General features: G+C 54.8%; 5 protein-coding genes and 1 pseudogene across 11 annotated transcripts; all 6 read right to left on the bottom strand.

The window, feature by feature from the left end:
- Nucleotides 1-49009: 49009 nt before the first annotated feature.
- On the bottom strand, nt 49010-62798 carry LOC113879693 (tumor necrosis factor alpha-induced protein 2-like). 4 transcript variants are annotated; one of them, XM_027521378.1, is made up of 12 exons: nt 60866-61605; nt 59633-59993; nt 58697-59342; nt 56024-56138; nt 55765-55887; nt 55505-55605; nt 54816-54914; nt 54094-54217; nt 53109-53231; nt 52798-52953; nt 52490-52611; nt 49010-50769 (listed from the first exon to the last, which is right to left on the bottom strand). In XM_027521378.1, the coding sequence occupies exons 1-12, from the start codon at nt 61262-61264 to the stop codon at nt 50628-50630; spliced, it is 2511 nt and encodes an 836-aa protein (XP_027377179.1). In that variant the 5' UTR covers nt 61265-61605; the 3' UTR covers nt 49010-50627. The 4 variants fall into 4 exon arrangements, with proteins under 4 accessions (XP_027377179.1, XP_027377180.1, XP_027377181.1 ...); XM_027521379.1 differs by lacking the exon at nt 60866-61605 and adding an exon at nt 62737-62798 and having other exon boundaries at nt 49964-50769; XM_027521380.1 differs by lacking the exon at nt 60866-61605 and adding an exon at nt 62634-62762 and having other exon boundaries at nt 49964-50769.
- Nucleotides 62799-72208: 9410 nt separating this feature from the next.
- Nucleotides 72209-75255, bottom strand: LOC113879893 (annotated as a pseudogene).
- Nucleotides 75256-76138: 883 nt separating this feature from the next.
- On the bottom strand, nt 76139-85131 carry LOC113879616. Its single transcript, XM_027521201.1, has 9 exons — nt 85049-85131; nt 81143-81252; nt 80316-80440; nt 79638-80053; nt 79366-79551; nt 78326-78432; nt 77981-78045; nt 77483-77583; nt 76139-77280 (listed from the first exon to the last, which is right to left on the bottom strand). The coding sequence occupies exons 1-9, from the start codon at nt 85129-85131 to the stop codon at nt 76977-76979; spliced, it is 1497 nt and encodes a 498-aa protein (XP_027377002.1). The 3' UTR covers nt 76139-76976.
- A 1737-nt stretch (nt 85132-86868) lies between these two features.
- LOC113879891 (tumor necrosis factor alpha-induced protein 2-like) lies at nt 86869-101530 on the bottom strand. Of its 4 annotated transcripts, none has more exons than XM_027521712.1 (14): nt 101367-101530; nt 100088-100181; nt 97472-97659; nt 96550-97192; nt 93860-93974; nt 93601-93723; nt 93341-93441; nt 92652-92750; nt 91932-92055; nt 90958-91080; nt 90647-90802; nt 90339-90460; nt 88498-88630; nt 86869-88346 (listed from the first exon to the last, which is right to left on the bottom strand). In XM_027521712.1, the coding sequence occupies exons 1-14, from the start codon at nt 101428-101430 to the stop codon at nt 88020-88022; spliced, it is 2412 nt and encodes an 803-aa protein (XP_027377513.1). In that variant the 5' UTR covers nt 101431-101530; the 3' UTR covers nt 86869-88019. The 4 variants fall into 4 exon arrangements, with proteins under 4 accessions (XP_027377513.1, XP_027377514.1, XP_027377511.1 ...); XM_027521713.1 differs by having other exon boundaries at nt 100088-100178; XM_027521710.1 differs by having other exon boundaries at nt 100088-101460.
- A 1856-nt stretch (nt 101531-103386) lies between these two features.
- Nucleotides 103387-106164, bottom strand: LOC113879894. The gene is made up of 2 exons (XM_027521718.1): nt 105437-106164; nt 103387-104069 (listed from the first exon to the last, which is right to left on the bottom strand). The coding sequence occupies exons 1-2, from the start codon at nt 105447-105449 to the stop codon at nt 103684-103686; spliced, it is 399 nt and encodes a 132-aa protein (XP_027377519.1). The 5' UTR covers nt 105450-106164; the 3' UTR covers nt 103387-103683.
- A 2019-nt stretch (nt 106165-108183) lies between these two features.
- On the bottom strand, nt 108184-123098 carry LOC113879615 (exocyst complex component 3-like protein 4). Its single transcript, XM_027521200.1, is given in 14 exon segments — nt 108184-108728; nt 109743-109864; nt 110479-110631; nt 110706-110825; nt 117883-117997; nt 119518-119598; nt 119798-119898; nt 120251-120324; nt 120327-120372; nt 120612-120723; nt 121656-122050; nt 122668-122753; nt 122871-122977; nt 123088-123098. Coding segments are annotated over 14 exon segments (1716 nt in total). The 3' UTR covers nt 108184-108535.
- Between the last annotated feature and the right edge of the window lie 5787 nt (nt 123099-128885).

Below are 128885 nucleotides of genomic sequence, written 5' to 3'. Positions count from 1 at the left end.
GAGGCAGAGGGCCCGCGGGTCACTAGGGGCCCCTGGACACTGATCCCCGCCGGGCGTTTGTGCTGCGGCGGCGGAGGGGACAGCTCTGGGACGAAGATGCACGTGGGTGGCAGCATCTAAGGGCAGCGACTTCGGTGCGTCTCGGTTGACTTGGACGGAGGGGTGTGTCCGCTGGAGGACGTGCTTACTCTAGGTGTAAGGTGACGCCGCCGGGAAGTGGGGACGGAGGCCCACACACTCACGTGGGAGGAGGGCAGTGAGCCTTTTGGTTTCCAAGGCTTCAAAACAGAGTCCAACCCCAGCGAGGCAGAGGACACCAAGGAACCTCAGAGCCCTCCCTGCTTGGGGTTGAGAACGGAGTTCTTCTGTCCTGTTTTTGAGGCAGGCAGTGAGATAAAAACCATCATCTTACTTATGTGAGGGACTTCCCTGGTGGTCCAGTGGCTAAGACTCAGCTGCTCCCAATGCTGGAAACCTGAATTCCGCTCCTGGGCGGGGTACTAGATCCCACATGCTGCAACTAAAGAGCCCCTGAACCTAAGAGGGGTGCAGCCAAATAAGTAAATAAATATATTTAAAAAGAATAAAGCCATGATCACTTTAAATAGAAATGTTCTTAACAAAGTTATATAATTGTTACAGATCAAACTACTGTTGTGAGATTTGTGTGGGGAACAACAGACTGGTTCCAAATAGGAAAAGGAGTACGTCAAGGCTGTATATTGTCACCCTGCTTATTTAACTTATATGCAGAGTACATCATGAGAAACTCTGGGCTGGAAGAAACACAAGCTGGAATCAAGATTGCCGGGAGAAATATCAATAACCTCAGATATGCAGATGACACCACCCTTATGGCAGAAAATGAAGAGGAATTAAAAAGCCTCTTGATGAAAGTGAAAGAGGAGAGTGAAAAAGTTGGCTTAAAGCTCAACATTCAGAAAACGAAGATCATGGCATCCGATCCCATCACTTCATGGCAAATAGATGGGGAAACAGTGGAAACAGTGTCAGACTTTATTTTTCTGGGCTCCAAAATCACTGCAGATGGTGACTGCAGCCATGAAATTAAAAGACGCTTACTCCTTGGAAGAAAATTTATGACCAACCTAGATAGCATATTCAAAAGCAGAGACATTACTTTGCCAACAAAGGTTTGTCTAGTCAAGGCTATGGTTTTTCCAGTGGTCATGTATGGATGTGACAGTTGGACTGTGAAGAAGGCTGAGCGCCGAAGAATTGATGCTTTTGAAGTGTGGTGTTGGAGAAGACTCTTGAGAGTCCCTTGGACTGCAAGGAGATCCAACCAGTCCATTCTGAAGGAGATCAGCCCTAGGATTTCTTTGGAAGGAATGATGCTAAAGCTGAAGCTCCAGTACTTTGGCCACCTCATGTGAAGAGTTGACTCATTGGAAAAGACTGATGCTGGGAGGGATTGGGGGCAGGAGGAGAAGGGGACGACAGAGGATGAGATGGCTGGATGGCATCATTGACTCGATGGACGTGAGTCTGAGTGAACTCCAGGAGTTGGTGATGGACAGGGAGGCCTGGCGTGCTGTGATTCATGGGGTTGCAAAGAGTCGGACATGACTGAGCAACTGATCTGATCTGAACTATTTTATTTGGAAGCCTGTGGTCCCTACAGCTGATGAAGTAGAGAAGCCACAAATTAGCACAAAAGGCAACTTTTTAAAACAAGCTAAAAAGAAATCCTCCCTAAAACTGCAAAAGGTAAAAACTTTGAGAAAAGAGTTCCCCATATACCACTATGAAAAACCAGGATCTAAAAAAGGACTGAAGTTTGATAGGTTTTCTGTTCCAGAGCTGATGCTACTTTTAAGATATTCAAGAGCTCAGATTGAATAGAGGGATCAGCTAATACCTTTTAAAATATCTTTGAAAATTTTGGTTTTGTTTATGTTTTGCCAAAAGTTATTACTTCATTTTGGGTTTGAAGGGTTCGATAACAAAAGAAACCACATTTTTTACAGAAGACTATTTGATTGAATCTCAATATACAGCCATTAAAGGAAAAGAAATAGAAACAGTAGAAGTAACAGCATCTACGTTGCCAAACTGGGCCGACAACCTACATCCAGACTTCACAGCACTGGGAAGTCCCTCCTGAACAGCAATCTGTAGTCCCAACTGGGAAAGGGTCCCGAGTGGCATGTCCACCCCACAGGAGCAACTTCCAGTCGCCATTTTGGGGGCTCCTGCTTATATTCTCAGGCCACAGATGGATATCATCATCAGTTTGCAGGACAAAAATGCAGCTCTGGTTTTTTTCTTTAACTTGTACCAAGCTGTTTGTTTTCCCTAGTGAGTCATAGGACCTCTTAGACCCTGGGGGCTGGCCAGGCCCTCAGGAACTTAAGAGACTCCAAGACCCACTTCCTTTCTTATCTAAAGTGCCGCTTGACTTGCTGGTAACAAGTGGTGTGCTTGCAGGCAGACATGTAGTCCGGGCAGGGTCCAGGCAAGGTCTGAAGTGGGTCAGAGGCCTGCTTCCCTACATCTTTTTTTTTTTATATATTTATTTGTTTATTCTTATTTTTTAATTTATTTTGCTTCACCGAGTCTTAGTTGCAGCATGTGGGGTCTGGTTCCCTGACCAGGGATTGAACCCAGGCAATCTGGCAACCTCCCAGGCATTGGGAGCGCAGAGTCTTAGCCACCGGACCACGAGGGGAGTTCCTGTCCTGCTTCTGAAGCCTAAACGAGACTCACCTCCATTTAAATTTCCCTAGCAGTTTCTCAGTACATAGATTTTGCCCTTCCTCTGCACAGAATTCTTGGTAGAGAAGTTAAAAAGTAAACGTGCTAACAATTTGTTAACACAGCCTTAAAATAAAATTCATTCAGACCAATGTAAAATACTTTATTTGTGCTCAGTTTACTGATGCAGGTGTCTCCTGAGACTGAAAATTACAAAACTGGCAGACAGAGCTCAGTTCTTGGGTCTGGGTACACAATTAATACCCAAGCAACTCAGGAGCCTTCTCCAGACATTCCTACGGAGATCCTAACTATATTTGGAGCGATACAGAAAGGGCCACAGCTGCAGTTCAGGGCTGCAAACAAGCTTTCAAATATGTGGAACTTCAGTGAAAACAACTCTCAGAGCATGATCTGCATATTATCTCATCTCTGCAGCCGTGTCCTACTGTGCCTCCCCCACCAGGAAGCAAAGTGTGAAAGCATGAGTATGCCGGACAGGGAGGAAATTTCAGAGAAGCAACCACTAGTTGGAGGCTCAATCAGTGTCCCTTTTTACTTTCTGTGTTAGTCACTCAGTCGTGTCCAGCTCTCTGCAACACCACGGACAGTAGCCCACCAGGCTTCTCTGTCCATGGGATTCTCCAGGCAAGAATACTGGAGCAGGTTGTCAGTCTCTTCTCCAGGGGATCTTCCCAACCCAGGGATCAAACCCAGGTCTCCGGTATTGCAGGTAGAGTCTTTACCATCTGAGCCACTAGGTTAAAGGCATTAATCTGGTGATTCTGAGCTCAAAAATTTACTCATTACAAATATAGAATGTGATTAAGAAAATCATTTATATTTTTAAACACTATCCCTTGAGTTTGGGCCATTGTGAAAATCTTAGAAAGCTAACGGGCCGATTGATAGGGACCAGATTTCACACTGGTGGGAACAAATGAGCACCCTGTTCTCTGCCCATGACCTTGGAGCCCAGGGCATTGGCACAGGCCAGTACTGTACCCAGCCAGTACCAAGGCCCCCATCTGGGGTCATTCAAGTGGTGGCACAGGATCTCACCGCAGCTTCCGGTACAGGCTAGTCTCCGCCTCCGGCAGGATCTGAACACACAACTGGTCCACCTGGGCCTCGCTCTCTGCTGTGACCTCCAGGCCTCAGCAGTGCCCCTGGCAGACCAGTGTGTGCCCTGCAGTCAGCCCCTCAACTCCCCTGCTGAGGCCTCCGCTATCGCCCACTGTGCTTGCCAAGGTCCACTGGCCCTCCAAGGCATGAAGGGCTCATGGAATTCTATACTCTGTTAAACTACCATTCAAAAATGAGAATAAAATGAAAATATTTTCAGAGAAACAAAAATTGAAAGTGTTAGTAACAGACTGTGATTGAAGCATGCACTTCAGGAAAAAGAAACTGGACCCGGAATGAAGATTTAAGAAGAATGATGAACAAAACAGATGAGGCGAGACTCAGAGAAGTTGGTGAAGGAATGAGTCTGGATGACCTCATTATTTCAACCTAATAGACAGCAGCATGTGCAGATGACACCACCCCAACTGCAGAAAGTGAAAAGGAACTGAAGAGCCTCTTGATTCGGGTGAAAGAGGAGAGTGAAAAAGCTGGCTTAAAACTCAACATTCAAAAAAACTAAGATCACAGCAACCGGTCCTATCACTTCATAGCAAATAGATAATGGACACAGTGGCAGACTTTGTTTTCTTGGGCTCCAAAATCACTGCAGACTGTAACTACAGCCATGAAATGAAGACGCTTGCTCCTTGTAAGAAAAGCTATGACAAACCTAGATAGTACATTAAAAAGCAGAGACATCACTTTGCCGACAAAGGTCCATCTAGTCACAGCTATGGTTTTTCCAGTAGTCACGTATGGATGTGAGAGTTGGACAATAAAGAAAGCTGAGTGCTGAAGAATTGCTGCTTCTGAACTGTGGTGCTGGAGAAGACTCTTGAGAGTCCCTTCGACAGCAAGGAGATCAAACCAGTCAATCGATCCTACAGGAAATCAACCCTGAATATTCTCTGGAAGGACTGATGCTGAAGCTGAAGCTCCACATACTTTGGCCACCTGATGCAAGCTCCAATACTTTGGCCACCTTTTCCAGTTGACTCTTTGGAAAATACCCTGATGCTAGGAAAGATTGAGAAGAGGATAAGGGGGCAATAGAAGATGAGAAGTTTGGATGGCATCACTGACTCAGTGGACATGAGTCTGAGCAAACTCTGGGAGACAGTGAAGGACAGGGAAGCTGGCATGCTGCAGTCCATGGGGTTGCAAAGAGTTGGACACCACTTAGTGACTGAACAACAACAAAGAGAAATGGTTTTTAAAATGATTGCCTTCATGAAACAAAAACAAGATGTTATAAAAAAGGAATACTAGGGACAAAAACACTTAGAAATGAAAGATATGATGATGCAGAAATAAAACTGCAATGTAAGGACTAGAAGATAAAGTCGAAGCTCTCTCCCAGAAAAAGAAGGATAAAAGGTCAACAGCTAGAAAAAAGTAGGAGAAAGGAAATTAACAGAAAACTCCAGAAAACATGTTGGATCTCAACACGTGAATAACAGGCAATCAAAAAGGCTAGAATGAAGAAATCAGAGCTCATAAAGAAATAATACAGGAAAGTTTTGGAGAGCTGAAGGACCCAAGTGGCCCACCCCCCCAGAAAGACCCCCAAGGAACACTAGGGATGAACAAATCTCACCAAGGCGTGGGGATCACAACGGTCTCAGGCCTCCCCTTGTAACAAGAGCCAGCAGACATCTGAGTCAGGCCTTCAAAGTTCTGCGGGAAAATGACTTTTAACCTAGAATTCAATAGGCAGGTAAACTGCCATTCAAATACAAAGGAAGAAAAGGCATCTTCAGATAGTTTAGTTCTCCAGAAAATTTCTCTCTGATGGACTCTTTCCAGGGAAGCCACCAGAACATAAGACATTCAGTTCAGTTCAGTTCAGTTCAGTTGCTCAGTCGTGTCCGACTCTTTGCGACCCCATGAATTGCAGCACGCCAGGCCTCCCTGTCCATCACCAACTCCCAGAATTCACCCAAACCCACGTCCATCGAGTCAGTGATGCCATCCAGCCATCTCATCCTCTGTCGTCCCCTTTTCCTCCTAACATAAGACATGGGGTCCCGGAATTCCCATTCAACAGAGGAGAGGCACAGAAAGAATTCCCATAAGGAATGAAGAGAAACCCCAAGATGGCAGCGAAGCAGCGGGCCTAGAGAAGACACAGCCTCAAGTGGAACAGGAAAATGAAAGGCTCTCCAAGGGCTGAATCACTGCAGATGGTGACTGCAGTCATGAAATTAAAAGACACTTGCTCCTTAGAAGAAAAGCTATGACAAACCTAGACAGCATTTTAAAAAGCAGAGACCTTACAAAGGTCTGTCTAGTCAAAGCTATGGTTTTTCCAGTGGTCATGTATGCATGTAAGAGTTGGACCATAAAGAAGGCTGAGCACTGAAGAATTGATGCTTTTGATCTGTGATGTTGGAGAAGACTCTTGAGCGTCTGTTGGACTGCAAGGAGATCCTAAAGGAAATCAGTCCTGAATATACATTGGAAGGACTGATGATGAAGCTGAAGCCCCAGTACTATGGCTACCTGATGTGAGGAGCTGACTCATTGGAAAAGACCCTGATGTTGGGAAAGATGAAGGCAGGAGGAGAAGGGGACCACAGAGGATGAGATGGTTGGATGGCATCATGGAGTCAATGGACATGAGTTTGAGCAAACTCTGGGAGATGGTGAAGGACAGGGAAGCCTGGCGTGCTGCAGACCATGGGGTCACAAAGAGTTGGGCACGACTTAGCGACTGAACAACAGCAACAAAGATATCGGGGAAAGACATGAGCTTCCACGCTCTCTCCCAGACCCCTGGCCGGCTTCGGGAGTGGTCTCAAAGGTCCGGTGCCTCGCAATTGCCTGGATCGCTGGTAACATGGAGCTGTAGCCCATGGCTGTGTTCTCTTAGGTTACCTGGTCCTCCCCAGAGTTGGAGAAATATTTTCTATAGCATCATTTTAAACTTATTTCACTCTACTTGAGAATGTAATAGTTCTTTAGTCATTTTATGAATTCCGCATCTAAGTGGTTTCCAATATTTTGCCTTTTTAGCAGTTTAAAATAACCGTTGTGTTTTTACCTGGAGTCCATGAGCATTCCAGGGACTAATTCCTCAAAGAAGATGTGATATGTGTGATATATATATATATATCATATCTTCTTTGGAATCTAAAAAAAAAAAGTGATACAAATGAACTTATTTACAAAACATAAATAGACCCACACACATAGAAAACAAACTTATGGTTACCAAAGGGGAAAGGTGGAAGGGAGGGATAAATTAGGAGCTTAGGATTAGCAGATACACACTATTGTATGTATAAAATAGATCAACAACAAGGTCCTACCATATAGCTCAGGGAACTATATTCAACATTTTGCAATAACCTATAATGGAAACGAATCTAAGTATATACTAAATATACACATCTAAATATCTACATATCTGAATCACTGCTGTATACCGGAAACTAACACAACTTTGTAAATGAACCACACTTCAATTAAAAACGATTTTGTTAATTAAAAAAAAAGAACTCAACAGGTAGACCAAGGCTGACTGAACGCTTGTTTTCCAGTGATTTGATTAATAACAGTTCTGAGTTGACTTTTAGGATCTGGACCAGATGTTCCCACGAAGCAAGGTGGGGGTGATGGGAGCTTTTAAAAGAGGAGACGCCGCAGCTGTTGGTGGTGGCTGGCGTTTTTCTCCCTGTTGTCAGCCCCAAGCTGACTTAGCAATTCCTGCTGCCGGGTCTCACGTGCTGGAGGCTATCCCAGAGGAAACAGGGTCTTCAGCTGAACGACCTGTGCTTCAGTCCTTAATAGCATCCAAGGACGGGACAGTTTGTAAGGAAAGCGAGACCCTACAGATGTTAAAGTAAGATTTTATTAGTAAGCAGAAGCACGATACATATGTAAGATATATCGAAATCTTAAATGTCCAGCTGGAAACGTTTTTATAAAGTCAGCTCCTCCTGTAATCAGGACCCCAGAAATCCATGTCGGGACTGCTCACAACTCTGCTGGATCCTCAGCTTGAGCTTCTATGACAAGGCACGTGGCTTCACCTTGAATTGCGAGCTGACTTGAAGGCTGGCCCCGGGTCCAAGTTACAGAGACTTTCTAAGTATTCAGAGCTCGGGCCAGGACAAATGTCTTCCATGTCACCCTTAGATGGAGTTCCCCGCCTCAGCCCACCCTCCCACCGAGAGTCCAGTCCTTCCTGGTCTTGGAGTCTCAGTGCTAACCTCGCCCAGGTCCCGGCCTGCTCTCCCATCTCTCGTGGCTGTTGCAATTGAAAGCTCTTGGTGCCCCGGACAAACAAGCAGCCCCAGGGCCGTGGCATCAGTGCTACCCAGCACGCTGGTTGTCAGAGTCTTTCATTTTTGGCCAATGGACTTTTCTCTTCGCTAGGATCCCGATTAAGGATTAAAGGACTTTTGTTATAGTTCATCCAAAAGTTCTTAATGTTTCCCTCAGGAAACTTCTTAGGGACCCCAACATCCCTGGCTTCTGGGATGGCATGTGGCACAGGTCTTGCAGTGGTGCCTGTATGCTGTGTCTGGATGGAGGCCCTTTGGCAGAGGAGCCTGGGGGTGGGGGGAGTCCCCCTATGCATGGTAACCAAGCCCCCCAGCCCCAAACGTGCCCTTTCTCTCTGCAAACGCCAGCAGCTCCACTGTCCACGCTCCACTGCTTGTGGGTCTGCAGAATTGCACAAATGCACTTAAAGACTTGTCCGCTGGTTGCACTAGCACAACCCCAGCTGGATGAGACCTGGGGACCCTCCCCAACAATTCCCCAGCAAGCCAGGAGCCCAGGTTTCAGGCCTTGGGAACTCATGAGTCAACAAGGTCTTTGGACAAAGCTGTAGCTGGAGAAGCTCACAGCAGTGCAGGAGGCAGGTCCAAGGGAGCAGCCTGTGAGGAGGCCTGTTTTGTGACCTGGCATCAGGGACTTATCCTCCTAGGCCACGTGAGTCATCAGAATCCCCGTGGGCAGGGCCAGGGTGCAAATCGGCCCAGCCACACCTGCAGGCTGTTCTGATTCAGTGGCTGCCTGGGCCTAGTTCTGGGTCCTGGAGGAGCCCCTGGGGTTCTGGAGCACAGCCCAGCACTGGGCCCCTGCAGCAACGAGCAGCCCCGGGGTGTTTCCAGGGACTGAGGGTGAACACAAAACCACTGAGTCATTTCTTCAGGTCCCCCATACTCCTGGCACCGAGGGGGAAAGGAGAGGGCCTGACTTTAGGTAAAGTTGTCTTCGCAAATCTCCAGGCAGTGGCCACACACCTGTGCCGTTGCCAAGCGGAGGAATTCAGTTGCTGGTGAACTGCAGAGTTCCACCTCTTAGTGTCTGTTTTTTTTGTTTGTTTGTTTGTTTGTTTGTTTAGCTCTCAAAACTTGAACAACTGGTTAGTTAGAAAGAAAACTTTTCACTGTCTCATCTTCCTTTTGAAGCAGAAGTCATCAGTAATTTCTGCCAGTTAAGAGTTGAACAGAATCCATTCAAATTTTAAAAGATAGGTTCCCAACACCTTTAAAAATTGCACCAAAGACAAAAAGCTTAGGAATAAACCTGACCAAGGAGGTGAAAGACTTATATGCTGAGAACTCTAAAATATTAATAAAGGAAACTGAAGATGATTCAAAGAATGGAAAGATATCCCATGCTCTTGGATTGGAAGAATTAATATAGTTAAAATGGCCATGCTACCCAAAACAATCTATAGATTTATTGTGATTCTTATGAAGTTACCCATGACATTTTTTACAGAACTAGAACAAATAATCCTACAATTTATATGGAATCATAAAAGACCCAGAATTGCCAAAGCAATCCTGATGAGAAAGAACAAAGTAGGAGGCATAACTCTTCCAGACTTCAGACGATACTGCAAAGCTACAGTAATCAAAATGGCATGGTATTGGTACAAAAACAGACATGAGGATAAATGGAAGAGAATATAGAGGCCAGAAATAAATCCAGACACCTCTGATCAATTGATCTTCAGCTAAGGAGGCAAAAATATACGATGGAGAAAGACTGTCCCTTTAGCAAGTGGTTCTGGGAAAGTTGGACAGTTGCATATAAACCAATGAAGTTATAATACTCCCTCATATTATACAAAAAAATAAACTCAAAATGGCTTAAAGACTTAAACATGAGACAAGACACCATAACAGTCCTAGAAAACAACATAGGCAAAACATTCTCTGACATAAATTGTAAAATGTTTTCTTAGGTCAGTCTTGAAGCCAAGAGAAAGAAAAGCAAAAATAAACAAATGGAACCTAAGAAATTGCAAGCTTTTGCACAGCAAAGGAAACCATAAACAAAACAAAAAGGCAATCTACAGACTGGGAGAAAATTTTTGAAAATGACACAACCAGCAAGGGCTTAGTTTCCAAAATACATAAACAGCTCATACAACTCAACAATGACAGAAGCCAGACAACTCAGTTGAAAAATGGGCAGAATGAGATAAACATTTCCCTAAAGAAGACATACAGATGTTCAACATTGCTAGTTATTAGAGAAAAGCAAATCAAAACTACAGTGAAATAGCTTCTCATGCCAGTTAAATTGGCCACCATTAAAAAGTCTACGAATAACAGATGGTAGAGAAAAAAGGGTGGAGAAAAGGGAATCCTTGTACAAAAACTCAGCAGTGGCCACAGGACTGGAAAAGGTCAGTTTTAAGACGGTAGGCACTGAGAGAGGGCATCAGAGGGCAGACAGACTGAAACTGGGTGGCCAAAATATTGGAGCCTCAGCTTTAGCATCAGTCCTTCCAGTGAATATTCAGGGCTGATTTCCTTTAGGATTGACTGGATTGATCTCCTTACTGTCCAAGGGACTCTCAAGAGTTTTCTCCTACACACACACACGTGTGTGTGTGTGTGTGTGTGTGTGTGTGTGTGTATCTGAATCACTTTGCTGTACAGCAGAAATTAACACAACGTTGTAAGTGAACTAGAATTTTTTTTAAAAAAGAAGAAGATAGGCTCCCAGACTCTGTTTAAAAACAGGCTGGCTTCTCTGGTGATGCAGTAGTTAAGAATTCACCTGCCCATGTGGGCCACACGGATTCCATCCTTGTTCTGGGAAGATCATCCACGCCTCGGAGCAACTAAGCCCGTGCACCACAACTCCTGAGCCCACTCTCTAGAATCCACAAGCATCACTACTGATCCCACAGCCACTGAAGCCCGAGTGCCTAGAGTCCCTGCTCTGCAACAAGAGAAGTCACTGCGACGAGCAGCCTGAGCACTGCACCTGGAGAGGAGCCGCCGCGCGCTCCAACTAGAGAAAGCACGCCCAGCAACGAAGATCCAGAGCTGCCAAAAAGTAAAAATCAGTAAAACCAGTAAAGAACTCTTTCAGAAAAAAACAGGCAAGAGGACATCTGATCTTATTTAAGATGGAAGAGCAAGGACCAGGTTTATGCTGTGACCTAAACAACCAAAAACCTCAGCAAAGCTAGCAGACAACAGCTTTTAAGACACTGGGCACCACGCCGTGAAGGACAACAGAAAATGAGGGAGGTGCGCCCTCTGCTGTGTGAACCAGCGCCAGCTGGAGTATTTCCAGGACAAGAGGCAAGGACGGGACCGGGCGTCTCCTGAGCGGAGCCCACAGGGCCGAGTGCTGAAGAGGAGAGAGACACACAGAGAGTTCTGGAGGCCTGCAGGGCCGCCCTGCAGTGTCGGCTGAGCACCAGTGAGCACAGGCCGGGTCAGGACAAGGGGTGGGGGGCCGGTGAGGCACCCGAGGCTGGGAAAGAACCACCACAAGGACTGGAAACCGCAGCAGCTGGCGCTCACACAAGGTGGGGAGTAATCGTTTGTACCATCAGCCAGAGTAGGCATGTCTCAGCTCAGGAGCAGGGAAATCACCCCGGACCAAACGCTTCTTGGACCCCACCTGTGAAAAGTGAAAATGTTAGTCACTCAGTCGGGTCCGACTCTTTTTGGCCCCTGGGCTGTAGCCTGCCAGGCTCCTCTGTCCATGGGGTTTCCCAGGCAAGAATACTGGAGTAGGTTGCCATTCCCTTCTCTAGGGGATCTTCCTGACCCAAGGATCGAATCGGTGTCTCCTGCATTGCAGGTGGATTCTTTATCATCTGAGCCACCAGGGAAGCCCTGGACCCCACCTAACAGAGCTTAAATGCAAATTCCAAAAGGATCAGACTGTTTCCAAGTAACTCAACTGCAAACAGAACAAATACCAAGAATATTTGCAGGATGCAGAAATATCCAGCACCAAAAGATAAACTTCATATGGTCTGATTTCCCATCAGAAAGTATCAGGCATGCAAGAAATAGGAAAATAGAACCATAAGGAGGAGAAAAAACAGCCATCAAGATAGACCCATAAATAATACAGTTGAAGGAATTAGTGGATAAGGATGTTGTCACATAAAACTCAATTGTCAAAGGTATATGCCCCCCCATACACACACCCAGTGTTCACTGCAGCACTATTTACAACACTCAGGACGTGGGAGCAGGAGCAGAAGGGGACGCCAGAGGATGAGATGGTTGGATGGCAGCACTGACTCCATGGACATGAGTTTGAGCAAGCTCTGGGAGATACTGAAGAACAGGGAAGCCTGGCGTGCTGCGGTCCATGGGGTCCCAAAGAGTTGAACACGACTTAGTGACCGAACACCAACAAAATTAAATAACTAATGAAAAAATTTAAACATTAAAAAACCCCAAAAGTTGATAACAATGAGAGCCTACTGTAAAGCACAGGGAACTCTATTCAGCACTCACTGATGACCGAGAAGGGGAGGGAATCCAAAACAGAGGGAATTGTTGTGTGTCCGTGGCTGATTCACTTTGCCGTACAGGAGACACTGACACAGCAGTGTCAAGCAGCTACACACTCTTTGAAAAAACCCCAATGGTCTACACGCCTGTGTAAAAGGTAGAAATTGTGGAAGTGGTTTCAAAAAACAAGACCTATAAGAAACCCGCTTTAAATGTAAAGGCACAGCAGCTTAAAGATAATAGGAGGGAGAAAGATAAGCCACATCAAATCAAAAGAAAACCGCTGTGACTCCTACGACATCGGACAGGATAGATTTCAGAGGAAAGAATATTATCAGAGACAGAGGACAAAGGAGTCTATTAGAAAACACGACAATTCTGAACATACCTGCCAGCAAGCTGCAAAATATGGCATAATGAAGCCAAAACTGATGGAGCTACTGAGAGAAAGAGATGAATTCACACTTACAGCAGGACATCCCAGCACCCCTCTTTCAATACAAGGACACCGAAATTCAGGAAGGAAATAGAAGACATGACTAACAGGATCAACAAATTTGACATTTATAGAACATTATAACCAACAACAGCAAAATACACCTTATTGGCAAAGGCACACAGAACATTTGCCAAGAGAGACCATATTCTGGGCCGTAAAACAAGTGTCAAAAAATTTTAAAGTACTACAAATACTTAAGTCACACAAAGTATGTTTTCTAACCACAGTGGAATTAAATTAATAAGCAATAACAGGAAGATCTCTGGACAAAAACAATCCTCAAATATTTGGTAATGAAAGTCATGCTTCTGGGACTTCCCTGGCGGTCCAGGGAATTCTGAGTAACTAGTAAACACACGCTATGATGCTACCCTCAGCACCACGGTGACCAGAATTCTGCGTGTAAACAAGATACAGTTTTCCCAGCATAAATAAGGCACAAGGACTGACCCATGATCTTGAGGCAGTGGTCAGCCTGGGTGACACAGAGCTCCAGCACTGGGTGCTGTTGGCACCTCTAAAGAAGCTTTTAAAATGACACCTATTCCCTTTGATATCTGGGAAGGTGTCCATTTTCTGCCTTGAGCAGGGAAAGGGGCACGTTCAAACCTCCCTCTTGACAGCTCCAGCCTGTCAACTACAAACTGGCATTTGCCAAGGTGGTTCAGAGGGCAGAGAATCCACCTGCAATGCAGCAGAGCCGGGTTCGATCCCTGGGTCAGGAAGATGCCCCGGGGAAGTAAAGAACCGACTCCAGTATTCTTGCCTGGAGAACCCCACGGACAGAGGATCCTGGCGGGCTACAGTCCGTGGGGTCACAAAGAGTTGGACGCAACTTGGCAACTAAACCACCACTGTCTGCCTCTCCAAGGATTAAGTCATGCCCTGCTGAACCTGCTGACCTTCAACACCCACTGAAGGAGTTTAGGATGCAGAGCGGAAATGTGGCACCCTCTGCTGCGGTGGGGGGAACTGCCAGGACAGGTCTTCACATAGTTAGATATTTTCCGGAGCCGATTTTACAAGCCCAGTTCTTATGTCTCCCCGTATGTGGAAAAGCACTGAAGTCCTCCATGGTGACCACTGTTCCGTGTGACGCGCAAGGCTTCACGAGACCTGTAGAGACTTTCTGGGAACATACGTGCGCCGTGGTGCATATCCCCCTTCAGCAGAATCACATGCATCCTGACCTTCCCCCTTTCTCCTTGGAGCAGTCTCTCAGAGCTCTCTGAGGTGCTGGCTCCCAGGCTGCAGTCCTCATTGTGCCCCAGGTAAAACTTCACTCGCAACTTTCAAGCTGTGTGTTTCTTAGTTGACAAGCCCTAGGGGCTCCTACTGCTCTGGTCACGACGGGCCCAGGGCAAGTGTGCGTCCGGCACCGGGGAAATGGCCCGCACCCTCTCAGGAGCCTGTGCGGCCCGTGCTCCAGAGCCCCCTGGAGCTGGAGTTGTGGTGGCATTTCCTCCAGAACTGAGCAGCAGGACAAGCTCTGGATGCCCCGTCCTCAAAGTCTGGACCTGCCCCCTCCCCCAGCCCTTTGGAGGACGCTGGGCAGGGAGCCCTAGGGCCCCTGGTCAAGGGCCCCAGATATGCGTCTACCTGCTGCCTTCGGACCTGAGAACTGTCCTACATCCAGAGCTTGCGAGGAACCATGATTTTTCCACGGACAAGCCAGTTACCATCAGCCTTCTGCTTGCCGGCTCCAAAAGCTGTTACTGTCCAAAATGCTACCTCATCGCAGGCACGACACTCTCCTGGACATCACTAGGGGCCCCACCGCACCCTGACTGCCGCCGTGGTCTGCTCTTCATCTCAGTAATCGTGTCCATCCTGTCTCCGATGGTGAACCCAGGGCAGCCTCTCTTGCCAAGCGCAGTCTGCAGACGACAGCCGTCTAATGGGTGCCGAAGCCCGTCCAGTTCAATGCCTGATGCGGAGCCTTCTCCAGGACGCCGGGTCTGGTGGAAGCTCTCCAGCCTCACCTTGTAGCCCATCCCGCAGGGCCTTCAGCACCCCTCACTTAGTCCTCTGCCAAGGAGGCCCCGGCGTCTCCACCTCCTTACTGAAGGCCGCTGTCACAGGCTTCAAGCCGCCCTCCCAGCAGTGAATGTTGACTGTGTCCTTGCCGGGCACTGAACTGAGTCCCGGGTGAGTGACTCCGTGTGGGTCACTCATGTCTATCCATCTGTAAATGTCCCCTGCCCCTCCCCCTGAGAGTCTCACTACTCTCAAGCTCCGCTCCCAGAGTCCTCTTTCTGCAGTTAGGGTGCCTCGGCCCCTTTGGTCAGGAAGCAGTTTGCTCTCAGAGATGATGCTTCCCTGCTGGGCTGCTTTCAAAGCCGATCCTGTTTGTCTGGGCTTCCCTGGTGGCTCAGATGGTAAAGAGCCTGCCTCCAGCGCAGGAGACGCAGGTTCGATCCCTGGGTCGGGAAGATCCCCCGGAGACCCGCTCCAGTGGAGCATGGTGACCCGCTCCAGTGTTCTTGCCTGGAGGATTCCATGGGCAGAGGGGCCTGGCGAGCTACAGTCCACGAGGTCGAACAGAGTCGGACACGTCTGCGCATGCGCACGCGTACCCTAGGTTAGTCCGGTTGATCCGCTTGGAGGTAAGGAGGCATGACAGGGTCAGGCCTGTAGAGAGACCCGTGACCTCCCTTTCCTTAGAGTATTTGCTCTGGAAGTCTTGTCATTGTACACCCTTTCTCTGCCCCCTTGAAATGTCTGAAGGTTATTCAAGTTGAGGAAGACGCTCAGGTTATCTCGGCCACCTGCCAGGGCAGGGAGTGGGCAGCCATCCAGGCTCGGCTCCCGGGGACCAGGGAGCCATCCGTGCGGGGACGAGCTGCCACCAGGGAAGCCCGCAAACATCGCACTGGCCAAGATTCTGTTCCTCAGCAGTTTCACCTACTGGTTTTAGCGTTCGTCACATCTTTGGTAGATCATTGTACTCAGGACTGTCCCCAGGGGACAGTTAGTGGTGAGGTGAAGTTCTCCCAGCAGGGCTGGAGGGGAGAGGGCGAGGTCTGCGGTAAGGATATACTGATTCCTGGGCTGGCTGTTGGTTTGATATAAGAAAGGGGCAAGACTGGAAGACTAGTAATGAGGAGGTCTGGGGAAGAGGCATACGAGTGTGAGGGGGCTGAGTGGAAAGCAGGCAGATCTCTGTGCCACCGGAGCCTGCCGGAGACCACTTCCCCTCTTTTAAGGAAGTACTTGACCACGTGGTAGACAAGATGGCTTGTCCAGTAGATGTCAGGGACTTCCTTCCTCAGCCACACCAGGGTTTACACAGGGGGCCATGACCAGGGACAATGGCGGCCAGGCTGGAGGCTGGGTGGGGGCTTCTTCTCCCTGAGACTTAGCTCACCGATGACCCCTCCAAAGGCCAACATGTCATCATAAGAGCTGCTGGCCCTCAGTGTGACACTGTCCCTTGAGAAGACAAGTCACTCACTTGGCCAGTTTATTACATCAGACCTCTTCCAAGCAGGAGATGGAGAAATGCTTCCTCAACAGAAGCAATGCCTACTCTGGATATAGATTTTTTCTGTGCCCACAGTTGCTCTGCCAGGTTACCTGACGTCTGATTGACCTTTCGTAACATCACCTCAGAGTCAGAAGAGCTGTGACATCGGCGAGTGACTGCAGGCTCTTCTGTTCTGATACAGATCATATCGCTGAAGCAGCCGGTCAGAGAGATCAGGATTACCTTCAGCTAGGACGTGGGGCAGGGTTGAGGCTCTGTCCCCAGCGTGCGGGGTAAGCCCTGAACCGATGACCCATACATGATACTACAGCCAAGCAGCTAGAGGCACTGTGCGGAGGTGGGAACAGCCGCTCTCATCACTCCTGGAAACCCAAGGGAAGCAATTTTACTTCTGGTCCCCGAACGTTTAGGTCCCACTACACTGTTATCCAGGGGATGAAGTCTTCCCCCAGGAACAGTGTTCCTCTGAACTAAACCTGTGAACACCGTCTGGTCACTTTGAGCTCTGTATTCTGATGGACCAGCAAAGAAAGGAGATACGTTCTTGGTGGGGGTAGTTGACCCTGGTTATCCTGAGAAGTTACAGTGCTGCTATTCAGTGAAGACAGAGAGGAGCATATCTGAACTCAGGGCATTCTCTGGGGTATCTCTGGGTGCTTATATCCTAAGGGAAAATGGAGAATGGCTAACTGTAGCAACCATATTTTGACAAGAGAAAGGTGACTACGACTCCTCAAGTCTGAAAGTCTTGGTCACCCTACGAAGAGAGCGACCTGAGCCAATATAAATGATTGTTGAAGGTGAGGAAAATCATGTGTGAGTGGTGGAGGAGGAAGATGACTTTCAATTGCATCTCTAGTCCAGTTGCACCAGTGACTCGGCCTTCATCCCCTAATTTTTATGCAGTTAGCCTTTTGTGAAGATTGAAAGAAACTGAAAAATCAGACTTCAAATGTGGCATGAGAGGGTCTGAGTGGTGCAAGAGGCTGACTGTACGTAGCTGACACCTCTGATGCCCTGTGTCCCACACCATCAGCCCCCTCTGTCTCAGCTGGAAGTGTAACAGGCAGTTCCATGCAAGCTCAGGTTGATAGCATCCCAGGTACCATGCAACTTATCCACTTCTTATAGCAAGGCTGTGGGTGCTAAGTCGCTTCAGTTGTATCTGACTCTCTGCAATCCCCTGAACTGCAGCCCTCCAGGCTCCTATGTCCATGGAATTCTCCAGGTAAGAATATGGAGTGGGCTTCCATGCCCTTCTCCAGGGGATCTTCCCGACCCAGGGAGAGAACCTACATCTCCTGTGGCTCCTGCCTTGCAGGTGGATTCTTTACTACTGAGCTAGTGGGGAAGACTTTTTAAAAAGTACTTTATTTTATTTTTGGCCATGCTCTGCGGCATGTGTGGTCTTAGTTCCCCAACCAGGGATCAAATCTGTGCCCCCTGCACAGGAAGTACAGAGTCCCAGCCACCTGGAGCACCAGGGAGGTCCTGGAGTAGCTGCTGTTGAGGTTTTTTTTTGTTTTTTTTTGGTTTTTTTTTTTAATGACCACAAAGTCTTTCATGCTCCTCTTTTCAAAAAGCACATCTCTCTGCTCCTTGATTTCAGGCTGGGCATGTGGCTTGCTTTGGCCAAGTTGATATTAGCCAACACCAATCGAGGCTTGAACACTCCTTGCTTGTTGTGATTTAACTTTTTAATAATTTTGTACCTATGGTGTATAGGTTGCTGAAACTGAAACTCCAGTAATTTGGCCCCTGATGTGAAGAACTGACTCACTGGAAAAGACCCTGATGCTGGGAAAGATTGAAGGCAGGAGGAGAAGGGGACGAGAGGATGAGATGGCTGGATGGCATCACCGACTCCATGGACGTGAGTTTGAGTGACCTCCGGGAGTTGGTGATGGACAGGGAAGCCTGGCGTGCTGTAGTCCATGGGGTTGCAAAGAGTCGGACACGACTGAGCGACTGAACTGATGGTTTATAGGCCAATACGGTCGGAAGAGTCAAGTAAAATCACCACCACCAAACACTTAAAAGATGCATGGATGGTGGTCTCTTCAGAACATTCATTGGATTCACGTTTCTGGCATCTACAGCACACGTAGCCTAGATGAATCTCGGCAGATGCTGATGGGCTGACGTGAGCTCAGACAGGTGCAGTTCCTGTAACAGCTGACGTGCTGGGCGTGGGTAGTTCTCAGCTGAAGCAGACTGACCAACCCTCTGGAATGTGACACACAGCTATTGATTCAGTGAGTGGTTTAGTCTCAATACTTATGAAGACAGAAAAGCAAAAGCAGTTCAACTCTATGCGCCAAGGAAATCAATACCCCTCCTCATCTCGCCTCAGCTCCATGTTATTAATAACTCTGCTGCCCTCTGTTTCACGGTCAGGAGAGCTCTAATCCTCTTGATATTTTGCATGATGTCACGGTGGTTCCTGGAGAAGGAAATGGCAACCCATTCCAGTATTCTTGCCTGGAAAATCCCATGGACAGAGGAGCCTGGCAGGCTACAGTCCATGCGGTCACAAAGAGTCGGACACAACTTAGCGACTGAACATGCACGCATAAGCTAATTCACTAGTGTGTTGACAACACCATGCTAATTGGATCTGTTACACAGGAAGAGGCAGGTACTGTGAGTGTTCCAGTGGGTCATCTGTGAGCCAGATAAGGGGACGTAAAGACTACTACTCAGCACAAGAGCCAAGTTGGTCAGGTCCAGGCTGAGCATACCGAAACACCCGCTCGGGGAAGAGAAGGGGAGGAAAGCCTGCTGCCTCTTGTGTCTCCACCGCCAAGGAAGATGTACAGCTGGGTCAGGGGCTCTTTGTATTTCGGAGGCTACAGATACTGCAGCCACTCACTGAGTGGTCCAGAGACTTCCAGCTTTGACTAGAGGAGATCAGCGCATTCAGGGTGCTATGGCCATAGACTTCCGGCTTTGACTAGGACCCAGAGCCAAAGCAGGCTTTGCGGCACATTCAGGATGCTTTTTGAGCCACAAGACCCAGGACATCCAGTGGAAATAAAAGCATCAGGATTGGACTTGAATGCTACTTGGATTCTCTGGTAAGAGTCGCGGCAAAGCCCCCTCAGAGCATGGGGGGTGGGGGGGGTCCACGCCTTCCCAGCACTTACACAACAGCTTCTGGAAGCTGTCAGCGCTGACAGTGGAGGGCTATGTCCACAAGGAGTGGGCAGAAGAGCTCCCTGTCATGAACTGTTATCTGACCCACTGAGTCATAAGAGAGTCACGGGAGGCAGGCCCAGGAGCCATCTGTCATGTAATGAAAGTGCTACTTTTGAATCAGCTTCAAGCCAGGGGCTTTCCAGATGGTGCTGGTGGTAAAGAACCTGCCTGCCAATCCAAGAGACATAAAAGACACGGGTTCGATCCCTGGGTTGGGAAGATGCCCTTAGGAGGGCATGGCAACTCACTCCAGTATTCTTGCCTGGAGAATCTCATGGACAGAGGAGCCTGGTGGGCTTTAGTCCATAAGGTCACACAGAGTTGGACACGACTGAAGTGACTTAGCAAGCCAGTGCAGAGGACAGGAGTAAATTCCACCACAGATCCACCACCTCTTCTCTCTCCACCCAAGGCCTCTGGGGAACTCCTGATGACCAAATGGCAAAAAATGATGGCCTTGGGCCAGTGACCCTCTTGCAGAATGGATGTACCTTGTCCCTAAAGCTCTGTCAAGTTAGAGTTGCCCGGGATCTCTCCCAGGAGAGAACACTGAAACCTGGGACACAGGCAGGTTTTGCCAGTTCCCACTTGGCTATGAATTATCACTGATTAAGTTTCCGCAAATTATCACTGAGCTCCCCATGCCATTGGACCAAATTCAAAAAGTACCAGAGCCTCTTTACCACGAGACGCTCCTACACATGGGGACAGGAAGGGGATTGTCAAGCTCAGTGTGGCCAGCTCTTTGAGACCCCATGAACTGCAGCACGCCAGACCTCCCTGTCCATCATCAACTCCGGGATTTCTACCCAAACCCATGTCCATCGAGTCGGTGACGCCATCCAACCAACTCATCTTCTGTCGTCCCCTTCTCCTCCTGCCCCCCATCTTTCCCAGCATCAGGGTCTTTTCCAATGAGTCTTAGCATCAGGTGGCCAAAGTATTGGAGTTTCAGCTTTAGCATCAGTCCCTCCAATGAACATCTAGGACTGATCTCCTTTAGGACTGGTTGGATCTCCTTGCAATCCAAGGGACTCTCAAGAGTCTTCTCCAACACCACAGTTCAAAAGCATCTTCAGAGCTCAGCTTTCTTTATAGTCCAACTCTCACATCCATACATGACCACTGGAAAAACCATAGCCTTGACTAGATGGACCTTTGTTGGCAAAGTAATGTCTCTGCTTTTTAATATGCTGTCTAGGTTGATCACAACTTTCATTCCAAGGAGTAAGCGTCTTTTAATTTCATGGCTGCAGTCACCTATCTGCAGTGATTTCGGAGCCCAGAAAAATAAAGTCAGCCACTGTTTCCATTGTTTCCCCATCTATTTCCCATGAAGTGATGGGATCAGATGCCATGATCTTAGTTTTCTGAATATACTACTGGAGATCAGTGGAGAAATAACTCCAGAAAGAATGAAGGGATGGAGCCAAAGCAAAAACAACACCCAGCTGTGAATGGGACTGGTGATGGAAGCAGGGTTCAATGCTGTAAAGAGCAATATTGCATAGGAACCTGGAATGTTAGGTCCATGAATCAAGGCAAATTGGAAGTGGTCAAACAGGAGATGACAAGAGTGAATGTCGACATTCTAGGTATCAGCAAACTCAAATGGAATGGAATGGGTGAATTTAACTCAGATGACCATTATATCTACTACTGTGGGCAGGAATCCCTTAGAAGAAATGGAGTAGCCATCATGGTCAACAAAAGAGTCCCAAATGCAGTACTTGAATGCAATCTCAAAAATTACAGAATGATCTCTGTTCATTTCCAAGGCAAATCATTCAATATCACAGTAATCCAAGTCTATGCCCTGACCAGTAACACTGAAGAAGCTGAAGTTGAATGGTTCTATGAAGACCTACAAGACCTTTTAGAACTAACACCCAAAAAAGATGTCCTTTTCATTATAGGGGACTGGAATGCAAAAGTAGAAAGTCAAGAAACACCTGGAGTAACAGGCAAATTTGGCCTTGGAGTACAGAATGAAGCAGGGCAAAGGCTAATAGAGTTTTGCCAAGAGAACGCACTGGTCATAGCCAACACCCTCTTCCAACAACACAAGAGAAGACTCTACACATGGACATCACCAGATGGTTGACATAAAAATCAGATTGATTATGTTCTTTGCAGTCAGCAAAAACAAGACCAGGAGCTGACTGTGTCTCGGATCATGAACACCTTATTGCCAAATTCAGACTGAAACTGAAGAAAGTGGAGAAAACCACTAGACCATTCAGGTATGACCTAAATCGAATCCCTTATGACTATACAGTGGAAGTTAGAAATAGATTTAAGGGCCTAGATCTGATAGAGTGCCTGATGAACTATGGATGGAGGTCCTTGACATTGTACAGGAGACAGGAATCAAGACCATTCTCAAGAAAAAGAAGTGCAAAAAAGCAAAATGGCTGTCTGAGGAGGCCTTACAAATAGCTGTGAAAAGAAGGGAAGCGAAGAGCAAAGGAGCAAAAGAAAGATACACCCATTTGAATGCAGAGTTCCAAAGAATAGCAAGGAGAGATAAGAAAGCCTTCCTCAGTGATCAGTGCAAAGACATAGAGGAAAACAACAGAATGAGAAAGACTAGAGATCTCTTCAAGAAAATTAGAGATATCAAGGGATATGTGTATACCTGTAGCTGATTCACATTGTTGTAGAGCAGAAACCAACACAACCTTGTAAAGCAATTATCCTCCAATTAAAAATTAAAAAAGAGAGAAAAGAAGTAACTCAGGTGGCCACGGAGGGCCTGAGCAGGCATGCGCCCAGGAGCAGTCCATCCCTAGCTGCCACCAGGAGGGGGCACAGCCAGCTCGATGGAACAGGAGCTTCCAGATCCTGGCTCCCGGCTGGAGTCCGCAATCCCAGGGAGCCTCCTGCGAAGCCCAAGAGGGCTGCTGTCCTCTCCCTCAGGGGGCCCTGCTCACCAAGGCGCTTCTGCTCTAGGGGTCCCCCACCCATGCCCCAGGGCCTTCTCTCCAGTCCTGGTCCCTGTTGACTGACATATGGCCTCCAGAGGCACCCAGCCTGTGAAGCTGAGAGTCCCGCCGTCCCGGGTAGTCCCAGGGGCCACTGCCTGCTGGTCCCCCTCCCTGCAGCTCTCTGGCCCCGAGGCTGGCCCACCTTTTCCGGGACATCACTGGGGTCATGGGACTTCAGAGCAGCCACGGCTGCCGGCCACCCCTGGGCCGCACACAGCACCCAGGAAAGGCTGGGCAGCATGAACTGTGTGCCCTTGTCCCCAGGGCCAGGGATCTGAGGGGTGGGTCATGGGAGCAGAGTGGGCATAGGGCAGACCAGTGTCACCAGATGTCACCGCGCTGGCTTCTGGAGGGGGCTCAGAGTAACGACAGCTGGGGACTGACAGGGTGTTGTTGCCACTGGCCAGTAGGGGGCGTGCTGGGCAGTGGGGAAGGCACGTGGGGGGAACAACGAAGCGGGGCCCAGCGAGCCCTCCACCCGGTCCTCTGTCCACAGTGTCCCGGGGATGGCCCTGCCCCCTGACGCCCCCTCCTCACAATGTGAAGGGGAGGGGCTGGCCTGGGCCTGGCAGCCCCCGCCCTCTGCAGACACCCGCAGCCCACCTGACTCGCCTCCCCCCAGCTCGGAGTGCCCTGTGTCCTCCGTAAGTCCCTCTCAGCCCTTGCTAAACATTCGGGAGGAGTCCTTGGATCACTCTGGAAAAAAATCAGAGTTCCCGTCCTCCCTGATTCCGTTTGTTGGTAGAGTGGTGTGGACGGGGATGCTCACTGCCCTCGGGGAAAGGCTTGAGGGGCAGAAGCAGCGATGGACACCCTCCCCCGGGGATGAGAAGCAGCTGCCCTCCCGGTCCAGGAGCCCCTCTGCTGACCAAGCCTGACCCCACCGTCCTTTCACCCTGTGACCCCAAGGACAGCTTCCTGGCAAACACTCCCCCTGCCCCACACCCCGGGGGAGCATGGCAGCCCCTCGCCTGGCTCCTCCTTCAGGGTTCTGCTCTTAACCCCCCACCCCCAGCCCAGGGCCCAGGCCTGGTGCAGAGGGGTGAGATTCCTGTCTGTTCTGGGGGCCCAAACCGGGTCCCCTCCCACTGCTCCTGGCTGCACTTTGGGAAGCTGCAGCCCTGGGGTCCGGCCAAGCTCTAGGGGGGCCCTGGCCCCCCGTCCCCCCGCCTGGGCTTCCCAGCCCCTCAGTCCTCCACCTGGATCCACTCTCATGGAATAACTGGAGGAGGCATTGGCCAGTCACTCGGCGGGGGGAGTTCCGGCCCCAGCCTTGGGCCCTCACACAACATGCCAGTGGGACCAGTCTCGTTTTTAAGTAAAACCTCAGGCATCCTTTCCTCTATTATGCAGACTTGAAAGGGAAAGTGTTAGTCTCTCAGTCATGTCTGACTCTGTGACCCTGTGGGCGGTAGCCTGCCAGTCTCCTCTGTCCCTGGGGTTTTCCAGGCAATACGGGAATGGGTTGCCATTTCCTACTCCAGAAGGAAAAAAAAAACCCATTTTCTAGTTTCAAAAGTATTTCACTGTAGAAAATGTTCAAGTTAAAATAGCAAATAAGGAATTTAAAATCACACATAATACCAACAGAATCAGGCACTGCAGACGTGACACATATATATGAAAGTCGCTCAGTTTTGTCCGACTCTCTGCGACCCCACGGACCGTAGCCCACCAGGCTCCCCTGTCCATGGAATTCTCCAGGTAAGAATACTGGAGTAGGCAGCTGTTCCCTTCTCCAGGGGATCTTCCCAATCCAGGGTTCGAACCCAGGTCTCCCACATTGCAGGCAGATTCTTTATCATCTGAGCCACCAGGGAAGTCCTGGGTACGTGCTAAACAAACTCCTATCCCAGCTATGTTTGTACAAAATACTTTTTTTTTTTTAATTTGCCAATGGGAAACATGGTTTGGATTCCTGGTCTGGGAGGATCTCACGTGCTGTGGGGCAGCTAAGCCAGTGCACCACAACTCCTGAAGCCCGCAAGCCTAGAGCCTGTGCTCTGCAGCAAGGGAAGTCAGTGCAATGAGCAGCCCATGCACCGCAAGCAGAGAGTAACTAGCTCGCCACAATAGAGAAAAGCTTCCACGCGGCAATGAAGACTCTATAATAAAAAAAATAAAGGATTATGTGAAGGACACACTGGACAGCACCCACTCCCCGCTCAGCCCGTCTGCTCCTCTAACCCCTCCCCAGGCGGCACTCCTGTCATAGATACTGTGCTGCAAATAAACATTTGTCACTTAAGGTCAGGTTATGGATGTTTTCTTCGACGAGTGGAAGTGGACCTGGCTCATTCTGCGGCTTGCAGGATCTTAGTTTCCTGGTCAGGGATCAAACCCAGGCCCTGAGCAGTGGAAGCGCAGAGTCCTACCCACTAGACCGCGGCTCATTTTCTACAAAATGGCCACACTGTCATGTGATTATTTTCCTCTTTCTCTCTTGCTGGATATTTTGAGATTTTCCAGTTTATCCTACAGCAAGAATCCTTGTGCCTATTATTTCTGATACATAGATTTTCCAGAAGTAGAATCCTTACCTCAAAGGTCTTGTTGAAGGTAAGATAAGAGTCTTAATCTCTTTATTAAGATAAGAAATCTAGTAGAGGCAAACAGTCTACTGTTTGTCTGAGAAATCTCTTAAGTACTTAACACTGTTTCGGAATCCAGAAATGTGATTACACACAGTTACCAGCTAAGATCAGCAAGCAGCCTTCAGTTTTCTACGGAAAGTTGTTCTCATGAGTCATGGCAACAAATTCTAAAGTCTTAGAAACATTCTAAGATCCTTCTGTTTAAATAACAGATTCATTGTAACTGAGAAATGAGAAGTTGGTAACAGTATAAATGTTCAGACAAGTCCCATTTTATACCAGAAATCAAGACTTACACATGTGTAAGAGGTCTGAATTCAACACTTTATCAAATGGAAGTCTTCCATTAAGTTTTAAAATTCAGAATTATATCTTTCCCTTCATGATTCCAGGGGAAAGAAGACATCTTTAACTCTTTCTCAGCTTCCTTTTGTTGACTATATACACTTTCGTTTTTCAGGCCAGGCTCTGGAAATTAACTAGTCGGCCTTTGAGAAGCAAAAATCAGATGTGTGGAGCTCCATTTTACTGAGCCAAAAAGAGAAATAAATGAATAAGATCTTAATTAATAATAGCTGAATAAGGAGCGCACACGATTTCTCTTCATCAAAGAATAGAAAAGCTTTTTAGTGGATACTGCAGTAATTAATTCCAAAAAGACTAAGGCCAATTCAGTCTTCCACCAATAGGGAGCCAGTTTCCTCACAATTTTGCTGGAACTGGAGGCAATTATCTAGTTTATTTTTGGACAATCTGATGGGACACAAACACACCAAATGCTTATGTTTTCATGCTTTTTAAAAGGGGGCTTTATTGAGATGTAAGTGACATGCAACAAACTGCACATATTTGAAGTTCACAGTTTAGTAACCTTTCATATGTATGTATCCTCATGAAACTGTCATGGCAATAAAGATAACACATCCAGCACCACTAAAAGCTTCTTCATGCCCTTTGTAATCGCTCTCCTCGCCCACCCTGCTCACCACCCCTGGGCGAGGACAGATTCCTTCTTAGCAAGATCAGCTACCATTTCCCAGCAGTGAGGCTGACAGCAACCAGGAGCTTCCCCTCCTGCTCTGGCAGTGTAATTTCACACCCTCTGTGGAGGGCCCTTTGACAATATCAGTCAAGGTAACACATGCACAACTGAACGAGCCATTCTAGGAATGAATCTTATGAGCACTCTAATATCCATCGAAAACGACACAGGTGCCAGGATAGTCTCTTCAATTGTAGTAGCAAAACACTGGAAACTCCCTAAATGTCCAGCAGTAGACACCAGGGAAATAATCCAGTGACTCAAACAATGGAATAATATGCAGCCGTGAAAGAGAATGAGGAAGCTTTATTAGTTCTGGTGCAGAAATTATCCCCAGATACGACATAAAGGGGAAAGTGTGTGTGCAGAGCGGTGGGTGGCCTGCATGCCTCTTCATTCTTTGTGGACCATCATGAGAGCTACGTCCCTGACCTCGCCTCTCACCCTCCCCTGTCCCTTGCCTCTGGAAAAAGAGGAAGCACTTACCTGGCTGGCAGTTGGGTAGTGGTATTAAGCCTCTTTCTCTCTCTTGTTTATTAATTTTGTTCCACTGTCTCCTTCTGTCTCCAAGCGGGGAATCTGCCTGGGGGGAAGCACCGCTGTCCATGTCCAAGGGGCTCTGTGTGTCCAGAAGTGGTGGTCAGTGTTGTACAGCCCACAGCCTGAACTGAAAGCCACATCTTCCCCACCAGCTTTTTCAGTAGTCATGAGGATGTTCTGATCTTCACCTGCCTGCCAGACTCAGGTTGAGCCCAGGCAGGTCACCCCCAACAATGAGGTTGTGTGCCAGCAGGGTATACACATGCCATGCATGCATCCTACAAGGCGTGTGTGTATTTCATGTATGTGGGAAATGCACATAACATCAAACTTACCATCTTAACCATTTTAAGGTTACTGTGGTATTAGATACAGACGCTCACATTGCTGCGCAAGCATCATCACCATCCATTCCTGTAACTCTTCTCATCTTGTAAAACGGGTACTTTATACTAAACAATAACTCCCCATTCTCTCCTTCAACCCCTAGCCCATGGCAACCACCATTATTCTTCCTGACTCTTTCAAATACTCTAAGTACTTCATCTAAGTGGAATCACACAATATTCGTCTTTTTGTGACTGGCTTCTCTCACTCAGCATGACATCCTCAAGGTTCATCTATGTTGTAGCATCTGTCGGAATTTCCTTCTTTTTTAAGACTGAATAATTAGTTTTGCTTTAGTTCAATGGAACCCCTTTGAATTCAGTTTTAATTCCGCTGTGTGGGTGTGCTGCGCTGTGCTTATCCGTCCGTCCATCAGTGGAGCTGGGGTTGCTTCCATGCTTTAGCTACTGTGAATGCTGCTCCTGTGAACGTGAGTGTGAGAAAGTCTCTCTGAGCCCCTCCTCTCACTTCAGAGCATGTACCCAGAAGTAGAATAACGGAGCACAGGGTAGTCTTTAAAAAAATTTAAGGACCACCCTATATTCCCCCAGTACACTTACATTCCCACCCACAGTGCCCAAGGGTTCCAATTTCTCTACATCCTCACCAGCTGTTTTTTCATTTTTTGATAGTAGCCATCCTGGTGGGTATGAGGTTGATATCTCATTGTAGCTCTGATTTGCATTATCACTAAGGATTAGTGATATTGAGCGTCTTTTCATGTGCTTATTGGCTATTTATGTATCTTCTTTGGAGAGATGTCTGTTTAAGTCGTTTGCCCACTTTTGAACCAGCTAGTGTGTGTAGGGGGGTTATTTCTATTATTGTTGAGTTTTAGAAGTTCTTGACCTATCCTGGATATTAATCCCTTGCAATGCAGAACACCCAAGTTCAGTCCCGGGGTGGGGAAGATCCCCTGGAGAAGGGAATGGCTACCCACTTCAGTATTCTTGCCTGGAGAATTCTGTGGACAGAGGAGCCTGGCAGGCTATAGTCCATGGGGTGGCAAAGAGTTGGACACGACTGAGTGGCTAACACTTTCACTTTTTCACCAGATATATGGTTTCCAAATAGTCTCTCCCATTCTATGGTAGTGTTTTTACTCTGTAGATAGTGTCCTTTGAAGAAAGACAAATTTTAGAATTTTAATGAAGTCCAACTTGTCTCTTTCTAATTTCATTACCTACGCCTTTGGTAATATGCCAAGAAATCATCGCCAAATCCAGTACCATGAAGCTTTTGACCTGTGCTTCCTTCTAACAGATGTATAGTTTAAGGTCCATCATTTAGGTCTTGATCTATTTTTAGCTAATTTTTGTAAATAGTGTTAGGTAAGTGAGTGACTGAACTGAACTGAAGGGTATAATTTCATTCTGTTGCATGTGGGTATCCAGTTTTCTGAGCATCATTTGTTGAAAAGACCGTCCTTTCCCTGCTGAATGGTCTTGGCACGCTCGGCAAAAATCATTTGATATATGAGGATGTATCACTGATCCTTTTCATGATGCCAGTTGTTTTGCTGTTCACACTGTCTGCACTGTTCGCCGAACCCAGCGTAGGCCAGGCTCAAACTCAGAGACTGGAAGGAGGCTGGAGGAACCATAGGAATGTGTATTCTCCCCTGGCTGGCACGGCGGCCGTAATGCAGCCTCTCTCCTGGCTGATGCAGCAGCGGTAGCAGCAGCCATAGCTTAACCATAATGTAGCAATAAGGTAGCCACGACACCGGTCGCTCCGGTGTAGCCCCAGTGCAGCAGCAGCAGCCCAGGCTTTCATGGTGAAACTCATACAGGCGAACCACACAAAGCAGCCTGTGAGCAAGTGAGTACCTCATGACGCGCATGCATAGGGCTGCGAGTGAGCTTGGCTGTTACATAACCATGCAAAGTCACTGTTTACAGAGGGTGTGAGAGCGTGGGTGAGAGAGCATGACTGGCAGCATCGTCTTAATTTCCCCACAGAGGGCTTCTATCCGCACTCTCCATTTTATTCCACTGACCTATGTCTGTCTTTATGCCAGAGCCACGGCTATTACTATAGCTTTGTAGGAAAGTTTGAAATCAGGATGTGTGAGTTCTCGGTTTTGTTCTTTTTCAAGATTATTTTGGCCATTTGGGGTCCCTTGAGAGTTCGTGCGATTTTTAGAATGGGGTTTTCTATTTCTGCATATTCTACAAGTGTCATTAGTTTGAAGAATTTGAGATTTTGATAGGGATAGCATTGGCTCTGTAGATCACTTTGGATAGTATTCGTATCTTAACAATGTTAAGTTTTCCAATCCATGAACACGGGATGTGTTGCCGTTTATTTGTTTCTTCTTTCATTTCTTTTGACGGTGTTTTGTTGTTTCACTGTACATCTCCTAGGTTAGGTAAATGCTTAAGAACTTTCTAGATGTCTCATAGCTCGTCTGTCCCTCATTTCCTGCACAACTGTCTTCTTTTGTGATTGGTTGGTTTTTTTTTTTTAATAATGAAATGTTTACATTCTTTTCTCATTTCCTTTTGCATATATTATATAGCTGGTTTCTTTGTGTTTACCATGGGGGTTACATTTAACATCCTAAAGTTATAACACCCAAGTTTAAATTTATACCAGCTTAACTTTAATAACATATGGAGCTCTGCTCCCTTACAGCTCTTTTTCATGGTCAGTATCACAAAACTACATCATTAAACGTTGTTGTCTCTGTCCCAGGCTGTTAATCCTCTTGGCCAGGAGTATCTGGGGCACTGGCTGGGGGCTGTGTTACAGTGAACACCACAGGCCTTCTGCCACCAGGACCAGTGTTGTGACTGGGCTGGCCTTGTGTTTCTTGTTACAATTGCAGGACACACTTCAGCAAAAACCCACCAGGGAACTTTGAGGAACAAGCTTTATTACTCACAGGTCCTGGAGGGTGCATAGCACACCGAGGACCACACAGGTTGTGGGAGCGAAAGAGAGACAGAGACAGCGAACGTGGGGCCCTGCCCTTGTTGTGGTCCGGAGATGGTGTCTGGGGTTGTATGGCTCACTCGTCACTGAAACAGGAGAGCAGGAGTTAGGGTTTAGCTTTCTTCCAAGTTGTTGGTTTCCTAGGTTTCCCACAGGGCTCCGAAAGGGGAAATTCCTGAGTGTGGGAGGCCTAGGGCCTCAGCTCGTTGTTTTGATAGTAGCTGTCTCACACAGCTGGTGATATGTTTACTTAAAATGGGTGTCTTCCGAAATGGATGCCTCAGCACTTACACTGCAATCAAAAGCTTAATGTTACGTACTTACACTACACTTGTCTTCCCCAAAATCAGTTCAGTTCAGTTCAGTTCAGTCACTCAGTCGTGTCTGACTCTTTGCGACCCCATGAATCGCAGCACACCAGGCCTCCCTGTCCATCACCAACTCCTGGAGTTCACCCAGAGTCACGTCCATCGATTGAGTCGGTGATGCCATCCAGCCATCTCATCCTCTGTCGTCCCCTTCTCCTCCTGCCCCCAATCCCTCCCAGCATCAGACTCTTTTCCAATGAGTCAACTCTTCGCATGAGGTGGCCAAAGTACTGGAGTTTCAGCTTTAGCATCATTCCTTCCAAAGAAATCCCAGGGCTGATCTCCTTCAGAATGGACTGGTTGGATCTCCTTGCAGTCCAAGGGACTCTCAAGAGCCTTCTCCAACACCACACTTCAAAAGCATCAATTCTTTGGCGCTCAGCTTTCTTCACAGTCCAACTCTCACATCCATACATGACTACTGGAAAAACCATAGCCTTGACTAGACAGACCTTTGTTGGCAAAGTTAATGTCTCTGCTTTTGAATATGCTATCTAGGTTGGTCATAGCTTTTCTTCCAAGGAGTAAGAGTCTTTTAATTTCAGGGCTGCAGTCACCATCTACAGTGATTTTGGAGCCCCCCAAAATAAAATCTGACACTTTTCCCACTGTTTCCCCATCTATTTGCCATGAAGTGATGGGACCAGATGCCATGATCTTCGTTTTCTGAATGTTGAGCTTTAAGCCAACTTTTTCACTCTCCTCTTTCGCTTTCATCAAGAGGTTTTTTAGTTCCTCTTCACTTTCTGCCATAAGGGTGGTGTCATCTGCATATCTGAGGTTATTGATATTTCTCCCTGCAATCTTGATTCCAGCTTGTGCTTCTTCCAGCCCAGTGTTTCTCATGATATATTCTGCATAGAAGTTAAATAAGCAGGGTGACAATATACAGCCTTGACGTACTCCTTTTCCTATTTGGAACCAGTCCGTTGTTCCATGTCCAGTTCTAACTGTTGCTTCCTGACCTGCATATAGGTTTCTCAAAAGGCAGGTCAGGTGGTCTGGTATTCCCATCTCTTTCAGAATTTTCCACAGTTTATTGTGATCCACACAGTCAAAGGCTTTGGCATAGTCAATAAAGCAGAAATAGATGTTTTTCTGGAACTCTCTTGCTTTTTCCATGATCCAGCAGATGTTGGCAATTTGATCTCTGGTTCCTCTGCCTTTTCTAAAACAAGCTTGAACGTCTGGAAGTTCACGGTTCATATATTGCTGAAGCCTGGCTTGGAGAATTTTGAGCATTACTTTACTAGCGTGTGAGATGAGTGCAATTGTGCGGTAGTTTGAGCATTCTTTGGCACTGCCTTTCTTTGGGATTGGAATGAAAACTGACCTTTTCCAGTCCTGTGGCCACTGCTGAGTTTTCCACATTTGCTGGCATATTGAGTGCAGCACTTTCACAGCATCATCTTCCAGGATTTGAAATAGCTCAATTGGAATTCCATCCCCTCCACTAGCTTTGTTCATAGTGATGCTTTCTAAGGCCCACTTGACTTCACATTCCAGGATGTCTGGTTCTAGGTGAGTGATCACACCATCATGATTATCTGTGTCTTGAAGATCTTTTTTGTACAGTTCTTCTGTGTATTCTTGCCACCTCTTCTTAATATCTTCTGCTTCTGTTAGGTCCATACCATTTCTGTCCTTTATTGAGCCCATCTTTGCATGAAATGTTCCCTTGGTATCTCTAATTTTCTTGCAGAGATCTCTAGTCTTTCCCATTCTGTTGTTTTCCTCTATTTCTTTGCATTGATCGCTGAGGAAGGCTTTCTTATCTCTTCTTGTTATTCTTTGGAACTCTGCATTCAGATGCGTATATCTTTCCTTTTCTCCTTTGCTTTTCGCTTCTCTTCCTTTCACAACTATTTGTAAGGCCTCCCCAGACAGCCATTTTGCTTTTTTGCATTTCTTTTCCATGGGGATGGTCTTGATCCCTGTCTCCTGTACAATGTCACAAACCTCAGTCCATAGTTCATCAGGCACTCTATCAGATCTAGTCCCTTAAATCTATTTCTCACTTCCACTGTATAATCATAAGGGATTTGATTTAGGTCATACCTAAATGGTCTAGTGGTTTTCCCTACTTTCTTCAATTTCAGTCTGAATTTGGCAATAAGGTGTTCATGATCTGAGCCACAGTCAGCTCCTGGTCTTGTTTTTGCTGACTGTATAGGGCTTCTCCATCTTTGGCTGCAAAGAATATAATCAATCAGATTTTGGTGTTGACCATCTGGTGATGTCCATGTGTAGAGTCTTCTCTTGAGTTTTTGAAAGAGGGTGTTTGCTATGACCAGTGCATTTTCTTGGCAAAACTATTAGTCTTTGCCCTGCTTCATTCCGTATTCCAAGGCCAAATTTGCCTGTTACTTCAGGTGTTTCTTGACTTCCTACTTTTGCATTCTAGTCCCCTATAATGAAAAGGACATCTTTTTTGGGTGTTAGTTCTAAAAGGTCTTGTAGGTCTTCATAGAACCGTTCAACTTCAGCTTCTTCAGCGTTACTGGTTGGGGCTTAGACTTGGATTACTGTGATATTGAATGGTTTGCCTTGGAAACGAACAGAGATCATTCTGTCGTTTTTGAGATTGCATCCAAGTACTGCATTTCGGACTCTTTTGTTGACCATGATGGCTACTCTATTTCTTCTGAAGGATTCCTGCCCACAATAGTGGATATAATGGTCATCTGAGTTAAATTCACCCATTCCAGTAATATAAACCATTAATTCTTTTAAATGCATTATTCTCCTAAATTTCATGGAAAACAAGATTTGGAGTTCCAAACCAAAGTTACAGTAATACTAGCTTTATGCTAGAAACTGTTTGTTTGTTTTTAGTGTATCCATCACTTAACTAGGTAGAAAACAAGCAAAGGTACAGGCACAAACCATTCTTACAATAATACTGGCTTGTATAATTGCTCATGTATTTACCTTTATTGAGATCTGAATTTTCCCGTGTGGCTTCAGGTTACGTCTAAAGCCCTCTCACTTCATCTTGGATGACTCCTTTGAGCATTTCATGCAGGTCAGGTCTCGTGGTCATGGAGTCTTTCAATTTCGTTTATTAGGGAACATGATCATTGCAGGTCTTCCCAGGGGGTGCCACTGGTAAAGAATCTGCCTGCCAATGCAGGAGATGTAAAAGAAGCAGGTTTGATCACTGGGTCAAGAAGATCTCTTGGAGGAGGCCATGACAACCCACTCCAGTATTCTTGCCTGAATAATCCCGTGGACAGAGGAGTCTGCTGAGCTACAGTCCATGGAGTCACAAAGAGTCCGACACAACTAAAGCAACTTAGCACACACCCACGTGTTCATTTCTCTCTCTTTTGAAGGACAGTTTTGCTGGGTATACGATTCTTGGTTGACAAGTGTTTAAATTTTAGCATTTGCATATACTGGCCCACTGTCTTCTGGCTTACAAAACTTTATATATATGTTCGGCTGTGCCAGGCCTTAGTTGCAACATGTAGGACCTTTAGCTGTGGCATGTGGGATCTAGTTCCCTGACTACGGATGGAACCTGAGACCCCTGCATTGGGAATGCAGTCTTAGTCACAGGACCACCAGGGAAGTCCCATGGCCTCCAAAACTTCTGATAAGAAATCTGCTGATGATCTTATTGAAAATCCCTTGTATGTGATGATGTGATGATTCACTTCTCTCTTGCTCTTTTCGGGAGAGTGAAAAAGCTGGCTTGAAACTGAACATGGAAAAACAAAAGATCATGGCATCTGGTCCCATCACTTCATGGCTAATAGAAGGGGAAAAAGTGGAAGCAGTGACAGATTTTCTTTTATTGGGCTCCAAAATCCCTGCAGATAGTGACTGCAGCCATGAAATTAAAAGACACTTGCTCCTTGGAAGGAAAGCTGTGCAAACGTAGACAGTGTATTAAAAAGCAGAGACGTCAGTGTGCAGACAAGGTCTGTATAGTTAAAGCTATGGTTTTCCAATAGTCATGCACAGATGTGAGAAGTGGACCATAAAGAAGGTTGAGTGCTAAAGAATTGACGTTTTTAAATTGTGGTGCTAGAGAAGACTCTTGAGAGTCCCTTGGACAGCAAGATCAAACCAGTCACTCCTAAGGAAATCAACCCTGAATATTCATTGGCAGGACTGATGCTGAAGCTGAAGCTCCAATACTTCGACCACCTGATGTGAAGAGCCAACTCACTGGAAAAGACCCTGCTGCTGGGAAAGATTGAAGGCAGGAGGAGAAGGGAACGCAGGATGAGATGGCTGGATGACATCACTGACTCATCGGACATGAATTTGAGCAAACTCTGGGAGATAGTGAAGGAAGGGAAGCCTGGCCTGCTGTAGTTCATGGGGTTGCAAAGAGGTGGACATGACTTAGCAGCTGAACAACAATAAATTGTACTTTTCAGCTCCAGAATTTTGGGGAGGAGGGAGTTGTTTTTAGGTTTTCTCTTTACTGATATTTTCGTTTTGTTCCCACATTGTTTTCCTGACTTTCTTCACATCTTCCTTTCTTTGAGCTTCTTTAAGATAATTGTTTTAAAGTCTTGGTGTACTCTATCTGCTATCGGGTCTTCTCCAGGGTGGTTTCTGCTGGTTTCCCTTCCTCCTGTGAACAGGCTATTTGTTCCTGTTTCTTTCTGTGTCTCGTGATACTTTGGTTGTACAGTGGGCATTTCCATTTCATAATGTAGGAACTCTGGAAATCAGATTTTCCTCCTTCCCCAGGGTGTGCTGGGTTTTGTTATTGTTTTTATTTTTATTCTTGCAGGCTGTCTCTGTGCAGAGGATTAGCCCGAGGTGTGGATATGACATCTTTCTGAGTCTTTCCTGGGTATGTGCTGTCACTTCCGAATTTCCCCCAACTATGCAGTTCAGGCTCCTAAAAGGGGAAAAAGCACAAAGTGAAGGTGGGAAGGGCAAGGGCTCTTTGAGTCCTCTGCAAGGCACCGCAGCTAGCGGGGCAGGTCTTGCAGCAGTGGAGAGGGAGGCGCAAAACGACGCAGCCGCCTCTTTGTGCACCTCTGTGATCAGACAGCATCAGCGACGAGAGCGCAGGTTCCCAGTGTTTGGAGGGCAGAGTCCTTTTTGCCCACCTAAGCTCCCACATGCTATGTGCAGGCTGCTCCAAGAACATGTAAATAGCTAGCTGCCGAATGGCTGGGAGAGGAGGATGGGTAGCCGCTACTGTGCTAAGAGCTGAAATTGCCCCAAACTAATCACCAACCAAAATTTATCATCCAAATATTCCCCGAGAACTTGGATACCTTCAACAGACTCCAGAGTTCCAAAATAATTGCATCAGAAAGACTCTGTCCGTGTGATTGTTGTCTAGGTGGGGAGACAGAGTTCTTGTTCTTCTTATTCTATCATCTTCCCAGAATCTTCTCCAAGGTGTATTTTGTATAGCGGTTACACAATGCACATATACATGTATAATGTCCCCAAATGACAGTATTGTTCACTCAGAAAATCAAAGCAACTAAAAGCCCTTTAGAACAAGTAATACAATCTGTTAAGTTCACTGACTGAAAACAAATGTCTGTACAAAACTCATTAGGTTAACACTTTTTGCCCAGGACCTTATAAAATAATTTTTATACAAAACGGTCTGCTTCACAATATTGGCTAAAACCATGAAAAGCCTAGTAACAAGTTTGAAAAGAATTGTTTAAGACCTATATGGTAGCAACTCAGTAGAGAACACTTAAAACTAAAAATCAAGGAGGAGGACCAGAATTCACCGCTAGAGTGAAAGGGGCTGCCTGCGGCAGTAGGGGTGGCAGGGGGTGGAGAACTGACATTTTAATTGGAAGCTTAGAACAGTTATTTGCTTTTTTTGAACAACAGTTGCATTGCTGACCTGGTAAAAATATAAATCGAAACTTAAAAATTTCACCGGACAGAACAAATTTGGTGAGGAAGTCACAAGATAATTTTGAAACCTTGGAACTACATTGTTAAAAATAAGTATTTCAATGTCCTTGAGAATTTTTGTGCTAAGTTACAGTCACACCAATGGTGGCTGCATGTCTTCATTCCCAACACTTCTCTCTCATAGCCCTGGGAGTGAGTGTGATCTTAGGAGTGAGGCACCCAGGACACCAGCTTTATGTACTGGCTGAGTGTTTGCGTGATCCTGAGATGAGCAGCTCTTTAAATTTTGTGCCCTGGTGCTTCCCTGTTTGATCCCAGTCCTACCCCTCATTGTGTCCCTGGGCAATTGCAAAGATTACTGCCACAACTGGAGACTTGAAAGAAGCAGGAATGGGAATGCATATTTCATTCCCGCACTCCGAACTAGCCAGCTTAGCCTGTGCAGATGTTGAATGGATCTTGGAGAAGGACTCCGAACTGTGATAAATGGAATCAGGTGGTGACTGCACTTGTATCTGCTGTCCCAGATGTAGTAGGTTTACTGGGGCAAATCAAAATGGCCCTGGCACTAGGCATGTGACTATTAGACTCGTTATTGTCTTCTTTGTACTAATCATCAAGGACCATCAGAAAGAGTTGGCTTTTACCTGGCAGGGCCAACAGTATACCTTAACAATGTTCCCTCTTAACTATGGAAATTCTTCTGCTCTCTGCCACAATATATCCCACAGAGATCTCTACTACCTCCCTTATTATTTGTAACCGGTGCTTTCTTAAAAACTGAGGAAAATATTTAATTTGCATATGAGTCACCTAGGAATTCTTCCTTTATGAATTCTAATCCAGAAAGTCTAAAGCAGGCATTCTGCATTTCTGAAAATGTTCAGGGGAATGCCATGCTGCTAATCTTTTGGCCACTCTACGAGTATCAAGGTCTTAACACACTGACTTTTTAAAATACAGTCACACAAAAACACAAAAATTTTCTATTTTAATCTATGCTTAGCTTACTTTTTGCAGAAGAAATTCTTTTTTAAATTGTGGTAATATATGCATAACATCTATTTCTGCTTTATTGACTATGCCAAAGCCTTTGACTGTGTGGATCACAATAAACTGTGGAAAATTCTGACAGAGATGGGAATACCAGACCACCTGACCTGCCTCTTGAGAAACCTATATGCAGGTCAGGAAGCAACAGTTAGAACTGGACATGGAACAACGGACTGGTTCCAAATAGGAAAAGGAGTATGTCAAGGCTGTATATTGTCACCCTGCTTACTTAACTTACATGCAGAGTACATCATGAGCAACGCTGGGCTGGATGAAGCACAAGCTGGAATCAAGATTGCCAGGAGAAATATCAATAACCTCAGATATGCAGATGACACCACCCTTATGGCAGAAAGTGAAGAGGAACTAAAAAGCCTCTTGATGAAAGTGAAAGAGGAGAGTGAAAGAGTTGGCTTAAAGCTCAACATTCAGAAAACGAAGATCATGGCATCTGGTCCCATCACTTCATGGCAAATAGATGGGAAAACAGTGTCAGACTTTATTTTTGGGATTTCAAAATCACTGCAGATGGTGACTGCAGCCCTGAAATTAAAAGACTCTTACTCCTTGGAAGAAAAGTTATGACCAATCTAGATAGCATAATCAAAAGCAGAGACATTACTTTGCCAACAAAGGTTCATCTAGTCAAGGCTATGGTTTTTCCAGTGGTCACGTATGGATGTGAGAGTTGGACTGTGAAGAAGGCTGAGCGCCGAAGAATTGATGCTTTTGAAGTGTGGTGTTGGAGAAGACTCTTGAGAGTCCCTTGGACTGCAAGGAGATCCAACCAGTCCGTTCTGAAGGAGATCAGCCCTGGGATTTCTTTGGAAGGAATGATGCTAAAGCTGAAACTCCAGTACTTTGGCCACCTCATGCGAAGAGTTGACTCATTGGAAAAGACTCTGATGCTGGGAGGGATTGGGGGCAGGAGGAGAAGGGGACGACCGAGGATGAGATGGCTGGATGGCATCACTGACTCGATGGACATGAGTCTGAATGAACTCCGGGAGTTGGTGATGGACAGGGAGGCCTGGCGTGCTGTGGCTCATGGGGTCACAAAGAGTCAGACACGACTGAGCGACTGACCTGAACTGATGCATAACATAAAACTTCCTGTTTTAACCAATTTTAAGTATACAGTTTAGTAGCACTAAGTACATTTATGCTGTTATGCAACCATCACCACCGACTATCTTGAGAATTCCTCTTGCAAAACTGAAACTCAGTTCCCATTAAATAATAACTCCCCATTCCCTCCTCATCCTAGCCCCTCACAACCACCATTCTATTTTTCATCTCTATGAATTGATCTTATTCAACTGAACATTAACAACTGGTCGACCACATTGATGACATCATGCTGATTAGGTCTGATAAACAGGAAATAGGAAGTACTTCAGATACCTTAATAAGATACATGTGAACTATAGGATGGGTGATAACCCCTCCCCCACCAAAAAAATTTAGGGGCCTGTGATTTTAAATTTCTGGGCATTATTTGGTCTGGAGAATTTTAAAACATCCCCTCTAAGATGAAAGGCAAATTGCTGCATGTTTTACCAGCTACCATGAAAAATGGGCTTCCCTTGTGGCTCAGCTAGTAAAAAACCTGCCTGCAATGTGGAGCCCTGGGTTTTTTCCCTGTGTTGGGAAGATCCCCTGGAGAAGGGAAAAGCCACCCACTCCAGTATTCTGGCCTGGAGAATTCCATGGACTGGATAGTCCACGGGGTTGAAAAGAGTTGGACACGACTGAGCGACTTTCACTTTCATGAAAAAAAAAAGAGGCAAATTCTTGGTAGGTCTTTTTAGACTTTGGAAGCAACACATCTTGGTGTGCTGTGAGATGACCCATCTGCAGAGTTCCCTGTTGGTAGCCGGTTTCAAGAAGAGACCAGAGCAAGGGAAGGCTCTGCAGGTTCAGGCCACTCTTCCACACAGGCCGTTCTGCCTGTTGTATAGATTACCACCTATAATCCCGCAGATCCAGTGATGCTCAAAATACCCATGACAGCATCTGTAGGAAAAGCACAGCCAGATCTCTGGAGCAACCCTCTGCTCTCTTCTTCAGCTGACTATTTTCCTTCTGAGAAACAGCTTCTGGTTTGCATTTGGGATTCAGTGGAGACTGAATCCCCATCATGGACACCCAGTGACCACTCAGCATGAGTTTCCCATCAGGAGCTAAGTGTTATTCGACCCACTTAGCCAGAAGGGTTGATGTGTCCAGTAGCTTTTCCATCATCACATGGTCTGAATGAAAGACTCAAGCTCAGGCAGGCCCAGGAGGCACAAGCATTGGACTGGCCAAAAAGTTCATCGGGCTTTCCTGGAAGATGCTACAAATGAACTCTTTGGCCAACCCAGTAATAAGAGTAGAAAGTGACTCCAACACCAATTCCTGTTGCATCGCCTCGCCTCCCTTCTCTCAGCCTATGCCTAAGGCCTCTTGGGCTGTTGAGTAAGAAAAACTCAAGTCTGATTGTCTGAGGGTCTGTCGATACGCTGGGTCTCCCTGGAAGTGGACAACGCTGCACTGCAGCCCCACTCAGTAGTGACCCCGAAGGATGCTGGTGAAGGAGCATCCGCCCAGGCTGCAGAGCTTGGAGCAACATGTTTGGCTGTCTACTATGTGTAGAGGGAGAGATGGCCGGAGAGACGGATTTACACTGATTTAGACAGTGGCTAACACTTCGGTTGGAGGACACCACACAGAATTGGGGGTTTGTTGACAAGAAAGCCTGGGGAAGAAGCGTGTAGATGGACCACCTCTCAGAGTGGGCGCAGACACATCTGTTCCCCGCATGGAAGCGTATCAAAGGACATTCACTTGGGAAGCGATTCGTTAATCAGGTGAGAGGACTAAGGTCTGTGTAGTTGTCATCAACCTCCGTGATAGTTTGCTCGAGTTTCCTTGACAAAGTACCACAAACTGGGTGAACAGAAGTGTGTGCCTCACGGTTCTGGAAGCTAGAAGGCCAGGAGTTGTTGCAAGGGTGCTTCCTTCTGAGTGCTGACAAGAAATTTGTTCATGCTTCTTGCCTCGCTTCTGGAGGCTCTCTGGGGACCTTTGGTGCTCCCTGGCTTGTAGGAGCATCGGCCCAGTCTCTGCTTTCATCTTCACATGTGTTCTCCGTGTATGTGTGTGTGAGTTTCCAAATCTCTCTTAAAATATATATATATTAATTAATGTATTTTTGGCGGTGCTGGGTCTTAGTTGCGGCGTGCAGGTTCTTCAGTTGCACTGTGTAGGGCTTAGTTGCTCCACAGCATGTGGGATCCTAGTTTCCAGTCCAGGGATCGAACCCATGTCCCCTGTGTTGGAAGGCATATTCTCAACCACTGGAGCATCAGAAAAGTCCCTCATCTTTCTACTGATATAAGATCAGCAGTCATATTGGACTAAGACCCACCCTAATGACCTTATTTCAGCTGATTACCTCTGTAAAGATGGTGTCTCCAAATGAGGTCACTTTCTCGGGTACTGGGCATCGGATCGGGACTTCAATATGAAGTGGGGAGGGGGACACAAATCAACCCAGAAGAGCTTCTTTCCCCCCAGCCGCCCCAGTGGGTTCGCTATGGCCCCATGAACACAGCAGCTATGGTGACAGGGATGCAGGCTCTGCTTGGGGTCAACAACGCAGACTTCCTCTTCCCAGGCAGCTCTGGCAGCTGCCCAGTGCCTTATCTTGACAGTGGCGGTGGTCAGCACTTGGCTCTTGGTGGCACCATTCCCCAGGGACAGCAGCCGGCTGCCTGGGAGCAGGTGGCTTACATTGGCCCTCTCCCATCATGCAAGGGCTATGATTCATCCTCCTGGAATAGATGCATTCTGGACAGAGATGTGGCTTGGCTTCCTTGACTGTAACTTCCATCAGCGCCACGACTCACGGACTCACGAAATGCCTTATCTGCCATCATGGTTCTCCATGCTGCATGGCTTCTCAGAGAGGGATTCATGTCACAGCCAAGGGGGTGCAGCGGTGTGGGCTCCCGGCCATGGACTTCACTGGTCTCACTGCACACCTGGAAGTGACCAGCCCAATGGAGGGGCTGAATGACGTAGGGAAGATTCAGTTGTGGTGCCAGATAGGCGACAACATCCAGGAAGGACTTCACTGGTCTCACTGCACACCTGGAAGTGACCAGCCCAATGGAGGGGCTGAATGACGTAGGGAAGATTCAGTTGTGGTGCCAGATAGGCGACAACATCCAGGAAGGACAAGGCTCTCTCTGCTTCACAGGCTTCCATAAGGGTTTGGGTCAGAGACAATTACATGGGTCTGTTTCTGCTGTGGCAAAATGCATGGGTCCAGGGACCCCCCCTGGTGGCCCAGTGGCTAAGACTCTGAGCTCCCTACGCAGGAGGCAGGGTCCAATCCCTGGTGGAGGCACAAGAGCCTACATGCCACCACTAAGAACTGGTGCAGCCAGATAAATAAATAAGTACTCAAAATGCACAGGTCCAGGGCCAGGGAGTGGAGCTGCAGTGGACCCTCTCTTACCCCCAACCTTGAGCTCTGCTGACTTGAGGGTCTCAGTCCTCCGTGGGGAATACTGCAGCCACGGGGCACCCAGCGGCTTTATCAAATCGAAAGGCAATACTACCACCTGGCTCTTTGGGGTTCATTATGCAAAAGGCCGGCAAGGGATGGCTCTATGGCTGGCATGATCAATTCTGTTCCTGGGGGCCACTGTGTGGCCACTTTGCAGTGAGGACGGGAGGGCTGGCCTGCAGAGCAGGGTGTTCTCTGGAGCTCTTCTGACAATTTCTACAACCTGCAGGAAGGGCTAATGGAAAACCACATCAACCATAGCAGGGCAGGGGAGCCAGGACTCAGACCCCTCGGGGACCTTCCTTCAGGTCATTTCATCACTTCCTTGTTCTGCAGCCAGCCCACCAGCTGAGGCTCTGGCTGCGGGTGGGGGAAATCCAGGCTGAGTAAGGAAAGAAGAATGAGTAACGGGAGAAGGAGACATGGCTTCCCAGCTGTTACAGAAACTAGGGCTGTGGGAGCTTCGCCTGAGAGTCTTTGCTGCTGCTGCTGCTAAGTCGCTTCAGTCATGTCTGACTCTGTGCGACCCTATAGACAGCAGCCCACCAGGCTCCCCTGTCCCTGGGATTCTCCAGGCAAGAATACTGGAGTGGGTTGCCATTTCCTTCTCCAAAGGATGCATGCATGCTAAGTCACTTCAGTTCTGTTCGACTCTGTGAGACCCCATGGACAACAGCCCACCAGGCTCCTCTGTCCACAGGATGCTCCAGGCAAGAGCACTGCAGTTGGTTGCCATTTCCTTCTCTAAGTCTTCGCTAGTTTAATGTGTTTGTTTTGCGAACTGTTTCCCTCTTGTCTCTCCTCGGCTTTGTGATTGTACCTGCCGTCTGTTGGAGGTTAACTCTACAGTTCAGACTGCAGGTAACAGAGCATCCGGGGGGCTGTGACTGAGTGTGGGAAGCAGTTAGCACAGCCGGGAAGAGATAAGGGGACTCGGGACAGCACATCCTCATTCTGGGGAAGAGAGGGTACCCCCGCTTGTGTGAAGACTGGGTGGATGGCGTTGAGTGAAAGCGTTCACGGGAGGCTGAGTCCACAGGAGGTGCATCTGGAGACCAATCGCCTGTCATCAGTCCAAGTCCCCCAGCTCCAAACTCCTCTGTCATTGCCCTACGTGAGGGTTTTGGAATTTCCTCCCTTGCAGAGTGCTGAGCTTCATCAGTAGCGGGTGCCGGAGGGACCATGAAGCAGGAGGGTGTCGTCGGTGTCACAGCCATCTGTTGGCGGTCACCTGGCTCATCTCGCCCCGGACCGCTGCCCCCCCCGCCCCCGACCTCCCAGGAGGCTCTGCAGCAGGTTCCGAGCGGAGCACCTACCAGTGCGTGGCTCACCTGGCATCCCAGGGCCTGCCTTTCCAGCAAGTTCTGCAGGCGGAGTGCCTCACTGAACTTTGCTGGGGCTGCAGCCTCCCCACTGAGGCCTGAATCCGGGCCAGGAGCCCATGTGGGGGTCGGGGTGGGATGAGGGGCTCTTCCAGACTCGCTCCTTCCTTGGGGCACTGCTACACCCTCAGCACCCCAGCTCCGCCTGTGCTTCGGCTTCTCCATCCTCAGTAGCCATCTCCACACTCTGATCCCTGCTGCCGTCCCTAAGCGGCCCCCTCCCAATTACAGTGTGGTCCTTGACTGGACTCCAAATGATCCGAGACTGTAAAGGTGCTCAGCTACAAGCCTGAGCCAATGTCACGGAAGGATGCTCAGAGGGCAGACCATGAGCAGAGGAGAGATGGTGGAGTCCAGAGCTGATGAGAAGAATGGATGCTCGAGGTCGCCCCACCCCTGTGCCTGCACCCCAGCCCCCTGGGGCCCAATCCTCTGACCCAGCCCCTCCCCTCTAACACCCCCCCAACCCTCCCACCCTCTGAGACCCCAGTTTACTGTTCTAACCTCTTGTGGGGGTACCCTCACATCTCAGCTCTGCTCACCCTCTGTGTGACCGTAGGACCCGAACCATGAAAGAAAGTTGCTCAGTCGTGTCTGACTCTGCGACCCCATGGCCTGTAGTCACCAGGCTCTTCTGTCCAGGGAATTCTGCAGGCAAGAATACTGGAGTAGGCTGCCATTTCCTTCTCCAGGAGATCTTCCCCACCTAGGAACCAAACCCAGGTCTCCTGCATTGCAGGCAGATTCTTTACCGCCGAGCCGCCAGGGACGCCGACCCAAACCGTGTTCTCCTTTGAAGCCCACTCTGTGACTGCAACCGGCCCCTGAGCACTGAGCTTGGTTGGAGAAAATCACCGGCCGCTGACAAAACCACTTCCACAGTCTCAGCATCGCTGGACCACCTCACACTCGAGATTCACAAGTCTCATCTCCTCCTGGAAACTACAGCATCTCAATGAGATGTTAGATTGTAAACTGTGTAACACACTCACATGGCTCAATAATTGAAAAAATTAAAGCTGGACACACAGTGACGTATCTCCTCCAAAACCTCTGCCTCCCTCCCCATCCCCTCCCCACCCTCCCCCACCACCCACGTGCACACACACACTCACCAGCAAGCACGCTCTGTTCCTGGTATGTTCTTCCAGGCCGTCTTAAGGCACATACATTGTTGTTCAGTCGCTAAGTCGTATCTGACTGCAGCACGCCAGGCTTCCCTGTCCTTCACTATCTCCCAGAGTGTGGTCCAACTCATGTCCATTGAGTCGATGATGCCATCCAAACATCTCATCCTCTGTTCCCCCCTTCTCCTCCTGCCCTCAATCTTTTCCAGCATCACGGTCTTTTCCAGTGAGTTGGCTCTTTGCATCAGGTGGCCAAAGTATTGCAGCTTCAGTTCAGTTCAGCTGCTCAGTTGTGTCCGCCTTTTTGTGACCCCATGAATCACAGCACGCCAGGGCTCCCTGTCCATCAGCAACTCCCGGAGTTCACCCAAACTCATGTGCATCGGTGATGCCATCCAGCCATCTCATCCTCTGTCGTCCCCTTCTCCTCCTGCCCCCAATCCCTCCCAGCATGAGAGTCTTTTCCAATGAGTCAACTCTTTGCTTGAGGTGGCCAAAGTTTGGAGTTTCAGCCTCAGCATCAGTCCTTCCAATGAACACCCAGGACTGATCTCCTTTAGGATGGACTGGTTGGATCTCCTTGCAGTCCAAGGGACTCTCAAGAGTCTTTTCCAACACCACAGTTCAAAAGCATCAATTCTTCGGTGCTCAGCTTTCTTCACAGTCCAACTCTCACATCCATACATGACCACTGGAAAAACCACAGCCTTGACTAGACGGACCTTTGTTGGCAAAGTAATATCTCTGCTTTTTAATATGCCATCGAGGTTGGTCATAACTTTCCTTCCAAGGAGTAAGCATCTTTTAATTTCATGGCTGCAATCACCATCTGCAGTGATTTTAGAGCCCCCCAAAATAAAGTCGGCCACTGTTTCCACTGTTTCCCCATCTATTTGCCATGAAGTGATGGGACCAGATGCCATGATCTTCGTTTTCTGAATGTTGAGCTTTAAGCCAACTTTTGCACTCTCCTCTTTCACTTTCATCAAGAGACTTTTCAGTTCCTCTTCACTTTCTGCCATAAGGGTGGTGTCATCTGCATATCTGAGGTTATTGATATTTCTCCCGGCAATCTTGATTCCAGCTTGTGCTTCTTCCAGCCCAGTGTTACTCATGATGTACTCTGCATAGAAGTTAAATAAGCAGGGAGACAATATACAGCCTTGACATACTCCTTTTCCTATTTGGAACCAGTCTGTTGTTCCATGTCCAGTTCTAACTGTTGCTTCCTGGCCTGCATATAGGTTTCTCAAGAGGCAGGTCAGGTGGTCTGGTATTCCCATCTCTTTCAGAATTTTCCACAGTTTCTTGTGATCCACACAGTCAAAGGCTTTGGCATAGTCAATAAAGCAGAAATAGATGTTTTTCTGGAACTCTCTTGCTTTTTCCATGATCCAGTGCATGTTGGCAATTTGATCTCTGGTTCCTCTGCCTTTTCTAAAACCAGCTTGAACATCTGGAAGTTCACGGTTCACGTACTGTTGAAGCCTGGCTTGGAGAATTTTGAGCATTACTTTACTAGCATGTGAGATGAGTGCAATTGTGTGGTTGTTTGAGCATTCTTTGTCACTGCTTTCTTTCGGATTGGAATGAAAACTGACCTTTTCCAGTCCTGTGACCACTGCTGAGTTTTCCACATTTGCTGGCATATTGAGTGCAGCACTTTCACAGCATCATCTTTCAGGATTTGAAATAGCTCAACTGGAATTCCATCACCTCCACTAGCTTTGTTCATAGTGATACTTCCTAAGGCCCGCTTGACTTCACATTCCAGGATGTCTGGCTCTAGGTGAGTGATCACACCATCATGATTATCTGGGTCATGAAGATCTTTTTTGTACAATTCTTCTGTGTATTCTTGGAGCTTCAGGCAGACATAAATGTCTATTTTTTTCTACTTTTGTTTATCCATGGCTGCACACCATCAAGTCTTCTACACTGTGTGTTTTTGGTTTTTTTTCTCAACATTATATGTTGGGACAATTTTCAAATTGGAAGCAAGACAACTTCCTCATTCTCTCTCCAGCCACGTAGCGCTCCACCGTCTGCACCACGGCAATAATTTCCCTGGCGTCTACTGATGGACACTCAGGGGGTTCCCAGCGCTTTGCTACGACAATGGAAGTGACTGTCCTGCTGCCTGTCACTTCTCATGGATGTTAGAGAGTTGATAAGATTCATTCATAGGAGCAGAATGGTTCCCAGGAATCCCTGTGGGTTTCACTGATCTTGCTGAGTGGCCCTCCTGGGGGCTGTGAAATCACACTTCCAGAGTAGTTGTGGGGGTGGCTCCTGGTGACTGTCAGCCTCGCCAGACACTGTCGTCACCCACACACTAGGGGTTTGGGCAGTCTATTCTTTTTAAATATTTTTAATTTTTTGACCACGCCATGTGGTGTGCAGGATCCTAGTTCCAACCAGGGACCAAACCCATAACTGGCCCACCAGGGTTTCATCTTTCAAACCAGAAACCCCAGGCTTCCCCCCAGGACTCCCCTGGCTGCAAGGAGGCCCCGAGGCCCCGTGGTCCCCCCGTTGGGATGGAAATGAGGCTTCCCCTGCCTCCCTGCCCTGGGCCAGCCTCACCTCCCTGTCCCAGCCCTCACAGAGCAGGCCTCCTCCTGGGCACCCTGGCACTCCTCACGGGCTCCCTGGCCTCCCTGCGGCATCCCCGCTCTTCCTACAGCAGCCAGAGAGTTCTTTCCCAGTCACAGATCCCAGCAAACTGCCTCTTCAGAGTCCCTAGTGCTCCCCCCTTTGCAGTGAGTGGAGTGAGTGAACCCCAACGCCCAGCCCCACCAAGGCCCCCTCGTTGCCAGCCTGCCACTTCAGTGGGGCTTGCTTGAATCCCCACTCCCAGCCAACCCTGCCTTGAGCTCTTTCTTTCCCTAAAACCTGAGCCCTTCCCAAGTCCTAGGCTGTTTCCCTTCTGGTGCTGCCCCTCCCTGCTCTGTGCACATGCCTGTCCCCCGCCACGGTCCCCCGCCCCCAGTGAGTACTGCCTGTGGCCACAGCGGGACTGCCCCACCCCATAACCGCTGCATCACCCCCACCCACCCCCCAACCATCTGCCCCGCACTTGAACCTGGACTGTTTATTAACTTGCTCCCTGTTCCTTCCGGGCCTCCCAGGGATGTGAGCCCTTCAGGGAGAGCCTGGCCCGCCCTCCCCATTGCCCCCCTGCAGGGACGGGGCGGGGTTGGAGGATCCCACCTGCGCTTGACCCATGGCCTGCCTTCCAGTTGACAGGAGTCTGGATGGGGGCCAGCGCCGGGGGCCCTCACCCACGACCTGCCCTCTGTCCCCTCTGCCCAGCGACCCACTCCTCGCCTCTGGGGCAAATCCTTCCCTTAAAGGACTTTTCCTTCCATGACCACAGTTACTGATGCAGAGCCCTTGGTGGAGGGGCCGGAGCTGGTGACCCCGCGGGACCTTAGCGGCTCTCCCCCTCCTACAGGGACAGCATGGATGGCGCCCCCCACAGCGCCAGCATCGAGTCCACCCGGCCGGCTCCCCGACCCCAGGGCCCCGCCTCTGACCGCCTCTGTTCTCCTTGGACCCTGGCCCACCCTGCTGCAGGGAGGCTGGGGGGTGCATCTCAGCACCCTCTGCATTTTGGGGCCCAAGTCCATTCTCTTTGGTTCATTAATATCTGCCTGGATCAGAAACTTTCCATCTGGTCCTCAGCTTCCATGAGCTCCCCCCTCCCCCTGCCTCCTCCTCCTGAGCTCCGCAGGGAGAACTCAGCGGAAAACCCACTGGCCATCCCCCAGCCCTGAGGCTCCAACCTGCCCAGGGCCCACACTTGGAGCTCAGCCTGGGGTGGCCTATCCCTCCCCCTCCCCTGGGTGCTCCCCAGGATCAGTGGGTCCATCCCTCCCGCATCTCATCCCAAAGGGCCTTCCCTCTGGCTCCAGCCGCTGATGTCCAGGCGTTTCCAGCTGGAGTTAGTCATGCCTCCCCCGCCCGCCCACCCCACACGCCTCCAGCTCTGTGGAATGAGTTCACCAAGGTTCCCCTTTGCCTCCCAGGGACTCTGCCCTTCTCCAAATCCTGGGCCAGGATGGGGGTGTGGAGGAGAGCTGGGGCCAGCTGTAATCACAGCTGGGCCCTTCAAGGTCAGTTCCAGGAATACGAGAGCCGGTTCCCACTGTGCCCGATGCATGGAGCTGAAATGTCGCCATCCCCCTCTTCTGTAAAGGACTGTGGGGGACGTCAGACAGGTTCGTGATCAACACCTCCAGGTGAGGAAACTGAAGGGTGGAGTGAGGGGCCTTGGCCCACAGCAGACCCTCCCAAAGGTCACGCTCACAGGTGAGAGGTGGGCAGGAGGCGCTGGGGGACAGAGTCTGCCAGACCCCAAGAGGCTGAGAAAGCCTCTCCCAAGAGAAATCACTCGACAGCCACTTTTGAAATCAGCTTTATTTTAAGCTATAAAAACCAAGAATTTGTTCTTAAAAAAACATACAAAAGCACACTATCAAAAAATAATAATAACATCAAACATGCAAATGTACAAAGGCCTTCATGAACCATCTACTCGGGCCAATTTCTGGCCACAGTACCTGGAAAGAGGGGGACAAGTCCACGAGGGCCGGCTACAAACCCAGTCACAGAAGGGCGTTCCCGCAGGCACAGGCGGGGTGGGTCACGCCTGGTCTCCACTGTCCCAGGCCCAGGAAGGTGACTGCACCTTTGCTTTCCTGGGTAGGATAAGGCACTCCACAGGGCAGGCGATGGGTGAAGGCTGTAGGCAGCAAAATAGTGTCCACCCAATAAAGATGCTCACATCCTAATCCCTGGGACTGTGACTATGTTAGTTTCCACGGCAGAGGAATTAAGGTTGTCAGGTGGAATTAATAATCAGCTGACTTTAACATCAGAAGAGGATCCTGGAGTGCCTGGGTAGGTCAAAGGTCATTGTCTGGTGGGTTAAAGGTCACCACCAGGGGCCTTAAATCAGAAGAGGGAGGTAGGAGGGGAGTCCTGAGACCTAAAAGGATTTGACTGGCCGTTGCTGGTTTTGGAAATGGAAGGGGGCCACGAGCCAAGAAATATGGGAGGCTGGCCTCTAAAAACTGGAAAAAGCAAGGAACTTCCCCACCAGAGCTTCCAGAGGAACCGCCTGGCTCAGCCCACCAGACCCACATCAGACTGCTGACCTCCAGAACTGAAAGCAAGGTCTCGTTTTAGGCTCCCAAGCTGTGGAAGTTTGTTAGCCTGGCAACAGGGAACTGACCCAGAGCCAAGGGGTCAGAGGTCAAGATGGCCCTGCCCCGACCTCAGCCTGACTTCCAGGGGAGGACCCACAGAGGCATCCCTGGGTCTGCACCTTGTCGGGGGAGGCAGACCCCGAGAAAACCCAGCAGGTCCTGGCCCTCCCAGGCCCATCCTCAGGGGACACCTGAGGGGAATCAGAGAGGGGGTTAGGGGCTCGGACACTGGCTTTGCCCCCACTTGCCCTGTCATCCCACAGGCCCTTTTCCAGTCCCCCCACGCCTTCCCCAATAAGAGCTCATCTTTCCCTTTTTCCTCCTCCACTTCTTCCTTCTGTTCTACTCAGAGGCTGAGGCCGGCTCGATGCAACCCTGCACCAGAGAAGGCAGGAGGGGTGAGGCTCGGGCCCTGGGCAGGAGCTGGGGAGGCTGGAGACCCAGCCTGAGCAGGGCAGTCCTCAGGCAGGTGTGGCAGGACCTCGCGGACAGGTGGTGATCCCGGAGCTGGGTCCCCGAGCCACACACCCTCCTCACCCCTCCTTCAGGGCGTGCAAGCTCCACTCTCATCCACAGAGCTTCCCCTCCACGGCTCCTGCCCCACAGGAGGGGTCAACACGCCATGGCTTGTCCAATTCCAGTGGCCCAGGGGCCCACACCTCGGCCAGGCCGGGGCAGAAGCAGCAGCAGAAGGCAGGACTCCCAGAGGGGCTGCGGGGCTATGACACTGGTGCCGGTCTGACGGCCTGCAGTGGAGTGGTGTCCCATGCTTGCCAGGCGCTCCTAAGGAGATCAGTACACAGGAAAAGCTAACCAACCTTTATAAGCGAAAATAGGGCCTTGGAGGGCTCGTGTGCCCCCGTGTTGATGTCCAGAATGCTCCGGATGCTCTTGGCGTCACTGCTGGACAGGTTCCCCTTGATGGCCAGGATGGCACTCAGGTGGCCCTTGCTGTCAAAGACAGGGTCCCGTCAGTGCAGCCCGCTCACCAACACCCCTGCTCACACCCCTTCCCAGCACCCAAGACTCCTGGCCGGAGCCACAAGGCCCGGCAGCCAATCCCCCTACCCACGAGGGTGCCCTGATATGCTTAAAGCACTGGGCTCGGGCGGCACCGGCCTCAGTGCCTCCAGAGGGTGCCAAGCTCCTGCCCGGTCCAGCCTTTACACTGGCTATTCCTCCCAAATGCTCATCCCCAGGCCCTTGAGGTAACCAGCTCCTTCTCACCCCTTAGCACTTAGCTAACATGTCACCTCCCCGTCAAGAAGCCACCTGCCAGTACAGGAGACACGGGTTTGACCCCTGATCTGGGAAGATCCCAAATACCACCAAGCAACCAAGCCCTTGGACCACAGCTATTGAGCCTGTGCTCAAGAGCCCTCAAGACCTCAAGCCCGCGCTCTGCAGTAAGAGGAGTCACTGCCATGAGAAGCCCGCGCTCTGCAGTAAGAGAAGTCACTGCCATGAGAAGCCCGCGCTCTGCAGTAAGAGGAGTCACTGCCATGAGAAGCCCGTGCGCTGCAACTCGAGAGCAGTCCCCTACTTGCTGCAGCTAGAGAAAAGCTCACGCAGCAACAAAGACCAGCACAGCCAAAAGTAAACAATAAAAACTGTTTTAAAAAGTCACCTCCCCAGAGAGGATTTTCCAGCTCTAAAGTCAGCACCTCCCGCCATTCACAACCTTGGTTAAACAATCTTTAAAACTTGCAAATAGTACTCCTTCGCCGGATGACCTCATCATTGCTAACCCTCATCTGACTATCTGTCTGTCAGAAGGCCTGGTCTGTCTTGTACCTCCTCGCATCCTGGTGCCTAAACACAGCCGGGTAGCTAGTAGGAGACCACTTGATAACTTGGCCGGCTGGGTGGATACAAGGATCCATGAATGGATAGACGGATAGGTGGGCAGGTGGATGACTAGATGGGTGGATGGATGGATAGATCGAAGGACAGACAGATGGGTAGATGAGTGCGTGACCAGATGGCTGGATAGCTAGATGGGCGTCCAGATGGGTAAGCGGGTGCCTGTATGATGGGTAGTTGGACGGGTGAGTGTGTAAGTGGATGGGTGGCTGAATAGGTGGACTAGACCAGCCAGTGGCTGGACCAGGCTATGCGGGGACAGGCCGGCCACACCAGAGGACTCAACCCACAGAGACTGCTGCCCTGGCTCACCAGATCCTCAGGCAGTCAGGGATTGAGCCTGCACTCTAGAACAGAGGCCCCAGGACACAGGTCAAGCCTCTGAGGACCCCTAGGCTGACCGGCGGACCCCAGCTTCACTATGGACGTGCCACGGCCTCCAGCAGGTCCGTGGTCCCTCTGGTCTCGGATCCCCTTCTGAAGGAAAGTCTCAGAGGATGCATTGTGGAGTCAGATGCCTGGCTTTGCTGTCTCGGCTCTACGACTGACCAGCTGCTTTACCCTGGACACATTCCTCACACCCCCCAAGTCTCATCTGGACGACCGGGATGAAGAATGTTAGCCCTAGCAGGTGGCAGCAAGGACCGAGTGAACAGCTGCTGTAAAGATCTGGGCACAGTGGCCAGTATCTATCTGCACTCTGCCCACCCTCAGGGACTCACTCTGGCCGCCCCTCCAGGCTCCGACTGCAGCGGGGAACCACAGGGCCACGCTGCCTTCCCTGGGTGCTGGAGGTCCCGGTTCTCACCTGAAGTCAGGGTACAAGGTGGCGTAAGTGGCCACCTCAATCTTGATGGCACTGGGGTCTTGCAGGCGAATGATCTCCGCAAGCGTGGGGAGGGCGTCGTGTAGCCAGGTGGCCCGGGAGCCCTGCAGGCACAGGCTTGTTGAGAGAGGCTGGCCCTGCCCAGAAGCGCGCCCAGGGGCCCAGAGAGGCTCAGGTCGGACCTGATCAGGTTTGGAGAGGCCCAGAGAGGCTGTCCTAGACCGTGAAGAGCTTGGAGCAGGAGGACAGCCTACCGCCGTGGGAGGTTGAGGGGGTGGGCGGGGGCTTACACTCTGGGTGCAGAACTGCTGGATGAGCTGGGCGTTGGCCTGGACGTGCCCCGCCAGCTGCTGCTGCTGCTCTGCCGTCTTGAGGACCAGGCGCCGCTTGCAGAGGCGGGCGATGTACTCCTTCACCAGGTGCAGGTGGACCGCCTCCAGGAGCTCCTGGGTGGGTGAGTGCGCAGGGCCATGGGAACCCACCACCTCCCTGAAGGCCAGGGTCCAGGGAGGGGCAGTGGCCAGAGCAAAAAGCACATCCGGGTGTGCGCACACACACGTCTGCCTGCGTGTCCCCCGCCGGCAGCCCAGTACCCCCTCACCTCCCGGAAGCAGTCCTGCAGCTCTGAGAACTCAGGCATCCTCTCGGCCACGGCGGAGACAATTTCCTCCAGGGTTTGCTGGGGGGCAGCCCAGCGGGTCTGCGTGAACCTCTTGAACAGCGGCTGCGAGAGAGGGTCAGGCTGTGTGGCCACACCCGGCAGAGGACGGGCCAGCCCAGTAGACACGCACGCACAGACACGCACAGACACACACGGGGCCGGGACAGGGGTCGGGTTATATGAAAGACTCCCCGGGCGCTCCAGCAGGAAGTGGAGGCCGGGTCTGGGTCCCCTTCTCCAAGGCCGACCAGCCAGGACTGCCATCTGCCTGCCCTGAGGCCTTCTCCAGCATCTCCCTCCTTAGATAAATAAATTCCTGACTAAACAAAGCCCTGTGCTTGGCTGGGCCTATGATGATGATGGCCCTGCCGAGTCATCCAGGGTCACCGCCTGGCCACCCGCAGCCGTGGGCACTGGGGTCAAGGGGGGGTCCCCCAGGGGGCAGGCAGGGAGTGCCCCCTTCCTCCCCTAGGACCCCCGCCTCCTCCTGCGGTACAGGCACCAAGGGTTTCTGGGGATGCCCTGGGCCCCGCAGATGTGGCGGGAGCCACCAGAGGCTCTGAGCCTCCTGGCTGGGAGGCAGGGTCAGGCAGGAGGGCCTGGGGGCCTCCGGGGAAACTACAGGCAAACTTGAAGACTAGGTGGAGTCCCAACAGGGAGGGGCGCTGAGGCTTCTCTTCTGCACCCCAGGGCCCTAAGCGGCCCTCTGAGACCAAGCCCGAGGCTGAGCGGGGGTGATGTCAAGGGCGGATCACCGCCCCATCACGGGGCCAGCAGCCTCCCTGCAGCTGCCCCGTGCCACGCCTTCCTCGAGCCAGGTCTTCGTTTCTGTCGCCGACCCCCCCCCCACCCCACCGTCCAAGGCCCTCCCGCAGCCCCCCCAGCACTAGACTCAGCACTGCCGGGGGGCAGGAGGCTGGACTACCTTCAGGTCCCCAAACAGGCTCTGGAGCAGGGTATCAAAGCCATGGCTCTTGAGCTCATTCAGGGGCCTCAGCAGGGAGCTCCGGAGGTCTGGCGGTGTCTGCCACTGCTGCTCCAGGGACATCCTGGAAACACAGGAGGCAGGGAGGTCACGCCAGCCCCAGCCCCGCCCAGCCTGCAGCCCTAAACCCAGAGAGCCCGGGAGCCCCAGGCGAATCTCCCTAAACCATCGCTCTAGAACCCTCCCTGGCTCCCCAGGCCCGGTGGGACCAAGACCAAGACACTGCATCCAGGCTCCCTAGGCGGGACCCAGCCTTCCCACCTAACACCCACCTAACACCACATCCTGTTCTAACTGAGGACAAGTGGCTCAGCCTCTCCATAGCTCAGGGTGCTCATGGATCAGTGGACACAGTCACTGTATCTACTTAAGGAAGTTGCTAACAGGATAAATGAAGCCCTGCGCGTGAGCGCCTGACCCACCGGCACTAGACAAATGTTCGCTGTTGCCGCTGTAAGCCTGGGTATTTCCTTTCCACCCTGTTCATTTTAATTCAACATCTCTGCTTAGGCTGCTCCTCCTCCCTCCCCCATCCCAGGCACCCCCCCCCCACCCCCCCACCCCCGCCTCTCTGCACCCCCACCCCCTGCCGGCTTCCCGGCCCCCCCCACCAACACAGGCAGGCAGCCGCAGTGACTCCCCGCACTGCCCAGCGCCCTTACCGGAAAGGGAGGCAGTTGTTGATGTTAGCGATGACATTGGCCCTGTAATTGCGCAGCTGTCTGCATCGCTCCAGAAATCCATCAAAGGCGCACTGGTAGCTGGTGAAAGGGAAAGGGCACACGTAGGAGCAGCACAAACACTGGGGCAATGGCAGCCTCGGTGGCTGCCTGATCACCCTCCTGCTCCACATGTGGGCCGGACGCAGCAGGCATTCCGGAACTGGCTTCACACGCTCAGTGCTCAGCCAGGCGGGGCCAGGGCCCCTGCAGAGCTGCTGGAGAGGATGCGGCAGAGCCCCCAGGCCCCTCTAGAGCTGCAGGCAGAGGCAGGGAGGCTGGCAGCCATAACTCTGGGGTCACAGACCCGGGTCATCACCTGAAGGGGAGGCCAGGGCCTCAGTCCCTCGGGGGGCATCTTTGCAGTCGGAGGCTGCTCTTCCAGGGGATTTGCTGAGCAAGGTGGGGGCGGGGTGGTCAGATGACCTGAGGCTCTCAGCGCCCAGTTTGGTGGTGCAGGGGGACAAGGACTCCTGCTCATAATAACAGACACCCTAGGGGCAGGGAGGGGGCGCTGGTCTAGCTAAGATCCCCACCTGGGGCCCAAGGGAGGGATTGGGGCTCTGAGAGAGGTGGTGGCAAGGACTCCTCAGCCCCCAGCCCCGCTCCAGGCATGTATGCCCATCACCCACCTCCTGAGGAACCTGGCCAGCTCTTCCAACAGCAAGGGCTTTATCTGCGCGCCCAGGTCCAAGGTGATGCTCTCGGCCTTGGCCTGGCCCTGGGAGATGATCTGCAGGGGTCAGGGGTGAAACTGAGCAGAAGCCCGCCTGCTCTAGGGCTGGGGCAGGGGTGGGCGTGGGTAAGACATGGAGCAAGGGGGTGTGTGCTCAGTGGCGGGCCCGTCTGCCCACAGGGACGAGGCCGGTGCAGGCGGCACAGTGGGTGCTACCTGGATGATGTCGATGGCCAGCTCACTGTGGCAGTGACCGTCCAGCCTCTGCGGGGCCTCATCGTTGGTCCAGCGGTTTGACTCCAGCTCCAGAGCTCGGGCCGTCAGCTCCCTCACGCTGGCCTGGAGGGGAGGAGGGGCCCGCTCAGGGTAGGGCGAAGCCCACGGGGGCATCCCTGCCAGGCTCCCTGCCCGCGCCCCCCGCTCCTCTTCCTTCCCACCCCGCCTCAGCCCCGCCTGGCACTGGCCCTGGACTCACCACCTCGTTGGAGAGGAACGTGGCCTCCAGCAGCCGGATCTGGGTTGGGGGCAGGAGGGTCCCCAGTCTGACTCCCTGCAGCTCGGGCGCCAGCTTGGGGCTGTTGAGGATGTCGCTGTGGGCAGATGGGCTGGCTTGAGGAAAACCAGCACTGTCCCCCCAACCCCAGCCCCCGCCCCAGCCAGAGCCCTGCACACAGCTCAGTCGCCTTCCCTCCTGTGCCTCCCACCCCTGCCTCTCCATCTCAGTTCAATCCAGGCCCCAAATCCCAGAATCACCCTGCCTCCGTTCACTCTCTCAGCCGCATCCACTCTTACTCCAGGTTATGCTCCCGAAACCCATCAGCCTCGAGCTACCCTGCCAGAGGCACCCCACGGCCCAGCCCCCATCTCCCGCCTGGCACACCGAAGGACCCTCCTCCCAGGCTCCCTGCCTTGCCTCCAACAGTCCCTCCTCCCCGCTAGGGCGGGAAGAACCACATTTCCGGTCTGATCGTCCTGCTCCAAGGGCTCCCACTCCCCTTCTCACCCTCTGTCTCCTTCCCTCCATCCCCCACAGTGCTCCCATTGCATCCCACCAGCCTTGCCCCGCCTCCCCCCACCCCCAGACCAGCTGTGCTGCCCTCAGAGGAGGGCCAGTCCCAAGGCATATCCACCCATCCTTGTGGCGCTTCCCTTGGGTCCCAGAGCCTCCTGGGGACTGCCCAGCCCTGGCACTTCCTCAGGGCCTTTGTCTGCCCGGAGGCTCAAGAATAGCCCTTTCTGCCTCCCGCGCCCCCCCCACCCCGGCCTGGATGCGCTGTGTCCCTTTGCTCCCCAGATTTCTGGCCACACGGGCCTCCATGGAGCCACCCTGGTCGCCCCCTCTCAGGGCTCAGCGTCCCCCTGCACTGACCCCAGGGGGCCCCAGGTGAAAGCCCCTGAGGTCACAGGGACAGGAAAGTGGAGGGGCAGAAGGGACAGGCCCAGCACTTCCTGGTGAGTCAGGACCAACAAGAAGGAACCGGTTCGGCTGGCGGGCCTCTCCGGCATCCCCTGCCCTGGCCAGCTCCCCTGCTCTCCTTGGCTCCTCACCACCACCCCCGCCTGGTCCTTCCTTGGGCCCCTGCTGGAGGCTGAGCCACCAGCACCAACCGAGACCACTGACATCCCTGAGAGCTTCAGACATCGCTCACAGGGCCTACACCCCAGGCTTCCTGCAGGTTTTACGCTACAGGCGGGGCCAGCCCCTACCAGAAACCCCGAGCCGATCCACACTGCGGTTTAAGTCTCTCCCCACCCAGCTTGTACGAATGGCAGACATGCTTGTTGCAGTAAAATAAGGGAAAAAAGAAGAAAAAAGAGGTGTTGTGCTGTTTTTTTCCTCCAGTTCTTTACCTGTTCCTGATCTGCAGTCTGTAACTAAGTTTTTATCAAAAGATTAAACCTGATTTGAGAATCACATGCTGCACCTATCGTCCCCTCAAAACATTTTGTATCTGGGGCTCAACTTCATAGTGCCCTCTCTGCAAACCACCCCTTCGAGTTTTTCTCTCCTTCTGCATTATAGAAAGAAAGTCTCAGTACAGTCCACAAAACACAACGGACCCAAACTGGACCAAAATGGCAGCAAGCAGACTGCCAGACCCAAATTACCAGGCTACTCAACGCCAGCCTGATGACTGTTTTTGAAACAGCGTGAGGAGAAGCATGCAGGATCCTTACCCCTCTGTTCATCTCCAACCCCAGACTGTGAGCCCCCAGCTATATGATCCCCTAGGTTCCTCATGGAGGCAGGGACACAGTACTGGAGGCAGGAGCCTGCTGTGTTCTTGCCTCTGTCTCCGGATTTTCTTATCCAGCTTCGGTGGGCAGAGAAAGCCAAGATACTGGCAGCAACATGCTCAGGAATGCATGGGGTCTGAGTGTATCAGGGGATGCCTGCATCTGAATACAGTTGGTACCAGGGATTCTCCACTGCAGTACCAGGTGCCTCCCAAACTGAGAGCTCCAGGCCTCGGTGGCCAGAACTCAGCTCTGCCACTGGGAGAGACCTTGCACAATGGGGATTTCCCCAACAGGCCCAATGCCCCCCATCCTGCCTGGGAGTGCTCCCTGGGCCTGCTGGGGGTATTGAACCACAGTGCTCCCAGAAGGCCTCCCAGCCCAGCCTTGGGCCCTGTAGGGCAGCTCCCTTTGCCAGGAACACCATCCCCCACTGCCTCTCCCAGCCTGTCCTCGCTTCCCCCTCGCCTGACTCCCTTACTTCTGTTAGACTGTCAGCAGCCCCAGAGCAGGGCCGCTGCCTCCTGCGGCTTGTAGAATCCTGCACCTCCTCCTCCGAGCTGGCTTCCTGGGCTGACCCAGGCCAGGCCAGGGCCCCTGCTCCTGGCCACAGCCCTTCCTGACTCTGGATCACAGGCGGCTTCACCCCCTAACCCAGACTGGAAACTCAGGAATGAAAGATGAGGTCCTTGCCCCCATTCTCTGTGCCTCAGGTTCCACAACTGTGGGATGCCGCTGAGGCTGGAGAGACTAAGGATTCCCAGGGCAAAGCAGGCCCAGCGGAGGCCCTGTCCCTTTGATTCCAGCCCCCCCTGGGCCGTTCTCCCAGGGGACTCCCTGCACGTGGTGACACCCAGGCCCTGCCCGCCCAGGGAACCCCAGCCCGGCGGCACCCCGCACCCAAGCTCACTTGGGGTAGAGGTTCTGCACCCATAACAGCAGCATGTAGGTATCTCGCTGGCACAGCTCAAACTGCGTCAGGGCCGACAGCTGGGACGCGAATTCCGCGTGGTAGCTCTCGGCGTAGGCAGCCACCACGCGGATGTCTGCGGGGAAGAGCGGCTTGAGGCGCTCCACCACGGCCTCTAGGTCCTCCTTCATGGTGCGGCCCATGTGCAGGAAGGTGCGCTCGGCCTCCGTGCGGCCCTCGGCGTCCGCGGCCGGCCGCCGGCTCAGGCGCTCCGCGGCCGCCTGCGCCACGCCGTCCCGCCACAGCTGCAGCCAGCCCCGGGGCCGCGTGGCCGCCAGCCCCGGGCACCCCGGAGCCCCCGCCGCCGCCGCCGCCGCCGCCGCGTGGTCCTGGCGCTCCTGCTCGGCCAGCACGGCCAGCGCCTGGCGCAGCCGCTCGGGCTCCGCTTCCAGCGGCCGGCGCAGCTGCCCTAGCACCTGGTCGCGCAGCAACGCGTACAGCGCCTCCACCTTGCTCTGGCGCCGCACCAGCTCCTCCTCGCTCGCGCGACCCGCCGCCGCGGCCTCCTGCAGCTCCAGCTCCAGCGCCAGCAGAGGCCGCGCCGCCTCCAGCCGCCCGCGCTCCAGGTCGGCCTTGAGCTCCTCCACTGCGGCCAGGACGCGGCATTAGTGTGGCCTGGGGTTCTGAGACCCGCCCAGTTCACCTCCCAGGGGCCAAGACTCCCCAAATCATGCGGGGTGTCCCAGCCCGGGCAGGGCATACCAGGCTCAGATCCTGAGATCAGGGGCAGCAGGTGAAAGCAGGGAGGGGAGGCCCTTCACGCCCTTAAACACCCACATGCCCTGCCCACTCTGTCCCAGCTGAGCGGGGCATCCACTCCAATGAGCCCCCATCCTGCCCAGACCCTGCCCGCCTGGGGAGGGGGCTGCCGCCTACCTGTGGGCAGCTGGGCAGGCGGCCGCGGACTGGATTCAGACTCGCCCTCGGTCTCTGATAAGCTGGGCTGACCCTTCTTCTTCCTCCCTTTGGTGAAGACGCTGATCATGGTGGCCAGGCCTTTCGACTTTTTCTTCTTCTTGCCGGCCTCTTCTTCGTCCCTGTCTGTGGCCACCTCGGCCTCCAGGGATGGCACTAGGTCCTCGGAGGAGGCCTCCGACATGGAGGCCTCAGACTCTGCCTCTGAGGTAGAGGGCAACTTCTGGGCGCTTCTGGGGAAGTCAGGGGCCCCGGACACAGGCTGCTGGCCTGGGAGTCCTTGGAAGAAGGTCAGCATCTTCAGCATCACCCCGACTCTGGCCTGCAGGTTGACAAGCGGAGGGAATGAGAGGGTCAGTGGTCGTGGGGGACTGGCCCCTGGCTCCCCAGCCCAAGCATGCAGCCAGGTTGATCTGTTTTCACCTGTGTGACCGCCAGGGCTCTGGCTGTCTCCTGGCCCAGATGGATACCAGCAACTTAACTTTCCCCCTGGAGACCACTTCCGCAGAACTCGCAGGCCCTCCCAGAATCTCCAGACAGAAGGAGACTTCATTTTGGCAAATCCTTCCTTGTCAGCCCATCCTCTGGGCAGGGAGGGGGACCACAGGCTCGCTGGGGACCCTGGGGGAGTGGGCAGAGCTCGGCTTCTGGCCCAATGCACAAAGCGAGAACCGAGGTCCAGAACAGTCAGAGGGCACAAGAGGCTGGGCTGAGGCAGGAATCCGGCCCCAGCCCCATCCTCCGTTCTGCTCTGTTCTCTTGACTCATGTGGCTTGGGGTCCCAGGGGAACGTAGTGAGCAGAAACAGGGCTGCTCCCACTGGGACCACGAGGCAGGCAGGGCCAGACCCCTATTATGACCTTGGGGGGCTCAGGTCTACAGAAACCACAGTGCCCCCTCAAGCCCTTTCCCAGGTCGGAGGGACAAGCAGCCCAAGGAGGCACAGGCCTGTCTGAGGTCACACAGCAGCTCAGACAGGAAACTCGAGCTTCCCAGCTCCACCTCACCCTGCCTGCTCCCCAAATGGGGTGACGTAACCACCACAGAAGCTTCCATTTCCTGGGCCCTTCCTGAGTGCCCGTCCCATCACTTCCGCACTGCCTTCCAGGAGGGGTGTTATTTTTCTCATCTCACGTAACTAGCTCAGAGAGGCTTAAAATGCCCCCATGGTCAACAACTTGGAACTCAGCTCACCAGGCACTGGGCTTCCCCACCATCCAGAGAGGCAGCACCTTCCCCAGCGCCTTGACCATGGGGTGAGCCAGGCCAGGACCGGTGGAGGGGAACACGGCTGACCTGAAAGGAGGCAGCGGGGCAGGGCTGGGAAAGGGGAGCAGAGGGGAACGGGCCTCCTTGGTAACTTGAGTGAGCCGTAACAGGGCCTGCCCCACCACCCAAGAGTAAATACACCAAGTCGTGACTCACACAGCACGACTTCAACTCGCCCCTGCGGCAGCCCTGCAAGGCAGACAGGGTGATCCACCCCTGCAGAAAGGGAAACTGAGGCGGCAGGAGGTGGGGAGGTGGGATTAGGCCCGTCAGATTTTCCACATCCCCTGCTGCCTTCCCAGCAGCCCAGCCACCTTCGCGCATCCTCCCAGGAATGCTTCCCAAAGCCCCGAGCTTGACCAGAGCCACTCAGTGGCCAGGAAGCCGGGCTTTCTCCCCTCCCACAGCCTCACCAGATACCGGGGGCAGAGTCCTACACTGCTGGGTCTCAGCTGCCAGCCGGTGCCATTTGGACTGCGAGTTCCCCTCCAGAACCAAGCTGAGGGTCCTCCGGGGAGCCCCAAAGCCAGGGTCCCCAGGTGCAAGGCCACTGGGCACTTCTGCCCTGCCCATCCCTTCCCCCAGCATCCCTCCCAATCCATCTCGCTTTCATGCCAGACACCCGCAGGAGCTGGTCCAGCTGGTTGGCAAGGGCCGCTCAGCCTCACCCTGGGCCCAGGCCCCACCTCTCCCCGCACACCTTCCCCTCCGCTGCCACAGGAGGGGGAGGGCCCTCCTGAGTGGCTGCGGACCACCTTCCTCACCTCTGCCCTCAATGCCCCGCCTCCTCCATCCCCCACGTATGAGGCTCCCGCCAGACTCCAGACCTGGTTCCTGCAGGTCCCAGCACGGCATAGCCGCCTCCTCCTCGCCTCTGGGGCACAAAATCTCCTCCCCAGCCAAGGTCCGCAGCAGCCCCTTTGGCCCCCACCCAGGCCTTCACTCTGAGGCCGCTGGTGCAGCAGAAAGAGAGACCATTGTGGGCTTGGCTGTACCATCCGCTAGGGTGTAGACCAGACCCCACCCTGCCTTCATAGACCTCAGTCTTCCCATCTGTGCAATGGGGAGGAGAACCCCACCTCACAGTGCTGCTGAAAGCAGGATGTGAGGGAAGCTGACGGGCCGAATCCCACCCCACCAGGCCTCAGTAAGGGTCTGAGTCTTGTGTCCCAGTGTCTATCAGGCTAACCCTGGTGGCCGGACACAACAGAAAAGGGCAGGAGAGGCATTCCTTTCAGCCGAGGCCGGTGGCTGGGCACACTCGGACAGGAAGGGGTATGCTCCGAATCACACCGTGTGGCCACAGCCTGGGGTACCTCCCTGGTCCGCCCAGCTCCCCCAGTTTCTATGCGGGCACACACACTCTCACTCTCCTCGCCCGGGTCAGGGCTGAGGTCCACGCCAGCCCCCCTGGTCCTTGAACATGAAGACATTCAAGCTCAGGCAGGTGAAGTGACTCGGCCTCTGTTATACAGCCAGCCGCCCCCCACCCCGCCCTGGGCCACTCCCGCCCCTCCTACTGCAAAGGAAGGGACACTAGGGCCCCTTCCCACAGCCCCTCCTCCCGGGTGCATCTAACCCGACCCTGACGCAGCAGCTCAGCCATAGGGCTTCAGTTTCCCTAGAAGGGGGACTGCGGAAGACCTGGGGTTCTCCGCGCGGGGCACCCTCCATCGCGCCAGCCGCTCCCTACCGGGATCCGGCCGGAGAGGCGGGTCTCGTCGGGGCGGGTGGGCGGCCGCGTGGAGAGTTTGGAGACGGAAGCACCGGACGCACCGCGAGCGCAGGTCACTTACTGTGTCCGGGCCGAGCCTGTCGCCGCAGAGCCGGGCGCCGCCTGAAATAGACGCAGGCTCCACCCCCGTCGGGCCGGCCCTCCCCGCCCGCCGCCCCCGCGGAAAACCCCCGGGCGGAGGCCAAAGCCGAGAGAGTGTGCTGCCCGGGTCCCCGCGTCCGGTGCCGCGCGCGCGCACCCCCTGATCGAGGCGAAGACTGCCAAGCTGGGGTGTCCAGGAAGGGACTCTCTCCCACCAGCCTGGGCGGGGTGTCGGGGCTGGCTGTTGCCAGGCCTGAGTGGGACCCCAGACCCGCACCCCCCAGCGGACAAGATGGGTTTGGTGCTGACCCATTGTCCGACAACAGCTTCTGATTGGCTGACTGGAAGGGGCCCTGCACTCAGGACCACTTTCCCAGCGTCACAGAGCCAGCACCTCGGGCAGCTCAGAGGACCTCCTAGCAACCCAGCTCACCCCTAACTGTGGGGAGTCCCCTTCCTCCCGCGAGGTGCTGGGGACTGTCCCACCTAACTCTGAGGCTGACCTCAGAGAATCACCCCTTCGGGAGAGAGTGTTCCCACCCTGGGGGTCACTGTGTCCACACACATCCCTGGGGAGGTGGCCCCCATGGAAGAGGCTCCCTAAGGCACCGGGTGCTGGTCAGCCTTTGCCAGAGTACCCGTGCTGGTGCCTGGCATACACTCTCATCACCCAGCCTTCCTTAAAAAGGGGAAATGGCTCACAAAAGTGAGTGACTTGCCCGAGGTCACACAGGCAGTAAATGGGGGTCCGAACCCACACCCAGGCCTGCAGGACTCCCACTGAAGCGCTTTCCCTTTCTGGGACCCAAGCTGGGTCAGGCCAGGTTCCTAAAGGCACCAGGTGGGGATCCCAACAGCTCAGGCTTGAGTCTCACTTAGCCTGGCTTTGTCCTCATTCAACGCAACGCATCCTTGAGCAGGTCACATTGCTTTCTGGGCCTCAGTTTCCCATCTGAGGCCTGTTTCTCTGGGTCAGTCAAGGGGCCGGAGGGGAGCTGGGGAAGAGGACCTCTTCCCTGTTTCACATCCTAGAAATTCCTGCCCTCTGAAAAGGACCTTGCAGCTCAGGAATTTCCCGTCTGGGCACCGGCTTCCTTGTTGCTCCTTAATAGAGCTTCTGCTCCTCCCTCCCTTTTGTGTGCCCCCCTTCCCCCTCCCCTCTTGTTCCCTGCTCCCCCTGGAAACTGGGCACAAAGCTCTGCAGCCTGGGAGGCACAGCCAAGTGGGCAAGGCAGCGGGGAGAAGGGGGTGCCCCTTGGAACTGAAAACTTCCTCTTCCTCCTTGGGAAAGGCAGCCGGGGACCAGTTTGGGGCTTGGACATTGATCCTGTCTCTGGACAGGGTAGGAGGGGGTTGAGGGGGGTTGTTGTGGGAAGAGGGGGCTTCAGGAGGCTGCAGTAAGACAGACTCTACCCCCTTCTCGCCTCGTGGCCTCAGGGGTGACATTTTTCAGATCTGAACCAACGGTCACAGGGGGTCATTCCAGCTGTTCCCAGTGCATAGAGGGGAAGACTAAAGGACTGCCCCCCACACCACAGCAAGTTCATCCAGCCAGAGAGGGTGATGAGGACATGATCCAAGGGGTCCTGGCCCACTGCCTCCGTGGCTGTCTGCTGTGGCCTCATTGTGCAATCCTCAGTCCTCCCTGCCAGCCTCCTCTTCTAATCCCAGATTGGGAAATCGCTGGAGAATCCAAAGTGCTCTGGGTCATGGAGGAGGGGACAGCGTCAGGCTCATAGACCCACCACCCCCTCAGAGCCCCAGACCCTGATGGGCAGGGGCAGAACGAACACACATGGGCAGGCTAGGCACCCCCTTACCCAGCTGCCATGATGCCTGCACTCCCTCCCCGGGGCCTCACCCGAGCTCCAGGCTGTAACCAGGGCATGGGAGATGCTGCCTCGCCCTCCTGTGGTTGCCCCAGTCACTTCCCCTTTCCCTGAGTTCCGGCATGAGGGTCAAGGGTCACTTCCGTGAAGCCCCCAGCTCAAGGGCAACCCTCTAACAATAGGGCTGCGTGGAGAGCCAAGGGGTGTGACCGTCAGTGGGGCCCAGGGGGCAGGAGCTATTCTTACCCACTCTTGACAGATGAGGAAACAGTCCTCAGGAGACCAGACACTTCCAGAAGGAGCCAAAGGCCAGCCAAGAATTCCACCCTCAGCAGGAAATGAGCATCAGATGCGAGTTGGGAGTGTCCCTGGTCAGCTGCTGTCCCATTACCGTCCTCCCCAGGGGACTGGGCCTCAGGCTGCAGGCCGGTTCCACCGGGCAGGAGGGCAGCAGGCACGGGTGGACTGGCAGCAGACCCCCAAGTCCAGCCCAGACGTCAAGTGCCCCACACCTGGCCCAGAGCTGTGGTCAGCTCCTGCATGCAACCCAGGACTTGTCATTTCTAATTGGAAATGACAGGTGCCTTTTTTTTAATTGTTGTAAAATTCACGTAACCAAATGCCCCATTTGGACTATTGTAAGTCCACAGTGCAGTGGCAGTAAGTTATACGCTGTTATGCAGCCAGCACCACCATCCATCTCCAGGATTTTTTTCACTTTGCAAAACTGAAACTCTGTACTCATTAAACACCACCTCCCCTTTCTCAGCCTCCCACCAGCCTGGCACCCATCATTCTACTTCCCATGTCTCTAAACCTGAACACTCAAAGCAGCGCATACGAGTGGGATCAAAGGCATTTTGTGACTGGGGTTACGTAACTTCACATAATATCCTCAAGGGTCATCCATGTTGCGGCATATGTCCGAATGTCCTTCCTTTTAAAGCTTGAATAGCGTTTCATTGTTTATCTTTTCATCTGTCCCCAGCCACCTGGGTTGCTGCCACCTCTTGGCTGTTGTGAATAATGCTGCTGTGAGCCCGGGAACTCAACCAGCCCTGCCAGACCCTGCTTTTGGTTCTTTTGAGTAGACAGCTGACTTTTGTCCCCCTCCACAGGGATCAGGCTCTTTCCTAAGTGTTTGTATGCGTTAACTGGTTGCATCAGACAATCTGATGAAATGGGTGCTCCTTAATTATCTCCTTACCACAGATGAAGAAATCAAGGCACAGATAGGTCCAGTCACGTGACGTTCAGTGGTGGAGCTGGGAGCCCGCACTAAACATATTGTGGTTTGGTCGTTCATTTGTTTTCCATGCTTTGCAACCCCACGGACTGCAGCACACCAGGCTTCCCAGTCCTTCACTATCTCCTAGAATTTGCTCCAACTCATGTCCATTGAGTCAATAATGCCATCCAACCATCTCATCCTGTCACCCTCTTCTCCTGCCCTCCATCTTTCCCAGCATCAGGGTCTTTTCCAGTGAGTGTGCTGTTCAGTTCAGTTCAGTTCAGTCGCTCAGTCGTGTCCGACTCTTTGCGACCCCATGAATCGCAGCACGCCAGGCCTCCTTGTCCATCACCAACTCCTGGAGTTCACCCAGACTCGCGTCCATCAAGTCAGTGATGCCATCCAGCCATCTCATCCTCTGTCGTCCCCTTCTCCTCCTGCCCCCAATCCCTCCCAGCATCAGAGTCTTTTCCAATGAGTCAGCTCTTCACACCAGGTGGCCAAAGTACTGGAGTTTCAGCTTCAGCATCATTCCTTCCAAAGAAATTCCAGGGCTGATCTCCTTCAGAACAGACTGGTTGGATCTCCTTGCAGTCCAAGGGACTCTCAAGAGTCTTCTCCAACACCACAGTTCAAAAGCATCAATTCTTCGGCGCTCAGCCTTCTTCACAGTCCAACTCTCACATCCATACATGACCACAGGAAAAGCCATAGCCTTGACCAGATGAACCTTTGTTGGCAAAGTAATGTCTCTGCTTTTGAATATGCTATCTAGGTTGGTCATAACTTTTCTTCCAAGGAGTAAGCGTCTTTTAATTTCATGGCTGCAGTCACCATCTGCAGTGATTTTGGAGCCCCCCAAAATAAAGTCTGGCACTGTTTCCACTGTTTCCCCATCTATTTCCTGCTGTTTCTTATCCCCTAATGTTGATCAGGGCTTCCCAAGTGGCTCAGTGGTAAAGAATCCACCTGCTAATGCAGGAGACTCAGGAGACATGGGTTCGCTCCCTGAGTCAGGATAAGCCTCTGGAGGAGGAAATGACAACTCACTTCAGGATTCTTGCCTGGAGAATCCCATGGACAGAGAAGCCTAGCGGGCTCCAGTCCATTGGGTTACAAAGAGTCAGATAGGGCTGAGTACGCGCACACACACACACCAACTGAAATACAGCTTGATGCATTTAAGCCAGCCGCAAGGAAGGACTGTCCGCCTGGCTTAGATGCAGAAATGGAAGGTTTTTTTTGTTGTTGTTTTTGTTTTTGTTTTTGTTTTTACTGCCCTCTACTCCTTTTTCATCTTTGAAAAAAAGAAGTATTTCCCAATCTGTTTCATGACCTCAATTAACCCTGCGGTCGGTTTATTGAGTCTTCGCCCTCAGCCTGCGCGGCGGCAAGAGGGGCAGACGCGGGCCAGAGAATATAACGCGGGTGGTGTGTGCTGAACGTCCTCCCTCGATTTCCACTCCCGGAGCTCCCAGGACGAGGGGGAGGAGACGGCAGAAGGGCGCGCATCCTGCCACAGGGCTCCGCAGGTGCCAGAAAGCCCGGTGCCTGCGAGAGATGGGACTGGAACAAACGGGGCTGTGGGTCGCTGGGTCTGGCCGCCCCTGGACGACCGCCGGGAGGGCAGGGCTGGGGGCGGGGCTCCTCCACGGCCCCGCCCACTTCTCTCCAGGCGATGACTTTGCACTTCCCACAGCCCCAGCCCCGGCTCGCGCGCTGCTTCTCCCCGCACTTCGCAGGGTCAATTGACCCGGGACCCTTGCTGGGGCCTCCAGTTTCTCGGGGCTGTCCCCGTTCGCTCCCGAAGTGCGCTGGGCAGAGCCATCGGATCCTCTGTTGACAGGTGAGGAAACTGAGCCTTGGAGGCAACAAGTGGACGCAAAAAGCTGAGGCCTTGAGGCTGGGGATCTCTGCTGCCACCCAGCCTCCCCCAAAGGGGAAGTCACTTTGCTCAGGGTCATTGGCAGCTGCACCTGACCTCGGCCCGAGTCTCCTGACCACCCCGAGGACCACGAGTGGTCAGGTCAGCTGACCAGGAGCCACCCTCCCAGGCCAGCCCACCCCAGGAGAGCCCCCATCAGGGCAGGTGCACACAGGCAGTGTCCCCCCCAGGCACCCACAAAGCTCTCTGCTTGTTAATAGCCCACCCTTCCTCCAGGGGGGAAGCCAGGCCCTGCACTCCCTTCTGTGTTTGGCTGATGGGGAAAATGAGGCCTGAGGAGAAAGGGCTGGAGGTGCTAGAGGTGGGTGGGGCCACATGGGACAAGGCAGGGCCTGCTGGGCATAAGGACCCCAATCCCAGTGGCCTGCTAAGGAGGACACCACCTCCAGGGCACCAGGGAATCTCCACACCGGCCCCAGTGGCCTGGGCTCTTTCCTGAAAGGGCCTGGCTTTCCACAGCAGTTTTTGGTGGTGATGCAAGATGACCTGCTTCAGACCCGGGACTGCCCCAACCCGGCAACCGGGCTCTTCTCCTCCAAGGCACAGTTTCCGGGAAAACAGCCACATACAGTCCCACCAGGGACAGAGCGGGTCACGTGGCAGGAGTTGTGGGAATCCCAGTGCTCCACAGGGCCAGCCAAGGCCGAGGGCGGAGGGAACCTGCCCCAAACCTCCACCGCGCCTTCCCCTTCCTCCAGTGTGGGTGCTGGAACCCCTCCTCATCCGGGGAGCTCTGCCCTCTGCACTTTGGAGAAGGAAGGCACGATGGTGGGGGCTCGGGCACGGAGACCACTTGGGCCCTGGGGCATCCCACCACCTCCATCTATGTTTCCTGTTTTTGGCTGAACTGAGCAGCTTGTGGGGGGCTCAGTTCCCCTGAGGAGGGATGGAACCCGAGCCCTTGGCAGTGACAGAGCAGAGTCCTAACCACTGGATTGCCGGGAAGCCCCCATCTGGGGCTTTAGACACATTGCTTCACCCCTGTGGCCTCAATCCTTTCTGGAAACAGAGCAGACACTTGCTTAGGGGGCTGCCAGAAGGGCTTCAAGGAGAGGGAGCATGTAAATAGCAATAATTGCCATCCTGAGGGAGTGCAAACAGGCAGGCCGGCCCTGGTCCTGCACATTTGCACTTTCTCCCCTAATGCTCCCAACGTTACAGCAGGAGCTGGAGCCCAGAGAGGTGGGGTAACCTGCCCAACGTCACCCAGCTAGCAAGGTGCAGAGCTGGGCTCCTAGCCCAGAGGGGTCTGAATCCACAGCCTAATCCTTTATTAAAAAAATTTAAATACAGTTGATTTACAATTGATCTGCAATCAACTAATCTATAGTAATTTTGATCACCCTGCCCAGTACAGGGGCACAGGCCGGCCACCCAGCGCTCCACACTGGGAGATGGCTGGAGAAGCACCATCTAGCCCAGGGAGACCCAGTCCCAGCTCCTCCCCCCGGGCCAATGGACAGTGGGCAGACATTGACCTTGGTGGGAGGGGGACCCTCTGACCTGCTGGAGGTCCCTAAAGGGCTCTGAGGTAGAAAAGGAGGAAGTGAGAGAGGGGACAGCGTGGCCTTGGGCACCCTGCAGCCCCTTCTTCCCCCTGAGGCAGCAATGGGGGCTCTGTGAGGACTGCAGCCCGGCCGCCAAGGGGGCCACTCAAGTGTCCAGGGGCCCCATGAAGTCCAGGAAGGAAGGGGCCAGGGTCAGCAGACCAGGGAGGAGGAGGGAGAGGCTGCCCGGGCACGGAGGTGGCAGGCCGGCTGCCCCTCCCGGTGCCCTAGCTGCAGGATCTCCGGCTGATCCCACCTACCCCTGAGCTCCGCTCCTGCTGGGCACAGCCTCCCAGCATCTCCTGTCACAGAGGAGGGGACCCAGCCTCAGAGAGGACCGGGCCGGCTCACCTGCTGCGGGAGAGAGCAGCTGAGACCCAAACACCCTTGAGCAGGGTTGGCCCCAGGCTGGGCGAAGGGCCACAGAGGGAACATGCCCAGGTGGAGTGAGGGGGACACCAGGTCCCTCCTGTCACCCAGGCTGTCTTGGGTCAGCAGGTTGGGTTTCCTGTCCTTGAAGCTGAGCATCCTGCCTTGGGCAGGCTGGCCCCCACACCCTCTCACCCCCAGCCTCATCAAGGAGCCACAGGCTCAGGGCAAGAGATGATCCTCCGTCCACAAAGTAGCCCAGGAAATGTGGGCAATGGCAAAGCCAAGCTGAGCCCAAGGGGGAAGAGCAGGGGGCGGCACAGGGGGAAGGGGGTGGCCAGGCAGAGGTGGGGCCTGGGACCCGAGCTCTGGGGGCACACAGGGTGTCTGCTGCGCAGAGGAACAGACACTGGGCAAGCCCCCCACCACACCATCCCTGGCGCTGACAGGGTCGCCAGGAACACACACACACACACACACGCACGCACGCACACGTTTCCTTATCAGCCAGACAACCTGGTCCTCAAGTCCGGAAGCAGCTCAGAGAGCCAGCCCTCTCCCCAACCCGTGCTTGGCCTGGACAATAGAATGGCCAAGGAAACACTTGGCTCTTCGCGAGGCCTCCTGGGACCTGGTGGTGGGCAGGGTCCTGAGCACAGCCCCCCAGCCCGGGACAGGATGGCCAATGGCCAGGGCCCTGGACCTGAGCCAGCTGGGGTGCCCTGGCCTCAGCCCTCCCTGCAGTCCCCGGCCTCCCTGGCTGCACCCCTCATAGGAGCTGCCATCTAGCCTCCTATTCACCCCAACTCGGCTTTGGGAAGCTGACCCCAGCCCCTCACGCTCTGCTGGGCTCACAGGAACACAGCCAGGGCACACAAGCCACCTGGGCACGGAGGGTCCTGCCAGGAAAACCCTGTCTTTCTGGCTCTGGGCCTGGGTCTCCGCCTACATCCTTCCCGCTGCCACTCAGAGGCTGCATAGCCCCTGCTTCCCCCTGGCCTCCCCCTGGGGGTGTTCCCCACTCGCGGGCCCCACCCACCTCAGGATTCACTGGTGGAGCCCCCCACCTCCACACCCAGGGTCTTTGCTGCTTTTTCATGCCAGGCGCAGGGGAACGTGGGGTTACAGGGGCCCCAAACCTGGCTTTATGGCAGGCCCTTGCTTCGCTCCTCCTGGCCTGGGAGGCACAGACAGCACCCCCATTTCGCAGCTGGAAAAAACAGGTGCAGAGAGGTGAAGAAACTTGCTTACAGTCTCCTGACTGGAAAGCAAGAGGAACAACAAGGACTACGCCTGGCTCAGAAACCAGCCTGGACCCTCTGCCTGCAGCCCAGGGGCTCAGGCAGGGCCAGGCCCGTCGGTCAGGGCCGCGGCCGAGGCTGCAGGAGGGGTCTCTTTGAGGGGCCGGGGACGCAAAGGTGTCGGGGGTGGCAGGGGCTCCCTGTGGAGAAGCTGGCCAGGACCAAACCAGGGCAAGGCTTCCTGTGGCACGGCCCCTACCCGACCTCTGCCGGCCACCGGGCTGACTCGTGGGGTCAGGCTGGCCTGTCAGTCCCTTGCCGCTCTCAGGGAAAGAGGCACCCCTTGGATACCTGCCCGCCGCCCTGCCGGCTGTAGGACCTCAGGCCACCCATGCTGGGGCCTGGTGTGAAGTGGCGCAGACCTCCATCCTTTGCTGGCCTCAGTTTCCCCACTGACACTAGGGCTAGCTGCCAGCGTTAGCACTCACATGCCCCGCACCCACCCCACCCCTGTTCATGGGGCCTGGAACCCCAACCTCTCCTCTTCCTCCTTCCGGCCCCGTGCCTGGGCAGGCTGTGCCTGGCGCTTGCTCCTGACCCCCCAGGATCACAACAGAGGGGAGGGTGGGGGAGAGGTAGCTGGTGCGGCCTCCCTCAGCGCCTCCCTGTTAATCCCCATCTCAGCGCTCTGCTTTCCTGGAAAGCCCCAGGTTGCCAACGCAAACGGGGTTTCCTAGCAGCTTTGCCTGCAGCCTGGAGCCAAATTTCAGTGCCACGTGTTCGAGAGAGAAAGATGAAGAGGGAGGTTTGCAGGGGTCAGGCCGGAGTAAGCTCCTTGCAGCCTCACGTCCAGAGCCAGGACCTGCAGGGTCCACCCCTCCACACACTCACTCCAGGCTGACACTTGCCCTGCAGCAGCACACACTTTCACTGCTGGGAAGTCCCTCGCATATCTAACCCAAATACCTCAAGCTGTAGAACAAGCTTTGGCCTTTCCTTATCTGCCAGGGTGCAGGCTTGCTTAGAACAGGACAGAGCAGTGCCCACCCCTGCGGGGCGAGGCTCACTTGGCACGTGAGGCCAGGGGCCCCGGGAAACCGGGGTCGAAGTTTCTTTTGCTCTGTAACCACAGCGGTGGGCCTTCAGGCAGGTTCAGACCTGCCTCAGTCTCCCCGTTGGTACAGTGGGGAGGAAAAGGGAGTCATCACGGAACCTCTGGCCGGCCCCTGGTGGGTGGGGACACAGACCTTCTGTCTGAAGTCAACTTGGCCCCGCCCCTCCTTAGAGAGATACCATTTTAATTCATGTTTATTTTAAAAATAAATACTCTGTTCTTCATTTTCACATTGGGGTGGGCGGGACAGTTAGGCAGGGAGGCCTTCCCGGGTGGGCAGTACCAAAGGGAACTTCTGCGCCAAACCCTCCTCCAAATGCCTGGAATGCCTCTCAGGCTTGCTGGCATGCCTGGCATGACCTCCTCCTGGCCACCAGAAGGAGGAGGATGGACGGTCCACCACGGGGGGCTTCAGGCCTGGGGTTGGGCTGAGGCTGCCTTCCGGGTGTCCCAGCTTGGGGCTCGGTGCCAGGGGAAGGTGGCCGCCCTCCGTCCACCGGGGTCCGCCCCCTCGCAGGCCAGCAGCACTATATGCAGGTAACCAGCACGTCTATGGAGGTGGACAACTCGATCTCCTCGAAGAGCACGCGGTCCCCCCACCCCACCCCCCGCCCGGAACCCCGGAGCCGCCGGCCTTGGCCGCAGCCCTCAGCAGGGCCTGGGCGTGGCGCAGGAAGTGCTGGTTCCGACGACGGCCCAGTCGGCGCAGCGCCAGGATAGCCAGCACGTGGTCCCGCCTGCAGAGACACGCAGGCCTCCGCTGTAGACTCGACAGCTCCAGTGACACCCCCGACCCCAGGGCGAGGGGGACCCCGGGGCTCGGACTGGAAGCGTTAGGGCACCCAGCGTTCCTGGGGGGGTGCCTGGGTTTTGAAGGGTGCAAAGACCGGCTGAGACGGGAAGAAGCAAGCCTGATGGGAACGGCCTCTGAGGCCCAGGCAGAGGTTCCGGAAACCTAGTGCGCTGAGGGAGGCAGCAGGGGGCCGCGATGCCCATGCAGCAATGCCGGAGCGGGGACAGGCAGGGGAGTCAGAGCCGCCCCGGCCCAGCGGCAAGCAGACAGGCACGTGGGGGGTGGGAGGCTTGGCCCAGTGTGCCGCCCCGAGCACCCCAAGGAGCTGGAAGCACTGTCTCCCGCAGCGAGGGACTGCCGGCCAGCCTGCGCAGGGAAACCCCGAGGGTCCAAAGGGGAACCTTCCGCCTATGCGCAGTTACTCTGAATCAAGGCCAAACAGAGGGCGCAGGCTGGGATCTGAGGATTCTCCGGTGGGGCGGGGCGGGGCAGGGGACCGGGAAGGGGCTAGGCCCGGGCTTTCTGTAGCCTCCCCATCCTGGAATCTCCAAGGCCATGGAGAGATTCAGCTGGGATTTCCACGTGCGTGATGACTCAGCACCCCCCAAACACACACCCTAGGATCAAAGCCTTCTTCCTCCTGGCAGGTGTCGGGGCTTCCAGAAAGGGCTTTCTCCCGGAGCTGGGGGCCTGTGCCTTCCCCTAAGACTCGCTGGAGGAAGGGCTCCGGCTCCCTTCAGACTCCAGGGACCACAAGAGCGAATGAGGACGGCGAGATTAGAACACCGGGGAAGGGCAGAGACGATCCCACCAGGGCCCCCACAGCCTGGGGGTCCGGGGCCCGCAGGTCGCGCCGCCCGCACCTGCGCAGGGAGGCCCCCTCCCCGTCTCCTGTCCCCAGAACCAGCTCCAGGGTACGAACCTGACGCCCGGGAGAGCTTGGCCCAGCCACGTGGCCTCGGAGCCCTGCGGAGACGCAGGAGCGGTGGGCCACCCTCGCCCCCAGCCCCCTTCCCGCCCCCGCCTGCAGCCCCTCGGTTAGTGCCCGGTTTAGCCCTCCTGCAGCCACCACCGCGGCCCCACCGGGACCTACTCCGGCCCCGCGGAAGGGGACGTGGCTCCGGCTCAGGATTCCTCTTCCCTCCCCACAACACGGCGCAGAGGAGGCTTTCCGTGTCTGCTCAGGTGGGTGAGCCCAGGCCCCGCGGGGAAGGCCTGCCTGGCATCAGACGGGGAGTCGGGGACCAGCGGCCCAGATGAAGGGTGTCTGTGTGGGGAGGACATGCCTTAGCTTGCTCTGCTGGGGGTGGGATGGAGGAGAGGTCTGACGCAGTCCCTGCCCATCAGACGCGACTGCGACCCTCACCCCTCCCCTACACCGCCCACAAAGTACATGCAAATCAACGCAAATATATGCAACGTGTCCTCCTCACCTGGCCCCTCCCCGGCACGCGGAAAGTGGGGCGATCCGCTTGCCAAAGCCTGCCCATCGGGGGTCTCTTACAGGGGGCGAGATGAAACCAGATGAGGGGGCGCTACTGGAGGGTCCGGGGGCTGGAGAACCCCCAAGAAGGCCAGCGCCCGGGGGCAGTTGGGCGATGCTCCTACCAAGCCCTGGAAGGTGCTGCCGATGGCCTGCGCTTCGAGACCCATATTCTGGGAGCTGCTCCGGCGGTCCGCACCCCGGAGCCGCTCGCGGGGTCTCAGGGCCTGCTCCAGGTACTAGCGGATGACATAGCTGTGGGCCTGCTGCAGAGTCTCCTGGGGGGGGGGCACAGGGTCACAGGGAGGAGCCCTGGGCACGCCCCCACCAGCGCCCGCCCTGCCCCCGAATACCTGGGCCAGGAGTGGGGCCATGTGCTCCAGGAGGCCCGAGAAGGCCACCACCTTGTCCATGAGGGGCTGCAGCAGGTCCTGGGTCAGCCAGGCCTTGGTGCACAGGACCCAGAAGAGCGGCCAGGGGCAGAGCGGTGGGCAGTCTGCCAAAGCTGACCCCCAGCACCCACTAGACCCTCCCCTGGGCACCCAGGGCATGGCTCCGGACAGAGGCGATTCAGGCCAAAGGGCGAGTTGGCATCAGGAAGAAAGTCTGGGGAGCTGACCCCATTCTCTACGGTATCTTGGGGACAGCCCCTCTCCTGGCTCTACACCTTTCCCTGAGACTGCCTCTTCCAGGCCCGGAGGCCCTGTGGGCAAGGTTGGAGTTTGAGCCTCTAGCCAGGCCTTGCCTGCGGAGTTCTGGGGGCACCTTGAGGGGCTGGATGAGGCGCCATTCCCTGGATGCACCCTCTCTGAGGAGAGAGTCCTCAGAGAGTCTGAGAGTTTGTCTCTGAGAGGAGGAGACTGAAAGCGTTAGTCTCTTAGTCGTGTCTGACTCTTTGTGACCGCGTGGAGTGTACCTCCATCCATGGGATTCTCCAGGTAAGTATACTAGAGTGGGTTGCCATTCCCTTCTCCAGGGGATCTTCCTCACTCAGGGATCGAACCTGGGTGTCCTGCAATTATTGGTGGATTCTTTACCATCTGAGCCACCAGAGAAGCCCAAGAAGAGTGAAGGACGAAGGTAATTGTTTCCCAACTGTTCTTGCTCAGCTGGGAATATGTCTGGGTTCCCTGCCTGTGCCCGAAACACCACCCCAACACGCCCCTATGGTAAATGAGTGCTCTGACTTGGGCCCCCAGGCTCAGGACACAGGGCGCACGTGCTGAGCAAGGAAAGTGGGGAGAAAGGGCCTGCCCCCTCACCCGCACAGCGCCCTGCAAGCCCTGGAGCAGCCGCTTCTGAAAGGCACGGGCGGCAGCCCCCAGGGCCTTCTCCAGCTCTCCAAAGCTTTCTGGGAACTTGGCCAGAAGGTGAGTCCTAGGGAGGGGGGCGGGCCAGGAGGGGGCAAAGTGGGCAAGGGGTCACGGCCTGGCATACAGCCGTGAAGGCTGGGTGCCACCCCAGCTCCAATCACTCAGACTATAGTGTGGAGGGCAGCCCCCTGGGGCGGCACAGTGGAGAAGACCTGGGAGTGGTCACGTGAGGGGGCAGCACTGCGCCCGGGAGCCGAGTACAGGGGGGTGGGCCTGGGAGTGTTCGAGGTCCCACCGCATGGCAGGGCCCCCCTGTGGCAGGGCTGAGCCAGACCTCCATCCCTCCTGGTGACAGAACAGTGCAGCACAGCCCTTCCTGGCCCAGAGGCCCTCCTCAGACGCTGTGATAGTCGCTCAGTCATGTCCGACTCTTTGTGACCCCGTGGACTGTAGCCCGCCAGGCTCCTCTGTACACGGGGTTCTCCAGGCCAGAATACTGGAGTGGGTTTCCATTTGCTTCTCCAGAGGATCTTCCCGACCCGGGGATTAACCCAGGCCTCCTACATTGCAGGTGGATTCTTTATCCTCTGAGCTCCCAAGGAAGCCATTTGAGCCTCATAACTGCCTCTCCAAATATCACAATGTCCCCATTTCATCATTGAGGAGGCAGGGCTAGGCTCTCCCAGTTTGCAGCCCAGGGACACAGAAAGTGAAGTCTCTCAGTCAAGTCCAACTCCTGGTGACCCCATGGACTGTAGCTCGCCAGTCTCCTCCATCCATGGAGTTTTCCTGGCAAGAGTACTCGAGTGGGTTGCCATTTCCTTCTCCAGAAAGGCTAAATTTCTACCAGGGGCTTGACCAGAGATGGCCTACACCAGAGTCCCCTGTGCCCAGGGCCAGCCTGGCACAGTCTAGGGACAAGAGTGTTAGAGATCCAGCGCCTTATCACGGTCGTGCTTTGGGTTCCCAGGTGCAGCAAGTACTGCCTGCGTGACCGAGGACCAGCGGCGATGCCTCTCTGAGCCCCCACACTGCAGTCCCGTCTGGCCGTGGGGACATCACACCATCAGCAGTAGCTGATGCATCTTCAGCTGGGGGACACTATGGCTTAGCCTGGGCTGAAGGCTCTGGCAGCCCACAGCGGAGGGCCACTGCCCCCTGAGGCAGAGGAACCCAGGCCCTGGCACCAGCAAGGCCCTGGGGATCGGGGGCCGAGGGGGAGTGTCAGGGAGGGCTTCCAAGAAGAGAGAGGGTCCCTAAAAGGAAGAAGGCTGAGCGGGATGAAGGGAGGAGAGCATGGAGCCCTGGGTGGCAGGGATGAGCTGGGCAAGGGTGGCTGGAACCTTGGCCTCTGCTCAGCCCTGAAGCTCCCCGCGTCCCTGCCAGGGCCTCAGCTCTGCGGGGCAAAGGGAGGACCCCACGGAGGGACAGGGGCGGGGACGAGCACGGAGAAGGGGTCCCCTCCGGGAGGCCTCCAGGCAAGGCCTCCAAGGGGCCACAGGGTCGGTGTCTGCGTCGCGGTTCCCAGGGCTCTCTCGCCCCCTGCCGGTCGCGCTGGGCACCGCGGGACAAACCCACCTGAGCTCCTGGCAGGCATTGATGCTGGCGCACAGGTTAGGCTCGCTCACCGCCCCCGATTCCAGAAAAGCCTTTTCGTACCTGGGGAGCGGGGTACGCAGGGGCCTTGGAGACTCTCCCTGGCTGCTAAGACCCCGAGCCCGCCCTCTAGGCTTCTCCCTCCTAGTTGTCCGGAATCTCGGATTCCGAGGAAACAGGATGGGTGGGTTCCTCCCCAGGGACAACCAGCGTCCACACCCTGGCCACCCCGCCCACCACATCCCGGCCCAGGATTCGCCCGCACCTGTGCAGGAAGAGCCCCAGCGCCCGGGCGCAGATCCCCAACGATGTGGCCTCCAGCTCTGCGGAGATGGCGCCGGCTGCCTTCATGTGCACCGCCATGACCTGCGAGCCAGCGCCTCTGAGCCCTCGGTCCCAATGTCCCCAGCGCCCACCTCGTGGCGCAGGGACATCTCCACCCTCCCCGATCTGCCTCCCAGTCTTGGCTCCGACTTCTAGGGGGCCCGATTTCCAGACGGTCAGCCCTCCCAGCTCCGCACACTCACGTGGTCCACCCCCACCCCCTCCCACCCCGCAGAACCCTCCCATCCCCCCCACCCCTGCTAAGCTGGGAGCTGTGGCCTCGCTCTCCCAGCTTGGCCATGAGACCGGAGGATCTCTGACCGCGCACCCACGTGGGACCTCAGGCTCCTGTCCGATGGGGAGATGCGGTTGTGACTGTGACTTTTAAGAGAGTCTCCACTGCCCGAGGCCCAAACACATGTCCTTCCCTCCAGCGCACCATACAAAGGACAGCGACGTGTGGTAGTCGGGGGCCTCCGCAGCCGCCCAGCGACTCTGCTGCAGCTGCAGGATGCCATCAAAGCAGCTCACGACCTTGGTCTTTGAGGGCCAGGGACGGGGCCACGGTGAGTGAGACCCTCCCAGGAGGGAGGCCCCCCCACCTCCAAGACCTAGGGCGCGCCCTTGGAGACAAGGGCACCCCTGCCGGGACACAGGCCCACGCCCGAGGCCGCAGGGCGCAGAGAGGCTTGGACCCTGGGCACTGCACCTCCCTAGCCCGCTGGCATTGACCACCCTCTACCTGGACCCCGCCCCCTCCGGCCCAGCCCCGCCCCGGTCTCACCTCCAGGAAGCTGGTGTAGTCGTCCTCCAGTCGGGCCCACACGTGCCAGGAGTGGGGGCAGCCCCTCCGAGGGCAGAGCCTGGTCCTGGGAGCCCAGGAAATCAGGACTGGAAGGCAGGGCGGGGCCTGAAGGTCGGGGCGGGACTCTGATGCCACCGCGGCTGCCCCCCCTGCCCTCTGCCTTGGCTCAAAGCCTAACCCCATCACTGTGAGGCCCGGAATCTGGGCTTCCGTTCACACGCCCCACCCGCCACCCCGCCCTCCAGGATTCCGTGCCAAACACCCCTCCGCCCGACTTCCCACCTCAGGATTTCCTGGCTAAGCAGTCAGCAGAGCGTGCCCTGAAAGCATAAAGATGACAGTCCAGATGGACCTCCACCAGCTTGCTTCGGGAGTGACCTCCACCCTCACGCTCCGGTTCACCCAGGATTGAGCTCTGAATGCCCCCAGGATCTTGCAGTTCAGGATCCAGCTAGGATCCAGCCCACACCGGGGTGGGTGCCTGTCTGCAGCCACACAGAATATTAAGGAGCCCAGCACTTTGGCGCTCCCTCCAACTGCCCATCTGCCTGGGGAGCTGGGGATCGCTCAGGGGCACGGGCGACCCACCCCATCACCTTCTGCACAGCCCTGAACCGAGGTGTCCATCCAAAGCAAGAGTGGGGGTGAAAGCCAGCCCTCAAGGAGCGCGGTGAGCCCCTGGTTGTGTCCAGCCTGGAGGGGGCGCCCTTGGCCAGTTCACTCAAAGGCCCCACGTGGACTAGGGGGGACTCACTGGGCTCACCGCCTCGGAAGCAACCCCGCCCGGAACGCTTTCCAGCTTCGGAACCCGAGAGGGAGAGCACCAGGGTCTGGGATGGGGAAGAGAGAATGTCAAAGGGCTCCCGGATCGGATCTTGGGTGCCTAACAGCCAGCACTCTCCTGGGGAGGAAAAGGTGCCCTGTGCCCTTCAGAGCAGGTTCCTGAAGGCTTCGCGCGCGGGCAGTGCCAGCCCCTCCTTGCCCTCGCCCCACCCCGCGGCCTCCGGTTCGGGCCTCACCTGCTGTAGACGTTGGCGGCCCAGTCCAGCAGCACATAGAGCTGCTCGCAGCCGCGGGTGTCCTGCGAAAGCTCCTGGAGGTGCCCGCCCACCGCACTGTGAAAGGCACGCAGGTAGGCCTCCCACGCCGGGAAGCCAGCGTCCAAGTAAGCGGGGTGCACCTCCCGATGCACCTTCTGCAGGTCGCTGCGAACCAAAGCGCCGAGCTAGGCCAAGAGCCTTGCCAAGTTGGGGGCAGGGTCGGCCGCCCCCGGGGCCTCCCTGGCACCTGCCTGCCACAGGGTGTCCTCCCAGTACGGTGCTTCTGCTCAAAGCGGAGCTCAACAGCCCCCGAGGAGGACGTCCACCCCTTTTTCTGGATGTCCCAGCACTGGACGGGGGTGGGGTCAGGCTGGAGGGGGCTGGCCCAGGCCACCGGGGGCTTATCCGGGCCTTGCAGCCCACAGGGAAGGCTGTGGGAGGGGCATTGCTGCTGATGCTGCTGCGGCTCAGTGGCTTCAGTCTTGTCCGACTCTGTGCCACACCAGAGATGGCAGCCCACAAAGCTCCCCTGCCCCTGGGATTCTCCAGGCAAGAACACTGGAATGGGTTGCCATTTCCTTCTCCTTGGTTCTATATTTAACCAGGGGCTGAAGGCTCCCAACTCTCTTCCCGACTGCCCCCCCCAACCCCCTGGCCCCGTAGAGGACTAGGAGGGGGTCTCTAGGGCATGGGGGCCTGGGCACAGGGCCCTCACCACCCCCAAGCTCCCCAGGGCTCTGCTCACTCCCTACCCCCTTTCAGCCCGGCCTGGCTGTTGGGGAAAAAGAAGAGAAACTTCTTGGCCTGCTGGGACCTCCCTCCCAGTGTGTAAAGACAAGTTGAAGGTGGTGGGGGCCAGCAAGTTCTCACTTCAGCCCAAGGAACTAGGGCCCAAAAGAGGGCAGGACCTGCTGAAATCACGGACCAACCAGAGGCTGAGCAGCCCCCATCCCCAGGCCACCCCCCACCACGGGGACAAAGGCCAGGCTGGAGCCAGCACCTGACCCTTGGGTGATATTGGGCCGGAGCAGCCTCTCCCCAGGCCTCGGTGTGCCTGGGGTGATTGACACCAGGACGGGCAGGGCCCAGCCCCTAACCCACCCCCCTCCCCGCACCTGTCAGCAAGATTGTCCATCCAGGGGACAGACAGGCAGGGGGTCACCCAGGCCTACCTTCCTCTCCCACAGGTGGCTGAGCAGCTGGAAGGAGGCTGCCCGGAGGGAGGGGCCGGCCCAGGTGCTCCATGCGGGCCTTATCAGCCCCGCCCCGGCCACAGGTCCTGGTTCTCCCAGATGCCAGGACTCAGGGACCGTGCCCTCAGATCAGCCCCAACACAGCAGGGAGCATCGTGCCAGCGGCCGTCTGTCCCCCCCGCCCCTACCCTCCACCGTGCCCCCCAGCGCCCAGCAGGGGCAGGAGTGGTGATGCAGGATCCATTCCAGCCGGGCCCAGCCTGCCCCGCTCTGGGCTCTGTCTCCAGGGAGTGTGGGGGCAGGAAGAGCCAGACTACCTTGGTTGGCAAGAGCTCACACTTAGTAAGCACCTACTGTATGCTTGGTCCAATGCCTGGCACGTGTTAGATCCCCATGACAACAAAGTGACAGGGTGTCATTCACCCCACTTCATAGATAAGGAAACAGGCTCAGAGAGGGGCAGGGTCTTGCCTTAAGCCACACAGCTCAGGGGTGGGGAGTCAGGATCAGCCCGGGTCTGGCTAGGAAGCTGGGAGCAGAGGCTGAACCCTGTCTCCCAGTACCAGCAGCCCAGCATTGCTGCCCAGGGAACCCTTTCTCCTGGCAGAGGGTCCGAAGGTGGGCAGGCTGCCAGATGCCAGGAGTGGCATCAGACTTGATTTCTCCCAGGAAGCTGAGGGGAAAATTCTGGGGGAAGAGGGGCAGCTGCCGGCTGGGTCTCACGGGAGGTAACAGAGGCAAAGACTTGAAACCCAGCCACCCTGCCTGACCACCTCGTCCCAAAGCCCATCCAGGGCCCCCTGGTGTCCCTCTGCCCCCTGCTCCCTGAATCCTGCTTCAGCAGCTTCCCAAGTCATTCTTGACCTTCACGAGGCACAAGTCAATCAGGTCACTCTCCTGCTTTAAACCCTTCCGTGGCTCCTCACAGCCTGGCATTTGAAGCCCCCTCGCCCCCCATCATGGTCTGTACTTCTTCCAGCCTCACTCCCAGGCCTCCTGGGCCTGCACGCAGCCAGCCTCCCAGCTTCTGCTCAGGCAGCTCCTTCTCCCAGTCTCTCCCTCTGCCCCCCACAGCTGACCTGGATTTCAGAAGCTGGGGTGCAGTTGCCTCCACCTCCGAGCAGTCCTTGGGCTGTTCTGTACCACCTGCCTGCTCATCAGGCCCCCGGACTGGCCCCCTGGTGATGGGGCCTCCTCACTGGCCTGGGGACCTCTGTCCATCCACCCCTCCGTCTCCCCGGAGGCAGCCTGCGGGGGCAGTGAGCCTTCAGTGTGAGGGTCACCCCTGCCTGTGCGGGCCCTCTCGGGCATCAGGCTGGTGTCTTCTGGGCTGCAGACTCCCTGCTGACTCTACCGTGGCCCCTGCCCCGGGCCTGCCTCCCCACCCATGGGGCCTCTTCCTGGCTCTCTTTCTCTCTGTTCTGTTGCCTTGAGTGTTCAGCGGCCCTGGCCCCTGCACCTTGGCCTCAGCTGAGCCTCAGAAGCCAGGAGACGCAGGCCTGGGCTGTGCCCTGAGGCCCATGAGGGCCTCATAGAGAACCATGAGGTTCTCCAGGTCAGGGCATCGCGCCCACTGCAGGGCCAGGAGCAGGGGTGGGAGCACCACCCAGAGGCCATGCTTACCGGAAGCTCCCACCTGAGGCCACCCTGTCTGTGACCAAGTCAGGTCTGGGCTCCCCTCAGCACTGGGTATCTCCACCCCAGCTTCCCCCCGCTTTTCCCAGGCCTGCCCTCCTATAGCGGCCCCTCCCAGGTATCCCATCGCAGTCCCAATCTTGCCACCTCCCCAGGGCCTGGGCCAGCACCCCATCCTTCAAAGCTCCAAAGTAGCCAGCTGGGGCAGAGGACGGCGTCTCCCTCGTACCTCCCCATCACCTGGTCACAGGTCCTAACTGTACTCCTTCCTAGACCCCCTGGATTCCATCTCCTTAGAGGGGTCGGGGGTCTTGCCAGAATATAAACCTCCCTTAAAGCCCTTCTCTGCCGTGTAAGATTCTTCTGAAATAAGGAAGAAGACAAGCATGTGTGTTCTGAGGGCATTCAACATTTGCCTAGAAGAACTAGTTAAGTCAATAAGGCAAGAAAAATGAATAAGAGGTATAAATATTGGGAAGGACCTGATGAGAATGTCATTATCTGGAGGTGCTATGATTACCTGCTTAGAAATAGCTTTCTGAAACTCCAGAAAAGCCTATTTTCAAAAAGTTCTTAACCGGACATGGAACAATGGATTGGTTCAAAATTGGGAAAGGAGTACGTCAAGGCTGTATATTGTCAACCTGCTTATTTAATGTCTAAGCAGAGTTCATCGTATGAAATGCTGGGCTGGATGAAGCACAACTGGAATCAAGATTGTCGGGAGAAATATCAACAAACTCAGCTACACAGATGACACCACCCTTATGGCACCCTCCACTTCTCAGTGGAGAAGGAAAAGGCACCCCACTCCAGTGTTCTTGCCTGGAGAATCCCAGGACGGGGGAGCCTGTGGGCTGCCGTCTATGGGGTCGTACAGAGTCGGACACGACTGAAGCGACTTAGCAGCAGCAGCCCTACTCAAGTGTACAGTTTAGGAATGCTCCTTATATGGAGTCCTGCATAACCTACTCAAGTGTACAGTTCAGGAATGCTCCTTATATGGAGTCCTGCATAACCACCATCCAAGTCAGATTACAGAACATTCCTAGAAGCCCACAAGGCTCGCTCCTACCCATGGCACTCAATGCCTCCCCAACAGAGGTAGCCGCTAATTTGATTTTATGTCCGTAGGTTAGTTTCCTCACAGGCTTCTTTAGTGTGCCGTCTTCAACCTCGTCTGGTCCGCCTGGTTGGCCTGGCTCCTCCTGAAGCTGCCCGCTCGCCCCTCCTCGCACTTCAGGGATTCCCTAAGTTTGGGTGAACTCCGGGAGTTGGTGATGGACAGGGAGGCCTGGCGTGCTGCAGTTCATGGGGCCGCAAAGAGTCAGACACGACTGAGCGACTGAACTGAACTGAACTGAACTGAACCCTATATAGTCATTGGAAAAGACCCTATGCTGGGAAAGATTGAAGGCAGGAGAAGGGAACGACAGAGGATGAGATGGCTGGATGGCATCACCGACTCGATGGAATGAGTTTGAGTAAGCTCCAAGAGATGGTGATGAACAGGGAAGCCTGGCATGCTGCAATCCATGGGGTTGCAAAGAGTCAGACACGACTGAGCGACTGGACGGAACTGAACTGAACCCTACATCCTGGCTCCCAGCCCTTGCCTGATCATCCCCAAGGCCTCAGTGACCCCCCATGAGTTCTAGGCTGCCCCTCCTCTTCCGATGCCAAGGGTTTCTCTGGGTGCAGATATTCACCATCACCCTCCTTCCCCAGACACACGCATAAACCCACAATCTGAGTACCAGCCCAGAGGGAACGGCAGGCCACTTCCTACCAAACTGCCACCCCAAGGCATTTATCTGCGAGGAGGGGATGGTGGGCAGTAGAGTTTGAAGCAGCCATTGGGGGTGCATCACGAATTCATGGGGCGCTGGGTGGCCCCTCTGCGGCAGCCCCTACCCAGCCCGGGCCTCAGTCTCCTGCCCATCAAGTCGGAGCAGAGCCCGCCTTCTCCCAAAGGCTGCTTCCAGCTCAGAGGAGGCCCGGCTTTAAAACACCCCGTCATGAGGTCGAAGTCGCCAGCACTGTGGCAACAGAGCAGCCTTGACGCTCGTCTCAGCGCACCAGCCCCGAAGCCCCCGGGCAGGCCAGAGCCCACGGGCGTTGCCTCGCGCCTCGGGGGCCCCTCCTGGAGCCGCGTCGGGCGGGCCCCGCACACAGGCGCCGGGCCCTGCACCACGGGCCATGTAGCACTCCACCGTCTGCACCACGGCAATAATTTCCCTGGTGTCTACTGATGGACACTCGGGGGGTTCCCAGTGCTTTGCTACGACAATGGAAGTGACTGTCCTGCTGCCTGTCGTTTCTCATGGATGTTAGAGAGTTGATAAGATTCATTCATAGGAGCAGAATGGTTCCCAGGAATCTCTGTGGGTTTCACTGATCTTGCTGAGTGGCCCTCCGTAGGGGCTGTGAAATCACACTTCCAGAGTAGTTGTGGGGGTGGCTCCTGGTGACTGTCAGCCTCGCCAGACACTGTCGTCACCCACACACTAGGGGTTTGGGCAGTCTATTCTTTTTAAATATTTTTAATTTTTTGACCATGCCATGTGGCGTGCGGGATCCTAGTTCCCCAACCAGGGACCAAACCCGTGACCCCGCAGTGGAAGCTCTGAGTCTTAACCGCTGGCCCACCAGGGAAGACCCAGGAGATTTGGGCAGCCTAATGAGCCACCCTCCCTTCCTGCACATCTTTCAAACCAGAAACCCCAGGCTTCCCCCCAGGACTCCCCTGGCTGCAAGGAGGCCCCGAGGCCCCGTGGTCCCCGTTGGGATGGGAATGAGGCTTCCCCTGCCTCCCTGCCCTGGGCCAGCCTCACCTCCCCGTCTCAGCCCTCACAGACCAGGCCTCCTCCTGGGCACCCTGGCACTCCTCACGGGCTCCCTGGCCTCCCTGCGGCATCCCTGCTCTCCCTACAGCAGCCAGAGTTCTTTCCCAGTCACAGATCCCAGCAAACTGCCTCTTCAGAGTCCCTAGTGCTCCCCCCTTTACAGTGAGTGGAGTGAGTGAACCCCAACGCCCAGCCCCAACCAAGGCCCCCTCGTTGCCAGCCTGCCACTTCAGGGGGGCTTCTTGAATCCCCACTCCCGGCCAACCCTGCCTTGAGCTCTTTCTTTCCCTAAAACCTGAGTCCTTCCCAGGTCCTCGGCTGTTTCCCTTCCGGTGCTGCCCCTCCCTGCTCTGTGCACGTGCCTGTCCCCCGCCACGGTCCCCACCCCCCAGTGAGTACCGCCCGTGGCCACATCGGGACTGCCCCACCCCATAACCGCTGCATCACCCCACACCATCTGCTGGGCACTTCAACCTGGACTGTTTATTTACTTGCTCCCTGTTCCTTCTGGGCCTACCAGGGATGTGAGCCCTTCAGGGAGAGCCCGGCCCGCCCTCCCCACTGCTCCCCTGCAGGGACGGGGCGGGGTTGGAGGGTCCCAACCACGCTTGTCCCACCGCTGACCATGGCCTCCCTCCCAGTTCACCGGAGCCTGGATGGGGGCCGGGGATGGGGTCCCTCACCCACAACCTGCCCTCTGTCCCCTCTGCCCAGCGACCCACTCCTCGCCTCTGGGGCAAATCCTTCCCTTAAAGGAATTTTCCTTCTGTGACCAGGAAGTTACTGATGCAGAGCCCTTGGTGGAGGGGCCCGAGCTGGTGACCCCGCGGGACCTTAGCGGCTCTCCCCCTCCTACAGGGACAGCATGGAGTCCACCCAGCCGGCTCCCCGACCCCAGGGCCCCGCCTCTGACCGCCTCTGTTCTCCTTGGACCCTGGCCCACCCTGCTGCAGGGAGGCTGGGGGGTGCATCTCAGCACCCTCTGCATTTTGGGGCCCAAGTCCATTCTCTTTGGTCCATGAATATCTGCCTGGATCAGAAACTTTCCATCTGGTCCTCAGCTTCCATGAGCTCCCCCTTCCCCCGGCCCCCTCTTCCGGAGCTCCGCAGGGGGAACTCGGCATCCCCCACTGGCCATCCCCCAGCCCTGAGGCTCCAACCTGCCCAGGGCCCACACTCGGAGCTCAGCCTGGGGCGGCCCTTCCCTCCCCCTCTCCTGGATGCTCCCCAGGTTCAGTGGGTCCATCCCACCCGCATCTCATCCCAAAGGGCCTTCCCTCCAGCTCCAGCCACTCCAGCCCCTGATGTCCACGCCTTTCCAGCTGGACCCCAGACTCCGCCCACCCTCCGCTTAGTCATCCCTCCCCCACCCCCCCACTCCACACGCCTCCAGCTCTGTGGAATGAGTTCACCAAGGTTCCCCTTTGCCTCCCAGGGACTCTGCCCTTCTCCAAATCCTGGGCCAGGATGGGGGTGTGGAGGAGAGCTGGGGCCAGCTGTATTCACAGCTGGGCCCTTCGAGGTCAGTTCCAGGAATACAAGAGCCAGTTCCCACTGGGCCCGATGCATGGAGCTGAAATGTCGCCATCCCCCTCTTCTGTAAAGGACTGTGGGGGACGTCAGACAGGTTCGTGATCACCACCTCCAGGTGAGGAAACTGAAGGGTGGAGTGAGGGGCCTTGGCCCACAGCAGACCCTCCCAAAGGTCACGCTCACAGGTGAGAGCTGGGCAGGAGGCGCTGGGGGACAGAGTCTGCCAGACCCCAAGAGGCTGAGAAAGCCTCTCCCAAGAGAAATCACTCGACAGCCACTTTTGAAATCAGCTTTATTTTAAGCTATAAAAACCAAGAGTTTGTTCTTAAAAAAACATACAAAAGCACGCTATCAAAAAATAATAATAACATCAAACATGCAAACGTACAAAGGCCTTCATGAACCATCTACTCGGGCCAATTTCTGGCCACAGTACCTGGAAAGAGGGGAACAAGTCCACGAGGGCCGGCTACAAACCCAGTCACAGAGGGGCGTTCCCGCAGGCACAGGCGGGGTGGGTCACGCCTGGTCTCCACTGCCCCAGGCCGAGGAGGATGAGTGAACCTTTGCTTTCCTGGGTAGGATAAGGCACTCCACAGGGCAGGGGATGGGTGATGGCTGCGGGCGGCAAAATAATGTCCACCCCATAAAGATGCTCACATCCTAATCCCTGGGACTGTGACTATGTTAGTTTCCACGGCAGAGGAATTAAGGTTGTCAGGTGGAATTAACAATCAGCTGACTTTAACATCAGAAGAGGATCCTGGAGTTCCTGGGTAGGTCAAAGGTCATTGTCTGGTGGGTTAAAGGTCACCACCAGGGGCCTTAAATCAGAAGAGGGAGGTAGGAGGGGAGTCCTGAGACCTAAAAGGATTTGACTGGCCGTTGCTGGTTTTGGAAATGGAAGGGGGCCACGAGCCAAGAAATATGGGAGGCTGGCCTCTAAAAACTGGAAAAAGCAAGGAACTTCCCCACCAGAGCTTCCAGAGGAACCGCCTGGCTCAGCCCACCAGACCCACATCAGACTGCTGACCTCCAGAACTGAAAGCAAGGTCTCGTTTTAGGCTCCCAAGCTGTGGAAGTTTGTTAGCCTGGCAACAGGGAACTGACCCAGAGCCAAAGGGTCAGGGGTCAAGATGGCCCTGCCCCGACCGCAGCCTGACTTCCAGGGGAGGACCCACAGAGGCATCCCTGGGTCTGCACCTTGTCAGGGGAGGCAGACCCCGAGAAAACCCAGCAGGTCCTGGCCCTCCCAGGCCCGTCCTCAGGGGACACCTGAGGGGAATCAGAGAGGGGGTTAGGGGCTCGGACACTGGCTTTGCCCCCACTTGCCCTGTCATCCCACAGGCCCTTTTCCAGTCCCCCCACGCCTTCCCCGATAAGAGCTCATCTTTCCCTTTTTCCTCCTCCACTTCTTCCTTCTGTTCTACTCAGAGGCTGAGGCCGGCTCGACGTGATCCTGCACCACAGCAGGCAGAAGGGGTGAGGCTCGGGCCCCGGTCAGGAGATGGGGAGACTGGAGACCCAGCCTGAGCAGGGCAGTCCTCAGGCAGGTGTGGCAGGACCTCGCGGACAGGCAGTGATCCCGGAGCTGGGTCCCCGAGCCACACACCCTCCTCACCCCTCCTTCAGGGCGTGCAAGCTCCACTCTCATCCACAGAGCTTCCCCCGAGGGCTCCTGCTCCACAGGAGGGGTCATCAGGACGCAGCTGTTCCAGTTCCAGCGGCTCAGGGGCCAACTCCTCAGCCAGGCCTGGGCAGAAGCGGCAGAAGAAGGCAGGACACCCGGAGGGGCCGCGTGGGGCTGTGACGCTGGTGCTGGTCTGACGGGCCCAACATGGAGTGGTGCCACATGATCGCCAGGCCCTCCTAAGGAGATCAGTATACAGGGAAAGATAACCAACCTTTATAAGTGAAAATAGGGCCTTGGAGGGCTCGTGTGCCCCTGTGTTGATGTCCAGAATGCTCCGGATGCTCTTGGCGTCACTGCTGGACAGGTTCCCCTTGATGGTCAGGATGGCACTCAGGTGGCCCTTGCTGGCAAAGACAGGGTCCCGTCAGTGCAGCCCGCTCACCAACACCCCTGCTCACACCCCTCCCCAGCTCCCAGACTCCTGGCTGGAGCCACAGAGCCCGGCAGCCAACGCCCCTGCCCACGAGGGTGCCCCGTTCTGCTTAACCCATTGCGCTCGGGTGGCACCAGCCGCAGTGCCTCCAGAGGGTGCCAAGCTCCTGCCCGGTCCAGCCTTTGCACTGGCTGTTCCTCCCAGAATGCTCGTCCCCAGGCCCTTGAGGTAACCAGCTCCTTCTCACCCCTTAGCACTTAGCTAACATGTCACCTCCCCGTCAAGAAGCCACCTGCCAGTACAGGAGACACGGGTTCGACCCCTGATCTGGGAAGATCCCAAATACCACCAAGCAACCAAGCCCTTGGACCACAGCTATTGAGCCTGTGCTCAAGAGCCCTCAAGCCCTCAAGCCCGCGCTCTGCAGTAAGAGGAGTTACTGCCATGAGAAGCCCGCGCTCTGCAGTAAGAGGAGTCACTGCCATGAGAAGCCCGCGCTCTGCAGTAAGAGGAGTCACTGCCATGAGAAGCCCGTGCGCTGCAACTCGAGAGCAGTCCCCACTTGCTCAGCTAGAGAAAAGCTCGCGCAGCAACAAAGACCAGCACAGCCAAAAGTAAACAATAAAAACTGTTTTAAAAAGTCACCTCCCAGAGAGGATTTTCCAGCTCTAAAGTCAGCACTTCCCGCCATTCACAACCTTGGTTAAACAATCTTTAAAACTTGCAAATAGTACTCCTTCACCGGATGACCTCATCATTGCTAACCCTCATCTGACCATCTGTCTGTCAGAAGGCCTGGTCTGTCTTGTACCTCCTCCCATCCTGGTGCCTAAACACAGCCGGGTAGCTAGTAGGAGACCACTTGATAACTGTTGGCCGGCTGGGTGGATACAAGGATCCATGAATGGATAGACGGATAGGTGGGCAGGTGGATGACTAGATGGGTGGATGATGGATAGATCGAAGGACAGACAGATGGGTAGATGAGTGCGTGACCAGATGGCTGGATAGCTAGATGGGCGTCCAGATGGGTAAGCGGGTGCCTGTATGATGGGTAGATGGACGGAGTGGATGGGTGGCTGAACAGGTGGACTAGACCAGCCAGCGGCTGGACCAGGCTATGCTGGGACAGGCCGGCCACACCAGAGGACTCAACCCACAGAGACTGCTGCCCTGGCTCACCAGATCCTCAAGCAGTCAGGGATTGAGCCTCCACTGTAGAACAGAGGCCCCAGGACACAGGTCAAGCCTCTGAGGACCCCTAGGCTGACCGGCGGACCCCAGCTTCACTACGGACGTGCCACGGCCTCCAGCAGGTCCGTGGTCCCTCTGGTCTCGGATCCCCCTCTTAAGGAAATTCTCAGAGGATGCAGTGTGGAGCCGAATGCCTGGCTTTGCTGTCTCGGCTCTACAACTGATCAGCTGCTTTACCCTGGACACATTCCTCACACCCCCCAGGTCTCATCTGCACGACGGGGATGAAGAGTTTCAGCCCCAGCAGGCAGCAGCGAGGACCAAGTGAACAGCTGCTGTAAAGATCTGGGCACAGTAGCCAGTATCTATCTGCGCTGTGCCCACCCTGCAGGGACTCACTCTGCATCCCCCACAGGCTCTGACCGCAGCAGGTAACCACAGGGCCACACTGCCTTCCCCGGGTGCTCGGAGGCCCCGGTTCTCACCTGAAGTCAGGGTACGAGGTGGCGTAGCTGGCCACCTCAATCTTGATGGCACTGGGGTCTTGCAGGCGAATGATCTCTGCGAGCCTGGGGAGGGCGTCGTGCAGCCAGGTGGCTGGGGAGCCCTGCAGGCACAGGCTTCGTTGAGAGAGGCTGGCCCTGCCCAGAATCGTGCCCAGGGGCCCAGAGAGGCTCAGGTCAGACCTGATCAGGTTTGAAGAGGCCCAGAGAGGATGTCCTAGCCCGTGAAGAGCTTGGAGCAGGAGGGCAGCCCACCACCATGGGAGGTTGGGGGGGGAGGAGGGGCTCACATTCTGTGTGCAGAACTGCTGGATGAGCTGGGCGTTGGCCTGGACGTGCCCCGCCAGCTGCTGCTGCTGCTCCGCCGTCTGGAGGACCAGGCGCCGCTTGCAGAGGCGGGCGATGTACTCCTTCACCAGGTGCAGGTGGACCGCCTCCAGGAGCTCCTGGGTGGGTGAGCGGGCAGGGCCATGGGAACCCACCACCTCCCTGAAGGCCAGGGTCCAGGGAGGGGCGGTGGCCAGAGCAAAAAGCGCATCCGGGTGTGCGCACACACACGTCTGCCTGCGTGTCCCCAGCCGGCAGCCCAGCACCCCCTCACCTCCCGGAAGCAGTCCTGCAGCTCTGAGAACTCAGGCATCCTCTCGGCCACGGCGGAGACAATTTCCTCCAGGGTCTGCTGGGGGGCAGCCCAGCGGGTCTGCGTGAACCTCTTGAACAGCGGCTGCGAGAGAGGGTCAGGCTGTGTGGCCACACCCGGCAGAGGACGGGCCAGCCCAGTAGACACGCACGCACAGACACGCACAGACACACACGGGGCCGGGACGGGGGTTGGGTTATATGAAAGACTCCCCGGGCGCTCCAGCAGGAAGTGGAGGCCGGGTCTGGGTCCCCTTCTCCAAGGCCGACCAGCCAGGACTGCCATCTGCCTGCCCTGAGGCCTTCTCCAGCATCTCCCTTCTTAGATAAATAAATTCCTGACTAAACAAAGCCCTGTGCTTGGCTGGGGCTATGACGATGACCCTGCGGAGTCATCCAGGGTCACCGCCTGGCCACCTGCAGCCGCGGGGAACTAGGGTCAAGGGGGGCTCCCCCGGGGGGCAGGCAGGGAGTGCCCCCTCTTCCTCCCCTAGGACCCCCGCCTCCTCCTGCGGTACAGGCACTAAGGGTTTCTGGGGATGCCCTGGGCCCCGCAGATGTGGCGGGAGCCACCAGAGGCTCTGAGCCTCCTGGCTGGGAGGCAGGGTCGGGCAGAAGGGCCTGGGGGCCTCAGGGGAAACTACAGGCAAACTTGAAGACTAGGTGGAGTCCCAACAGCGAGGGGCGCTGAGGCTTCTCTTCCGCACCCCAGGGCCCTAAGCGGCCCTCTGAGGCCAAGCCCGAGGCTGAGCGGGGGTGATGTCAAGGGCGGATCACCGCCCCATCACGGGCCTACCTGCAGCTGCCCCGTGCCGCGCCTTCCACGAGCCAAGTCTTCATTTCTGTCGCCGACCCCCCCACCCCACCGTCCAAGGCCCTCCCGCAGCCCCCCCAGCACTAGACTCAGCACTGCCGCGGGGCAGGAGGCTGGACTACCTTCAGGTCCCCAAACAGGCTCTGGAGCAGGGTATCAAAGCCATGGCTCTTGAGCTCATTCAGGGGCCTCAGCAGGGAGCTCCGGAGGTCTGGCGGTGTCTGCCACTGCTGCTCCAGGGACGTCCTGGAAACACAGGAGGCAGGGAGGTCACGCCAGCCCCAGCCCTGCCCGGCCTGCAGCCCTAAACCCAGAGAGCCCAGGAGCCCCAGGCGAATCTCCCTAAACCATCGCTCTAGAACCCTCCCTGGCTCCCCAGGCCCGGTGGGAGCAAGACCAAGGCACTCCATCCAGGCTCCCTAGGCGGGACCCAGCCTTCCCACCTAACACCCACCTAACACCACATCCTGTTCTAACTGAGGACAAGTGGCTCAGCCTCTCCATAGCTCAGGGTGCTCATGGATCAGTGGACACAGTCACTGTATCTACTTAAGGAAGTTGCTAACAGGATAAATGAAGCCCTGCGCGTGAGCGCCTGACCCACTGGCACTAGACAAATGTTCGCTGTTGCCGCTGTAAGCCTGGGTATTTCCTTTCCACCCTGTTCATTTTAATTCAACATCTCTGCTTAGGCTGCTCCTCCTCCCTCCCCCATCCCAGGCACCCGCCCCACCCCCCCACCCCCGCCTCTCTGCACCCCCACCCCCTGCCGGCTTCCCGGCCCCCCCCACCAACACAGGCAGGCAGCCGCAGTGACTCCCCGCACTGCCCAGCGCCCTTACCGGAAAGGGAGGCAGTTGTTGATGTTAGCGATGACATTGGCCCTGTAATTGCGCAGCTGTCTGCATCGCTCCAGAAATCCATCAAAGGCGCGCTGGTAGCTGGTGAAAGGGAAAGGGCACACGTAGGAGCAGCACAAACACTGGGGCAATGGCAGCCTCGGTGGCTGCCTGATCACCCTCCTGCTCCACATGTGGGCCGGACGCAGCAGGCATTCCGGAACTGGCTTCACACGCTCAGCGCTCAGCCAGGCGGGGCCAGGGCCCCTGCAGAGCTGCTGGAGAGGATGCGGCAGAGCCCCCAGGCCCCTCTAGAGCTGCAGGCAGAGGCAGGGAGGCTGGCAGCCATAACTCTGGGGTCACAGACCCGGGTCATCACCTGAAGGGGAGGCCAGGGCCTCAGTCCCTCGGGGGGCATCTTTGCAGTCGGAGGCTGCTCTTCCAGGGGATTTGCTGAGCAAGGTGGGGGCGGGGTGGTCAGATGACCTGAGGCTCTCAGCGCCCAGTTTGGTGGTGCAGGGGGACAAGGACTCCTGCTCATAATAACAGACACCCTAGGGGCAGGGAGGGGGCGCTGGTCTAGCTAAGATCCCCACCTGGGGCCCAAGGGAGGGATTGGGGCTCTGAGAGAGGTGGTGGCAAGGACTCCTCAGCCCCCAGCCCCGCTCCAGGCATGTATGCCCATCACCCACCTCCTGAGGAACCTGGCCAGCTCTTCCAACAGCAAGGGCTTTATCTGCGCGCCCAGGTCCAAGGTGATGCTCTCGGCCTTGGCCTGGCCCTGGGAGATGATCTGCAGGGGTCAGGGGTGAAACTGAGCAGAAGCCTGCCTGCTCTAGGGCTGGGGCAGGGGTGGGCGTGGGTAAGACATGGAGCAAGGGGGTGTGTGCTCAGTGGCGGGCCCGTCTGCCCACAGGGACGAGGCCGGTGCAGGCGGCGCAGTGGGTGCTACCTGGATGATGTCGATGGCCAGCTCACTGTGGCAGTGACCGTCCAGCCTCTGCGGGGCCTCATCGTTGGTCCAGCGGTTTGACTCCAGCTCCAGAGCTCGGGCCGTCAGCTCCCTCACGCTGGCCTGGAGGGGAGGAGGGGCCCGCTCAGGGTAGGGCGAAGCCCACGGGGGCATCCCTGCCAGGCTCCCTGCCCGTGCCCCCCGCTCCTCTTCCTTCCCACCCCGCCTCAGCCCCGCCTGGCACTGGCCCTGGACTCACCACCTCGTTGGAGAGGAACGTGGCCTCTAGCAGCCGGATCTGGGTTGGGGGCAGGAGGGTCCCCAGTCTGACTCCCTGCAGCTCGGGCGCCAGCTTGGGGCTGTTGAGGATGTCGCTGTGGGCAGATGGGCTGGCTTGAGGAAAACCAGCACTGTCCCCCCAACCCCAGCCCCCGCCCCAGCCAGAGCCCTGCACACAGCTCAGTCGCCTTCCCTCCTGTGCCTCCCACCCCTGCCTCTCCATCTCAGTTCAATCCAGGCCCCAAATCCCAGAATCACCCTGCCTCCGTTCACTCTCTCAGCCGCATCCACTCTTACTCCAGGTTATGCTCCCGAAACCCATCAGCCTCGAGCTACCCTGCCAGAGGCACCCCACAGCCCAGCCCCCATCTCCCGCCTGGCACACCGAAGGACCCTCCTCCCGGGCTCCCTGCCTTGCCTCCAACAGTCCCTCCTCCCCGCTAGGGCGGGAAGAACCACATTTCCGGTCTGATCGTCCTGCTCCAAGGGCTCCCACTCCCCTTCTCACCCTCTGTCTCCTTCCCTCCATCCCCCACAGTGCTCCCATTGCATCCCACCAGCCTTGCCCCGCCTCCCCCCACCCCCAGACCAGCTGTGCTGCCCTCAGAGGAGGGCCAGTCCCAGCAGGAAGGACTGTCTGCCCCTCCCCGACCTCACCCTGGACGGAGGCATATCCACCCATCCTTGTGGCGCTTCCCTTGGGTCCCAGAGCCTCCTGGGGACTGCCCAGCCCTGGCACTTCCTCAGGGCCTTTGTCTGCCCGGAGGCTCAAGAATAGCCCTTTCTGCCTCCCGCGCCCCCCCACCCCGGCCTGGATGCGCTGTGTCCCTTTGCTCCCCAGACTTCTGGCCACACGGGCCTCCATGGAGCCACCCTGGTCGCCCGCTCTCAGGGCTCAGCGTCCCGCTGCACTGACCCCAGGGGGCCCCAGGTGAAAGCCCCTGAGGTCACAGGGACAGGAAAGTGGAGGGGCAGAAGGGACAGGCCCAGCACTTCCTGGTGAGTCAGGACCAACAAGAAGGAACCGGTTCGGCTGGCGGGCCTCTCCGGCATCCCCTGCCCTGGCCAGCTCCCCTGCTCTCCTTGGCTCCTCACCACCACCCCCGCCTGGTCCTTCCTTGGGCCCCTGCTGGAGGCTGAGCCACCAGCACCAACCGAGACCACTGACATCCCTGAGAGCCTCAGACATCGCTCACAGGGCCTACACCCCAGGCTTCCTGCAGGCTTTACGCTACAGGCGGGGCCAGCCCCTACCAGAAACCCCGAGCCGATCCACACTGCGGTTTAAGTCTCTCCCCACCCAGCTTGTACGAATGGCAGACATGCTTGTTGCAGTACAATAAGGGAAAAAAGAAGAAAAAAGAGGTGTTGTGCTGTTTTTTCTTTCCAGTTCTTTACCTGTTCCTGATCTGCAGTCTGTAACTAAGTTTCTTTATCAAAAGATTAAACCTGATTTGAGAATTACATGCTGCACCTATCGTCCCCTCAAAACATTTTGTATCTGGGGCTCAACTTCATAGCGCCCTCTCTGCAAACCACCCCTTCGAGTTTTTCTCTCCTTCTGAAGTCCACAAAAGACAACGGACCCAAACTGGACCAAAATGGCAGCCAGCAGACTGCAGGACCCAAATTACCAGGCTACTCAACGCCAGCCTGATGACTGTTTTTGAAACAGCGTGAGGAGAAGCACACAGGATCCTCACCCCTCTGTTATTTCCAACCCCAGACTGCGAGCCCCCAGCTATATGATCCCCTAGGTTCCCCACGGAGGCAGGGACACAGTTCTGAGGCAGGAGCCTGCTGTGTTCTTGCCTCTGTCTCCGGATTTTCTTATCCAGCTTCGGTGGGCAGAGAAAGCCAAGATACTGGCAGCAACATGCTCAGGGATGCATGGGGTCTGAGTGTATCAGGGGATGCCCGCATCTGAATACAGTTGGTACTAGGGATTCTCCACGACAGTACCAGGCGCCTCCCAAACTGAGAGCTGCAGGCCTTGGTGGCCAGAACTCAGCTCTGCCACTGGGGGAGACTCTACACAATGGGGATTTCCCCAGCAGGCCCAGTGCCCCCCATCCTGCCTGGGAGTGCTCCCTAGGCCTGCTGGGTGTTGAACCACAGTGCTCCCAGAAGGCCTCCCAGCCCAGCCTTGGGCCCTGTAGGGCAGCTCCCTTTGCCAGGAACACCATCCCCCGCTGGCTCTCCCAGCTTGTCCTCGCTTCCCCCTCCCCTGACTCCCTTACTTCTGTTAGACTGTCAGCGGCCCCAGAGCAGGGCCGCTGCCTCCTGAGGCAGGTAGAATCCTGCACCTCCTCCTCCAAGCTGGCTTCCTGGGCTGACCCAGGCCAGGCCAGGCCAGGGCCCCTGCTCCTGGCCACAGCCCTTCCTGACTCTGGATCACAGGCGGCTTCACCCCCTAACCCAGACTGGAAACTCAGGAATGAAAGATGAGGTCCTTGCCCCCATTCTCTGTGCCTCAGGTTCCCCAGCTATGGGATGCCGCTGAGGCCGGAGAGACTAAGGATTCCCGGGGCAAAGCAGGCCCAGCGGAGGCCCTGCCCCTTTGATTCCAGGCCCGCCTGGGCCGTTCTCCCAGGGGACTCCCTGAACTTGGTGACACCCAGGCCCTGCCCGCCTGGGGACCCCCGCCTGTCACCCCGCGCCCAAGCTCACTTGGGATAGAGGTTCTGCACCCATAACAGCAGCATGTAGGTGTCTCGCGGGCACAGCTCAAACTGCGTCAGGGCTGCCAGCTGGGACGCGAATTCCGCGTGGTAGCTCTCGGCGTAGGCGGCCACCACGCGGATGTCTGCGGGGAAGAGCGGCTTGAGGCGCTCCACCACGGCCTCCAGGTCCTCCTTCATGGTGCGGCCCATGTGCAGGAAGGCGCGCTCGGCCTCCGTGCGGCCCTCGGCGTCCGCGGCCGGCCGCCGGCTCAGGCGCTCCGCGGCCGCCTGCGCCACGCCGTCCCGCCACAGCTGCAGCCAGCCCCGGGGCCGCGTGGCCGCCAGCCCCGGGCACCCTGGGGGCCCCGCCGCCGCCGCCGCCGCCGCGTGGTCCTGGCGCTCCTGCTCGGCCAGCACGGCCAGCGCCTGGCGCAGCCGCTCGGGCTCCGCTTCCAGCGGCCGGCGCAGCTGCCCTAGCACCTGGTCGCGCAGCAACGCGTACAGCGCCTCCACCTCGCTCTGGCGCTGCACCAGCTCCTCCTCGCTCGCGCGACCCGCCGCCACGGCCTCCTGCAGCTCCAGCTCCAGCGCCAGCAGAGGCCCCGCCGCCTCCAGCCGCCCGCGCTCCAGGTCGGCCTTGAGCTCCTCCACTGCGGCCAGGACGCGGCATTAGTGTGGCCTGGGGTTCTGAGACCCGCCCAGTTCACCTCCCAGGGGCCAAGACTCCCCAAATCATGCGGGGTGTCCCAGCCCGGGCAGGGCACACAGGCTCAGATCCTGAGATCAGGGGGCAGCAGGTGAAAGCAGGGACGGGAGGCCCTTCACGCCGGCGTGCCCTGTCCCCTCCGTCCCGGCTGAGCGGGGCATCCACTCCAATGAGCCCCCATCCTGCCCACACCCTGACCACCTGGGGAGGGGTTCCCGCCTACCTGTGGGCAGCTGAGCAGGCGGCTGCAGACTGGATTCAGACTCGCCCTCAGTCTCTGCTAAGCTGGGCTTACCCTTCTTCTTCCTGCGTTTGGTGAAGACGCTGAACACTGTGGCCAGGCCTTTCGACTTTTTCTTCTTCTTGCCGGCCTCTTCTTCCTCCATGTCCGGGGCCACCTCCCTGGGGATCCTGGGGGAGGGGGCAGAGCTGGGCTGCTGGCCCACTGCACAGAGCGAGAACCGAGGTCCAGAACAGTCACAGAGCGCTAGAGGCTGGGCTGAGGCAGGAATCCAGCCCCAGCTCCATCCTCCGTTCTGCTGGGTTCTTTTCTTGACTCGCGTGCCTTGGGGTCCCAGAGGAATGCGATGAGCAGAAACAGGACTGCTCCTGCTGGGACCACGAGGCAGGCAGGGCCAGACCCCTATTATGACCTTGGGGGGCTCAGGTCTACAGAAACCACAGTGCCCCCTCAAGCCCTTTCCCAGGTCGGAGGGACAAGCGGCCCAAGGAGGCACAGGACTGTCTGAGGTCACACAGCAGCTCACACAGGAAACTCACTACAGTGCATGCTTCCGGCTGCCCAAGTGGGGTGATGTCACCACCACAGAAGCTTCCATTTCCTGAGTGCCCATCCCATCACTTCCACACTGCCTTCCAGGAAGGGTGTTATTTTCCTCATCTCACATGACTAGCTCAGAGAGGCTTAAAATGCCCCCATGGTCGACAGCTTGGAACTCAGCTCACCAGGCACTGGGCACCCTCACGATCCAGAGAGGCAGCACCCTCCCCAGCGCCTTGACCCTGGGGAAGCCAGGCCAGGACCGGTGGAGGGGAACACGGCTGAATCCAAAGGAGGCAGCGGGGCAGGGCTGGGAAAGGGGAGCAGAGGGGAACGGGCCTCCTTGGTAACTTGAGTGACCCATAACAGGGCCTGCCCCACCACCCATAAGTAAATACACCAAGTCGTGACTCATATACAGCACGACTTCAACTCACGCCTCCAGAGGCCCTGCAAGGCACACAGGGTGATCCGCCCCTGCAGAAAGGGAAACTGAGGCGGCAGGAGGTGGGGGGGTTGGGATTAGGCCCGTCAGACTTTCCACAGCAGTTTTTGGCAGCACTTTTTGGTGGTGATGCAAGATGACCTGCTTCAGACCCGGGGCTGCCCCGACCCGGCAACCGGGCTCTTCTCCTCCAAGGCAGTTTCCGGGAAAATAGCCTTGCTCCACATACAGTCCCACCAGGGACAGAGCGGGTCACGTGGCAGGAGTTGTGGGAATCCCAGTGCTCCACAGGGCCGGCCAAGGCCGAGGGCAGAGGGAACCTGCCCCAAACCTCCACCGCGCCTTCCCCTTCCTCCAGTGTGGGTGCTGGAGCCCCTCCTCATCCGGGGAGCTCTGCCCTCTGCACTTTGGAGAAGGAAGGCACGATGGTGGGGGCTCGGGCACGGAGACCACTTGGGCCCTGGGGCATCCCACCACCTCCATCTATGTTTCCTGTTTTTGGCTGAACTGAGCAGCTTGTGGGGGGCTCAGTTCCCCTGAGGAGGGATGGAACCTGAGCCCTTGGCAGTGACAGAGCAGAGTCCTAACCACTGGATTGCCGGGAAGTCCCCCATCTGGGGCTTTAGACACATTGCTTCACCCCTGTGGCCTCAATCCTTTCTGGAAACAGAGCAGACACTTGCTTAGGGGGCTGCCAGAAGGGCTTCAAGGAGAGGGAGCATATAAATAGCAATAATCGCCATCCTGAGGGAGTGCAAACAGGCAGACTGGCCCTGGTCCTGCACATTTGCACTTTCTCCCCTAATGCTCCCAATGTTATACCAGGAGCTGGAGCCCAGAGAGGTGGATTAACCTGCCCAACGTCACAGAGCTAGCAAGGTGCGGAGCTGGGCTCCCAGCCCAGAGGGGTCTGAATCCACAGCCTAATCCTTTTTTTTTTTTTTTAATTTAGTCTCCGGCCATATCAGCCTGAAGGCGCCAGATCTGTGATCGTGGAAGCTAAGCAGTGTCGGGCCTGGTTAGTATTTGGATGGGAGACCACCTGGGAATACCGGGTGCTGGAGGCTTAAAAAAAAATAAAAATAAAAAATTTAAATACAGTTGATTTACAATTGATCTGCAATCAACTAATCTATAGTAATTTTGATCGCCCTGCCCAGTACAGGGGCACAGGCCGGCCACCCAGCGCTCCACACTGGGAGGCGGCTGGGGAAGCACCATTTGGCCCAGGGTGGCCCAGTCCCAGCTCCTCCCCCTGGGCCAATGGACAGTGGGCAGACATTGACTTTGGTGGGAGGGGGACCCTCTGACCTGCTAGAGGTCCCTAAGGACTCTGAGGTAGAAAAGGAGGAGGTGAGAGAGGGGACAGCGTGGCCTTGGGCACCCTGTAACCCCTTCTTCCCCCTGGGGCAGCAATGGGGGCTCTGTGAGGACTGCAGCCCGGCCGCCAAGGGGGCTGCCCACGTATCCAGGGGCCCCATGAAGTCCAGGATGGAAGGGGCCAGGGTCAGCAGACCAGGGAGGAGGAGGGAGAGGCTGCGCGGGCACAGAGGTGGCAGGCCGGCTGCCCCTCCCGGCGACTAGCTGCAGGGTCTCCGGCTGATCCCACCTACCCGTCAGCTCCGCTCCTGCTGGGCACAGCCTCCCAGCATCTCCTGTCACAGAAGAGGGGACTCAGCCTCAGAGAGGACCGGGCCGGCTCACCTGCTGCGGGAGAGAGCAGCTGAGACCCAAACACCCTTGAGCAGGGTTGGCCCCAGGCTGGGCGAAGGGCCACAGAGGGAACATGCCCAGGTGGAGTGAGGGGGACACCAGGTCCCTCCTGTCGCCCAGGCTGTCTTGGGCCAGCAGGTTGGGTTTCCTGTCCTTGAAGCTGAGCATCCTGCCTTGGGCAGGCTGGCCCCCGCACCCTCTTGCCCCCAGCCTCATCAAGGAGCCACAAGCTCAGGGACAGAGACGACCCTCCGTCCACAAAGGAGCCCCAGGAAATGTGGGCAATGGCAAAGCCAAGCTGAGCCCAAGGGGGAAGAGCAAGGGGCGGCACAGGGGGAAGGGGGTGGCCAGGCACAGGTGGGGCCTGGTGCCCGAGCTCTGGGGGCACACAGGGTGTCTGCTGCACAGAGGAACAGACACTGGGCAGGCCCCCCACCACCACCATCCCTGGGCGCTGACAGGGGCTGGCACGTTCCAGGAATACACACACACGTGAACACACACACACACACACATGCACACACGCTTCCTTATCATCCAGACAACCTGGTCCTCAAGTCCAGAAGCAGCTCAGAGAACCAGCCCTCTTCCCGCCCCCCACCCCACCCGTGCTTGGCCTGGATAATAGAATGGCCAGGGAAACACATTGGCTCTTCACGAGGCCTCCTGGGACCTGGTGGTGGGCAGGGTTCTGAGCACAGCCCCCCAGCCCGGGACAGGATGGCCAATGGCCAGGGCCCTGGACCTGAGCCAGCTGGGGTGCCCTGGCCTCAGCCCTCCCTGCAGTTCCTGGATCCCTTGCTGCATCCCTCATAGGAGCTGCCGTCTAGCCTCCTATTCACCCCAACTCGGCTTTGGGAAGCCGACCCCAGCCCCTCACGCTCTGCTGGGCTCACAGGAACACAGCCAGGGCACAGAGCCACCTGGGCACAGAGGGTCCTGCCAGGAAAACCCTGTCTTTCTGGCTCTGGGCCTGGGTCTCCGCCTACATCCTTCCTGCTGCCACTCAGAGGCTGCATAGCCCCTGCTTCCCCCGGGCCTCCCCCTGGGGGTGTTCCCCACTCGCGGGCCCCACCCACCTCAGGATTCACTGGTGGAGCCCCCCACCTCCACACCCAGGGTCTTTGCTGCTTTTTCATGCCAGGCCCAGGGGAATGTGGGGTTACAGGGGCCCCAAACCTGGCTTTATGGCAGGCCCTTGCTTCGCTCCTCCTGGCCTGGGAGGCACAGACAGCACCCCCATTTCGCAGCTGGAAAAAACAGGTGCAGAGAGGTGAAGAAACTTGCCTACAGTCTCCTGACTGGAAAGCAAGCGGAACAACAAGGACTACGCCTGGCTCAGAAACCAGCCTGGACCCTCTGCCTGCAGCCCAGGGGCTCAGGCAGGGCCAGGCCCGTCGGTCAGGGCTGCGGCCGAGGCTGCAGGAGGGGTCTCTTTGAGGGGCTGGGTGCCGGGGTCCAGCCCCAGCAGCATCCTAGGGTACCCTCAGGAAAGACGGCATCGGCGAGAGAGAGATGACACGGGTCTTACAATGGATTGAAACCTGATAGTCTGGGGTCGACCGATAAGAGAATAAAGGAGAAAGAATAAAGAGAAGAGAAAGAGGCTTGATCCTTGATTAACACAGAAAGCCAATAAAGCTCTTGTGTTCCAAGGAGTCATCCTGAAAGAAGAACAGAGAGAGAAAAGGAGGGGAAAAGAAAAAAAGAATGACACAGGGAGACCAAGCTTCGGTGAGCGAGGCCCCTAACTTTATTTCCAAAAGGAACTTTTATACTTTGACTTGTACATAGAGGGAAATGAAAGATGCAAAGTCATACAGAGTCAGCCCAAACATTACATCTGTTTTGTCTTTATCAAAACCAGGATTTTTTCTGCATACCTTTCCCATAAACAATGTTGTGTACAATATCTTCTGGCCTTGGAGGCCTGTGGACATTTTATGACCCTTTTTTGATAAAGCTGTTCAACCAGAAAACTTATTTTCCCTTGAAGTGTTTTTTCTTTGTATTTCTAATCTATGTCAACCCCAGAAAGTGCTAAACAGTGTTACATTCTCACGGAGCAAAGGTGCAGTGAGTTACAACAAAGAAAGAACCAGTTAGCTCAAAGGTCTGATGTGGTTAATTCCAAGGCTGCTGCTTGTTTTTCTTACATTCCAGCCATGGTAACCAATGCACTCCCAGGTGCACAATGAAACCCTTGACCAGTACTATCTATTCTAATAATTTTTCATCCCTTAAAGGACACTATGCTCGTTAGGACTTTTAGAATGTTTTGGCTTCCCATGCCTTTCAAGGTTGGGGAGTTGTGAACAATTACGTGTGTTAATTGCAAGAGTATGGATAAACCTGTCAGGCAAGCTAGAAAGCCATCAGAGGGGTTTGAATTGAAACACTCCTATCATGCCCAGGAGACTTATTAATTAGAGCCCTAAGTTGACTTTTTCCAGAGAAAGGTGGTCGAGGACAGCCCCCTGTTAATGTCAGAAGAGTTGGTAAAGGCACAAAATAGTAAGACAGACAGATTCCAGTTTTGGGGTAGATGCTCGAGCAGATTCAGGGGGTCCCTTGAGGCCGGATCCGCCTTTGCCTGTCAGGTTCTCTCCGCATGACCTTTGTCATGGGGGGGATCTCCTGTGGTGGCTCCCAGCATCTCCCCCTTTTTTATTTTTTAAGACAGCCAGATGTAATTTAGTCGCAAGCTTTTGAGTGTTTTGTTGAAGAGTTTTGACAATACAAGGAAGAATAATTATGAGAAGCAGAATTAGAACGGCCACAGCAGCATAGCTTAAATTAGTAGACAGAATGGGGTTTTTTTTGAAATAAAGTTAGAAAATGTATGGAAAAAGTCATTTGTTGTTCCTGTGGCAGTAAAGTCTAATCGGGAGTGTTCCATGGTCTTTATCTGATTGTGAAGTTTTTCTAAATCTAAACTAATGTTGGAAGTGTTTTATACCCCCGAAACGTGGTTTCTAATTTTTTTTTTCAGTTATAATCTGTCTCATTTACTTTCAGGGGTGTTACACAAATCCACCGGTAGTCCGCATGACAGGACAGTGCCAACCTTACTTTTAATGTCTGTAATTCAGTTCCAATATGCATTACCGCTTCCTCCAGGGCGTCTACCTCTATTTCTAGTTTTTTATCTATAACTTCCTGTGTTGTCAGCGTTAAAGAGACATTTTTAGACACAGTATTAACATATTAAGCAGTATGTACTTGTTGAGTCAATGATATTGTTGCCACAGTGACAGAAGTAATTGTAGTTATTAAAGCTGATATTTTCAAGATAAGTAAGCCCACAAACCGTCGTGATCGCATCAAATCTTGTAATTGTTGCAACACAGCAAGACCATAGTTATCATAGCAATAAGTCACAGTCACAGGCACCGTAAGGTAGGGCGGACGTTGTAGCACCAGAAAGGAGCAGACATTATACTGAGGGGTCAAACAAGATGAAAGCACACATCGTTTACAAGTTACTGTATTACGTCTACCTCCTTTTTACTGACCGCTTTGGCCCTATCACTATATCTGTATTGTAAAACGCCTGTTGTGGGTGCACCGGGGAGCAGCTGCAGGCGTCGGCCCGGGGGAGGAGCGTCCCCAGCAGCAGGAGGCAGAACACGCGGCAGGCTGTGGGCCGCGGCGCCCATGGCGGGCGGAGGAGCGGGGGCCGCGGACTCCGGCTAGCTGCCGCCTGGGCTCGGGGCATTTCCCTCTCGCCGGCGTGGCCGCGTTGGTCTGGAGGGCACCTCGCGGGTGCGCTCTCTTCTCCGGCCTTCACTCGCCGCACAAACTTTTTCGGCTCTAGGTTGCGGGGTGCAGTGAGGAGGGTGTGGGGCGCCGCTCCGGGATCCAAATTGGCGAATCTGCGTCCTGAGGAAAAATACAAACATACCCTCTCCCACAAGTTAGCAACACATCTGGCTGGGATATGAAATTTATACCTTAAATCAGCTGCATTTTGATGGTGAATTTTGTGAGAATTTTTGGCCTTGTCGATCATTTTATGTAAATTTAAAGCAATTATTTTAGTCAATGCATCTGTCAAAACATTTTTTTCATGTAAAGGGCCGGGCAAGCCAAAATGGGCTCTAATATGTCCCACAGAATATTTTTTCTCTATGTGTTTAATCTCTTTTTGTAAATCAGATAACAAGGAGAAAATAGTAGTTTTAGTTTTTGGAATATTAGTAGTCTCTGTATGAGGCAACAACCCTACAATATATCGGGAGCCAATCAAAAGATTGAAGGTGTGGTCTCTTAAATGTTGAAAAGCCTAAATAACTGTTCGTAACTCAGCCCTGACATTTTATTTTATTTTTTATTTTCTTTGCATTAAAAGATCCTTTAAAGGTCTTAGAGCTTTAATTTCCTGCACCCAAAAGGCTAGATCGCTAGATCCAAATGTTCTGCGGCCCCTAGCTTGAGAAGTCAAGGTTTTTCCTGTGTGATAATAAGGTAAAAGCAAAAGCTGTGTTACTCTTTGACCTTTACTAATTTGCACAGTTTTGGTAGGCAGCGAGATCAAAACTTTAATTTCCTCAATATAATCAGAATCTACCACACCAGGCACCACTGAAATTTTTTGAAAAGAAAGCTAGCTACGCCTCAGCACAAATCTTACAATGCCCTCAGGTAGGGGGCCAGCCACTCCCGTTGGAATTGGAGTAACCGGCACTTCAGGGGTTAATATTGTTGTTAAGTCCCCTTACTGTTCCGCTTTTCTCTTGGCCTGGGTGAGGCCCCCCTGAGGGGTTATCTCCAAGGAGCACGCTCTGTATATTGTGCACGCGTCTGTTAAAAGCTCCTTTGTTCAAAAAACTTTTTATCTTCTTCTTACCCTCTCTCTCTCTCTCCAGTCTCACCTGTCTCCGCGTCTCTGGCGTTTGAATCTCGTCTCTCCCAGTCTCTCTCTCACTCCTCTTTTCTGCAGCACCCCCACCCCGCATACCATTTTCTCTCCCAGTCTTTCTTGTTTCTGTCCAGTTTTTTTTCTGGGACTCACAGAGTTTTCATCTTTAAGTCTCCATCCCCTTTTTTCTCTCTCTCTCTCCCTCGCTGTCTCGCTCCGTCTCTCCCTCTCCCTTACAATCTCTTTTTCTTTTTCTCCGCGGCCCTCCATGACCACTGTTTCCTCCTCTCCCGGATTTCCCTTTTCCCTTTTTCTCTTTTTCGCAAACTTGTCGGCCACCCACAGGTACAATCCTGACCGCCCCGTGTTACAATCTCAAATTACTTACCCTTCAGATTCATGAGCAGGATTTAAAGCGTCTCTAATCATGTTCTATAAAGAAAAGGTGTCAGTGGGGACTTTTTTTGGGCCCTGCAAGGTGTAGTAAGTTTTTAAAGGTTTGCGCAGAGGGGGAGGGAGCTCGCCAGGGCGCTCGGCCGCAACAGACACTGTTCTTGTTCCAATGTAAAAAAGGATTGAATACTAACTTTTTTAACCTTAATTTTTTTTTTTTGTTTAACAGTTTCAAGATTACTTGTATAAAGAGTTGCGGTTCCTTAGTTTCAGTGTTACCCATGTCAGAAAATCTACTATCTTGTTTATTTCTGTTCACGCAAAAAGATTTCACTACCTACTCCTTCTCACCCTACTTATCTTATGTAGGGGGGTCTGCAGCACCCTGAGTGGGGTCCTAGCCGTCCCGAAAAACTGAACAATGGGGAGACTTACTTTCGGGGCCCCACGTTGGGTGTCACTTGCCGGGGTCCAGTCCCAGCAGGATCTAGAGAGAGATGACAGGGGTCTTACAATGGATTGAAACCTGATAGTCCGGGGTCGAACGATAAGAGAATAAAGGAGAAAGAATAAAGAGAAGAGAAAGAGGCTTGATCTTCCTTAACACAGAAAGCCAATAAAGCTCTTGTGTTCCAAGGAGTCATCCTGAAAGAAGAACAGAGAGAGAAAAGGAGGGGAAAAGAAAAAAAGAATGACACAGGGAGACCAAGCTTCGGTGAGCGAGGCCCCTAACTTTATTTCCAAAAGGAACTTTTATACTTTGACTTGTACATAGAGGGAAATGAAAGATGCAAAGTCATACAGAGTCAGCCCAAACATTACATCTGTTTTGTCTTTATCAAAACCAGGATTTTTTCTGCATACCTTTCCCATAAACAATGTTGTGTACAATATCTTCTGGCCTTGGAGGCCTGTGGACATTTTATGACCCTTTTTTGATAAAGGCTGTTCAACCAGAAAACTTATTTTCCCTTGAAGTGTTTTTTCTTTGTATTTCTAATCTATGTCAACCTCAGAAAGTGCTAAACAGTTACATTCTCACGGAGCAAAGGTGCAGTGAGTTACAACAAAGAAAGAACCGGTTAGCTCAAAGGTCTGATGTGGTTAATTCCAAGGCTGCTGCTTGTTTTTCTTACCTTCCAACCATGGTAACCAATGCACTCCCAGGTGCACAACAATGAAACCCTTGACCAGTACTATCTATTCTAATAATTTTTCATCCCTTAAAGGACTCTATGCTCATTAGGACTTTTAGAATGTTTTGGCTTCCCGTGCCTTTCAAGGTTGGGGAGTTGTGAACAATTACGTGTGTTAATTGCAAGAGTATGGATAAACCTGTCAGGCAAGCTAGAAAGCCACCAGAGGGGTTTGAATTGAAACACTCCTATCATGCCCAGGAGACTTATTAATTAGAGCCCTAAGTTGACTTTTTCCAGAGAAAGGTGGTCGAGGACAGCCCCCTGTTAATGTCAGAAGAGTTGGTAAAGGCACAAAATAGTAAGACAGACAGGTTCCAGTTTTGGGGTAGATGCTCGAGCAGATTCAGGGGGTCCCCTGAGGCCGGATCCGCCTTTGCCTGTCAGGTTCTCTCCGCATGACCTTTGTCACGGGGAGGGGGGGGGTCTCCCGTGGTGGCTCCCAGCAGCCGGGGACACAAAGGTGGCAGGGGCTCCCTGTGGAGAAGCTGGCCAGGACCGAACCAGGGCAAGGCTTCCTGTAGCACGGCCCCTACCCGACCTCTGTCGGCCACCAGGCTGACTCGTGGGGTCAGGCTGGCCTGTCAGTCCCCTGCCGCTCCCAGGGAAAGAGGCACCCCTTGGATACCTGCCCACCCCCCACCCCCCCGCCATCTGCAGGACCTCAGGCCACCTGTGCTGGGGCTTGGTGTGAAGCAGCGCAGACCTCCATCCAGTGCTGGCCTCAGTTTCCCCACTGACACTAGGGCTGGTTGCCAGCGTCAGCACTCACATGCCCTGCCTCCACCCCACCCCTGTTCACGGGGCCTGGAACCCCAACCTCTCCTCTTCCTCCTTCTGTGCCTGGCACTTGCTCCTGACCCCCCAGGATCCCAGCAGGGGGGAGGGTGGGGGAGAGGCAGCTGGTGCGGCCTCCCTCAGCGCCTCCCTGTCAATCCCCATCTCAGCGCTCTGCTTTCCTGGAAAGCCCCAGGTTGCCAACGCAAACGGGGTTTCCTAGCAGCTTTGCCTGCAACCTGGAGCCAAATTTCAGAGCCACGTGTTCGAGAAAGATGAAGAGAGAGGTTTGCAGGGGTCAGGCCGGAGTAAGCTCCTTGCAGCCTCACGTCCAGAGCCAGGACCTGCAGGGTCCACCCCTCCACACACTCACTCCAGGCTGACACTTGCCCTGCAGCAGCACACAACTTTCACTGCTGGGAAGTCCCTCGCACATCTAACCCAAATACCTCAAGCTGTAGAACAAGCTTTGGCCTTTCCTTGTCGCCAGGGTGCAGGCTTGCTTAGAACAGGACAGAGCAGTGCCCACCCCTGCGGGGCGAGGCTCACTTGGCACGTGAGGCCAGGTCCCCTGGGGAACCGGGTTTGAAGTTTCTTTTGCTCTGTAACCACAGCGGTGGGCCTTCCCGGTTCAGACCTGCCTCAGTCTCCCCGTTGGTACAGTGGGCAGGAAAAGGGAGTCACCACAGAACCTCTGGCCGGCCCCTGGTGGGTGGGGACACAGACCTTCTGTCTGAAGTCAACTTGGCCCCGCCCCCCCTTAGAGAGATACCATTTTAATTCATGTTTATTTTAAAAATAAATACTCTGTTCTTCATTTTCACATTGGGGTGGTGCGAGACAGTTAGGTAGGGAGGCCTTCCCGGGTGGGCAGTACCAAAGGGAACTTCTGCGCCAAACCCTCCTCCAAATGCCTGGAATGCCTCTCAGGCTTGCTGGCATGCCTGGCATGACCTCCTCCTGGCCACCAGAAGGAGGAGGATGGACGGTCCACCACGGGGGGCTTCAGGCCTGGGGTTGGGCTGAGGCTGCCTTCCGGGTCCCCCAGCTTGGGGCTCGGTGCAAGGGGAAGGTGGCCGCCCTCCGTCCACCGGGGTCCGCCCCCTCGCAGGCCAGCAGCACTATATGCAGGTAACCAGCACGTCTATGGAGGTGGACAACTCGATCTCCTCGAAGAGCACGCGGCCCCCGGCGGCCCCGGAGCCGCCGGCCTTGGCCGCAGCCCTCAGCAGGGCCTGGGCGTGGCGCAGGAAGTGCTGGTTCCGACGGCGGCCCAGTCGGCGCAGCGCCAGGATGGCAGGCACGTGGTCCCGCCTGCAGAGACACACGGGCCCCTGCTGTAGACTCGACAGCTCCAGTGACACCCTGGACCCTAGGGCGAGGGGGACCCCGGGGCTCGGACTGGAAGCGTTAGGGCACCCAGCGTTCCTGGGGGGGTGCCTGGGTCTTGAAGGGTGCAAAGACCGGCGGAGACGGGAAGAAGCAAGCCTGATGGGAACGGCCTCTGAGGCCCAGGCAGAGGTTCCGGAAACCTAGTGCACCGAAGGAGGCAGCAGGGGGCCGCGATGCCGATGCCGCAATGCCGGAGCGGGGACAGGCAGGGGAGTCAGAGCCGCCCCAGCCCAGCGGCAAGCAGACAGGCACGTGGGGGTGGGAGGCTTGGCCCAGTGTGCCGCCCCTCCCGCCCCGAGCACCCCAAGGAGCTGGAAGCACTGTCTCCCGCAGCGAGGGACTGCCGGCCAGCCTGCGCAGGGAAACCCCGAGGGCCCAAAGGCGAACCTTCCGCCTATGCGCAGTTACTCTGAATCAAGGCCAAACAGACGCCAGGCTGGGATCAGAGGATTCTCCGGTGGGGCGGGGCGGGGCAGGAGACCGGGAAGGGGCTAGGCCCGGGCTTTCTGTAGCCTCCCCATCCTGGAATCTCCAAGGCCATGGAGAGATTCAGCTGGGATTTCCATGTGCGTGATGACTCAGCACCCCCTCAAACACACACCCTAGGATCAAAGCCTTCTTCCTCCTGGCAGGTGTCGGGGCTTCCAGAAAGGGCTTTCTCCCGGAGCTGGGGGCCTGTGCCTTCCCCTAAGACTCGCTGGAGGAAGGGCTCCGGCTCCCTTCAGACTCCAGGGACCACAAGAGCGAATGAGGACGGCGAGATTAGAACACCGGGGAAGGGCAGAGACGATCCCACCAGGGCCCCCACAGCCTGAGGGTCCGGGGCCCGCAGGTCGCGCCGCCCGCACCTGCGCACGGAGGCCGGGGCTAGTCCGAGCCCCGCCCAGAGGCCCGCTCCCTGTCTCCCGTCCCCAGAACCAGCTCCGGGGTACGAACCTGATGTCGGGGTAGCTTCTGATGAGCGTCTCCAGGTGCCGCCCGATGTCGTCTTTGTAAGTCTCGCCCAGTATGTCAGCCACGCACGGGATAGCCTGGCCCAGCCACGTGGCCTCGGAGCCCTGCGGAGACGCGGGCGCGGTGGGCCACCCTCGGCCTCAGCCCCCTTCCCGCCCCCGCCTGCAGCCCCTCGGTTAGTGCCTGGTTTAGCCCTCCTGCAGCCACCACCGCGGCCCCACCAGGACCGCCTCCGGCCCCGCGGAAGGGGACATGGCCCCGGCTCAGGATTCCTCTTCCCTCCCCACGACACGGCGCAGAGTAGGCTTTCCGTGTCTGCTCAGGTGGGTGAGCCCAGGCCCCGCGGGGAAGGCCTGCCTGGCATCAGACGGGGAGTCGGGGACCAGCGGCCCAGATGAGGGGTGTCTGTGTGGGGAGGACATGCCTGAGCTCGCTCTGCTGGGGGTGGGGTGGAGGAGAGGTCCGAAACAGTCCCCGCCCATCAGACGCGGCTGCGACCCTCATCCCTCCTCAACGCAAATATATGCAACGTGTCCTCCCCACCTGGCCCGCCCCGGCACGCGGAGAGTGGGGCGAACCACTCGCCAAAGCCCGCCCACCGGGGGCCTCTTACAGGGGGCGAGATGAAACCAGACTGAGGGGGCGCTACTGGAGGGTCCGCGGGCTGGAGAACCCCCAAGAAGGCCAGCGCCCCGGGGCAGTCGGGCGATGCTCCTACCGAGCCCTGGAAGGTGCTGCCGATGGCCTGCGCTTCGAGGCCCATCTTCTGGGAGCCGCTCCCGCGGTTCGCACCCTGGAGCCGCTCGCGGGGTCTCAGGGCCTGCTCCAGGTACTCGCGGACAACATAGCGGTGCACCTCCTGCAGAGTCTCCTGAGGGGGGAAGCAGGGTCACAGGGAGGAGCCCTGGGCACGCCCCCACCAGCGCCCGCCCCGCCCCCGGATACCTGGGCCAGGGGTGGGGCCATGTGCTCCAGGAGGCCCGAGAAGGCCACCACCTTGTCCATGAGGGGCTGCAGCAGGTCCTGGGTCAGCCAGGCCTTGGTGCACAGGACCCAGAAGAGCGGCTGGGGGCAGAGTGGTGGGCAATCTGCCGAGGGTGACCTCAGCACCCACTAGACCCTCCCCTGGGCACCCAGGGCATGGCTCTGGACAGGGGCAGTTCAAGCCAAAGGGCGAGCTGGCATCTGGAAGAAAGTCTGGGGAGCTGACCACCTTCTCTAAGGTATCTTGGGGACAGCCCCTCTCCTGGCTCTAGGCCTTTCCCTGAGACTGCCTCTTCCAGGCCCTGAGGCCCCGCGGGCAAGGTTGGAGTTTGAGCCTCTAGCCAGGCCTTGCCTCGGGAGTCCTGGGGGCGCCTTGAAGGGCTGGATTAGGCGCCATTGCCTGGATCTCAGAGCTTGTCTCTCAGAGGAGGAGACTGAAAGCATTAGTCACTTAGTCGTGTCTGACTCTTTGTGACCGCGTGGACTGTACCTCCGTCCATGGGATTGAAAGGTTGTTGTTGAATCACGCGAAGACACCGGGATTCTTGGCCCCTGGAGAAGAATTCAATCCGGGGCCAGAGACGAGGCTTGATTGCTCAGAGCTTTTTTGTAATAAAGTTTTATTAAAGTATAAAGGAGATAGAGAAAGCTTCTGACATAGGCATCAGAAGGGGGCTTGCTAGTGTTAACAATGAAGTTATATAATCCAAAGAATGTCTGGAGGTTGTAAAGACCTCATCAGATCTACTCCCATAATTTACATTTTAAGATAACACTGTCCTCAGGCAGGATACATCCTTGTAAAGACCAGGTCTACTCCCATAATTAACATTTTAAGATAACAGAAGGTTTAATCCAAAGACTGTCCTTAGGCAGGATACATTATTGGTATATAATCCTAAGGAATGTGGAGAAAGAAAAAAGTTTGTCCTTTCTTCCTCCTTGAGAATTCCAGACCCCTCTCTCATTGGGGACCCCTAGATTCCCTATCAACCTGCCTAAGAAATGACTCTCTCATTCCCCCCTTTTCTTTTAGGAGAATTATGTTGCCTAGAGAAAAGGGGCGTCGTTCTCATTCCATAACTGCTTCCGAGCTGACAAGGGGCGTTGTCCCTAAGTTGGTGAGGCAACATATTCTCCTAATCCTCATATTGAGGATGTCTGATCCAGGGGCCCCAAATAGTAGCTGGAGGAACCTACAGCAGTAGCAGGAGTTTGAGCAACCATTTGTAACTTAAAAGCTTTCATGCGGCTAGAAACAAATCCAGTTATACAATTACAGATGCAGGGAGCAAACAGCAAAAACACAACATTCAGAATCAAAATAAAAAGTCACATTATGTCCATAGTTAAAGTGCAAAGTGTTGCACCAGTCCAGTTTAGGGTTGGTAGATGTCATCAGATGAAGAAGAGGCATCGCATGTGATTGTTGTCAAAAGTATTCACAGACTTGGAGAAAGTCTTTTCCTTGAAGTGGAGATGTCCACCACAGGAAGCCTTCCACTGATGAAGAGGGGAGTGCTCCGCAGACCCAGCAGTTAGACCCATTGTGGAATGCAGCATAGGAGTGAGCTCAGGACAGGAAGACATTGTCTTGAGGATCCAATGACAGACTCAGGATATTTGGAGTCAGAAGTAGACTCACATAGATTATCAGGCCCATCTGCTGCCCTTTGTTTAACTCTAGAGCTCGGGTCAGGGCCACAAGCTCTGCTAACTGAGCACGGTTTCCTGGGGGAGAGATTTTGCTTCCAAAACCTGTTCAGCAGTCACCACGGCATAACCTGCTTTACGCTTTCCATCTTGAACAAGAGAACTGCCATCTGTAAATATTTCCATGTCAGGATTGTCTAATGGGGTATTCTTTAGATCCTCCCGAGCTGCATAGTTTAAAGTTAGGAATTGAGAACAATCGTGATCAGGTGTTTCATTTTCCTTCTCAGGAAGGAAAGTGGCAGGATTTAAATTTCCACAAACTTTAAGCTTAGTTACTGGTCCTTCTAACAATGACTGATACTTAAGAAGCCTACTGTCTGTCATCCAAATATTAACCTTAGAATTTAATATTCCACTCACATCATGAGAAGTCAGTACAGTAAGGTTTCGTCCATTAATTATTTTTAAAGCTTCAGGTGCTAATAAAGCCACTGTCCCAATTACTCTTAGGCAGTGGGGCCACCCACTTGAAACTACATCTAATTCTCTGCTTAGATAAGCAATAGGTTGCTGGTGAGGCCCTTGGGGTTGTGTCAAAACTCCCTAAGCCACACCTTTTCTTTCAATGACAAACAAATTAAATTCTGACCCTGTGGGCAAGCTCAGAGCTGGAGCTTGCAGGAGAGCAGTCTGAAGAACCTTAAAAGCCTTTTGAGTTTCTGGAGACCAAACCAGTTTGTCGGTTTGGGCCTGCTGAGTTTCAGCTATAAGTTTATATAAAGGCCGGGCAAGTTCCCCATAACCCAGAATCCAAATTCGACAGTAACCTGTGATTCCCCAAAATCCTCTCAATTGTCTTAAAGTCATAGGTAGGGGATGATTTAGTATAGGTTTAATTCTCTCAGGGCCTATGGCCCTAGTCCCTTCTGATATGATTAGGCCCAGATATCTAACCAGATATCTAACAATCTAACCCAGATATCTAACAATCTAACCCAGATTGTTGACAAAGCTGAGCCTTTTCTGAGTCCCTTCTGATATGATTAGGCCCAGATATCTAACCGATTGTTGACAAAGCTGAGCCTCTTCTCTTGATGCCTTGTAACCACAGCCTGCCAGAAAGTTTAAGAAATCTTCTGAGGCTCGCGAACAAGCTTCCTCTGTCTCAGCACAGAGCAAAATATCATCTACATATTGTAACACCACTGCTTCAGAGCTACTAAAGTTTTGCAGATCCCGTGACAAACTTTGTCCAAATAAGTGAGGACTGTCACAAAATCCCTGGGGCAAAACTGTCCAGGTTAACTGAGAAGCTGGCTGTGTAGGGTCTTCAAAGGCAAATAGAAATGGACTTTCTTCCGCCAAAGGCACTGAATAGAAGGCATCTTTAAATCAATTCCTGAGAAATATTTGGCCCGTTCAGGAATTTCAGACAATAGAGTATAAGGATTAGGCACCACGGGGTGTAAAGGAACTACAGCCTCATTTATTATTCGTAAATCTTGAACTAGTCTCCATTTACCATTCGATTTCTTTATACCCAAAATAGGAGTATTGCAAGGACTGTTACAGGGAATTAATAGTCCCTGCTCCTTTAAATTTTCGATGATGGGTTTTAACCCTTCCTTAACTTCAGGTTTCAGTGGATACGTCTTCTTATGTGGAAATACGTGTGGGTCTTTGAGCTTAACAACTACCGGAATAGCATTTTGTGCTCGACCCACAGATTTTCCATCAGCCCATACTCTAGGATTTACATTTTGTTCAACTAAAGGGAGGGAAAGGGAGGGCTCCATATTCATGAAAACAGAGGCATGGACCTTGCTCAGTATATCCCTTCCCAAAAGGGGTGAGGGAGATTCTGGCACAATCAGAAACTCGTGTGAAAACAGCACAGAATCCCAGTTGCAAGATAAAGAATAACTGAAATAATACCTTTTGGCTCGTCCAGACAGTCCCATTACAGAAGCGGATCAGGAAGAAAGTGGGCCAGGGGCTTCAGCAAGCACAGAATAAATTGCCCCAGTATCTAAAAGGAAATCGACAGATTGGCCCCCCACAATTACTAATACTCGGGGTTCCTCAGGTGTAATTAGGATGGGAGCTTGTGTGGGGACCCCCGGGCACCTTCAGTCCTGAGTGTCTTGAGAGTCCGACCCCGGAGACCTACGCCTCTGGGGGCAGTCTCTTTTCCGGTGTGGTCTTTTGCAGACCAGACATGGAGCCGGGGGCGGCTAAGATGCCTGAGGGCAATCCCATCCCTTTTCACCTGGGCCCCTCTGGGCATTTTTCTCAGGCTGTTTAAGAATGTTTTTCGTAGCCATGGCGAAGGCTTCCACCTTTTCCTTTGTCTTTTTTTGCCTTTCTTTCTTTTCCTCATATTTCCTACCATAATAGACTGTCTGAGCCAGTTGTAACAGAGTATCTAAAGACTGATTTGGTCCATACACCCATTTTAATAGTTTACCGTGGATATCTGGAGCCGACTGAGTGAGAAATCTATCCTTTAAGATCACTTTTCCCTCTTCACTTTCAGGATCAATCTCAGTGAATCTGTGAAGGCCTTCTCTCAGTCTATCTAGGAATTTACCAGGAGCTTCTTTCTCCTCCTGTTCTATGTCTGCCAATTTGTCATAGTTTAAAGGCTTAGAACGCGCCCGCCCCTCAAGAATACATCTAACAAAACGACTCTGATCCCATCTTCCTTTAGCTGTGTTGTAGTCCCAGTCTGGTTCTGTAGTTGGGACCGCCTGATTCCCAGTGGGGAGGGCCGCTATCTCGTTCTCCCTCTTCCCTACTGATTCATTACCAAGCCATTCATCTCCATAAGCAACCGCTTTTCCCAAAACTCGAGTCTTTGACTCGGGAGTCAGCCTTTGTCCCAAGATATACATCACGTCCTTCCAAGTGAAGTCATAAAGCAGAGTAATACCTTTAAAAGCTCTAATATATTTTTCTGGTTCCTCTAAATAGTCTCCCAGATCCTCCTTGATTCTTTGTATTTCTTGATAAAAGAAAGGCTTATTAACTGTCATAGACTGATTATTTCTCCCGGTGGGTGTTTCATAAAGAGGCAACAGCTTGTGTGGCTGTTCCTCAGTCTCTCTGGCTGCTCTGTGCATATGATCCCAGGGATAGATTGGAGAAACCTGTTTTTCCTCTTCTCTTTGTCTCCTGTCCTCCATCTCATCTCTTACTTCGATGGTCTGAGTTTCTACTGAAACCAGAGTAGTCTGAGGTCGTACTGAGACAGGAGTTGTTTGGACCTCCATGTGGGCAGTTTGAATCCCAGTTTGGAGTCCCAGGTACGGGGGCAAAGTAAGAGGACAGGAGGGAGCTGAAGGTTTCACCCCCAAATCTATACCCTTAGGACATAAGTCTGGCATATTTCGCAGAGAGAAAAAGGGCAACACATATGCTACTTCTACCCATTTTCCTTGTTCCTTACAGAACCGGTCTAATTGCAGAACAGTATTATACTTAAGAGACCCTCCAACTGGCCACCGTTCGCCGTCCTCCAATGGATACCGTGGCCATGCAGTATCACATAGGAAGACCAGGTGTGTCTTCTTTAAGCCCTGGGGATCAAATCTATCCCAGTTTTTCAGGATACAGTTCAAAGGAGTGAGGCTGGAATTGTTAGCTCCCATCTGTAAGAGAGAAAAAAAGCGACCAGAGCCATTTTTTCTACCGGAGGCATCCCTCCATGCTCTAGATGGGGGTGTAGACAGATGTTACACCAAAAGCTTCTCCTTCCTGGTCGGACTCTTCTTCTCCTCCCGGTTCTACCACCGAGGTGGGTGGGGATGTACCAGGGGTAGACTTGATAGCATCCCTACTTGACGTCCAGCTCTTCACCTTTAACCTTGCTTGCCTCTGATGTCACCTGGAGTGAATCAGAGTAACCTTCCGGAATGCCTCCCAAGCTAAGACTACTAGGGGAAACATTCGTCACCTGAGTGCCTGTGCACGACCCTGAGTATTTCCTGACCACAATAAGACCGACACGAACACAAAACTGAGATGTTCTTTCCAAGCATCACCACACCAGTATAACAGCCTCCTCTGATCCACTAAGAGCCGATGTTACCAAAGGGAAAAAACCCATCGCAGTCAAGCTAGAGCTCCATCTAGCTTCCGAACTTTCGATTCCTAGCAAGGCTAGATGCTTTCTTGAATACCAATCCAAGTTTGGGACCTAAGCCGCACTACACAATAACAGTATAGATGAGTCTATGATCCGATAGATTAGGTTAGTACTTCTAATTCCCAAGGAGTTATGAAATGGTCAAAGAGACCGAAAAGTTTGACCGAGAAAGGAGAGTTCGGTCCACATGCTTTGCCCATTTCTGGTCAGTTCCCGAAGGAGACACTGGGTGCCTCTTGGCATTGGCGGGTCGGTGTAACGCCCCGACAGGTTTCTGCCATAAGTCGTATGAGATCACCGTGGAACCGCAGAACAGGGCTCCTTACTTGCTTCACGCAGGGCATGCCATTCATTCACACAAGCACACCATAGAGTTACTAAAGCACAGCAGAAAATGTGTTCACTAAGAGAACAAAGAACTAAAGCTCCAAGCATCCTTACCTTGTCCTGAAGACTCCCGGACGAGCCCCCAAGATGAAAGGTTTTTGTTGAATCACGCGAAGACACCGGGATTCTTGGCCCCTGGAGGAGAAGAATTCAATCTGGGGCCAGAGACCAGGCTTGATTGCTCAGAGCTTTTGTGTAATGAAGTTTTATTAAAGTATAAAGGAGACAGAGAAAGCTTCTGACATAGGCATCAGAAGGGGGCAGAAAGAGTACCCGCTTGCTAGTGTTAACAATGAAATTATATAATCCAAAGAATGTCTGGAGGTTGTAAAGACTTCATCAGATCTACTCCCATAATCTACATTTTAAGATAACACTGTCCTCAGGCAGGATACATCCTTGTAAAGACCAGGTCTACTCCCATAATTAACATTTTAAGATAACAGAAGGTTTAATCCAAAGACTGTCCTTAGGCAGCATACATTATTCTTATATAATCCTAAGGAATGTGGAGAAAGAAAAAGTTTGTCCTTTCTTCCTCCTTGAGAATTCCAGACCCCTCTCTCCTTGGGGACCTCTAGACTCCCTATCAACCTGCCTAGGAAATGACTCTCTCAGGACTCTCCAGGCAAGTATACTAGAGTGGGTTGCCATTCCCTTCTCCAGGGGATCTTCCTCACCCAGGGATGGAACCTGGGTGTCCTGCAATTATAGGTAGATTCTTTACCATCTCAGTCACCAGAGAAGCCCATGGAGAGTGAAGGACGAAGGTAATTGTTTACCAACTGTTCTTGCTCAGCTGGGAACATGTCTGGGTTCCCTGCCTGTGCCCAAAACACCCCAACACGCCCCTATGGTAAATGACTGCTGTGACTTGGGTCCCAGGCTCAGGACACAGGGCGCACCTGCTGGGAAAGGAAAGTGGGGAGAAAGGGCCCGCCCCCTCACCTGGACAGCGCCCTGCAAGCCCTGGAGCAGCCGCTTCTGAAAGGCACGGGCGGCAGCCCCCAGGGCCTTCTCCAGCTCTCCAAAGCTTTCCGGGAACTTGGCCAGAAGGTGAGTCCTGGGGAGAGGGAGGGGCCAGGAGGGGGCAAAGTGGGCAAGGGGTCACGGCCTGGCATACAGCCGTGAAGGCTGGGTGCCACCCCAGCTCCAATCACTCAGACTATAGTGTGAAGGGCAGCCCCCTGGGGCGGCACAGTGGAGAAGCCCTGGGAGCGGTCACGTGACAGGGCAGCACTGTGCCCGGGAGCCGAGCACAGGCGGGTGGGACAGGGGAGTGTTCCAGGTCCCACCGCGTGGCAGGGCCTCCTTTGGCAGGGCTGAGCCAGACCTCCATCCCTCCTGGTGACAGAACAGTGCAGCACAGCCCTTCCTGGCCCAGAGGCCCTCCTCAGACGCTGTGAGAGTTGCTCAGTCGTGTCCGACTCTTTGTGACCCCGTGACTGTAGCCCGCCAGGCTCCTCTGTCCACGGGATACTCCAGGCCAGAATATTGGAGTGGGTTTCCATTCGCTTCTCCAGAGGATCTTCCTGACCCGGGGATTGAACCCAGGTCTCCTACATTGCAGGTGGATTCCTTATCCTTTGAGCTCCCAGGGAAGCCCTTTGAGCCTCATAACTGCCTCTCCAAATATCACAATGTCCCCATTTCATCATTGAGGAGGCAGGGCTAGGCTCTCCCAGTTTGCAGCCCAGGGACACAGAAAGTGAAATCTCTCAGTCGAGTCCAACTCTTGGTGACCCCAAGGACTGTAGCTTGCCAGGCTCCTCCATCCATGGGATTTTCCTGGCAAGAGTACTCGAGTGGGTTGCCATTTCCTTCTCCAGAAAGACAGGCTAAATTTCTACCAGGGGCTTGACCAGAGATGGCCTACACCAGAGTCCCCTGTGCCCAGGGCCAGCCTGGCACAGTCTAGGGACAAGAGTGTTAGAGATCCAGCGCCTTATCACGGTCGTGCTTTGGGTTCCCAGGTGCAGCAAGTACTGCCTGCGTGACCGAGGACCAGCGGCGATGCCTCTCTGAGCCCCCACACTGCAGTCCCGTCTGGCCGTGGGGACATCACACCATCAGCAGTAGCTGATGCATCTTCAGCTGGGGGACACTACGGCTTAGCCTGGGCTGAAGGCTCTGGCAGCCCACAGCGGAGGGCCACTGCCCCCTGAGGCAGAGGAACCCAGGCCCTGGCACCAGCAAAGCCCTGGGGATCGGGGGCCGAGGGGGAGTGTCAGGGAGGGCTTCCAAGAAGAGAGAGGGTCCCTAAAAGGAAGAAGGCTGAGCGGGATGAAGGGAGGAGAGCATGGAGCCCTGGGTGGCAAGGATGAGCTGGGCAAGGGTGGCTGGAACCTTGGCCTCTGCTCAGCCCTGAAGCTCCCCGCGTCCCTTCCAGGGCCTCAGCTCTGCGGGGCCAAGGGAGGACCCCACGGAGGGGACAGGGGCAGGGACGAGCACGGAGAAGGGGTCCTTTCTGGGAGGCCTCTGGGCAAGGCCACCAAGGGGCCGCATGGGGGGGTATCTGCGTCGCGGTTCCCAGGGCTCTCTCGCCCCCTGCCGGTCGCGCTGGGCACCGCGAGACAAACCCACCTGAGCTCCTGGCAGGCATTGATGCTGGCGCACAGGTTAGGCTCGCTCACCGCCCCCGATTTCAGAAAAGCCTTTTCGTACCTGGGGGGCGGGGTACGCAGGGGCCTTGGAGACTCTTCCTGGCTGCTAAGACCCCGAGTCTGCCCTCCAGGCTTCTCCCTCCCAGTTGTCTGGAATCTCGGATTCCCAGGAAACGGGATAGGTGGGTCCTCCCCAGGGACAAACAGTCCACACCCTGGCCACCCCGCCCACCACATCCCGGCCCAGGATTTGCCCGCACTTTTGCAGGAAGAGCCCCAGCGCCCGGGCGCAGATCCCCAACATGGTGGCCTCCAGCTCTGCGGAGATGTCGCCGGCCGCCTTCACGTGCTCCACCACGAGCTGCGAGCGAGCACGTCTGAGCCCTCGGTCCCAATGTTCCCAGCACCGACCTCGACCCTCCCCGATCTGCCTCCCAGTCTTGGCTCCGACTTCCAGGGGCCCCGATTTCCAGGGGGTCAGCCCTCCCAGCTCTGCACACTCACGTGGACCGCCCCCCCCCCCCCGCCCCCGCGCTAAGCTGGGAGCTGTGGCCTTGCTCTCCCAGCTTGGCTATGAGACCCGAGGACCTCTGACTGCGCACCTACGTGGGGCCTCAGGCTCCTGTCCGATTGGGAGAGGCGGTTGTGACTGTGACTTTTAAGAGAGTCTCCACTGCCCGAGGCCCAAACACACGTCCTTCCCTCCAGCGCACCATGCAGACGTCGAAGGACAGCGACGTGTGGTAGAGGCCCCGCAGCACGTCGGGGGCATCCGCAGCCGCCCAGGACTCAGCTGCAGCTGCAGGATGCCATCGAAGCAGCTTGCGATCTTGGTCTGTGAGGGCCAGGGAAGGGGCCACGGTGAGTGAGACCCTCCCAGGAGGGAGGCCCCCCCACCTCCAAGACCTAGGGCGCGCCCTTGGAGACAAGAGCACCCCTGCCGGGACACAGGCCCACGCCCGAGGCCGCAGGGCGCAGAGAGGCTCGGGCCCTGGGCACTGCGCCTCCCTAGCCCGCTGGCATTGACCACCCTCTACCTGGACCCCGCCCCCTCCGGCCCGGCCCCGGTCTCACCTCCAGGAAGCTGGTGTAGTCGTCCTCCAGTCGGGCCCACACGTCCGGTGCCAGGAGCGGGGGCAGCGGCTCCGAGGGCAGAGCCTGGTCCTGGGAGCCCAGGAAATCAGGACTGGAAGGCAGGGCGGGGCCTGAAAGTCGGGGCGGGACTCTGATGCGGCCGCGGCTGCCCCCACTGCCCTCTGCCTTGGCTCAAAGCCTAACGCCATCGCTGTGAGGCCCAGAATCTGGGATTCCATTCACACGCCTGGCCCGCCACCCCGCCCTCCAGGATTCCGTGCCAAACGCCCCTCCGCCCAACTTCCCACCTCAGGATTTCCTGGCTAAGCAGTCAGCGGAGCTGCCCCGAAAGCATAAAGATGGCAGTCCGGATGGACCTCCACCAGCTTGCTTCGGGAGTGACCTCCACCCTCACGCTCGGGTTCACCCAAGATTGAGCTCTAAACGCCCCCAGGACCTTGCAGTTCAGGATCCAGCTAGGATCCAGCCCACACCGGGGCGGGTGCCTGTCTGCAGCCACACAGAATAGTAAGGAGCCCAGCACTTTGGCGCCCCCTCCAATTGCCCGTCTGCCTGGGGAGCTGGGGAGCGCTCAGGGGCACGGGCGACCCACCCCATCACGTTCTGCACAGCCCTGAACCGAGGTGTCCATCCAAAGCAAGAGTGGGGGTGAAAGCCAGCCCTCAAGGAGCGCGGTGAGCCCCTGGTTGTGTCCAGCCTGGAGGGGGCGCCCTTGGCCAGTTCACTCAAAGGCCCCACGTGGACTAGGGGGGACTCACTGGGCTCACCGCCTCGGAAGCAACCCCGCCCGGAGCGCTTTCCAGCTTCCGAACCCGAGAGGGAGAGCACCAGGGTCTGGGATGGGGAAGAGAGAATGTCAAAGGGCTCCCGGATCGGATCTTGGGTGCCTAACAGCCAGCACTCTCCCGGGGAGGAAAAGGTGCCCTGTGCCCTTCAGAGCAGGTTCCTGAAGGCTTCGCGCGCGGGCAGTGCCAGCCCCTCCTTGCCCTCGCCCCACCCCGCGGCCTCCGGCCCGGGCTTCACCTGCTGTAGACGTTGGCGACCCAGTCCAGCAGCACGTAGAGCTGCTTGCAGCCGCGGGCGTCGTGCGCGAGCTCCTGGAGGCGCCCGGCCACCGCGCCGTGGAAGGCACGCAGGTAGGCCTCCCACGCCGGGAAGCCGGCGGCCGCGTAAGCGGGGTGCACCTCCCGCTGCACCTTCTGCAGGTCGCGGCGAACCAAAGCTCCGAGCTCGGCCAGGAGCCGGGCTAAGTCCAGGGCAGCGCCGTCCGCCCCCGGCGCCTCCCCCGCGCTCGCCTGCCGCACGCGCTCCTCCGCGCTCCGCCGCACGGAGTACTCCCAGTACTGGCGCTTCTGCTCAAAGCGGAGTTCAACGGCCCCCGAGGAGGACGTCCACCCCTTTACCTGGATGTCCCAGCACTGGACGGGGGTGGGGTCAGGCTGGAGGGGGCTGGCCCAGGCCACCGGGGGCTTATCGAGGCCTTGCACCCCGCAGGGAAGGCCGTAGGAGGGGCCTTGCTGCTGCTGCTGCTGCTGCTCAGTGGCTTCAGTCCTGTCTGACTCTGTGGGACCCCAGAGACGGCAGCCCACAAGGCTCCCCTGTCCCTGGGATTCTCCAGGCAAGAACACTGGAGTGGGTTGCCATTTCCTTCTCCTTGGTTCTATATTTAACCAGGGGCTGGAGGTTCCCAACTCTCTTCCCCACTGCCACCCCCACCCCGGCTCCGTAGAGGACCGGGAGGGGGTCTCCAGGGCTTGGGGACCTGGGCGCAGGGCCCTCACCACCCCCAGGCTGCCCCAGGCTCCGCTCACTCCCCACCCACTTTTAGCCCCGCCTGGCTGATGGGGAAAAATTAGAGAAACTTCTTGGCCTGCTGGGACCTCGCTCCCACTGTGTAAAGACAAGTTGAAGGTGGTGGGGGCCAGCAAGTTCTCACTTCAGCCCAAGGAACTAGGGCCCAAAAGAGGGCAGGACCTGCTGAAATCACTGACCAACCAGAGACTGAGCCACCCCCCATCCCCAGGCCACCCCTCACCACGGGGACAAAGGCTAGGCTGGAGCCAGCACCTGACCCTTGGGTGATATTGGGCCGGAGCAGCCTCTCCCCAGGCCTCGGTGTGCCTGGGGTGATTGACACCAGGACGGGCAGGGCCCAGCCCCTAACCCACCCCTCTCCCCGCACCTGTCAGCAAGATGTCCGTCCAGGGGACAGACATGCAGGGGGTCACTGAGGCCTACCTTCCTCTCCCAGAGGCGGCTGAGCAGCTGGAAGGAGGCTGCCCGGAGGGAGGGGCCGGCCCAGGTGCTCCATGCGGGCCTTATCAGCCCCGCCCCGGCCACAGGTCCTGGTTCTCCCAGATGCCAGGACTCAGGGACCGTGCCCTCAGATCAGCCCCGACACAGCAGGGAGCATCGTGCCAGCAGCTGTCTGTCCCCTCCTTTCCCCACCCCCCACCGTACCGCCATCCTGCCCCACTCAGGGCTATGTCTCCAGGGAGTGTGGGGGCAGGACAAGCCAGATTACCTTGGTTGGCAAGAGCTCACACTTAGTAAGCACCTACTGTATGCTCGGTCCAATGCCTGGCACGTGTCAGATCCCCATGACAACAAAGTGACAGGGTGTCATTCACCCCACTTCATAGATAAGGAAACAGGCTCAGAGAGGGGCAGGGTCTTGCCTTAAGCCACACAGCTCAGGGGTTGGGAGTCAGGACCAGCCTGGGTCTGGCTAGGAACCTGGGAGCAGAGGCTGAACCCTGTCTCCCAGTACCAGCAGCCCAGCATTGCTGCCCAGGGAACCCTTTCTCCTGGCAGAGGGTCCGAAGGTGGGCAGGCTGCCAGATGCCAGGAGTGGCATCAGACTTGAGTTCTCCCAGGAAGCTGAGGGGAAAATTCTGGGGGAAGAGGGGCAGCTGCCGGCTGGGTCTCACGGGAGGTAACAGAGGCAAAGACTTGAAACCCAGCCACCCTGCCTGACCACCTCGTCCCAAAGCCCATCGAGGGCCCCCTGGTGTTCCTCTGCCCCCTGCTCCCTGAATCCTCCTTCAGCAGCTTCCCAAGTCATTCTTGACCTTCACGAGGCACAAGTCAATCAGGTCACTCTCCTGCTTTAAACCCTTCCGTGGCTCCTCACAGCCTGGCATTTGAAGCCCCCTCGCCCCCCATCATGGTCTGTACTTCTTCCAGCCTCACTCCCAGGCCTCCTGGGCCTGCACCCAGCCAGCCTCCCAGCTTCTGCTCAGGCAGCTCCTCCTCCCAGCCTCTCCCTCTGGATTTCAGAAGCTGGGGTGCAGTTGTCTCCACCTCCGAGCAGTCCTTGGGCTGTTCTGTACCACCTGCCTGCTCATCAGGCCCCCGGACTGGCCCCCTGGTGATGGGGCCTCCTCACTGGCCTGGGGACCTCTGTCCATCCACCCCTCCATCTCCCCGAAGGCAGCCTGCGGGGGCAGTGAGCCTTCAGTGTGAGGGTCACCCCTGCCTGTGCGGGCCCTCTCGGGCATCAGGCTGGTGTCTTCTGGGCTGCAGACTCCCTGCTGACTCTGCCGTGGCCCCTGCCCCGGGCCTGCCTCCCCATGGGGCCTTTTCCTGGCCCTCTTTCTCTGTGTTCTGTTGCCCTGAGTGTTAAGAGGCCCTGGCCCCTGCACCTTGGCCTCAGCTGAGCCTCAGGAGCCAGGAGACGCAGGCCTGGGCTGTGCCCTGAGGCCCATGTTCTCCAGGTCAGGGCATCGCGCCCACTGCAGGGCCAGGAGCAGGGTTGGGAGCACCACCCAGAGGCTATGCTTACCGGAAGCTCCCACCTGAGGCCACCCTGTCTGTGACCAAGTCAGGTCTGGGCTCCCCTCAGCACTGGGTATCTCCACCCCAGCTTCCCCCCGCTTTTCCCAGGCCTGCCCTCCTATAGCGGCCCCTCCCAGGTATCCCATCGCAGTCCCAATCTTGCCACCTCCCCAGGGCCTGGGCCAGCACCCCATCCTTCAAAGCTCCAAAGTAGCCAGCTGGGGCAGAGGACGGCGTCTCCCTCGTACCTCCCCCATCACCTGGTCACAGGTCCTAACTGTACTCCTTCCTAGACCCCCTGGATTCCATCTCCTTAGAGGGGTCGGGGGTCTTGCCAGAATATAAACCTCCCTTAAAGCCCTTCTCTGCCGCGTAAGATTCTTCTGAAATAAGGAAGAAGACAAGCATGTGTGTTCTGAGGACATTCAACATTTGCCTAGAAGAACTAGTTAAGTCAATAAGGCAAGAAAAATGAATAAGAGGTATAAATATTGGGAAGGACCTGATAAGAATGTCATTATTTGGAGGTGCTATGATTACCTGCTTAGAAATAGCTTTCTGAAACTCCAGAAAAGCCTATTTTCAAAAAGTTCTTAACCGGACATGGAACAATGGACTGGTTCAAAATTGGGAAAGGAGTACGTCAAGGCTGTATATTGTCAACCTGCTTATTTAATGTCTAAGCAGAGTCCATCGTGTGAAATGCTGGGGGAAGCACAACTGGAATCAAGATTGTTGGAAGAAATATCAATAAACTCAGCTAAGCAGATGATACCACCCTTATGGCAGAAAGTGAAGAAGAACTAGAGAGTCTCTTGACGAAGGTGAAACAGAGTGAAAAAACTGGCTTAAAATTCAGCATTCAAAAAATGAAGATCATGCCATCCAGTTCTATCACTTCATGGCAAATAGATGGGGAGAATGGAAACAGCAACAGACTATTTTCTTGGGCTTCAAAATCACTGCAGATGGTGACTGTAGCCATGTAATTAAAAAACGCTTGGTCCTTGGAAGAAAAGCTATGACAAACCTAGACAGCATATTAAAAAGCAGAGACATTACTTTGCTGACAATTGTCTGTATACTCAAAGCTATGACTTTTCCAGTAGTCATGTATGGATTTGAGAGTTGGACCACAAAAAAGGCTGAGTGCCGAAGAATCGATGCTTTTGAACTGTGGTGTTGGAGAAGACTCTTGAGTCCCTTGGACTCTAGGAGATCAAAACCAGTCAATCCTGAATAATTTTTGGAAGGACTGATGCTGAAGGTGAAGCTCTAGTACTTTGGCCACCTGATGCAAAGAGTCGACTCATTAGAAAAGACCCTGGTGCTGGGAAAGATTGAAGGCAGGAGGAGAAGGGGACGACAGAGGATGAGACAGTTGGATGGCATCACCAACTCAATGGACATAAGTCTGAGCAAACCCGGGGGATGGTGAAGGACAGGGAGGCCTGGCGTGCTGCGGTCCATGGGGTGGCAGAGTCGGACACGACTGAGTGACTGAACAACAACAAAAGGGCATGTAAAAGCCTTCCCTTCTTGAGGCTTTCCTCGTAGCTCAGTGGGAGAGAATCCACCTGCCAACGCAAGAGAGATGGCTTCGATCCCTGATCCGGCAAGATCCCATATGCTGCGGGGCAACTGAGCCCTTGCACCCCAACTATTGAGCCTGTGCTCCAGAGCCCCGAACGGCAGGTACTGAAGCCCGCGTGCCTAGAACCTGTGCTCCACTGAGATGAGAGAGGCCTGCCCTCCACAGCGGAGCGCAGCCCCCACTGGCTAGAAACAGAGAAGCCCTGCAGCAGTGACAACCCAGCATAGCCAAAAACAGATAAATACCAACTTTAAAGAGGCTTCCCTTAATGCAGCAACCAGATAGAACCCTTGTTCCCCCCGACGCTGCCTTCCCCTTCAGGAGAAGCACACGTTCCTCCTTAGCTCGGCATTCAAGGCCGTACCTGGCCCCTCCAGTTTCTTCTACTCTCTCACCCACTCTGCTCACTCGGATACACTCACGTGTCCTCCGCACCTTTGTACACACTATCCTCTCTGCCAACAGTGACCTCACCCTCACCTTCTCCAGCTGCTCGTGGCTGCTTCACGGCTCAGCTCAGGTGGCTCCTCTGGCAAGAAGCCTTCCCCGACTCCCTGAGCCCCAGACCACAGTCAGGACCTCCTGCTCCGTGCCTGGTTTCTGACCTGCGCATGCCTCCTCCCATGACGGAGGGGCACTTCCAGGGTCGGGGGCATCTTCCCCTTGACCAGGAGCCCCCCAGGGCAGGGAGTGGGCCTGACCCAGCGTCCAACCATGGCAGGTGCCCAAGGAACACAGATAAGCAGTTTCATGTAGGCGCATCCGCCCTTGGGTGTGCAGCCACTTCTGTGACTGGTGTCCCCTGGGGTGTGTGCCTCAGCGGGTCTCTGAGTGGCTGTGTCTGTGCGTGTCCCTCTGTCTGCGTGTCTCCATGTCCCTGTCTGTCTGTCTGCTTCTATGTGTGTGTGCGTGTTCACTGTGACTTGAGCTGGCATTCTGGTCTGGGCTCTAAGCTGAAGCCGTTAGCCTGGAAGGCCACCGGCAGAACCGGAATTTTCCCTAAGCCCTTGAATCCCCGCCTCCTGCGCACAACACCCCAGAGGCCCTCCTCCTCTGCCTGCGTGGACATACCTGCCAGGTGAGTAGACGCTGGGCCCCAGGCAGAGCGGGGCCACCAGGAGAAGCCGGCGGGGCTGGGCCCTCAGAGCGGGACCCGGGCGATGGGGCCTCTGGAGCAGCCAGGGGGACTGACCGACGGCTGGGGCTTTCCAGCTGCGGTCACACCGGCCGACCCCCGCCCCACCCCCAGCCCCACCCCACCACGAGCCCTGCTTTCACTTTCAGATGTCCTCCCCCCGCCCCCGCCCGCCCTGCTCAGAGGCAATCAGGCCAACCTTTGATTCCTGCAGCAGTGGGGAGCCCAGCCCAAGCTCAGGTCAGGGGCCCTGGTGGCTGTCAGCTTAAAAAATGGGGACTGTCCCAGACAAATTCAGACATTTGATCACTTAAAATGTAAGGTGTGCAGCAGAAACTAACACGGCATTTTAAACCAACTCTACTCCAACAAACAAACAAAACCAGGTGAGGTGAAGAGTTTGGTCTTCACCCAAAACCAGCGGGGCGTCTTCGGTTTTGGGCCTTTTGCTGGCTCGGCCTTTTTTTTTTAATTGAGGTATAATACATGTGTTTGTGTGATGAGTTGCTTCAGTCATGTCCAACTCTTTGTGACCCTGTGGACTGTAGCCTGACAGGCCTTTCTGTCCCCGGGATTCTCCAGGCAAGAATACTGGAGTGGGTTGCCGTGCCCTCTTCCAGGAGGTCTTCCTGGCCCAGGGATTGAATACGCATCGCCTGCATTGGCGGGTGGATTCCTGACCACTGAGCCACCTGGGGAAGCTCCATAACACACACGAGAGTACAATCTTTAAGAGCATGGTCATTGCTTTGTTTTGTACCCTGGTGGCTCAGTCGGTAAAGAGTCTGCCCACAGCACGGGAGACCTGGATTTGATCCCTGGGTCAGGAAGATCCCCTGGAGAATGAAATGGCAGCCCGCTCCCGTATTCCTGCCTGGAGAATTTCACGGACAGAGGAGCCTGGTAGGCTACAGTCCATAGGGTCACAATGGGTCGGACAGGACTAAGTGACTTCTAAAAAAATTTTTTTTTCCTTTTTCTTGATTAAACTTTATGTATGTATAGACCCATATAGCAATATGGATCAAGATACAGTATGTTCCTAGTCCTGCAGCACATATTTCCCCTGACGTATCCACTACTCTGACCTCTAACACCAAAGATTGTTTATGCCTGCTTTTTAAAAATTAAGGTAGCAGTGACGTGCACTACTCAAGTGTACAGTTTAAGACTGTTCTTTATATGGAGTCCTGCATAACCACCATCCAAGTCAAATTACAGAACATTCCTAGAAGCCCACAAGGCTCGCTGCTACCCATGGCCCTCAATGCCTCCCAACAAAGGTAGCCGCTATTTTATGTCCGTAGGTTGGTTTCCTCACAGGCTTCTTTAGTGCGCCGTCTTCAACCTCGTCTGCTCGGCCTGGCTGGCCCGGCTCCTCCTGAAGCTGCCCGCTCGCCCGTCCTCCCATTTCAGGGATTCCCTAAGTTTGGGTGAACTCCGGGAGTTGGTGATGGACAGGGAGGCCTGGCGTGCTGCAATTCATGGGGCCGCAAAGAGTCGGACACGACTGAGCGACTGAACTGAACTGAACTGAACTTCCGATGCCATTGGAAAAGACCCTATGCTGGGAAAGATTGAAGGCAGGAGAAGGGAACGACAGAGGATGAGATGGCTGGATGGCATCACCGACTCGATGGACATGAGTTTGAGTAAGCTCCAAGAGATGGTGATGAACAGGGAAGCCTGGCATGCTGCAATCCATGGGGTTGCAAAGAGTCAGACACGACTGAGCGACTGGACGGAA

This window comes from Bos indicus x Bos taurus, chromosome 21, assembly GCF_003369695.1.
Source record: "Bos indicus x Bos taurus breed Angus x Brahman F1 hybrid chromosome 21, Bos_hybrid_MaternalHap_v2.0, whole genome shotgun sequence".
NCBI lineage: Eukaryota > Metazoa > Chordata > Mammalia > Artiodactyla > Bovidae > Bos > Bos indicus x Bos taurus.
This window is presented reverse-complemented; position numbering and strand designations above follow the sequence as displayed.

Coding starts and splice junctions, on each gene's coding strand:
- LOC113879616 (XM_027521201.1), bottom strand. CDS start 85,131: ATGCCGCAGGGAGGCCAGGGAGCCCGTGAGGAGTGCCAGGGTGCCCAG. Junction 78,433..79,365: donor GCCGCCAACGTCTACAGCAG/GTGAGGCCCGAA, acceptor CCTGCCTTCCAG/TCCTGATTTCCTGGGCTCCC. Junction 78,046..78,325: donor ACTACACCAGCTTCCTGGAG/GTGAGACCGGGG, acceptor GGCATCCTGCAG/CTGCAGCAGAGTCGCTGGGC.
- LOC113879891 (XM_027521710.1), bottom strand. CDS start 100,632: ATGGTGGTGGTGGGGGGCCTGCCCAGTGTCTGTTCCTCTGTGCAGCAG. Junction 97,193..97,471: donor GCCTGCTCAGCTGCCCACAG/GTAGGCGGGAAC, acceptor TCCTGGCCGCAG/TGGAGGAGCTCAAGGCCGAC. Junction 88,631..90,338: donor ACCTCGTACCCTGACTTCAG/GTGAGAACCGGG, acceptor TGTCTTTGCCAG/CAAGGGCCACCTGAGTGCCA.
- LOC113879693 (XM_027521378.1), bottom strand. CDS start 61,264: ATGCGCGAAGGTGGCTGGGCTGCTGGGAAGGCAGCAGGGGATGTGGAA. Junction 59,343..59,632: donor GCCTGCCCAGCTGCCCACAG/GTAGGCGGCAGC, acceptor TCCTGGCCGCAG/TGGAGGAGCTCAAGGCCGAC. Junction 56,139..58,696: donor GTGCAGAACCTCTACCCCAA/GTGAGCTTGGGT, acceptor ATCTGCCCACAG/CGACATCCTCAACAGCCCCA.